Here is a 132736-nt window from a genome sequence, read left to right on the forward strand (position 1 = left end):
CGCGCTTGAGCTGGGCTGAGGATGTCCCCGGGAGGCCTGCCGAGCCGAGCACCTGTTTGCTGGCTGTTTCTGGATTTATAGCAAGTGGGGAATTTTTATTTATTTATTTATTTATTTGTTTGTTTGTTTATTTATTTTGTCATGGGGCTTGAATTCTGGGCCCAGGGAACTGTCCCTGGGTGCTTCAGCTCAAGACTAGCACTCTACCACTTGAGCCACAGCTCAAGTTTTCTGGTGGTTAATTGGAGATAAGAGTCTCATGGACTTCCCTGCCTGGGCTGGCTTTGAACCATGGTCCTCAGATCTTAGCCTCCTGAATAGCTAGGATTATAGGCATGAGATACCGGTGCCTGCCGGAATTATTATTATTTTTTTAAATTGGAATTTTTCTTCCAGGTGCCCTAGGGGAATTAGAGAAAGCCTCAAGAGCTGTGGGTGTAATTGCCACAGGCCCCTGCCTGGATAGGTTGACTAGAAGGGAGGATGTAGGGGACACAGTAAGGATCCTATTGTTTCTGTGCAACAGATTGTGCACAGAGCTGGGGTTTGTGGGACCAAATGCGAAGCAGGTCTTCTGTCTGCTCTCATGGCTGTCCCTCTTCCCTGTCCTGTCCATTCTTCGGCTGCTGTCCAGCTCTCAGGCCAGTGCTCTTCCCAGTGGTGTGGGAAGGTTGGAGAAAGGCCAGTCCCAAGGTTGAAGGGACAGCTTTGGGACTGACACAGGGCCCTGGCAGGGCAGCTCCCTCACATGGTGGCTTTTCTCCAAGTCCTTCAGGCCGCAGGGCAATAACCAGAGGCCAGCCAGGTAGAGGGTTATATCTGTGACACAATGACCAGATTCTAAGGATTGTGCAAGGAGGAGGCTTGAATTACACTCTACTCAACTCAGCTGCAGACACTGAGCCCAGAGCTGCTGCTCGGTATTTGCTGGGTGGGGGCTGGGAGGTGGATCCCAGAAAGACGTAAAGATGGCTGTTAGAGGCCAACCTGGTCAAAAGTTAGCAAAAACCTATCGAAAAAGCAAGCCAGGCTGGACACTGGTGCTTATGCCTATAACCCTAGCTACTCAGGGGGCTGAGATCTGAAGATCATAGTTTGGTTTGAAGCCAGCGGGGTCAGAAAAGACCTTCTAAGACTCTTATCTCCAATTAACCACTCAAAAACCAGAAGTGGAGCTGTGACTCAAGTGGTAGAGCACTAGCCTTGAGCACAAGGAAGCGCAGGGACAGCGCCCAGGCCCTGAGTTCAAGCCCCCCAATTACTCAGGAGGCAGAAGATGGGAGGATCAGTAGGAGGATGGTTTTCTGAGTCTGGCCTGTACAAATACACATATGAAAATCAACTAAAGTGAAAAAGACAAGGGGCCATGGCTCAGGTAGTAGATATTTGCTTAGCAAGTATGAGGCCCTAGTACTCTAGAACCTTGGCAGGAAGAGAAGATTGCAAGCCACAATGACTGTCTCTTAAGAGACTAGGAATCTTCGGTGAGTTCTGGGGAGTATTCACTAGAAAAAAGGACCCCCAAAGTGGAGTTCAAACACGGCTTCTTGTGCCCAGAGCCATCATCTTTGCCCCCTTTAAGGCTCATGAACACTACCACCTCCTCCAAGCCAGATTCTACTCTATACTACCCTGTCCACTCCATCTTAATGTCCCAAACTTTTTTTTTTTTGCCAGTCCTGGGGCTTGAACTCAGGGCCTGAGCACCGTCCCTGGCTTCTTTTTGCACAAGGCTAGCACTCTGCCACTTGAGCCACAGCGCCACTTCTGGCCATTTTCTATATATGTGGTGCTGAGGAATCAAACCCAGGGCTTCATGTATATGAGGCAGGCACTCTTGCCACTAGGCCATAGTCCCAAACTTTCTTTTTTTGTACTGGTCCTGGGGTTTGAATTCAGACCCTGGGTGCTGTCCCTGAGCTTTTTTAGCCTCATCCAATTAATCACCAAAATGTTGGAAGTGGTTGAGTCTCCCAGACTTTCCTGCCCAGGCTGGCTAGGAACCTCGATCTTCAAATCTCAGCCTCCTGAGTAACTAGGATGACAGGCATGTGCTACCAGCACCCTGTGGATAAGAGTCTCTTGGACTTTTGTCTCCTGGCTGGCTTCAAACCTTGATCCTCAGATCTTAGCCTCCTGACTACAAGGCATGAGCCACCAGTGTCCTGCCCAGGCTTATTCTTGTCTCCTCCCTCCTACCCGGTCTCCTTTGCAGGCCTCCTTGACACTGCCTTCCTGAACATCTCTCAGCACCTTCCTCTCAGGTTTTGTTTGTTTGTTTGATGCTAGTCCTGAGGCTTGAACTCAGGGCCTTGCACTCTTATTGAGATTTTTTTTTTTTGCTCAAGATTGGTACACTACCACTTCACTTCCAGCTTTTTAATAGTTCATAGTTCATTGGAGATGAGTCTCTGGGATTTATCTGCCTGGGCTGCCTTTGAACTAGGATGCTCAGATCTTAGCCTCTTGAGTAGCTAGGATGACAAGTGCCAGGCCTTGGAGCCTCTGTTCTGATGGCACTGAGGAGCTTGTTGAAGGATGCAGATGAGCTTTGTGTTCTGGCAGCAGTGTGGCAGATGGGCAGAGGAGAACGGCATACACCTTAGGATGGGGATCCCTCCACGTAAAGTCCTGGGAGGACCAGACATCACTGACTCCCACTTGTCATCCTAGCTACTCAAGAGGCTAAGATCTGAGCATCCTAGTTCAAAGGCAGCACAGGCAGATAAATCCCAGAGACTTCCTTCTCTCTTTCTGATATTCTGGTTCTAGGGCTTGAACTCAGGGTCTGGGCACTGTCTCCAAGCTTTTTGTTCAAGGCTAGTACTCTACCACTTGAATCACACCTCTTCTTCTGGCTTATTTTCTGGTTAATTGGAGATACAAGTCTCATAGACTTTCCTGCCAAGGCTGGCTTTGAACCGCCATCCTCAGATTAGCCCCCTGAGTAGCTAGGATTACAGGTGTGAGTCACCAGCGCCAGCTCTTTCTTCTCTTTTTTTTTTTTTTTGCCAAGCTGAGGTGGGAACCCTGTCTCCCACAAGGAACCCCACTGCTCTGCCACTGAGTTCCAGCCCCACAGTGCTGAGCTGTGTGAGTGGTGATGAATGCATTTGTCTGTGTAATCTCTACCACAGCACAGATTAGTTCCATCACCCCTAAAGGTTTCCTTGTTCCTCTCGGCAACCAGGCCCTACTTGGCTCTAACAACCCTTAATACACTTTCTGTCATTGTGGATTAGATTTGTAGATCTAAAATTTCAGATGAATGAAATGTACAGTATGTACTTTTTTTTTTCTTTTGGTTTTCCCCACGCTGGGGTTGGAACTCAGGTGCTAGGACTTGCTTAAATTTCTTGCTCACAATTGGTGTTCTGCTACTTGAACCACAACTCCTGCCTGGCTTTTTTTTTTTTAAACTGGTTATTTGGAGATAAAATCTTGTGGAATTGCTGACTGGGCTGGTCTCCAATTGCGATCCTCCAGGTCTCAGCCTCCTGAGTAGCTAGGATTCTAGGTGTGAGCCACTGGTGCCTGCATAATATATACATATTTTTTCTCTCTCTTGGGAACAGATTGCGGAGTTGGGTGGCAAGTGTATATGTATACTTACCCTCCAAAGAAGTTGCCCATCTCTGTTACAAAGGGAGTTCCACTTGCTTCCCATCTTGGCCAGCTCTTGATATCATCAATCTTTTAATTTTTTTTTTTTTTAGCACTTTTTGATTAAATGTCGCTATTTTTTTCCAAAAATACTATGATTTTAGTGCATCCCTCTCCCCATCCAAAAAGGTTCATGTGCTAAAAACTAGGTTCATAGTGTGCAGATATTGATCCTTTAAGGGGAAGGGCTTTAGTGGGAGGTAATTAGGTCATAGTACATTGCTTTCAGAAGGGATTGATGGGACACAGTTCCCTCTAGAGAAACCTTCCATAAAACAAGGTTAGGCCCCCACCTCACGCTCTTCTACATGTGGGCAGTGTCTTTCCTGTTTCTCTCCCGTGTTGTGATGTTGGGTCCTCACCAGGACACTGATGACATGTTCACATGTTCTTGCAACACCAGAACTCCAGAAACTTCTTTTCTTTTCTTTTTTTTTTTTTTTTTGGCCAGTCCTGGGCCTTGGACTCAGGGCCTGAGCACTGTCCCTGGCTTCTTCCCGCTCAAGGCTAGCACTCTGCCACTTGAGCCACAGTGCCGCTTCTGGCCGTTTTCTGTATATGTGGTGCTGGGGAATCGAACCTAGGGCCTCGTGTATCCGAGGCAGGCACTCTTGCCACTAGGCTATATCCCCAGCCCTTTCCTTTTCTTTTCTTTTTTGTATAAAGTACTAGCCTCAGGGATTTTGTAATACCAAGACCATACAAATACAGGTGTGTAGCAATCTGTCACAGGAATGGATGCCTGCCTCTCCAACTCTTCTGGAGCTACTCTCCCTGCCCCATGCTTCTCACAAGCCATTCTAACCATTCCTCTGCTTTCAGATTCATGCCTAGAATTTGGGGGTGTGTGTGGACACATGCATGCACATGCACATACACATTTTTGTTTTGTGAGACAGGTCTTATACTATACTTGGCTTATAACTTGTTACGTAGGCCCAAGTTGGCCTCAAACTTGAAGTCCTTCTGCCTTAGGTCTCCTGAGTGCTGGGATTACAGGTGTGTACTACCACACACACCTGACTATTTCTAGGAATTCACCTCATCAGCTTTCAGTATAACTGCCACCTCCTCAGAAGTCTTTCCTGATGTCCTCTAGAACCTTTTAATGCTGTCCTCAACACTTTTTGTTGTTGTTGTTGTTGCCAGTCCTGGGTCTTGAACTCAGGGCCTGAGCACTGTCCCTGACTTCTTTTTATGCTCAAGGCTAGCACTCTACCACTTGAGCCACAGTGCCACTTCCAGCTTTTTCTGTTTATGTGGTGCTGAGGAATTGAACCCAGGGTTTCATGAGTGCTAGGCAAGCACTCGATTCCTAAGCCTCATTCCCAGACCTCAATACTTTTTTAAAAATCACATTTCCCTGTCTGACCCATGAGGATGTGAGCTCCATAAACAAAGTCATCTTAAACCAGACACTGGTGACTCACACCTATAATCCTAATCAAGAAGCTGAGATCTGAGGATCATGATTTTTTTTTTTTTTTTTTTGCCAGTCCTGGGCCTTGGACTCAGGGCCTGAGCACTGTCCCTGGCTTCTTTTTGCTCAAGGCTAGCACTCTGCCACTTGAGCCACAGCGCCACTTCTGGCCATTTTTCCGTATATGTGGTGCTGGGGAATCGAACCCAGGGCCTCATGCATATGAGGCAGGCACTCTTGCCACTAGGCTATATCCCCAGCCCCTGAGGATCATGATTTTAAAAAAAATTTTTTTATTATCAAACTTATGTACAGAGAGGTTACAGTTTCATACGTTAGGCATTGGATACATTTCTTATACTGTTTGTTACCTCATCCCTCATTGCCCCCTCCCCCCAACGTTTTCTCGTTCTTGTTTTTTTGCCAGTCTTGGGGCTTGAACTCAGGGCCTGAGCACTGTCCCTGGCTTCTTTTTGCTCAAGGCTAGCGGCTCTACCACTTGAGCCACAGCGCCACTTCCGGCTTTTTCTGTGTATGTGGCACTGAGGAATTGAACCCGGGGTTTCATGCATGCAAGGCAAGCACTCTACCACTAGGCCACATTCCCAGCCCAGGATCATGATTTTTTAAAATTTTAATTTAATTTTTAAATTTTATTGACAAGGTGTTGTGCAAAGGGGGTACAGTTACATAATAAGGCAGTGAATACATTTCTTTTTTTTTTTTTTTTTGGCCAGTCCTGGGGCTTGGACTCAGGGACTGAGCACTGTCCCTGGCTTCTTTTTGCTCAAGGCTAGCACTCTACCACTTGAGCCACAGTGCCACTTCTGGCCATTTTCTGTATATGTGGTGCTGGGGAATTGAACCCAGGGCCTCATGTATACGAGGCAAGCACTCTTGCCACTAGGCCATATCCCCAGCCCCATCTTGTCTGTCTTGTTTACCTAGAATAGTGCCTGCTAGATAGTAAGAGCTCAACCTGTATCGAATGGATTTGCCAGGCCAAAGTATACATGTATGCATTTAATATACTGATCTTTGGGTTTCTGGAGTAGAAGGTTATATGTTAGCCAGGGGCCAGTGACTCATGCCTGTAATCCTAGCTACTCAAGAGATTGAGATCCGGGCTGGGGATATGGCGTAGTGGCAAGAGTGCTTGCCTCGTGTACATGAGGCCCTGGGTTCAATTCCCCAGCACCACATATACAGAAAATGTCCAGAAGTGGCGCTGTGGCTCAAGTGGCAGAGTGCTAGCCTTGAGCAAAAAGAAGCCAGGGACAGTGCTCAGGCCCTGAGTCCAAGCCCCAGGACTGGCCAAAGGAAAAAAAAAAGAGATTGAGATCTGAGGATGGAGGTTCAAAGCCGGCATAGGCAGGAAAACCTGCAAGATTAAAAAAAAAAAACAAAAAAACAACAACCAAAAAGCCAGAAGTGAAGCTGTGTCTTAAAACTAGAGTGCTAGGCTTAAGCAAAAAGCTCAGGGACAGTACCTAGGCCCTGAGTTCAAGCCTCAGAACTGACACTCAATAAATAAATAAAGGTTATATGTATCATCAAAAGAGAAAATTTGGCTGGGGATATGGCCTAGTGGCAAGAGTGCCTGCCTCATATACATGAGGCCCTGGGTTTGATTCCCCAGCACCACATATACAGAAAATGGCCAGAAGTGGCGCTGTGGCTCAAGTGGCAGAGTGCTAGCCTTGTGCAAAAAGAAGCCAGGGACAGTGCTCAGGCCCTGAGTCCAAGCCCCAGGACTGGCAAAAAAAAAAAAAAAAACCAGAAAAATTTAAAGCATAACTTAGTTTTTATTGTCTGGGCTTTTCTGTTTTGCATGTCAATATCTTAGAAACCTTAAAATACCAAGAAAAAGAAACAAAATCAACCATAGTATCATCACATATAATATTTGGTCCATTTTTAGTACTAGATGCTTATGCCAACTCAGTAGGTTGAGATTTGAGGATCATAGTTCAAAGTCAGCCTAGGCAGAAAAGTCCAAAAAACTTTTTCTTCAACTAACAGGCAAAATGACAGTGGAGGCATGGTTCAAGTGGTATGCCAATAGCCATGAGCAAGAAAGAGAGTGGGGGGCTGGGAATGTGGCTTAGCGGTAGAGTGCCTGCCTAGCATGCATGAAACCCTGGGTTCTATTCCTCAGCACCACATAAACGGGAAAAGTTGGAAATGGCACTGTGGCTCAAGTGGTAGAGTGCTGGCCTTGAGCAAAAAGAAGTCAGGGACAGTGCTCAGGCCCTGATTTCAAGCCCCAGGACTTGCCAAAAAAAAAAAAAAAAAAAAAAAAAGGAAGAAAAACAAAGATAGGTAGGTAGCTAGATATTGGGGCTAGAACTCAAGTCCTTTCTTCTCACTTGGCTTTTTAGCTATAGGTCGGTGCTCTTGCCACTGGAGCTACAGATCTACTTCTAGCTTTTTTTTTTTTCCTAGTTAGTTGGGGATAATAGTCTCATGGACTTGTCTGCCTGGGCTAGTTTTGAACTGTGATTCTCAGATATTCTATTGAGTAGCTAGGATTATAGGTTTGAGCTACCAGTGCCTAGCTAGTTTTGACTTTTTAAAATGATTAGTCCTTTGCAATTACACACTAATTTAAATTTCAGCTTGCCAATTCCTATAAAGGAGTAATCTGAACTTATAATGGGGTAGGATGGAATCTGAAGGTTAGAGAGCATGGCCATCTTAGCAATGTTAAGACAGTGGCTTATGTCTATAGTCTCAACTGCTCAGGAGATTGCAGATCAAGAGGATTGAAGTTCAAACTCTAGTATCTAAGTATTTGAGTTTTCAGACATGAGTTCAAACCCTAGTACCACACCTCCACAAACAAGTTACACCAAGGTATATACATAGATTATTTTTTCAATTATTAATTTTAATTTCTTTCAGTGTTTTGTAATTTCCAGAGGATTAGTTTTACATTTCTTTTGCAAATCACATTCCAGATTATATTATTCTTTTTTTAATGGTGTTACTAATATAATTGTTTTGCTTTCTTTTTTAATAATTGTTTTAGTAATTTCATTTTTGGGGATATTCATTGCAAGTGTACAGAAATACTATAACTTTTTGTTTCTGATCTTGTATTCTGCAGCCTTGCTGATTCTGTATATCAATTTTAGCAGTTGTTTTTGTTTTTTGGTATGGAAAGTCTATACTCCTTAGGCTTTCCATACAATTCTATAATTGTTCAAAACTAAGGAAAAACTATTCAGAAGGTGATAGCCATAAGATGATAGATACCCTCTGTGTGTGTGTGTGTGTGTGTGTGTGTGTGTACATGCATGCTAGTAGTGGAGCTTGAACTCAGGGCCTGAATGATTTTATTGTTCAGGGATAGAACTCTACCACTTGAACCATAGTCCACTTGTGGCTTTTTGGTAGCTAATTGGATAAATAAGAGTCTTTTGGACTTTCCTCTCCTGGTTGGCTTCAAACCACAATCCTAAGATCTCAGCCTCCTATGTAGCTAGAGTTATAAGCATGAGCCAATGGTGCCTGGCTTAGACATCCCTTTTAACATGCTAAGCGGCTTCTGACTGAAATCAAGGCACAGGTAGGTCTGTAGTAAGTGGAATGGAGACTGGGTGGTCAGCCCACTCAAGTTCAAGTACAAGCTCTGTCACTTGCTATCGTTGGACCACCTAGACAGGATTGCTGAACTCCAGCTTTCTCAGTTAATAGATGAGCATAAAAAGTAATTCAAGCCCATCCCATATTACCATGGTGAAAATCAAGTGACACAAGCATGTGAACAAACTCAGTGGATGCCAAATGCTTTAAAAATGATGTGGTTTGAGCCCTATCACAAGCACACACAGGGGACTAACAGAGTGGCTGCATCATTTGCAAGATCCTGTGCAAAGTGACAATGCAGGGTCCTTGTTGAAAAAGTGCTGAGAATGTCAAGATGGTAACAGCCAGGCACAGGGCCATACTAAGTTTGGGGCCCGATATGACTATAAAGGTCAAACACCTATGTAGCCAGCCTTGGTGACAGGCCCTGAAAAGAACAGTTCCGTGAATTGGGCAAGGTCCCCTTTCTAGGTGTTTGCAGCCATAGTCCATGTCATGTTTGAATTGAGAGGAGCAGCCATGTTTAGGGGAAATTCAAGCACACGTGTTTCTGAATGCAGAGAAGGGCAAGAGCAGCAGCCACAATGGACTTTAGTGGGGAGTGGGTAGGACTCACCAGACTGCCATTGGAACTGTGGAACTGACTGTTCCCCCACAGACTCTGGCCTGGTAGAGGGGGGTTGGGGGGGGGGAGAAAGCCTGCAGCTGTATCTACAGGGCCTGTTGTTTGCTGTGGTGTGTTACAACACAGCCTGGCAGCCTCTGGGGCTTTTCTGTCTTCCTCCTGGAAAAGCTTGGTCCCAGAGCATGTGACAAGTCCACACAGCCTGCAGATCTGTCTATACCGTGGCACACTGTTCCCTCAGTTACTAGGCCCCTGTGTGCTTTTTGCTCCTCCCTCTTCTGGGAGTCCTTGCCCTCCTTCCTTATCTACACCTATTCCATCTTCCAAGTGTGACCTCGTCCATGAAGCCTTCCCTTCCTCTCCCAGGGAGAGCGGATTCCTCCCCATGGAGCCCTCTGCAGTGCTCTCTGTGGATATCTGCCTTGGTCACATGAGCAGCCCTGAAATGTGATGTAGATGTCCCTGCTGCTTAGGCTTTAGTCCTTGATGGCTGGCATAGTGTCTTTTCACCTCGGTCTATGTGGCGCTGCACAGTACTTACAACTTGTTCTTTGTAAGCCTAAGTGGGTGCTTAATTAAATGGTATTGGTATAGTAGCTTTGATCAACATTATGAGGTTGTTTGTTTTGTTTTTGCTGGCATGGGGGCTTGAACTCAGGGCTTAGCTTTTCTTCTCAAGGCTGGTGCTTTACCAGATGAGCCAGAATACCACCTCTGGCTTTTTGATACTTAAGTGGATATAAGCGTCTCATAGATTTTCCTGCCTGTTCTGGTTTTGAACCATGATCCTCAGCTCTCAGCCTCATGAGTAGCTAGGATTAAAGGTGTGAGCCACCAGCACCCAACTAACACTGTGCTTTTGAGTCAATGCAAATCATTTGTTTCTGTGACTCCCTGGCAGCTGTTAAGGAGGAAACTTCCAAGTGGCTGAGACAGAACCCTTGCACCCCAGGAAATTTCAGTGCCTTTTCTTGAAGGTACATGGTGACTTGTTGAAGCTCTTCATAAATACCTGAATGTGACAGAGAGCAAAAAGAGAAGATTTGAAGCCAGGAGACATGGCTTCTAACTCCACCATGAAACATTAAGTTTTCATAGCTAACTATTATGTCCTATAAGTACCTAGTTTTGGGCTTTTAGGTATGTTTCCTTAAAAACTGAAGAAGTTAGTAAATTGAAACCCCTTTGTACATTACTTAAGCAAAACATACGTTAAAAAATTGAAGGATTGGGGGCTGGGGATATAGCCTAGTGGCAAGAGTGCCTGCCTCGGATACACGAGGCCCTCGGTTCGATTCCCCAGCACCACATATACAGAAAACGGCCAGAAGCGGCGCTGTGGCTCAAGTGGCAGAGTGCTAGCCTTGAGCAAAAAGAAGCCAGGGACAGTGCTCAGGCCCTGAGTCCAAGGCCCAGGACTGGCCAAAAAAAAAAAATTTTTTTTTGAAGGATTGGGGCTGGGAATATGGCCTAGTGGAAAGAGTGCTTGCTTTGTATACATGAAGTCCTAGATTGGATTCCTCAGCACCACATATATAGAAGAGGCCAGAAGTGGCGCCGTGGCTCAGGTTGTCAGAGTTCCCAGTCTTGAGCAAAAAGAAGCCAGGGACAGTGCTCAGTCAGGCTCTGAGTTCAAGCCCCAGGACTGGCAAAAAAAAAAAAAAAAAAAAAAGGCAAAACAAAATTGAAGGAGTTGATTAGAGTCCCCAAGGCCCAGGTGCAGCTCTGGAGTATCTATGGGAGTGACTCAGAGGTTGCTCATCTTTTTTCTTTGGGGGGGGGGGGGTGTTGTCTTGATACTGGGTTTGATCAGCGGCCTACTCAGGAGTTGGGCTGGGGTGGAGAGAACCATTTTTAAAACTCCTTCTGTCTTAATCACGTGGCAAACCATGTTTGAATGATAGAGAGCCATGGGAAAGCATAGTTTTCACCATCACTGAGGGTCCAGAGGGAGGTGCTGTGTGGTCAGTTGGTTGTAGAGGCGAGATCTCTGGTCCTGTTTGAGCAGTTTTGATTTCTTAGAGTTGTTTCCAGGGGTCAGCCTAGCCTGCTAGCCCACTGACCATTTGTCCAGACTTCAGAGAGCCGGGAACGACTTAAAGCCAACGAGCTTGTTTAAGCATTAGTTTGTCTAGAGGTAAGAAATGATCTGAGGGGTGTCAGTCAGCTTCCTCTATCCCTTCTCTCTGGCCCCCACAAAGGACCAGGGCCAGACACATGGGCTAGTGTGGAGAAGCGGGATGCAAATAAATAGGGCGTGGTCTCATTTGCATGAGCGGCGCGCGGCCCACCAATCCGGCCCGGCTGAGAGGCAGCCCGCGCGCCTTTTGGGGGCGGATTGACAGCCCCAGGGCCCTATCGAAGGCGGGTCCTGCGGCCGGCGGGGGCGGGACCGCGCCGGGCGCTGCCCCGGGGACTCGGGCCGGTTCGGGGACGCTGCCAGTCTTGGGCGGCGGTGTCCGGCGCGCGGGCAGCCTGCTGGGCGGGCTGCTGGGTGAACGGCGTGCGGGCCAGCCGGAGAGACGGAGCTGGTGAGCTATCCCAGCGACAGGTACCGGTGCCATGGCCACGGGGACCAGAGCGGGCGGGCGCGGCGCCCCGGGAGTCCAATTCCCTCTTTCCCGGTCCCGCGGCCGCCGGCCGCCTCCCCGCCCCCTCACGCGCCGGTGCGAACGGGGCCCGGGAAGCCTCGAGGTGAGGCGCGGGGGGCCCAGTCCATGCGATGCGGCCGCGGGTCGGTGCTCTCCCTCCCGGGAGGCGCGGAGCGGGCAGCCGCCGGAGCCGCTCCCGCCCCCGCCGCGCTCCCCCGAGGCCAGGCGGTCGCGCCCGGCCGTCCCCGCTCGGCTTTTGTTTCCCGCCCGGGTGACAGGTCCCGCCGCGGCTCCGGTGGCCGGCGGACACCCCCCCCCCCATCCCGACTCCCGGTACCGCCTGAGGCCCAGCGGCGCTGCCCGCGGCCGCCCGCGGGACCCTCGAGAGAGAGAGAACCGGGCGGCGCCCGAGCAGCCACGCCGCGGGCGGGAGCGAAACTTCGCCTTCCGGACCCGGGCGGCCGGAGCCCACGGAGCCGGGGAGCCGCGGGAAATCGGGGTGGGGGGCTTGCCCCGGCGCCCCCTAATCACCACGGACGATGCAGCCCGCTCACCTAGTTAGTGGCCGCGGAGGAGGGGAGGGCGAGGATAACGGAGCGACCCGCCGCCGCCGCCGGCCTCCTCCGCGTGGCCGCCGCTGGGTGTGGATGGGCGGTCACCGCCCTCACCTGCCGCCCCGCGGACCGGACGCCGGGAACCGCCGGGCGGCGCTCGGACCCCGGCCGCGGGGGGGTGTGGGGGGGTCGGTGCGACGCCGGGCCAGCAGGTGACCCGTGTGGAGTCTGGGGGCCGTGGAGAAACCCGTCCGAAGTCGCTCGAGGGGTCCTTTTGTTCTGGGACCTCAGCACTCGACTTCCGCCCTGCCGAGGGGTCTGGAAAGGTGACCCCGGCCGGAGCGCGGGGGGCGCGGGGCCCGGTGTGAGGGGGTGGGGGGTGGGGAGAGGGAGGCTTGGGGTGGAAATGGATTTATTCCTCCACACCCCCCACCCCCACTCCCCCAGTCGTGAGGAGTCCCGGGGAGCCTTTCGAGGGCCGGCTCCGAGCGGTTTCGCGTCGGGGCGGCGGGAAGGTACAAGTTGTAAGCGGAGAGTGCAGAACTCGAGCTATCCTGGAGGGTGGCTCGGGACAGCGCGTCCGGCGCTTGGCCGCCATTCAGCCCCTGCTGCGGGGAGCCGGCTCGGGGTTACTTTTCAGGAGTTCGCTCTGCTTTCCAGGGCTGCCAGGCTGAGCGCCCGAGGGGCACGCTCGCCGCCTCGCCCCGGGCGGCTGCTGAGTTGGGAAGGGGGACCCGGGGGAAAGGGAAGGCATTTGTGAGTTAGGATTTTTTTTTTCTCCACCCCTCTTTTTAAATAGTCTGTCGACTTTGCATCAGGAGAATCGGAGTGGTTGCCTCGATGGGTGTCTGAATCAAAATTCAAGGGTGGACTTGGGGAGGATTTTTTTTTTTTAAATTCTGGTGGGAAACCCCTTTCCCTATCATAACTTCACGTATCGTTTTCTGTTTGTCCGTCTCTCAACCGACCACTGCCTCACAAGCTAAGAGTTATGGGCCTGATCGATTTGAAGATTCCACAGAAACAGTATATATTTGTTACAAATATTTTAAGATGGAGTTAGTTACTAATAACACTCATCTGTGAGAAACGCTGAATTTAGTTTTCTCCATTTTTCTCTACTAACGTGTCTTAGGTACTAAATGTGGGGTAAGTTTATACTTCAGAGATGTTTGACGCTTTCATTTAAAATTGATTTTTGTTATTTTCCAATAGTCGTACAAGGAAGTTTCAATTTAACACGTCCATTTATGTGTACAATGTGTACAAAATGTGTACATCTTGATTAGTGTCACTCGGCCCTAGTTTAACTTAAGATGAGTTACTAATTTTGATTTAATTGTGCTAATTTATTAATATTTAGTTATATAGTCATTTTTATCTAGCTTTTAGTTGTGACTAATTGAGATTAAAAAGCAGTCTAAGATAGTTTTTAAATTGTTTTTATATCTCTAAAATGACAAGGTTAAATATTGTCATTCCCACAAAACAAGTCATCGTTACCGAAATAAGTGCGTTTTTTGAATCTTTTTTTAAAGTTCTGATGGGAAATTTGAGTAAATTTCTTAAAAATTTTTAGAAATCTATTTAAATCAGTTTAAGATGAAAAGCAGAAAAATCTTCAGTTTTAAAAAAATCTTTTCAGTTTTTAGATTGGAAAAGAGCACATTTTTTGGACTGTTTAGTTTCCTAAATGTTTCTGATCTTAGAATGAATTAGTCCTGAGAGAGAATGGCCTTTTAGGTGTATCTGCTTGCAAAAGAGGTTCTTTCCAAAGCAAAGTTGACATTTTAATGGTTAGAAGATTAGTTGATTGAACAATGACTCTTATCATGTAGAGTGGGTTTATCCTACAGAAATAATTGTAGGGGATTTTGTAACACTAGGGCTTTCATTGTTTTAGATGATTTAAGTACTCTCTAGAGCACAAAGCTTAAATACTACAGGGAATTAGAGGGCTTATTATTATTGATCTTATGGTATTGCTAAGTACAGCAAATATCAATGGAATATTTTATAGATGTATTTACACACAAAGCATATTTTCAGCACTTTAATTGGAAAAGTACCCTTTAATTAGAAGTCTACTTCAAAATTCATGTTTTAGGTATTTTAATTACTGGTTTATGTCCACTTTAACATCTAGTAGACCTTATAAGATTACCAACCACATTTCACTTTTAAAATTAAGCATGTTGATTTTCATGACTACATAACAAAAATTGGGACCATTTTTCAGGCCTTAACCTTCAAGTATGGCATCTCCAGCATGATGGTGTTGGTAAATGTTCTCTCTTCCCTCCCTCCCTCCCATCCTTTCTTCTACCTTTCCTTCCTTTTTGCCAGTCAGGATTAAACCCAGGGTCTCACTTTATCATTGAGCTACATCTCCAGGCATTAGTAAATATTTTTAAATGAATAGAGCTACAAAACCCAGCTAGACTGAAGAGCAGATCTAATGACATTGTTACAGATGTCAATACTGCTCTATGTAATAGTAATACACATGTTGTACCTGACATTAAGAATATCCTCCTTGGGCTGGGATGTAGCTCAGTGGCAAAGCGCTTGCCTAGCAAGTGCAACATACTGGGTTTGATCCCCAGTACCAAAAAAGAAAAGACTAAAAAAAAAAAGACTATGCTCACTAGGTGCTGGTGGCTTAAGCTGAGGATTGTGGTCCAAAGGCAGCTCAGGCAGGAAAGTCCTTGAGATTCTTATTTTCAATTAACCACCAAAAAACCCTAAGTGGCACTGTGGCTCAAAGTGGTAGAGTGCTAGCCTTGAGCCAAAAGAGCTCAAGAACAGTGCCCAAACTTGGAGTTCAAGCCCTGCAACTGACAGAAAAAGAGAATATCCTCCATAGGAGTTTAATATGCTTTTTTCACAATTTCTGAAGAAACAGATACTGTCTATATTTTGGCCCACTAACTGGTAATTAATACATGCTAAACAATTAAATATTCCATTTTACAATTTGAAATGTTTTGGGCTTTATAATTTTGTTGATCAATAATAAAATTGTGTTTTCTTTAATAGTTTTATGTTTCCTCAGTACATTTTAGTATGTATGTGTTTTGTTTAGCTTTTTGTGTGTGTCTCAGTCCTAGGGTGTTGTCCCTGAGCTTTTGCATTCAAGGCTAGTGCTTTACCACTTGAGGCACATCTTCACGTCTAGCTTTTTAGGGATTAATTGAGTCGAGTCTCATGGAGGATAGCTATGCTCAGATCTCAGCCTCTTGAGTAGCTAGAATTACAGGTATGAACCACTTCCAGGTTTTTTGTTATTGTTTTGTGTGGATTGAACCCAGGGCCTTATACAAGCCTGTGTAAGTGCCCCGCCACATAGTGCACTTTAACACTCTGACATTGTGTCTCTCCCCAAATGTAAAAGTTACACCTATTTAAAACGATAACCATGTGTGATTTAGCTAATAGATTAGTAAAGGTATAACAATATTTATAACAGTAAAATTACAGTACTCGAAATTTGTATCTCATTCTAAGAGAACTGACTTTTGTCAGCTTATGCTTAATTTAATATTTGCTACTAATCTTCTGTAAACATTTGATTAATGAGACCAAAGGACCACCAGAGGGAGTTTGGGGTCTACACATTGGGTATACTTGTTTTTTTTTATATTTGACCTGGAAGCAAAATATTTTGAAGATAAGAACAAAATTTTATTTTAGTGCTCTAAAACAGTCAGGCACAAACGATATTGAAAGGGGAGATTGTCACAAAGCTAGGTTGGAGCCGGGAGCCAGGGGCTCATGCCTATAATCCTAGCTACTCAGGAGATTGAGACCTGAGGATTGTGGTTCAAAGTTAGCCCTGGAGGAAAGTACATGGGACTCTTCTTCAATTAACCAGCAGAAAACCCATGGCTCAAAGTGGTAGAGCCACTAGCCTTGAGTGAAAAGCTCAGGGACAGCACCCAGACCCAAAGATGAAGCCCCATGACTGACCGCCCCCTCCCCCCCCCCAAAAAAAAGCCAGGTTGGAAATTTCAGATTGATTTCTTCAAAAATTACATTTGTGTTGCTGGGTGTCAGTAGCTCATGCCTGTAATCCCAACTACTTAGGAGGCTGAGATTTACAGATGACAGTTTGAAGCCAGCCCAAGTAGGAAAGCCAATGGGACTCTTACCTCCACCAAAAAAAAGCCAGAAAAGGATTAGTTGCTCAAGTGTTAGAGCACCAGTCTTGAGCACAAAAGCTCAGGAACAGCAGACACACACACACACACACACACACACACACACAGAGATTTATTTTGCTAATGTTCCTATGTCTGAAAAATTAAAGAACCTCTCCTGTTGTAACCTGAAAATTACACAGTGGAATTCCAAGTCAAAATATCTTTTTATCACAAACTTAATGTTGCAGCAAGTTCCTTTTTGGAATGGAGAAAACATCCTAGAGATTGAATCTTTGTCAGCGTTATATTCTGAATAAGCATGGAATGTTATTTATCCATGTTATATATTAACCAGTGAAATTATTTCCATGTTTAAGTTTTTGGAAAATGCAAGACAGTAAAAGCTTTCTAAGCTTAACACACATTTTAGGTTTTGTCTCAGCAGCTCCAGCAGCTTCAAACCTTGATCCTCAGATGTTAGCCTCATGAGTGGTTAGGTGTGAGCCGAGCTCTGAGATTTGCGGATCACAGTTTGAAGCCAGCCCAAGCAGGAAAGTCCATGGGATTCTTACCTACAGTTAACCACCACAAAAAAAAAAAGCCAGAATTGGAGCTGTGGCTCAAGTGCTAGCATGCTAGCCTTGAACAAAAAAGTTCAGGGCACTTAGCCCTGAGTTCAAGTCACAGGGCTGGAGCACCAACAACAAGAAAATGGTTGTGTGGATGATCCAGTGTTTTGAAATTCTAGTTTGGAAGGAGATATGTGTTATGTAAGAAGGAAATGTTTCATTGAAGCATAACAGAGTAATTTACATGGGAAAAATTTCTTTCTTCTTTTTTTTTTTTTTTTTTTGTTGGTCATGGAGCTTGAACTTGGCCTGGGCATTGTTCCTGAGCTCTTTTCCTTATGGCTAGTGTGCTATCACTTTAGGCCCTAGCTCCACTTCTTGTTTTCTGGTGGTTTATTGGAGATTAGAGTTTCATGGATTTTCCTGCCTGGACTGGCTTTGAACCACAGTCCTCAGATCTCAAGTTCCTTAGTAGCTAGGATTATAGGTGGTGAGCCACCAGCACTCGGCTTAAATTATTATTATTAAATATTTTAATTGTTATTATAAAGGTGATGTACAGAGAGCCAGCTTAAATTAGTTTTAAAACATAAAGAATAATTGAGGGGGGCTGGGAATGTGGTCTAGTAATAGAGTGCTTGCCTAGCATGCATGAAGCCCTGAGTCTGATTCCTCAGCACCACATAAGCAGAAAAAGCTGAAAGTGGCGCTGTGGCTCAAGTGGTAAAGTGCTAGCCTTGAGCAAAAAGAAGCCTGGGACAGTGCTCAGGCCCTGAGTCCCAAGCCCCAGGACTGGCAAAAAAAAAAAAAAAAAAAAAAAAGGAATAATTGAGAAACTGAGACAGTCATATTTCTAATCTTAAATTTACTTTCACTATGAATTTAATACTTTAAAAATATTTGTTTACACATGTAATAAATTTGTATACATAAATATCAAGTATCAATTTTTTGCTTTATACACATACACAAGTTGCTGTATTTGTGAGTATTGCTATTTATCCATTCTGCCTTGTATATGAAACCCCCTCTTTTTCTTGTCAATGAAATCTTGCTTCACCAAGAGGAGCAAAGTACACGTCCACAAAAAGACTGGTACAGAATGTTCGTAGCTACTTTTTCACAATAGAAAGGAACTACTGATTCACACACAAAATAGAGAAATCTCAGAATTGTTCAGAACAAGAGTATGTACTACATGATGTCATTTATTAAAAACAAGAACAGGCAAAGCAAAAGGTATGATGATAGAAATAAGATAGTGGTTGCCTCTGAGTAAAGGCTGCATGCGCTTCAGTGAAAAGGGGTACCAGGGAGCTTTCTGAGGTGATGGGAATATTCTATAACTCAACTTGGATGATGAAAATTTAAGTGTACATTCCTTTGGATAGTGTCAATTTCCTGTCATTTTTTTTTTTTTGTCTTTTCTTTTTTGGTACTGGGGATCGAACTCATGACGTTGCACTTGCTAGGCAAGCGCTTTGCCACTGAGCTACATCCCGGCTCTCCTGCCATTTTTAACTTGAAGAAAAATGCAAGATAAGGAACTTTCCATATATTTTTCTACACATTCACCAATTAAAAAAGCTAACAAAATGTTTTGAAAGTAAAAATGATCTTACCTGAAAGTGATAATACTTCAATCACTTAATGATGAAGAAAAAAAAAGTGTTTTTTGTCTGTGCAAATAAGTACTTAGGCTTCTTTTTGGTGAAGTTTCATGACATGTTTTTGTTGGAAGAAACAGGATCTAGAACATGATTTGAGGCAGGACTTGCTAACAAGAAAACCTTGCTTTATCTTGATAATCCTATTCACATCACTCAGGGAAGGAGATTGATACCTAGTGATAACTTTCTGGGAATTGAAGATGGTGATTATTCCTGTTAGAGCTACACACCTACAGTGTGCTAGGTTTTGCACAAACATACCATCTTTATTGTCCTGGAACTTACTAGACAAGCAGAGGAGGCCAAAAGTCTGATTGTCACTTTGGGGCAGTGCTGTTTATCATGGGGAGGCAAGTTTGCTGCTTGCAAACCACATAAACTATTCATGGTCCTTGACAAGTGGTGAATCTCCTGCTTGCTGCTAGTTCTAATGTTCTCATAGCCTCAGTATATGTTTTGATTAAAGTAAATCTATTCAATCATGGTGTAAACAATAATTGTTTGAAATTATTTTGTGTGATTTCTTTTTTCTTTTTCCCCTGGCCATGGGCTTGAATTCAGGGCCTAGACTCTGTCCTTAAGCTTTATCTACGCAAGGCTAGCACTGTATCTCTTTGAGCCACAGCTCCACTTCCAGTTTTTAAGTGGTTAGAGGTAAGAGTCTCATGGACTTTTCCTGCGCAGGCTGGCTTTAAACTGAGAGTCTCAGATCTCAACCTCTTGAGTAGCTAGGATTATAGGCCAAAGCACCAGTGCCTGGTGATTTTGTATGCTTTTTTAAAATAGGCTCATTACAACTTCAGACTAGGTATCTCATATCTCATGGATATTGGTTTATTTAAAAAGTCTCTTTTGCAAGCCTAGAACACAGAAAACAAAGGGGCATGATCTCCCTGATATATGACTGTTAACAAAGGGAGACGGAGAGACAGTAGAGATCAAGTCTGTGAACACTGTATATGTGCTCGATACATTGTATATTGCATATGTCTCTACCTGACCTAGACAAGGGATGGAAAAACAGGTTGTAAGATATCACAAGAAATGTACACACTGCCCTACTATGTAACTGCACCCTCTTTGCACAAAACCTTGTAAAAAAATTTATGTTCAATTAATAAAAATAAATAAATAAATAAAAGTCTTTTGCATTTTCATCAGTAAGTTTATTTGGTTATTTACAAGTTAGAAGTAACTGGAGGACTAAACAGATGCTTCAACAAATCATTGATATTGTAGACAAACATTTATTTTGCCTTTGCTAATTAAAACCATGCATTTATTTGTAGCCTATGTATTTTCCAACAAAAGCTGAGTTTATCAAAAACAAAAATGACAGTTGTCTTAAGGTCAGTGTGGATAGACAGACTCACTTTTTCCACTTATTGAACATGTTTGTGTTCCTCTGAAATGACAGGCGAGGCCTTTCCTGCCTTTTATACATACACTTAAGTTCTACTTGTTTGTTGAATGAAGGAAACATTTTTTTAATTTTTAAAAAATTAAATTATGTACAGAGGGATTACAGGTGATGTACAGTGATTACAATAACATGAATCAGGTGATGATTGCATCTCCTTTCATAGTATGTCTTCTGTTCCCTCACTCTCTCCCAGTCGCTCCCTCCCATGTTCACCCAGAGAATGAAGGAGACATTTGAAACGTATTTGCTATTAGTCCCTCCCCACCTCCCCAAGCCTGGTCCAGGGCTTCTTGAATGCCAAACAAGTGCTTTAACTCTGATCTAAACCCTAACCCTCTCTGCTAGAATTTTGTGCTTTAACTTAGACTTTATTTTTTCCTATATCTGATTTTTATTGTTCTGAAATTTACAAGAATTATCCTTAAATTAAATACTTGTATAAAAGAGATTAAATTTAACCTGTCAGTTTGTGAATACAAAGTCAAGACAGAATTTAGAAAATAGAAATATATGTAGCCTTCCTTCACCACCCTTTTATTTTACTATGACTGTTTTCCAAGTGTACATACACATGGAAGAGAATATAGGGAACGTCCCATGTTCTCACTCTCCAGATTCATTAATAGACCTCCATGTACCCATTCTGCAGATTCACCAACTACTGTTTTTTTGGTTAATAAGCTTTTATAACTTGGTAAATTCTCACAAGTACTGTAGAGGTAGTATTGGTGTACTATGTTTTTGTCTTGACTTATTTCCTCTTGATTGTTTTTCTTTTGCTATAAATAAACTTAAAAATCAGTGTGTTTAAGTTCAAATATTTGACAAATGTTATCACACTACTACTTTTCCCTTTAGCTTCTTTCTGTTAATTCATATCCTGGGAAGGAAAGAAAAATTAATTTTAAATTTCTTATTAGAATAAATCAGCCTAAACACTATGTGTAGACTAGGGTAGTATTCATCTGACAAGTTAGATTATCTGAAAGAATGCAGTTATCTGTGTGTTCTGCTACTTTCTCACCAACACCCCAGTCATTGCATTGCTCTGTCACTCCTGAGGCCCTAGATTTATATGGTGGTCTATACTTGAGGTCCGAATTTTCACCTGTATCTTTTTTTTTGCCAGTCCTGGGCTTGGATTCAGGGCCTGAGCACTGTCCCTGGCTTCTTTTTGCTCAAGGCTAGCACTCTGCCACTTGAGCCACAGCGCCACTTCTGGCCATTTTCTGTATATGTGGTGCTGGGGAATTGAACCCAGGGCCTCACGTATACGAGGCAAGCACTCTTGCCACTAGGCCATATCCCCAGCCCCTTTCACCTGTATCTTGAAACAAAATCTATTTCTATACCATATCTGTAGTAGCTATGCATAGCATCCTTATTCTTTCCCCTTATCTAGCTGAAACACTACAGCTGTTGATCAGTGTTTTTGACTCTTCTTAGGGTCAGTGAGTCACTAAATCCCTTTTTTTTTTTAACTTCATACTGTCTTAAAAAATTTTTTTTTGTCCGTTGCGGGGCTTGAACTCAAGACCTGGGCACTATCCCTGAGCTTTTTCATTCAAGGCTCACGCTCTGCCACTTTGAGCCACAGAGCTACTTCCAGTTTTTTGCTGGTTAATTGAAGATAATAGTCACAGACTCTCCTGGCTGGCTTCCAACCATATTCCTCAGATCTCAGCCCCCCCCCCCCCTTTTTTTTTGCCAGTCCCGGGGCTTAGACTCAGGGCCTGAGCTCTGTCCTTGGCTTCTTCTTGCTCAAGGCTAGCACTGTACCTCTTGAGCCATAGCAACACTTCTGGCTTTTTCTGTTTATATGGCTGAGGAATCTAACCCAGGGCTTTGTGCATGCTAGGCAAGCACTGTACCACTAAGCCACATTCCCAGCCCCTCCATGAGACTTTTTTTTTTCTTTTGCCAGTTCTGGGCCTTGGACTCAGGGCCTGAGCACTGTCCCTGGCTTCTTTTTGTTCAAGGCTAGCATTCTACCACTTGAGCCACAGAGCCACTTCTGGCCATTTTCTATATATGTGGTGCTGGGGAATCAAACCCGGGCTTCATGTATACGAGGCAAGTGCTCTTGCCATTAGGCCATATTCCCAGCCCCTCCATGAGACGTTTATCTCTAACAAACTACTCAAAAAAGCCAGAAGTGACACTGTGGCTCCAGTGATAGAGCACTTGCCTTAAGCAAAAGAGGGAACAGCGCCCAGGCCCAGAGTTCAAGTCCCAGGACTGGCAAGGAAAAACAATTATTTTTCCATTTCATTTCTACTATATTTGATTAACAAGTTAATGCAGGAAATTATCTGTAATTTCTAGTTAAATTTCATGCATATCAAAATTAAAATGGGTTTGTAAATAGGTCATTTTCTTCCCTTCCAGAGATGGCTTCAAACCATGATCCTCAGATCTTCAGCCTTCTGATTAGCTACAGGCATAACCACAGACACTGGACCTGATGGGAAGATGTAAAATTGAAAGGAGGAAATAACTGATGCTGTTGTATTTCCCACAAGGAGCTGTCCCTCCTGGGATCTTTTCCATCTGGATTGCAGTTCACTAACCTGGCTTGGTTGTAGTCAGCTTATGGTGATATTTCTGCTCTTCTGGGAAAATGTCTGAAATTTCCTCCTGGAAGGAACCCGATCCAATTTAGGATTATTGACTTTGGGGACAAGAGAATGAAATATGTGTATTGTGTTAGGTGACTCAGAATACTTGATTGTTTTCTTCTAAGGGATCTACAAATCATGAGGTTTCTGAAATGCTTACGAAGAAATTAAATGGATGGTTATTAAGGGTGAAAAAAGGAAAAACAAAACATAGCATGTTTAGGAAGAGGGATGTGGTGAGAATAAACATTGGGTTGAAATTCCAACGACCTTTCTAAGTAGCTATATGACCCTGGGCAAGGTAATTGGTTATTCTTCTCAAGCTTTACTTTAATCACAAATGAATAGATTGGATTAAATAGCATTTAAGGGTTCTTTTCAGTATTGATATTTTAAGATGAGTAGTTTATGAGAAAACTACCTAATTTATATATTGTTCCTAGTTAATGGCTTTTCAGTGGCTGAAAAATAATTTTGTTTTCTTTAGAGGTTAGGAAAAGAAATAAAGGAGTCAGCACGATGAGATTTTAGTGTTTCCATTGCTTTTTGTCTCTGCATTGGATTTATTCTGGACCCCTACTTGAGTTGTCATCTGTTTGCATTTATTTCCCAATTTTTTCTTGCTTTTTGTTTTCTGCTTTACAGTACGTGTCTTCCAAAATCTCTCTCTTTCTCTGCTTCTTTTTGGGCTTCTTTTTTCACAGTGTTCTTCATATTTTGTTACGGAGTCTAAGCTATCACTATTTTTTTTTTTTTTGAGATAGGGTCTTATTATATAATCCTGGCTAGCCTTGAACTCACCATCCTCTTGCCTTAGCGTACTGCATGGTGGCATTACAAGCATGTGTCATAAGTTAGGCTAATCACTAATTTAAGTTCACATGTTCTAATAGTTGTTAGGATTAATGGAACCCTTTTCTAAATAAAATACATTGAGTGCAAGCGTAAAAAGTGTAGGCAAGCCTAAAGGAATGGTGTGGAAGAGAATATTCAAGGATTAATTTGATTTTGCCCCTAAATGTGTTTTTACCTCCCAAATATTGAGATTATAGACTTGTGTCCAGTAGGTCCTAAGATCTTCATAGTTTGTTAGTTTCTTTCTTTTTTTTTTGGCCAGTCCTGGGGCTAGGACTCAGGGCCTGAGCACTGTCCCTGAGCTTCTGTTTGCTCAAGGCTAGCACTCTGCCACTTGAGCCACAGCACCACTTCTGGCCATTTTCTGTATATGTGGTGCTGGGGAATTGAACCCAGGGCCTCATGTATACGAGGCAAGCACTCTTGCCACTAGACCATATCCCCAGCCCTTGTTAGTTTCTTAAGGGGGCAAAAGCTGTGTTTTCTACCCCCACTGGGGATTGAAGACCCAGTGGGATTGAAGACCTCGTACTTGCTAGGCAGGTGCTCTACTACCTGAGTTGTGCCTCCAACCCTTTTTATGTTGATTGTTTTTGTTCTAGAGTCTCCCATTATGTCCAGACTGGTCTAGGCTGTAATCCTTTGGTTTGTGCTTCCCTTTGTCACTGGGGGTAACAGGCACATGCCAGCATGCTCAGCCATGGAGTGAGAATGGAGTCTTCACAATCGTTTATGCCTATGCTAGCCTAAACCACAATTCTCCCACCTCTGCCTGCCAAATAGGATTATAGACTTGAGTCAGTGTGTCTGGCTAGTGGCATCTTTTTTTTTTTTTTTTTTTTGCCAGTCCTGGGGCTTGAACTCAGGGCCTGGGCACTGTTCCTGACCTTCTTGTACTTGAGGCTAGCACTTTACCACTTGAGCCACAGTGGCACTTCCAGCTTTTTCTGTTTATGTGGTATTGAGGAATCAAACCCAGGGCTTCATGCATGCTAGGCAAGCACTCTGCTGCTAAGTCACATTCCCAGTACCTAGTTTTCCTAAAAGAGCCTAAGAGGCTGAAATAACTGCTGAGCAGATGTAAAATTAAAGAAGGTGACACAATTTAGCCTGAGCATTGAAGGACTAGTTGTCAAGTTGGTAGGTTTGTAGGAGCCAGACTGTGTTGAATCCTAGCTCTTTTTAACTATGTAACTTTTGTTTGTTTGTTTAATTTTTTTTTTGTGCTGGTACTGAGATTGAACACAGGGCCTTGTGCTCCCACTTGATCTGCTTGCTCACAGCTGGCGCTCTACCACTTGAACTATGCTTCTAGTCTAGCTTTTTGCTGGTTATTTGGAGATAGAATGTTGTCTGCCCAAGCTGACTTTGAACCAACATCCTCCAGGTCTCAGTCTCTTCAGTAGCTAGGATTATAAATGCAATCAACCTACACTGAATTCGACTGTATAATTTAATCAGGTTTCTTATCCTCCTTCCTTGGATTACTGAGAGAATTAGGTGAGTTAGTACACATAAAATATTTAGAACAGTGCCGCAATCATTGCTAGAGCTTGATACATTATTAAGTTGAGGGAGAATGTGTCAGATGGAACCTTGAGCACTAAGGTAGTGGTGATACCTTAGGTTCATTTCAAACGATGAAGCCAAGTGGGCCAAAGTGATAACTTACTGGAAAGTAGTGGGTGATTATGTTGGGGGAGAATGATGAATGAGTAAACTAGGCAATATGACATCTCTTCCATATGTGCTTAGGGAACCTGGAAGATCCTTGGGGTGTTTGGCAAGGGCTCTTGTGTATTACCCATCACACTTCTAAGTCTGTGTCTAGCATTTCTCACTGTCTTTCTTGACTTAAAAATAACTGAAACTTCTGTGAAGCTCATGATCATCTGTCCTGAGCTATTATGGTGTTTAATTAATTTGTCCATTTGTTTTTGTAAACTTTGTTTTTCTTTATATTCTAGGTGGTTATGACATCCTATTCCTTTCTCCAAATTTTAGTGGGCTTTTATGTAAAATATTGTTTTCCTTTCTGTCCTCCTAGAAACAGTGTAGATTCTAAAGAATTAGTTCAGCCATGTTGTTTTACAGCTAACTCCAGGGCAGCTTGTACCTTGAAAGGCTAAACTTTTTTTTTTTAACATGAGACTGAACTGTTTTTGTTTTTGTTTTTGTTTTGTTTTTGGCCAGTCCTGGGGCTTGGACTCAGGGGCTGAGCACTGTCCCTGGCTTCTCTTTGCTCAAGGCTAGCACTCTGCCACTTGAGTCACAGCGCCACTTCTGGCCGTTTTCTATATATGTGGTGCTGGGGAATCGAACCCAGGGCTTCATGTATACAAAGCAAGCACTCTTGCCACTAGGCCATATTCCCAGCCCCTGAACTGTTTTTTAAAAATTGTTATTATACAATTATTTTTTCCAGTCCTAGGGCTTTGCATTGTCCCTGGCTTCTTTTTGCTCAAGGCTAGCACTCTACCACTTGATCCACAGCACCACTCCTGGCTTTTTCTGTTTATGTGGTGCTAAGGAATTGAACACAGGGCTTCTTGCATGCAAGGCAAGCACTCTACCACTAAGCCACATCCCCAGCCCCCTATACTAATTTTTTAATACTTTTTTTCCGGGCTGGGGATATGGCCTAGTGGCAAGAGTGCTTGCCTCGTATACATGAGGCCCCAGGTTCAATTGCCCAGCACCACATATACAGAAAATGGCCAGAAGTGGTGCTGTGGCTCAAGTGGCAGAGTGCTAGTAGCCTTGAGCAAAAAGAAGCCAGGGACAGTGCTCAGACCCTGAGTCCAAGCCCCAGGACTGGCCAAAAAATAAAATAAAATAATAAAAAACATTAATACTTTTTTTCCCCCAGTCTTGGGGCTTGAACTCAGGGCCTGGGCACTGTCCCTGCGCTTTTGCTCAAGGCTAGCAATCTACCCACTTCTGGCCTTTTCTGTTTATATGGTACTGAGGAATTGAACCCAGGGCTTCATGCATGCTAAGAAAGCAGTGTACCACAGAGCCACATTCTCAGCCCTTAAATGATTATCTTTATAACATTAAGAAAATTATGCTTTAAAAGAGAAGAAAAATACTCCTAAATTTAAATTGGGTTTTTGAGGAGTGTGTGTGTGTGTGTGTGTGTGTGTGTGTATACATGTGTACTTGTGCACACAGGTTTTGCTTAGTCTCTGTAATATAGAAGAACTTCTGTTTCTGTGCTTAAAGTGTTCTCTTATGCTGAACGATTTCACTGTTTGAGAAAAATCTGTTAAATTATAGATAGCTGGTTGCTAGCCTTTCCTAATAAATTTATATAGGAACAAATTTTGTTAATTTCATTCTTAGAATTTTTTTTTATCAGTTAGCTTCTTTAGATATTAACTTAGAAATTTTCATAACTTGAGAAAGTAAGGATTTTTGTCCGTTTTTTTTTTTTTTTGGCCAGTCCTGGGCCTTGGACTCAGGGCCTGAGCACTGTCCCTGGCTTCTTTTTGCTCAAGGCTAGCACTCTGCCACTTGAGCCACAGCGCCACTTCTGGCCATTTTCTGTATATGTGGTGCTGGGGAATCGAACCCAGGGCCTCATGTATATGAGGCAGGCACTCTTGCCACTAGGCGAGATCCCCAGCCCCTTTTGTCAGTTTCAATTTATGTTTATTGTTTGGCTACATTGTTTCTTCTGTTTATTTTCATTTTCTAATGTGTATTTGTGTTTTCTAAAAGTAGAGAGCTTTAATATTATATTATGCTTTTTTGTTTTGGAGTTGAGGATCAAATCCATGTCCTTGCTCATGTTAGGTAAGCACTCTACTGTTGAACTATATCTCTAGCCTCTTAGGCATTCTTATAGACCATTCTGTTATAAAAACATTTCTCTTGTCTAATATGACTACATTTTAGATTTTTGTTTAATTCATGGTGCATTTTTCTTCAATTTTTGAGTAGTTAGGTTTCTTTTGCCTTAGTATTTTTTGTTCATTTAGTTACTAACTTGTGTTGCGTGCTTGTGGCTCATGCTTGTACTCAGGAGGCTGACATCTGAGGATCATGGCTCGAAGGTAACACATGCAGTAAAGTCCCACTGAGACTTTTATCTCCAGTTGACCAATAGAAAACTAGAAGTAACTCTGTGGCTCAAAGTGGTAGAGCACTAGCATTGAGCCAAAACCTGAGAGACAGTGGCCAGGCACTGAGTTCAAGCCCCATGACTGAAAAAGTAAAACAAAACAACCCCCCTTCTAAACTCATTTTAATTGCATTTAACAATTGTTTTGGTATTACTATATGCTAAACATTTCCATGTATATGTTTGCTTAGAATTGCTAAGCAAGTGTGATAGACATCCCTTTTTTGAGCTAGTAGACTATTTTAAATGTTTGTGTATATATATGTATATTGCCTACTTTGCATTTATTAATACTGATAGCATGTGAGAATTTAATACACATTTGTGAGTATATTTTTTTCAAGTTGTCTAGCATTGCCAGGCCAATTAAAAAAAATTTTTTTTTTTGCCAGTCCTGGGGCTTGGACTCAGGGTTTGAGCACTGGCCCTGAGCTTCTTTTTGCTTAAGGCTAGCACTGTACCACTTAAAAGCCACAGCATCACCTCCAGCCTTTTCTGTTTATGTGGTGCTGAGGAATGGAACCCAGGGCTTCATGTATGCCAGGCAGGCACTCTACCAGCAAGCCACGTTTCCAGCCCCAGCTAGACCAATTTTGTTAGTAAATTAATGGCATTTCAAGTTTTCTGTTCTTCCTAATTCAGGGTCTCCATTCAGTAATTTAAGCTTCAATCCATTTTCTCATTCTTTTACTTAAAAAAAAATATTGTTGGCTCTTATAAAAATGAGTCATAATTATGTGAAATAATTTACTTTAAAAGAGGAAAGCAAAGATGCAGCTTTTTATTTAAATTTTTATTTTAGATAAAATAAGTTATACCATGATGTTAAAATATGAACTTTTAAGCCATTAATTTTCTCTTACAGTATAATTTATGTAAGTCTAGTCATGGAAGAATTTATATAGCTTGTAATTCAAATTTTAAAAGTAAAGGATCATAAAGGATCATTAAAAACAGTCAGAAAAGAATCATAAATCACTTGAGGAATAATGAACAGGATGAGGGAGTGTGAAGAAAACTTTACACCAATAATCTAAAGCAACATAGTTCCTATATTTGAACATTAAATTTAGCTCCAAGCTTCCTGGCAAGCAGGAGAAAAAGGAAACAGGATGGGTTTCATAGTTATTGTCTGATAAAGAATGCTTATCAGTTTTTCAGAGGGGAGAAACCTTTTCTGAGTTGAATGGCAAAAGAAGTTTATGTGAGTGCTTATAAGAGAAATGTAATTTATATTTTCTATTTTTATATTGTTAAATTTCTGCAGTTGCTTAGTTGGTAGGTACCCCATTTTCTGCATTGTAATTATGGTGGGTCATACAAACTCATGTCCACCGTTGTTAGAAATGGACCTGCTGAGCAGGGCTGTGTTTATGCATTGCCTCTGGAGTTATAGCCATTGACGAACAGGAAACTGAAAACTAAAAGTTCAGGAAATGTATTGTATTTAGACTATGTGGAAAAAAGATATATATATATATCATACTTAACTACTAAAATCCATGACCACTTCCAGATTTCAAGTTGTATGTATGTATTTGGAAGTGGATATTAAGGACTATTCTGACAATGTGATCAGATGCTTCAATGTGATAATAGATACAGTATGTGCATTGTAGGCAAGAGGCATTGTGCAATCCTGGAAAAAACACTCACCAGGTTATTGTTTGCTGGGTTGTACTCTTTCAAGAAATAACAGCTGGCTCATTGCTGAATTGTTCAGTGATGTTTTATCTTTAGAGAATTAGAGAATTTTAGTTTAGTTCCAAGGAAGAGGAGCTGTTTTACAAGCCATCCCAGTTCATTCTTAAGAAGTTCCGATGGTTAAGTCTTGCTTTCTTATGCTGAATTAAACTTTGTTTTCTGTTTTTCTGTAATTTATTAATATGCTCTTAAAGTTTTCTTCATGTTGAAAAAATTATTAATTGATCAAAATTATTTAAAAAGTAATTATATTTCAAAACTTGATTAGCTAGGGGCCTCAGAATAATAAAACCTATAGGAATTTATTTTTGAGGTTATAAAAGAATTTGTTAGAGGAGGTTGATTAATGTGTATTCTGGGTAGGCCTATACCTTCTTTCCAAACTTAGCTGTTTTGACAATAGATTCTTTATATGGATAAAACATTCTTTTTATTTGAGATGAACATAAAGTTTTTTTTGTTTTTTTTTTTCCCAGTTGTGGGGCTTGAATTCAGGGCCTTGGTGCTGTCCCTGAGCCTCTTTGTGCTCAAGGCTAGCTCTCTGCTACAGTGCCACTTTTTTTTTTAGTGGTTAATTGGAGATAAGAGTCTCATGGGGACTTTTCTGCCTGGGGTAGCTTTGAACTGCGATTCTCAGCCTCCTGAGTGGCTAAGATTACAGGCGTGAACCACTAGCGCCTGGCTGAGGCTAAGGTTTTAATAGCTTCTTTAGAATGGAATTTTAGTATTGAGGAAACAATAGTTAATATTTAAGAAATATATGGTTTTGTTGCTATTTATTGTATATGTAGTATCAGTAAATATTGTACACAGGAGGAAGTTTCATTTTTAAAATAATTTTTGAGACAGGGATTCACTGTGTATCCCAGAATAGGCTTCTGGCTTTTTCTGATATGCAGAGGTGCTGAGGAATCGAACCCAGGGCTTCATGCATGCTAGGTAAGCACTCTGTCACCAGGCCACATTCCCAGCCCTTAGATTTGTTATATTAGGGTCATGTGTTCACTCTTGTAGTGACCAAGGGAATAGAAGGTGCTGACTGCGTGCAGCTGAGGGAGGGGGTGAGAAGCAGGAGCTTCCTAGAGAAAAGTTCTTTCTGTGAGACTGCTTCCATCACGTTAGGGGGATGGCCCACAAAGGCAAGGTGCATCCACCAGTCCAGAACCGAAGGAGCCTGGTCTAACAGGAAAGGAATTGGCTGTATGCAACAGCTGGTCTGTCTTAGCAGTGGAGGGCTTTCTTCCAGAATAATTCGCTCTTCCTTCCATCTCCCCTTCCCTTCAATTTCCTCTTCCCCTTCCCCTTCCCTTTCCCTTTTCCTTTTTTGGTCTGAGGCCCATTTTATCTCATTAGCAGGTGTTCTACCAACTGAGCCATGCCTCCAACCTCCCCCCCATTTTCTTACATCATGCTTTCATTCTAGAAACATTTTAGGAAACAGTAAATTGGTGAGGAAAATAATCCCCGCCCCCTTTTTTTTGCCAGTCCTGGGGCTGGGACTCAGGGTCTGAGCACTGTCCCTGGCTTCTTTTTGCTCAAGGCTAGCACTCTACCACTTGAGCCACAGCGCCACTTCTGGCCGTTTTCTGTATATGTGGTGCTGGGGAATTGAACCTGGGGCCTCATGTATACGAAGCAAGCACTCTTGCCACTAGGCCATATCCCCAGCCTGAAAATAATTTCTTATAGCTTTTTTTTTCTTTTTTCTTTTGGTCAGTTGTGGGGCTTGAACTCAGGGTTTCTTCTCAAGGCTAGCATTCTACCACTTGAGCCACAGCTCCACTTCTGATTTTTTTCTTTTCTTTTTTTGGTACTGGGAATTTAACCCAGGATGTTGCACTTGCTAAGCAAGCAAGCACTTTGCCACTGAGCTACATCCCAGCTCCCCTTCTCATTTTTTGAGTGGTTGGAGATATAAGACTCACCAGGACTTCTCTGCCTTGAGTGGCATCAAACTGTGAACTACAGGTTTCAGCCTCCTGAGTAGCTAGGATTACAGGCGTGAGCTACTAATGAGTCACTGGTGCCCGTTTAGCTTTTGTTTTGATGGTGCTGGGGTTTGAACTCAGGGCCTCATGCCTGTTATGTATCAACTATTTCTTGCCACTTGAAGACCTCTAAGACTATTTTACTTTTATTATTTTTCATATAGGGTCTCATGTTTTTGCCTGAGAATGGGCTCATACTTCAATCCTCTTATATACACCTCCCAAGTAGCTGGTATGACAGGTATCATGATCAGCTTGTTTATTGTTTTATTGTTTATTGCCTCGCTGCCTTCAAAATAGAAACCTCCTGATCTCTGCTTCCTAGCTAGCAAGGATTACAGGAGTGCACCACTGTACCCAGACTTGTTTCTTTTTTGAAAAAAAAACTTGGTGGGTTGGGGGGGTTAGTTGTGGGGCTTGAACTCAGGGTCTAGGTACTATCCCTGAGTTCTTTTGCTCAAGGCTACCACTTTGAACCACAGCTTCACTTCTGTTTTCTGGTGATTAATCCTAGTTAAGAGTCTCATGGGGACTTTCCTGTCTGGGCTGGCTTTGAACTGCAATTCTCAGATCTCAGCCTCCTAAATAGCTTAGGAATATAGGCGTGAGTCACCAGCACCAGGCTTGAATGTTTTTATCTAATTTCTCTTATACTTTATTTAACATTTGGGCTTTTTTTTTCTTTTTGTCTCCAATGGTCCTGGGGCTTGAACTCAGGACCTGGACACTGTCCCTGAGCTTTTTATTTTTTTCCTGAAGTCTAGTGTTCTACCACTTGAATCAGCTCCACTTCCTACTTTATAGTAGTTAACTGGAGATAAATAGGAGTCTCATGGACTTTCCTGCTTGGGCTGGCTTTAAACTGTGATCCTCAGATCTCAAGCTCTTGGATCCTAGGCTTTTTTTTTTTTTTGGCCAGTCCTGGAACTTGAGCTCTGGGCCTGGACACTGTTCCTGGGCTCCTTTTGGTCAAGTCTAGCACTCTACCACTTGAGTCACAGTGCCACTTTAAGCCTTTTCTATGATTCCTGCCTGGGCTGGCTTTGAACCATGATCCTCAGATCTCAGCCTCCTAAGTAGCTAGGATTACAGGTGTGAGCCACTGGTGCCTGGCTCAGGCCATTTTAAAATTTACTTGAAAGGGTGTTTTTTACATTGTTCTTTCTAGAAATTGTGCTTTAAGAATTAAATTATGAAAGCCAGACATGACATACACCTATAATCACAATACTCAAGGGGCTGATGTAAGAGAAACATGAATTTGAGACCAGTCTAGACTACAGAGATCCTTGTCTCAAAACACACAATGAAAAAAACAGACAAAATATTAATTGTGAAAGAAGTAGGGTTAAACAAATTAAGCAGCTTTCTTTTTGTTTGGAGTAATGATCCTGTTAGTGAGAGGCACAATAGGCATAATGAAAAAACAGACCTGTATGTTTAAGTGCTTCTTACAGTGGAAACAGGAAAAGCAGAGACCAGAAGGTCTTTTTCCTGTTCACTATTATGTCGGGATCATCAGACACAATGCTTGGCACATAGCATTCCATAAATAGTTGTTGAATGAACAGATAAGTTTCTCATTAAGCACTTTGAGTAGCTCAGATAACCTGCACTGTGGACAGTTGAGATCAATTATGTTCATCTAAAGTTAGCTGTCTTAACTTTACTTGTCTGTCTTTCTTTTCCTTCCCTTTCTTTGCTTTTTTTTTAAATTTTATTATCTTTAAGTAGTTGTATGAAGAGGTTCAGCTCATCATATCAATTTGTAAATAAAATGCATCTTAATCCTTTTCTTTTTATGAAAGTTAAAGTTAATAAACTATTTTAAAGGTATGCATATATACACAAAACAAAAATCTCATTTGTTCCTGCTAAACTCTGTTCTTCAGAATTATTTTTAAAATTTCTTTATTTTTAGATATTTTCTCTGCATTTACAAGTAAATCTGCATTTATTTAGTGCCTGTACTGGGGCTTGATCTCAGAGCCTCTTGCTCTTGGTTGACCTTTTGTTCCTAGTTTGTACTGTACCACTTGAGCTGTGCCTCTGATTACAGCTTTTTTGCTGATTATTGGAGATAATACAGGTGTGGAGGATTTGTGTGCCTGGGCTAGCTGTGAACCTGGATCCTCACATCTCAGCCTCCTGAGTAGCTAGGATTATAGGCGTGAACCTCTGGCACCCTGCTGAATATGCATTCTTTATACAAATAGAGCATCTATTTAATCTACTCGTTTATGCATCTGTCCATTAGTCTGTTCATCTAGATAGGCTGACCATGCACCCTTCTTACACAAGGACCCTACCACTGAATATAGCCCCTGGAACAGTTTACATTCTGTTCTATAAATTGATTTTTTCATGCTTTTTTTTTTTTCCTTTTTGGTGGGGTCAGGCCTCATTAGTCAGGTGGCCTATCATTTGAACCACTCCATAAGCCCCTCTTTCATTCCATTCTTAAATATCTCTCCATATTGATTCATTGATTCATATGTGGCTGATTCTTTATTTTTCCCATGTAATGTTCAATAGCAGAAATGATCCTTGAAGTTCTATTGTAACAATGTGGTGTTCAGCATCCTTCACCATATATTTGTGCTTGCTTCAGTGAGACTATCTACAAATATCTGGAAGTGGTATTCCTGGGCTTTGAAGGATGTTTAAACTTTTGATGGGTGCTGACACATTTGCCCTTAAAGCTGTTATACCAGTGTTTGCAGTGTCACTAAGGATACAAGTGCTACTTTCTGATAATCAGGGACCTGTGATAGTGCTGGATGGTCTGTATGTAGTATGGTTAGAGTGCAGAGTTGGGGGTTTTACTGCCTAGTACCACTGTTCACTAGCAATGTACTACTAGTCACTAAACGATTTAATTTCTCTGTTTCTTAGTTTCACTGATGGGCAGTTATTGAGAGAATGTATTGTAGGTCCTACATTCTAGCGGAGAGAGACAGGCAATCTGTGTAGTGCCAGGTGATGTCACCCTTTCCCTACCACGATCATTGTCTCTCTTTTTTTTTTTTTTTTTTTGCCAGTGCTGGGGCTTGAACTCAGGGCCTGGGCACTGTCCCTGAGCCTCTTTGTGCTCAAGGCTAGCACTTGAGCCACGGTGCCACTTCTGGCTTTTTCTGAGTAGTTTATTGGAGTTAAGAGTCTCATGGGGGCTGGGGATATAGCCTAGTGGCAAGAGTGCCTGCCTCGGATACACGAGGCCCTAGGTTCGATTCCCCAGCACCACATATACAGAAAATGGCCAGAAGTGGCGCTGTGGCTCAAGTGGCAGAGTGCTAGCCTTGAGCGGGAAGAAGCCAGGGACAGTGCTCAGGCCCTGAGTTCAAGGCCCAGGACTGGCCAAAAAAAAAAAGTCTCATGGACTTTGCTGCCCTGGATGGCTTGGAACTGAGATCCTCAGATCTCAGCCTTCTGAGTAGCTAGGATTACAGGCATGAGCCACCAGCATCTGGTTGGAACATTATAATTTTTTTTTTTTTGGGCCAGTCGTGGGGCTTGGACTCAGGGCCTGAGCACTGTCCCTGGCTTCTTTTTGCTCAAAGCTAGCACTCTGCCACTTAAGCCACAGCGCCACTTCTGGCCATTTTTCTGTATATGTGGTGCTGGGGAATCGAACCCAGGGCCTCATGTATATGAGGCAGGCACTCTTGCCACTAGGCCATATCCCCAGCCCCAACATTATAATTCTTAATCATAGTTATCTTGAATTAAAATGCTTCTTTGCCTCACAAAAAGTCCTTAGCATGGCTTATTTCAGCTTCCATCATAGCTTTTTGTATAGCATCATACTGAGTAGGTATTCATGTTGTATAGCGTCGAAAGAATTATTAGATAGCTGTTGGCTTTCAAGCTCCCAAGGGCCCAAGGCAGCAGAATTGAGTAAACAGTTAAAAAAGAACAAAACCCATACTAAAATGTGTTAGTGGACCCATTTTGGGATGTAGTTTGATGAAATGTATCAGTGCATCAATGTTCACAGCTTTGACCCAATACCACTGCTCTGGAGAAAGGTCTTCTTAAGAAAGTAAACTAGAACAACCACTCCAATGGCTATGACTGTCACTAATTTGTGACATGTACCTTATTAAGTTCTTGGAATCTCAAGAAGTGTTAGTAAGCCTCATCATTTGGAAGGGAAACTGAGGCACAAAGCAGTCAAGGCTAGTTGTACTCTACCATTTAACCCACAGCTCCTTTCTGGCTTTTTAGTTAATTGGAGATGAGAGTCTCACAGACTTTTCCTGCCCAGGCCAGCTTTGAACCACAATTCTCAGATCCTAGCTTCCTGAGTAAGCTAGGATTATAAGTATGCTAGCCACTAATACCTGGCCCAAAGCCAACTTTTATAGCATTATGATTTGAAGTATTATGATTTCCTCTATATTTTTCAGTTGAATTAATCAAAAAAAATGAGAAAAATAGCTAGTTGTGATAGCACACGTTTGTAATCCTAACACTTGGGAGGCTAAGGCAAGATAGTGAGTTCATCTAACCTGCATAACAAGATCTTTTCTCAGGAAATGGGGGTGGGGGGCGGAGAGAAAAGAAAAAGGAGAAAAATAGTTCTTAAATTAAGTTGTCTTGTTAATGACATTTTGGAATATAAAGTTATATAATTTTTCATTCTGTGTAAATATTAAACATGACCATTTATATAGGTTAAAGAAACAAGATGGGGCTGGGAATATGGCCTAGTGGTAAAAGTGCTTGCCTTGTATACATGAAGCCCTGGGTTCCATTCCCCAGCACCACATATATAGAAAAGGCCAGAAGTGGCGCTGTGGCTCAAGTGGCAGAGTGCTAGCCTTGAGGAAAAAAGAAGCCAGGGACAGTGCTCAGGCCCTGAGTCCAAGGCCTGGCAAAAAAAAAAAAAAGATGTGCAATTATCTGAATTTCTGGAAATATGCACAAAACCCCATAGTTTTAACTGATGTTTTAGAATAAAGCACTTGCCATTTTAGGAGAAATATTTATTTTTATTTTTTGTGTCCTGGCCCTGGGGCTTGAATTCAGGACCTTTGAGCGTTTTTCCTTAAGGCTAGGACACTACCACTTGAGCCAAAGCTTCACTTCTGGCTTTGTTTTAGAAGTTAATTGGAGATGACTGTCTCTCGGACTACCTGGGCTGGCTTCAGACTGATCCTCAGATCTCAGCCTCCGGAGGAGTTAGGATTATAGGCTTAAGCCACCACAGCACGTGACTGGAAATTTTTTTTTTTCTGTTACCTGCTTTGATTTTTATAGTGTCATGGGAAAGGTACACCCTTCAGATTTCACACTGTCAAAATTTTTTTTATCAGTGTTTATTTTCTAGGACACTTTTTCTATTTTGAAGCTCCATTCTTGGTATCTGTGTCTTTTCCTAGCTTAAGCGTAGAACTGGGGGGCTTGTACTTCTGGACAACACAAAGTTAATGGAGCTCAGATTACCTTCCTGGCTGCAGTCATAAAACAAACAAACAAAAGCCCCAGACAAAACATCTTCAAGCACCAAACAACCGCAGCAAGGATGTCCACTCAGGAGGCAGAGACAAACAGGTGAAGCCTGCAATTACACTTGCTCACTGCCTGGAGAGAGTTCCAGTGTGCAGGGCAGAGCCAGCCTTCTCTGACTTGAGGAGGTGGAGCTGGAGCCTGGGAGGACAAGGCAGCCAGAATTTGAGGCGAAGAGGGCTGCATCAGGGGAGAGCTCTGGAAGTCTGTAGATGAGTATTGGTCACTGTTGGTGAATGTCTTATATAGTAACTACCCAGTCAGAGAAAGAACCACACAACAGCATTAGCCACAACAATGTTTCTCAGGGTCAAGAATAGTTTTAGAGGATGAATTCCCAGCACTGAGGAGACAGACATTTACATTTTTTCCCAGGTCAGTTCTTTGGATGTTTTTAGTGCTTACTTTGCTAAACGATCCTTTACTGAATAGATTTATTTATTTTACAGATGGCATAATTTTATGTATTTATTTACTTATTTTTGTACTGGTGCTAGGGCTTAAACTCACACTCATGTTTGGCTTTTTTGCTCAAGGCTTGTTCTACACCTTGAGCTTAAGTTCCACTTACTGCTTTTTTTCTAGTTAATTAGAGATAAGAGTTTCTTAGATTTGTCTGACTAAGCTAACTTTGAACCAGGATCCTCAGATCTGTTTCCTGAGTAGCTAAGATTATTGTCATGAGCCACTGGCATCGGGCACAAATAAAGTATTTTATAGCATGAATTTGCCTCTGTGTGTGTGTGTGTGTGTGTGTGTGTGTGTGTGTTGGTACGGCTCTTGTATTTGTCTGCTCAGGCTGTTTTTGAACAGAGATCCTCAGAGTTCTGCCTTCTTAGTAGCTAGAATTACAGGAGTGAACCACTGGCTTCCAGCTGTACTTGCCAAATTTTATTTAAACATTTCCATGACCATCCTCTTGAGGGAAAACTTTTGAAATAGTTTTATTTAGCCACACAATTAATTTAGCTGCAGCTTAAGCAATCTGGAATATTTATTTGATGAGCAAATCTGTTCCTTGCTCTTTTCTAGTCATTACTTTTTCATTTCCCTCTACTCTGCCCTCTGCATTTATGCATGGCTGGCTCTTTCCTCTGCAACCTGCTCTCTCCATCCCCTCTTTCACCTAGAGCCTCTTGTTTTCCCTGCCATAGCCCTACAGCGAACAGCAGACTTCACCTTTCACTTTTGCATCTTTCTTAGCTTCAATTCTCAGTGTGTACTGCCTTCTTATTTCCAGTTCTGACTTTCTCAGGCATTGCCATGCCTAGTGGCCTTGGGAGACACTAGAGAATACACAAACCAGCACTCTTTTCCCTTTTTTCTTTTTCTATTGTTATCATAAAGGTGCAGTATGGAGGGGTTACAGTTACATGTCAGGTGAAGAGTACATTTTTGGACAATATCATCTTTTGTTGTTGTTGCAGGATTGGGACTCAACTCTGTACCTGATGCTTTGTTCATTGGCTAGTCCTTTACCAAAGGAGCCATGCCCTTTTCTTTTTGTCAGTTGTAGGGCTTGAACTCAGGGCCTGGACACTGTCCCTGAGCTCTCACTCAAAGATAGCTAGGTTGAGCCACCACTCCACTTCTGGTTTTTGATTGGTTAATTGGAGTTAGGAATCCCATGGGGATTTTTCTACCTGGGCTGGCTTTGAACTGAGATCTTCAGATCTCAGACTCCTTAGTAGCTAGGATTAAAGGTGTGAGCCACCAGTGCCCAACCCTTTTTCTTTTTAAAATAACTCTTAGCCAAATACTTATTCATAATAAATGTCCTATGTTAGTCTAAATAGTTATCTCAGGAAGATTTCAGGGAAAATTGCATCTGCAAAACAAAGACAAAATGCTAAGAAAAATGAGTCAAATTGTTTAAAATTCCTGGAATAGACTAAACAAAATATTAAACATAACTGATGACCAAATGATGACCTAAAAAATTCCACCAAAGAAAATCTCTTAGAATCTAGAGGAAAAAGACAAAGATGAAAAGTGAGAGAGGAAAAAAGGCAAGCATATCTGGCTGATGATCAGACTCATCTAGTGAGCTCCTTGACATATTGCGTCCCTGGCCCCGTCTTAGACCAGGTAAATCCAGGCACTCTGGGAATGGAGTCCAGGCATCAGTGGCTCTTTTTTAAGTTCCCTAAACTCTCTTGTTAGTAGCATGATCTGATGGTCGATATCCATAGTCTCACAAGGAAAGAAAACCACAGTAATATGACTGGGGGATTATTTAAAAGAACTTCTCATTTGGGAAATGTAATAATTTGGTTGTATTAGTGGAAGGTTTAAGTCCCCTGATGATGAAAAATACCAAGCATCTTCTCGGTTTCCTGTAGTGTGTCAGGTGTTTGCTGACAAGCACTTTGGAGAGTGCATGCTTATCTGGCATGTCTGTGACAGAAGGAACTGTGTGTTCCCTTTCTGATGTTCTGGGGACCAACTTCCCCCCTTTGCATAGTGTAGTGCAGTAAGCTTTATCGTAGATTAATAGCCATAGCTACATAGTCATTTTAAACCCAAAATAAACGGACGATTGGAGGAAGAAGAAAGATCTTGCAGAAACAGCAGAACTTTCTCACTTTTTCGTAAGGGATTTTTTGAATTGTCTGCCCTTACTTTCTTCCGAAAGTATAAAACACAATAAAGCAAGAAGGTTGTTTATATATTAGTTTTGAACCTAAAACCCTATATTCCTAATGTCCTAATGGGAACTAAGTGAATATACTTAGAAAATTCAGGGGTTTTGGTATTTTTTTTCAGTTTTTTTGAAAATTATGAAAAGTTTGTTTTCTTATTTTTTGATGTTTATTTTAACTATTTGTGGTGCTCCTTTTCCTATGTACTCAGTAAGAGTGGCCTTCGAAGGTTACTAAGCATACTTGTCACCCTCAAAGTATTGGAATCGAAAATGAAGAGCATATTTCTTTACCGAATTCCACTTACAAAGCTAGCAAACTAACTGATACAAATTGCCTATCTATTTGAATTTCAGCAAGCCATTTTTTCCAAATCACCAAAATTAAAACCAAACAAATGTTTCTTGATTGACAGTACTTTCATTCAAAACTTTGGCTGAACTTCAAATGATGAGCATTCAAAAGAAAGCTTTGCCATTAGTGTCTATGCCTGGGTCTTGTTTGCTCAGTGCTGTGCTTTAGTTCATTACAGCATTTGCACATTCTGTCTTCTTAGTCTCTGCCTGTCTGTCTGTCTGTCTGTCTCAGTCTGTCTCTGTTTCTCTCTCTCTCTCTGACACACACACACACACACACACACGACAGTAAATGGCACAGCATGTTTTCTGCGTCTTAAATATCAGTTAAAAAAGTAAACTGGGCACCGATGGCTCACAGCTGTTATCCTAGTTCTCAGGAGGCTGAGATTTGAGGATCCCAGTTCAAAGCCAGCTGGGGCTGAAAAATCTCCATGAACCTCTTATCTCCAACTAACCACCAAAAAAACCTGGGAGTGGTGCTGTGGCTCAAAGTGGTAGAGCACTAGCCTTGAGCCAAAAGGGCTCAGAAATAGCGCCCAGTCCTTGAGTTCAAGCTCATCACTGACCGCCACCCCCCCCTCAAAAAAAAGTAGTATGAGCCAGATACTGGTGGCTCACGCCTGTAATCCTAGCTACTCAGGAGGCTGAGGTCTGAGGATCACGATTCCAAACCAGCCCAGGCAGGAAAGTCTGTGAGACCTATCTCGAGTTAACTACCAGAAAACTGGAAGTGGCACTCTGGCTCAAAGTGGTAGAGCACTAGCCTTGAGCGTTAAAGTTCAGCAACAGTGCCCAGGCCCTAAGTTCAAGTCTTACAACTGACCCCCCTAAAAAAGAAGGTAATCTGTGGGGTGTTAAAAATAAATTTTCACCTGGTTTTAATTGTTCAGTGCTATAAATCTTAGGGACAATTGATGGATGTCAGTATCTATGAAGTCCCAGAATATGTTTTGTGCACGTGTATTTTCCTGGGAATATAATCCATGACCCCTAAAATATTTAAAATATCTTTCCTTCTGCTATTGAAATGCTTTCTAAAAGTTTCCTATATCAGAAAAATATTATAAGCAGTGGGTTTATAGAAGCTGAGAACCAACTCTGCTCATCTAATTTTCCTGATTATCTAGCCCAGCATTGTGTACAGCTAGGTACTTAATTTTTGTTTGTTTGAGAACGATTTGTTCTGGCCTTTTACTTACCCTGAGCCAAGCATTTGAATCTTTTATTTGGTATAAACTGTGCTAGAAAATAGAGCAAAGGGGCTTAGCCCCTGGATTTTGGTGTTTTGAAGGTTTTAGGGCACAGCAGTTTGATTATATCTTTGTTGACACTGAAGTAAACTTAGGCTGTTTGGAAATGAGCTAAAACAGCACAATATGTTTTAATTGTCTAATTGTTGGTGGTACCAGTAAGACATTTTTCACAAGTACACAAAAGCTCTTTTGGCTGTGTAAACAGAGGACCCAGGAGGTGAATTGAAGTTTGGGTATGGGCTGTTCTTAGCCTAATGTGGGTTAATTCTTAGCTGGGGAGGAGAGCATGCCTATAATCCTAGCACTCAGGAAGCTGAAGCAGGATTATGAGTTTGATGCCAACCTGTGTGTTATAGTGAAACTCCAGAAAACAAGAGGGGAGGATGTTATTCAATTGCTTGATTCCCCCCCCCCGCCCCCCCCCCCCAGCTTAACAAGGGAGCTGTGTGAAATTAACCCTGGCAGTGGCCAGGTATGTTTAGCCCATTGATTAGCTTGTTGGTAATATGGCTTTGCCTGACATGGAAGTGTCAGACAGTAACAATAAAAGCTAACAGTAACAATAAAAACTTACATTTCAATAATATACTTTGCTAGGGGGCAGTACATGGAATCAAATTCAGAGCCTTACTTTTCCTCAGCTGGCACTTTACCACTTTAAGTCATGCTTCCAGCCTAGCTTTTTGTTGGTTATTTTGGAGATGGAGTCTAGCAAATTTTTGTGCCTGAGCTGGCCTCATACTACAGTGCTCCACATCTCAGCTTCCTGAAAAGCTAGGATTACAGACATGAGCCATCAGTATCAAGTTGAATAGTGAATGTATATTTTTGTGTAGTGATCCTGGGGCTTAGACCCAGGGCCAGGCACTGACTCTCAGATTTTTTGCACAAGACTAGCACTCAACCACTTGAGCCACAGCTTCACTTCTGACTTTTTTGGTGGTTAATTGAAGATAAGAGTCTGACCTGAGTTGGCTTTGAACTGTGATCCTTAGATCTCAGCCTCTGGAGTATCTAGGATTATAGGTGTGAGCCACACCAGTGCCTGGCTTGAATAGTGTGTGTGTGTGTGTGGTTTGTTTGTTTGCCAGTCTTAGGGTTTGAACTCTAGGCCTAGACATTGTCCCTAAGCTTCTTTTGCTCAAGACTAGCACTCTGCCACTGAGCCACAGCACCACTTCTGGCTTTTTCTGAGTAGTTTATTGGAAATAAGAGTCTCACAGATTTTCCTGCTTGGGCTGGCTTTGAACTGTAGTTCTCAGATCTCACCCCTGAATTGCTAGTACTAAAGTCGTGAGTCACTGGTGTCCTGCTTGAATAGTATATATATATATATATATATATATTTTTTTTTTTTTTTTTGGCCAGTCCTGGGCCTTGAACTCAGGGCCTGAGCACTGTCCCTGGCTTCTTCCCGCTCAAGGCTAGCACTCTGCCACTTGAGCCACAGCGCCGCTTCTGGCTGTTTTCTGTATATGTGGTGCTGGGGAATCGAACCTAGGGCCTCGTGTATCCGAGGCAGGCACTCTTGCCACTAGGCTATATCCCCAGCCCTTGAATAGTATATTTTTAAAATATACTATATACTGCTTAATACAGATCACAGTGTGAAAGTAAATATGTTGATGCTAATTACACTGTGGGAAAAGATTTAGAAATAACAAATAAATTCCCCCTGTATAACTAATGTAAGCTTGAAAAAAGGAAACGGTTTAGAGAAGCTCAAGTAACTAACCTTAGGTAGTTTGTTAGGAGCAGAGGAATAACCTTAAGTTCTGTTCTAAATTCTTGCTCTTTCTATTTTATCATTCTCAAAGCTAGAGGCATTCTAGGGGATCTGTTAATACGGAATGGGCCTTGCTCTCAAAGACTTTTAAAATTTACTGGAATGTCTTATAGTCACCAAATTGAAGAGAGATTTAAGGAAGTATAGCAAAGGGGCAAAATGACTCTCACATATAGGGTCAAGGGTGTTAAGATGGAAGTAGCATTTGAAGAAGAAAGAATTTGAAGAAGAATCAGAATAACTAAAGCATGGTTATGAGAATGTACAGCTTGCTGCCTGTCTAGTTTGGCCAAGATAAGTGCTATAAGTAGGAAAGTAGTGGAAACTAGACATAATAGCCAGGTTAGTATCAGATCCTGAAATACACCCAGTACCAGAGAGTAAACCCCCATTCTGTGAATATTCTGAGCAGGAGATGAAAACGTGTCCTGCACAAGATCCAATTATGGTAGTCCTTATTATTTAAGGCTTGGAATTATGCTAATCAATCTCAGTCTCTTTCTTTCTCTCATGTGGGGCTTGAACTCAGGGCCTGGGTGCTGTCCCTGAGCTTTTGTGCTCAAGGCCAGCACTCTACCACTTTGAGTCACAATGCCGCTTTCAGTTTTCTGGTGGTTAATTGGAGATAAGTCTCATGGACTTTCTTGCCCAAAGCTGCTACCAGATCTCCCTCAGCCTCCTGAGTAGCTAGAATTACAGGCATGAGCCACCAGCATCCAGCTGCTAATCTCTTAAGTGTGCTATTTATTAGTGCCTCACAGCAACACCATGAGCAATTGACAGTGTCCATTTTACAGACATGCAACTAAAACTAGATATTAAGTAAATTGCAAATCGGGAATGGTGGTTCAGGCCCATAATCCCAGTGCTCAGGAGGCTGAAGCAGTCTAGGTAACATTATGTAGTGAGACCTAAAACAAAGCAAAATTTGCAGATGCCAGTAGCTGGAGAATAGGACTCAGGCTCAGTCAAATCTAGAGCCTGCCCCCTACGCCATCCCCCAGTCCTGGGCTTGAATTCAGGGCTTGGGAACTGCCTTGAGCTTATTTTGCTCAAGGCTAGTGCTCTACCATTTGAGCCACAATGCCACTTCTGGCTTTTTCTGTTTATGTGGTGCTGAGGAATCAAACCCCGGACTTCACACATGCTAGGCAAGCAGTCTATCACTAAGCCACATTCCCAGCCCTAGAGCCTGTTCTTTTTTTTTTTTTTTTGGCCAGTCCTGGGCCTTGGACTCAGGGCCTGAGCACTGTCCCTGGCTTCTTCCCGCTCAAGGCTAGCACTCTGCCACTTGAGCCACAGCGCCGCTTCTGGCCATTTTCTGTATATGTGGTGCTGGGGAATCGAACCTAGGGCCTCGTGTATCCGAGGCAGGCACTCTTGCCACTAAGCTATATCCCCAGCCCCTAGAGCCTGTTCTTAACACTGGTATACTGTCACTTTTTTTTTTTAAAGACAGATCACCTGATAATATCTTGATTTTCTATTCAGAATATAGTTATAGAAAGTGTTTTTTTTAAATAGAATTTTACTGTTGTTATTAAGGTGTTTACAGAGGGGTTATTATTTCCATAAGTCAGGTAATGAGTGCATTTCTTCTTTTAGACAATGTTACCCTTTCCCCAATTTCCCCCTCCCATCCTAGCCTACACATTACTTAGTTCACTTCCCACTAGTGTATACCAAATAGTGTGATTGCATTTGTTCACCCTTCCTCCCTTTTTGTACCACCCCCCACGAAGAAAAGAAAAACAAGATGGAAAAGTGAACACTACTACCACCAAAAAAACTTTCTTGGGCTGGGAATGTAGCTTAGTGATAGAGTGCTTGCCTAGCATGCATGAAGCCCTGGGTTCAATTCCTCAGCATCACATATACAGAAAAAGCTGGAAGTGGTGCTGTAGCTCAAATGGCTAGAGAGCTAGCCTTGAGCAAAAGGTAGCCAAGGACAGTGCTCAGGCCTTGAGTTTAAGCCCCAGGACTGGCAAAAACAAAACAAAATACCAAAAACAACAAACAACAACAACCAAACCAAACAACTCTATGCCTCTGTTTCCTGAAATTTGTTTTAATATAGTATTTTAAATGTTTAGAGGAGTTACACTTTGAGTTCCTCACCTAAGTCTATCCTCCTTTAGTCTGACTGTGCATGAATGCCTAGAGTCCTATATAGGTTATCATGTCCAGTTACATTTTAGATATAGTTTCCATATGTGAGAGCAAACATGGGACATTTGTCTCTCTGAGCTTGGCTTACCTCACTTAGGATGGTTTGTTCTAGGTCTACCCATTTCCCTGAAAATGACACAATCCCATTCTTTATAATGGATGAGTAAAATTTCATTGTGTATATACCACATTTTATCGATTCACTCATCTGTTGTAGGGCTGCTTCCATAACTTGGCTATTGTGAACAGTGCAGCAATGAACACGGATATGCAAGTGTCTTTACCATATCCTGACTGGTGATGTTCTGTGTAGATGCCCTAGAGTGGTATGGCTGGGTCATAGGGAAGTTCTATGTTTAATTTTTTTGAGGAACCTCCAAATGACCTTCCAGAATGGTTGTATAATTTGCATTTCCACCATCAGTGCAATAGGGCTCCTGAAAGAAGAATGTTTTTAAGATGACTGCTTCCCACTGTGTAGTCGTGTTCAGGAAAATAATTAATAACAAACCTGACTTGTATTGCTTTCTAGTTTGGGACTAGAGCCAGATGGGAAATAGAATTGGATGGTGTTTTATTTATATGTCTGATACATCAATACCTGGTTATAGCCAAAGCTTATGTGTCTTGCTAGGGTTTGAACCTAAGGCAAGATAATAAGTATTCTACCACTGAGCTACATCCATAATCCAATCTTTGTTTTCCGTTTCTGTTGTCTATTTATATTGGTCTCAAAAGATGCTGAAAGAAGTATTATTTTCCACAGATAAAGTATGTTTCTTTTTTTCTTTTTGCCAGTCCTGGGGCTTGAACTCAGGCCCTGGATTCTGTCCCTAAGCCTCTCTGTGCTCAAGGCTAGCACTCTACCACTTGAGCCACAACACCACTTCTGGCTTTTTCTGAGTAGTTTGTTGGAGTTTTACAGAATTTCCTGCCCCAGCTGGCTGTGAACCGTGGTCCTCAGATCTCAGCCTCCTGAGTAGCTAGGATTACAGACATGAGCCACCAACACCTGGGTTAAAAGTGTGTTTCTTTTTGGCAGGTTTCCTACTTAGAAAAGACAATGACTACTGATGAAGGTGCCAAGAACAATGGAGAAAACCCAGCAGCCACTGTTGCTGAACAGGGAGAGGATATTACTTCCAAAAAAGACAGAGGAGTGTTAAAGGTAAGGCCACAGGGGAATGACACACAGGCAAATATACTATCTGGAAAGACTGGTCATAGACTTTTTTTTTGTGGGGGTGGGTGGTAATGTTATTGAGGCTTACCAAGTGCCAGTCATTATAGCTAGATTTGTGTTTCACCTTGGTAGCCTTGAGGTTTTCATTTTGATCCTGCTTGATAGATGGTGAAATAGAAGCTGTGCTAGGTAAATTAGCTTGCCCCAATCTTACAAACCTTTTTTTTTTTTTTTTTTTTTGCCAATCCTGGGGCTTAAACTCAGGGCCTGAGCACTGTCCCTGGCTTTTTTTTGCTCAAGGTTAGCATTCTACCAGTTGAGCCACAGCACCACTTCCAGCCTTTTCCATTTATGTGGTGTGGAGGAATGGAACCTAGGGCTCCATGCATGCTAGGCAGGCACTCTACTGCTAAGCCACATTGCCAGCCCTCTTACAAAACTTAGTAAATGCAGATCCTGGAGTTCAAGTCCAAGTTATTTATGCCTGACTGCAAAAAGCTGAGTCCCTCATTTTTCAGTATGCAAGTGAGTTTTTATTTTATTATATCTTTCTGAGACAGGATGTTGCAATGGTAGTGTAAGTTGGCTTCAAAATAATAATCTTTCTGGCTGGGAATATAGCCTAGTGGTAGAGTGCTTGCCTCATATACATGAAGCCCTGGGTTCGATTCCTCAGCACCACATATGTAGAAAAGGCCAGAAGTGGTACTGTGCTCAAATGGCAGGGTGCTAGCCTTGAGCAGAAAGAAGCCAGGGACAGTGCTCAGGCCCTGAGTTCAAGCCCCAGGACTGGCAACAAAAACAAAACCGAACAAAATTATAATCTTTCTGACTCAGCCTCCTGAGATGAAAGGCATATACCACCATTCTTGTCATTTAATGTATTTCAGTATTTTAAAGCTAGCTATAGTGACAGTATTAAAGACTTTGTAGAGGAAAACAAAGCTAGTTTGGAAGCCTCCAAAGGATTTTTCACATACAAGTAGGGTCCCTATATGCCATGAAGACTTTTGGGGAGTGGAAGAAAAGGTTTTTTATCAGAAAATGTACCCTATTTATTGAAGCACTATATATAGTTTTACTTTTTCACAGTTTTAAATTTGTTTCTTAAACACTGCTGACTGTGAGATAAAGCACATTTGAGTCTTCAGTTTCCTAAGTAACTGAACCTGAGAGGTTAATTAGCTTTCATACATTAAGTAGTTGTTTCTCCTACATCTATGGGACACAGATGCTCTCTCACTTGGCTTATTCTGCTTCTGGCTGGCATTCTGCTACTTGAGCCATGTCTCTTATTCCAGCTTTTACCTGGTAATTAGAGATAAGAAAAAGTCCCTCAGATTTGTCTGCCTGGCTGGCTTTAAACCACTACCCTCAGATCTCAGTCTCCAGAGTAGCTAGTATTACAGGCATGAGCCTCTGGCCCCTGTACCTAATTGCTTCTTGAAAGTCCTCACCTTAGGAGGGAAAATCTGGGAGAGAACAAGGGAAGGGGAAGGGTGACATTGTCTAAAAAGGAATGTACTCTTTACTGACTTATGTAACTGTAACCCCTCTGTACATCACCTTTATAGTAACAATTAAAAAAAAAAAAGACCTCAGCACTGGGGCGCCAATGGCTCATGCCTGTCATCCTAGCTACTCAGGAGGTTGAGATCACAATTTGAAGGCAGCTTGGGCAGGAAAGTCCGTGAGACTTGTGTCTCCAACTAAGCACCCCAAAAAAGCCAGAAATGGAGCTCTGTGGTTCATGTGGTAGAGCATTACCCTTGAGCAAAAAAAGCTCAGAGACAGCACCCAAGCCCCGAGTTCAAATCTCAGGAGACACACATGCTTGCACACTCCCACGTCCTGGTCCCTGTCCCCTCCTAATCTTAAGTTTCAGTAGAGAGGACAAACAGTATTAAAACCACAGCATCCAAGGACTAAAAGTCTACAGCATTTGCCTTGCATGTTTAAGACCTTGCATTTTATCCTCAACACAGCAAAATAAAGAAGTAAATCGACAAGCAATAGATGATAGCATCACTGCCTTTTGCAGGTGGCCCCTGGCTTCAAGTGGCCATTCATCCATGTGTGCAGTTGTTTGTGTACAATCCTTGCAGTGCAAATTCCTACTGCTGGCTGAGTCTAGACATACAGATATCACACGCACTTTTAGATTAGTTTTGTGGGTTTTTAAAAATTTATTTAATTTTTTGCATTGTCCTTGGCCTCTTTTGCTCAAGGCTAGCACTCTACCACTTGAGCCACAGTGCCACTTCTGGCTATTTTTGTTTAAGTGGTACTGGGGAATCGAACCCAGGGCTTCATGTATGCTAGGCAAGCACTCTACCACTAAGCCATATTCCCAGCTCCTTGGTGGGTTTTTTGAAATCTTTTTCTTCTGCAGACCCATGAGAGTAACAATGCTTCTTTTAGTTCAAAGAATTTTTGGGCTTTTGAGCTAAGAAAGTTGTGGAATTTAAGTTCACAATGTTTATGTGGTATTTATATAGGGTGGAGTTGCGGGACACATCTACAAGAATTTAAAAGCAAATTATTGTATTCTTCAAATAAAAGTGCAAACCCTTTTCCAAGAAAGATATTCATTGAATGTTAGCTACTCTCTTCTGCTATCTACTAGAAATGATTAATTTGGCATAGATGATTGACAGAATAAATTATACCACCACATGCCTGGATTGAATTTTCTTTTCCAAGAAATGACCAACTGCATTAGCAGCTTGGTCTGCCAAGAACAAAATAAATATACTGGATTTTACGATAGCTAAATATTTTTCAGCTTGGAACTTTTCTCTGGCATTTCCTTTACTAGAAAACAAGTTTTTCAGAATCCTCAAACTGCCCAGTGATACTAATGGTTTTTGCAGATTGAATATTTTTTCAAATAATAGTAAGTATAAACTGTTATACCAGGATATTGGGTTTTCTGAAACCAAACCAAACTGATAGAATATCGATAGAAGTTAGTGTTTTTAACAAAGGAGGGAAGTAAGTAAATTCATACATTTGTAACGTCACTTGAGCTCTCTCATTGACTGTTTTAAAAGTCTTATAGTCTTCCTACTCTAGTTTGTATGCAGCCTAGCTCACAAGTTTGTGTTTTGTGAGATCTTTGTATTGGTGTAGAACTTTACACCAGTGCAGGGAGATTTATTGGCTAATTATTATTATTTTTTTGTAATTTATTTATTAATTAAACAAAAATTTTTTGACAAGGTGTTGTGCAAAAAGGTACAGTTACATAGTAGGGCAGTGTGTACATTTCTTGTGATATCTTACACCCTGTTTTTCTTTCCCTTCCCTAGGTCAGGTAGACATATATACAATACACAATGTACCAAGAACATATACAGTAGCCACGTGGCCTACGCCAAAGAAAATTCGCCTAGGGCTTTAAATGTAATGTTGACATTAGACAATATGTCAACAATAGTCTTATATGAATGCACATACATAGCTTTTGAGCTATTGTATTCCACTGAGAGGTCAATTTTTGACCTTTATATGTTGAGTAGTTGTTTGGTTTTAGTTACACAACGTTGGGTCGCTGACCCAATCCTATAGGAAATACCATTTGAAAAGCAGTTCTTGGTTTCACAGACCTGGTCTCTACTGTCTCTCCGTCACCTCATCTTAACAGTCATCTATCAGGGAGATCATGCCCCTTTGTTTTCTGTGTTCTAGGCTTGTCTCGCTCAACATTATTTGTTCAAGTTCTGACCATTTCCCTGCGAATAACAATATTTCACCATTCCTAATCGCTATGTAGTATTCCATTGTGTATAGGTACCATTTTTTGGATCCATTCATCTGTGGAGGGGTATCTGGGTTGATTCCATATTTTGGCTATTGTGAATTGTGCAGCGATAAACATGGAAGTGCAAATGTCTTTTTGATATCTTGGGACCTGCTGTTCAGGGTAGATGCCTAGGAGTGGTATGGCTGGGTCATAGGGTAGGTCTATATTGAGCTTTTTGAGAAACCGCCATACTGTTCTCCAAAGTGGTTGTACTAATTTGCACTCCCACCAACAATGGAGAAGGGTTCCTCTTTCCCCGCACCTCCTCCAGCATTTGTTGTTGCCTGAGTTCAGAGTATAGGTATTGGCTAATTTTTTTTGAGGGAATAGTGCAATAAGCAATGAAATTAACTGTAGCCTTTTAGCAAAGACAGGTTTCTAACTGGAAGAGATATTGAGAGAACCCTGAAGGAAGCTTTTAGGAAGGACACTGCGAATCTGCCTGAGTGATGTGGAATGGACTGTGTTGCCTTTTTATTCTGTGAATATAAGTCAGAAGTTCCACCACCTGTTTCTTGATATTTATCTTTTCTAGATTGTCAAAAGAGTGGGGAATAGTGAAGAGAAGCCAATGATTGGTGACAAAGTTTACGTCCATTATAAAGGAAAACTGTCCAATGGAAAGAAGTTTGATTCCAGTCATGATAGAAATGAACCATTTGTTTTTAGTCTTGGCAAAGGTAAGAGGATATGGTGGAGAAGTATTTTGCTTAGATTTATTGCTATCTGTATTTTATAGGAACAGTAGAACCTAAACCTGTCCTTGCCTGAAAGCGATATTTTCGGAGTAGCATGGGAGTCTCTGAGATTTTTTTCAGGGATCCATAATGTGTCTGTTCTTTTCATAACAATACTAACCTATTACTTGCCTCTTTTAGAGGGGGCAGTGGTATTGGGGTTTGTACTCAGGGCCTTGCCCTCGTTAGATAGGTGTTCTACTACTTGAGCTACACTTAGCTCTTTCTGCTTTAGTTTTCAAATGGAGTCTTGTGTGTTTGTGCCCTGGCCAACCTGGATTATAATTCAGTCTTGAGTTTCCTATGGGTTTGAGACTCTGTGCCAGCCAGGGAGACATACCAGGAGCAGCTCTGTGCGTGTGGCTCACGTCCGCCAAGAAGAGCGTTGGGGTACTTGTTTTAGCTGAGAGCCAAACGAGCTGACTTTTTCTGTGAAACACTATTTTTACTTGAAGGGGCAAACTATGATTCTTCAAACTTGATTATTAAGAATTTGGCAGGTATTTTCTGGAAAATGAATAAAGTCGGCCTGTCTCTTCTAAGAAAACAACTTACATTTTTGCTATTGAGTTTTTAAATAAAAATTACAGTTTTGAAAATTTGGTGTCTGTCACAATGAGCTTTGACAGCTTCCTGAAACTTGAGACATTTCTGATGAAATCAGTAGGTATTAATGAATGTGACTTTTTAGTATTATACAATGAAATGTGTCACAGTTTGGAAAGTCTGAATTACTCAGTGAGCTAGTATTTTCTCAGTGAACATTACAAGATGTCCATGGTTATATGTGGATAAATAGTCCATTTTAAGTCCAACTTCTGGTGGATTTTAATGTAACATAATACAAAAAGTTTACTAATACAGTTTTAGACTCCTTATTGTAACTAACTGTAATGAACATTGTGATTATACTAACAGTTAATTGGAAAGTCTATTAAAACTATTCTTTAAACCTTTTTCAACTCTCTTTCCCTTGTATTTCACCTAAAGTTGTAAAAGATGAATGTAGAGTAGGTACGAGAATCTAGCCTGGCATTGTGGTTCATGACTAATCCAATGTCCCAGCACAAGGGATGGGGGGGGGGGCGGGGGAGTACAGGGAGACAGCTTCCATTTGTCTTATATTAAGTCAGACATTTGTAAAATTAGAAAATGAAAGCCATTGGAGGTGAGGCTCGTGGATTTGAACTTGACTTCATGCTTGCTATACAGGCATCTACCTACCACTTGAGCCACTCATAGTTATTAGAAAAGGATGCCTTTCTTCTGATTTTTGTTTTAGAAACAAATACTCCTTTTACAAAATTAAGTGATATATGTTAACATGAGGTTATTTTAAATAAATTATTAAATAACTTTAATGTTTAATACAGTAAATATTAATAGATACTTCGTAAACAAAGTTTTTTCTTTTCTTTCTTTTTCAGTTATTGGACTTGAACTCACACTCTCCCTGAGCACCTTTGCTCAAGGCAGTGCTCTACCACTTTGAGCCACAAAGCCACTAACAAAGTCTTTTTTTATACAGCCTTCAGTTGAGAGGGAATGAAATACGAGGTCTTTGCATACTTAAACATGTGTTGTACCACTGAGCTACACTCCTGCCACAGGAATGGTCATTAGTTTTCAAGATGTCAAGGAGTTTGGAAGAGAACAATTTTTTTTAAAGAATGAATTGTGATTTAGGTAGAGTGGCAAACACCTGTAATCCCAACTACTGGAGAGAAAGAGGCAGGAAGATTGAGAGTTTGAGGCTAGCCTGGGCGAAAGTAGGGAGGAGACCCTGTCTCAAAAACAAAGTAAAGCCAGGAGCCTGTGTCTCAACACCTGTAATCCTACCTACTCAGGAGACTGATATCTGAAGATAACGGTTTGAAGCCAGCATGGGCAGAAGAGTCCCTGTGAGACTTTATCTCCAATTAACCACTCAAAAACCAGAATTGGCACTGTGGTTCAAATGGTAGAGTGCTAGCCTTGAACACAAAGAGGCTTCAAGCCCCACAACTGACCAAAACAAAACAAAAAAAGTAAAACTAAAAGAAAGCCTAGGGACATGTACCACCACATTTTTAAAAATATGATTTTTTACTAATATCCCTTCAAATGTTTTTAAATGTCTTCAATTAATTTAGTATTCTTGCTTTCTTTAATCTTGTAAGAATATTAGTCAGAGGGCTGGGGATATGGCCTAGTGACAAGAGTGCTTGCCTCGTATACATGGAGCCCTGGGTTTGATTCCCCAGCACCACCTATACAGAAAATGGCCAGAAGTGGTGCTGTGGCTCAAGTGGCAGAGTGCTAGCCTTGAGCAAAAAGAAGCCTGGGACAGTGCTCAGGCCCTGAGTCCAAGCCCAGGATTGGCAAAAAAAAAATATTATTCGTCAGACCAAGTTGAATTTTGTGGGTCATGTGACTTGTTAGAAGCTAGTGGCAGAATTCTATCTTTCTATTCTTATCTGCTACAGGCAGATAGAACTAAGTTTGGAGAGTGAAAAATGGTTATCCCATCTGCCCTGTCCCCTGACAGGGAAGACTGTAATTCCTTTCTGTCTGACTCTACAGCTAGTCAAACCACTAACTAAGCTTGGACCTAGGAAAGAAAACAGCAAGTGATGAGCTTTCTGCCTTTCCTGGTGCCCTTTCCTGGTGTCATTTGTGTGTCGTAGTGACATCTGCTTTCTGTCCATACTTCAGTGCTGGCTCTGTTCACTGCCCCCATCTCTTTTGGGTCTTTAATGAATTTAATGGGTCATATCACGTTAATGTATTTTTGAATAAGATACCAGTCAAAATTGAACATTGGGCTGGGAATGTAGCTTAGTGGTAGAGTGCTTGCCTAGCATGTATGAAGCCCTGGGTTCAATCCCTCAGTACCACATACACAGAAAAAGCCAGAAGTGACACTGTGGTTCAAGTGGTAGAGTGCTAGTCTTTAGCAAAAAGAAGCTCAGGGACAGTGCCCAGGCCCTGAGTTCAAGCCCCAATACTATCTCAAAAAACAAATAAATAAAATAAGATATCAGGCCTTCTTTCACCTATAATCCTATAATCCCAGCACCACAACGGATGGAAGCAGGAGGATCCTGAGTTCATTAGGAAGCCAGGGTAATTATCTTTACTGTTCCCTGTAGGACGTAAACCATTTCTGCTCCTGTACCAAAAAAAAAAAGAAAAAGTTGTAGAGAGTTTTAAGGTTAGTGCAGAGTCTCTGATTCTGTTCTGTACCTTCTGTAATCTATACACATGCAAAACCAAGGAAGATTAACACCAACATAATACCAGAGGCCTTTAAAGGTCTTATGGTAGCTCATCTATCTTTTTTGGAAATAGTAGGAAAAATCAATATCTTTCTAGTATTTTTTTTATTATAATGCATTCATTGCCTATAAAGTAAGAAATAAGACAGTCCTACCGCCGCACACCTATAATCTCAGCATTTGGGAGGCAGTGTCAGGAGGCCAACCTGGGCCATGTAGTATAACTCTTTCAAAAAACATAGACTAAGCAATTTAGAGCTTTATATTTTATAGAAGTTGCAAAAAAAAAACCCAGAACTCTTGAACTCTTTTCATCCTTGCGTTGTGTGTATGAAGAGATGAAGGTATAGTGGTGAGACCAGGCTCAAACACAAGAAGTTGCATCAGAACTTAAGGTTTAAAATGTAACCCAAACTACTCTCAGCTACAAAAGTTGGTCTTGGTCAGCAGTATGTGCTGAGAACTGGTTCTCTACCAGACAGTTTTTATCATCACGGTTGACAGGGCAAAATTAGTATTCTTGTATGCTTGCATTATTGGAGTCTAATTCCCATTTAAAGTTTTTCTTTATTTTTATTAACTTATTTATTGGCAGTACTGACTGGTTTAAATTTAAACTCAGGGCCTAGCACTGGCCAGTCTGATGTTTGTTATTGTTGTTATTTCCAGTCCTGGAGCTTGAACCCAGAGCCCAAAGAACTGAAGGCAGGACCTAAAAGAAATATTTATACATACTTATTCAAAGCAACATTATCCATAATAACAAAAATGTGGAAGGAACCCAATAGGTAAATGGATAAATACAATGTGACATACCAGTTTGATAAAATATTATTTTGTCCTAATGCAGGAAATTTTAGCACATTCTACAAGGACAAACCTTGAGGATGTTATACTAAATGAAAATGACCCAGTCATAAGAAGAGATTTTTTTTTTAATTTTTGCTCTTTATTTATTTATTTTTGCCAGTCCTGGGCCTTAGACTCAGGGCCTGGGCACTTTCTCTGTCTTCTTTTTGCTCAAGGCTAGCACTTTGTCACTTTAGCCACAGCACCACTTCTGGCTGTTTTCTATATATGTGGTGCTGGGGAATCGAACCCAGGGCTTCATGTATAAGAAGCAAGCACTCTTGCCACTAGGCCATATTCCCAACCCCAAGAGATTCTTTTTATGGCCAAATTTACATTAGGTATCTAGTGGTCTCAGTCCTAAAAACAGGAAGAATGGTGGCTGCCAGGGCAGAGGAGAAGAGGAAAAAGGGAAGATTTTTAATGGAGATAAAGTTTCAGATTTGCATAATGACCACGTTGTGAAGATTGAGTACATACAGTGTGGAAATACTTGACCATACTGAGCTATACACTGAAAAGTGACAAACAGGATAAATTCGATGTGTTTTACCACAGTTAAACATTTATTTTACATCAAAGAAAAAAAATTATATCATCAATCTTCTACGGTACTTATAATCTTTATTCTAAACAAAAAATTTAGATGACTAAATTTGACTGTTTCCCCTTATTACTCCTGTTAAGTTTTAAAATGTATTATGTAGTTTTTAAATAAAAAATATACAACACTACAGAAAGGAGAAAAAGCATAGTGCATTGATTTTATATTGGGCTTTGTATAGTTTTAAACTTCAAAAAAAATCATAGAGTTGTTTCATTTAACCTCTTTGTACAAGCATATTTGAAACCCAGAGCAGCAGACACATAAACTGCTATGAGCACAGGAATATTAACAATGCTTGACACATAATAGACAAAGTTTTGTTTTCTGATTTTCTAGACATGCATGGGTTTCAGAGTCATTCTGAAGGCTGAGCAATGTGACATCTTCATTTTCTGGGATGGCTTAAAAGTTTTAAACTTATTTATTTATTAAATTTTGTTGACAGGGTGTTGTGCAAAAGGGGTACAGTTACATAATAGGGCAGTGAGTACATTTCTTGTGATATCTTACACCCTTGTTTTTCTTTCCCTTCCCTAGATCAGGTAGGCATATATACAATACCCAATGTACCAAAAACATATACAGTAGCCACGTGGCATATGCCAAAGGAAATTCACCTTGAACTTTAAATATAACGTCAACAATAGAGTTTGTTTATCCTTGTCTTATATGATCATACATACATAGCTTTTGAGCTATTGTGATCCACTGAGAGGTCTATTTTAGACCTTTTTATGTTTAGTAGTTGTTTGGTTTTAGATACATAATGTAAGGTCGCTGACCCAAACCTATGGAAATACCGTTTGACAAGAAGTCTTTTGTTTCGCAGACCTGGTCTCTACTATCCTCCCCCCCCCCACACACACACCTTAACAGTCATATATCAAGGAGATCATGCCCCTTTGTTTTCTGTGTTCTAGGCTTGTCTCGCTCAACATTATTTGTTCAAGTTCTGACCATTTCCCTGCGAATACCAATATTTTATCATTTCTAATCTCATTTTTTTTGATCCATTCATCTGTAGAGGGGCATCTGGGTTGATTCCATATTTTGGCTATTGTGAATTGTGCAGCGATAAACATGGATGTGCAGATGTCTTTTTGATATCCTGAGACGTGTTGGTCAGGATAGATGCCTAGGAGTGGTATGGCTGGAACATAGGGTAGGTCTATTATGAGCTTTTTGAGAAACCTCCATACTGTTGTCCAAAGTGGTTGTACTAATTTGCACTCCCACCAAGAGTGGAGAAGGGTTCCTCTTTCCCCGCACCCCCTCCAGCATTTGTTGTTGCCTGAGTTCAGAGTATAGGCCATTCTAACTGGAGTGAGGTGGTATCTCAGGGTTGTTTTTATTTGCATTTCCTTTACTGCCAGGAATGTTGAACATTTCCTCATATGTTTCTTTGCCATTTTTTTTTTTTTTTTGGCCAGTCCTGGGCCTTGGACTCAGGGCCTGAGCACTGTCCCTGGCTTCTTCCCGCTCAAGGCTAGCACTCTGCCACTTGAGCCACAGCGCTGCTTCTGGCCGTTTTCTGTATATGTGGTGCTGGGGAATCGAACCTAGGGCCTCGTGTATCCGAGGCAGGCACTCTTGCCACTAGGCTATATCCCCAGCCGTTTCTTTGCCATTTTTATCTCTTCTCCTGTGAAGTCTCTCTTTAGCGCCTTTGCCCATTTAATAATTGGTTTACTCAGCTTGGGGGGTGTTAGTTTTTTGAGTTCTCTGTAAATGATGGATATTAGGCCTTTGTCTGTTGCTGTGCTGGTAAAGATCCGTTCCTATATGGTTGGCTGTCTTTCTATTTTGGTGGCTATGTACTTTAGCTGTGCAAAACCTTTTTATTTTGTAGTAGTCCCATTTGTCGAGACTCTCCTCTATCTGTTGTACCCCTGGGACTATATTCAGGAAGTTCCTTCCTGTGCATAAAAGTTTTAAACTTTTTAAATTGCTCATATATGTATTTGAAACTCAGAGCATCTTATTTGTTTTTTTTCTTTTTTAATTATCCTAAGTAGTTGTACAAAAGGGGTTTCAACATCCTGCCAGTTTATGGGTACAGTGCATCATCGTTAATGCCACCCTTTTCATAATTCTCCCTCCAAATTGCCTATAATTAAGTATAGTTATAAATTTGCTTATCTCAAGGATAGACGCATTTTACATTTGTACGTGTGTGTGTGTTTGTGTACACGTGTACGTATGTACCAGTCCTGGGGCTTGAACTCAGGGTGTGGGCTCTGTCCCTGAGCATTTTTACTCAAGGCTCGCACTCTACCACTTGAGCCACAACACCACTTCTGGCTTTTTCTGAGTAGTTTATTGGGAGATAATAGTCTGACAGACTTTCCTGCCTGGGCTGGCTTTGAACTGTGATCTTCAGATCTGTAAGATTATAGGCATGAGCCACCACTAATGCTTGCACATGTTCTTATTTGATATTTTGGAATTGATAAAGTACATTGTGTTTGAGCTAGGAAAATTCAAGTCAGATCAAGTTGTCTTGATATATTTTTGGTCTATTTTTATCTACTAGGTAAACTAGGATCTTAAGATCAAGAATCTGTAAAAATGTTCATTTTTCTGGTCCAGTAATTCTCCCTCTAGGGATTTAGCCTAAGGAAATGTGGTAGAAACTGTTACCTAAGTCTAGACTAATCTTTGCTTCATTCTGTTTGGAAATATCCTGAGTGGTCCTGTGTGCTCCCACACTCTGGCCCCACCTGTTGGGCAGCCTTGTCCTCAATCTCCAGTCAGAGCCAGTAGAAGCACAGTTGTAGTTAAACACGCTCTAGTCATTACTTGTGAGGGAAGAGTCATGCTGAAGGACACTACAGAGTATCTAAGGAAGCGTGTTAGAAAGGACCATTGATAGGATTTGGGTTGAGGTGGGTGTCTTGGGAGTTTTATGGGAATGGGCTTTGCCTGGGTTGGGTGCTGTTGGGATGGGAGTGACTCTGTGTTTGGGTATTAGAAGGGATCTGATGGTGTGGAGTGAGACTAGAATTTCAGCCCACAGAGAAGCAGCACTCACTCCGATTAGCCAGAAGAGGGGGGTGTTTTGTAGGGCTCACAATGATGTTATTTATTTTGTCCAGGCATGGAAAGCAGTTTTAAGTTTTTTATTTGTCTCAATTTATCATAGTCGTACAATGGCCTTGACTAGTGTTGGTGTTTTGTGAGATTGTTGATATCTAGCAGGACAATGAGGGCCTTGCCTTGAGCCCTAGGCCAGCCGCAAGCATACTGAGGCCTACTTGCATGCAGCTGAGCACTTTCCAGGAGTCAGGGGCTCTGTTTTCTTTCTCATAGTCTTACTCAGTACCATTGAAAACTTAATTATTCACATCATGCTGTTTGTAGTTATGTAATTTTGTAAGATATTATATAGAAGCCTAAAATGAATGTAAAAAGAAAGGAATTATGAGAGAGTTGATGAGAAGGGTGACACTGATCAACTCATAACCTGACTTACAGAATTGAAACTCTTTGTACAGCTACTTAATAATAGTAAAAAGAAAGAAATTTTCTGGGCACCAGTGGCTCACATTTACAATACTAGCTACTGAGGAGACTGAGATCTGAGAATCACTGTTCAAAGACAGCCCAGGTAGAAAAGTCCCAATGAGACTCATATCTCCAATTAACCACTCAAAAACCGGAAGTGGAGCTGTGGCTCAGTGGTAGAGAGCTAGCCTTGAGCAAAACAGCTCAGGGATAGTGCCCCAGCCCTGAGTTCAAGCCCCAAAAGAAAAAGGGGGGGGGAAAGGAAAGAAAGAAATTATGTATGTTTGATGTTAGGAATATTTAAGATGAAATGCACTTTTATTTTGTTTTGTTTTTTGCCAGTCCTGGGCCTTGGACTCAGGGCCTGAGCGCTGTCCCTGGCTTCTTTTTGCTCAAGGCTAGCACTCTGCCACCTGAGCCACAGCGCCACTTCTGGCTGTTTTCTGTATACGTGGTGCTGGGGAATCGAACCCAGGGCTTCTTGTATACAAGGCAAGCACTCTTGCCACTAGGCCATATCCCTAGCCCCCAAATGCACTTTTAAATGAATATTGAATTAGGGGTAAGTAGAACAGGCAAAATATAAGTGACCAATCAGAACATTCTTACCAGAATGATTCTGCCTGCTGCTTAGTTTACAAGGATCTTCTGGATCTTACTCCACACTGTAAATTGCAAATCATTTATTATGAGTGTGATTCTTAGAGTAAATGTGATGTGGAATACTAATCATTGAACTGCACTCAGAGACAAAGCCTCGGTGTCTACCACCTGTGAATTAATATGATTTTTTGTTCTTTGTTTTGTTTTTGTTGCCTGGGGCGTGGACTCAAGGCCTGAGCACTGTCCCTGGTTTCTTTTTTTGCCCTGGCCAGCACTCTACCACTTGAGCCACAGCTCCACTTCTGGCTTTTTTTCTATATATGTGGTGCTGAGGAATAGAACCCAGGGCTTCATGTATACAAGGCGAGCACTTTACCACTAGGCCATATTCCCAGCCCCTAATTTTTTGTTCTTTTAGTAGTAATAGCATTTGAACACAGAACCTTGTGCTTGCCCCAGCACTTTTGTATGTGTTTGTGTGCTGGTCCTGGGCTTCAGCTTGGGGCCTGGGTACTATCTCTAAGCTTCTTTGGCTCTAGGTTGGCACTTTACCACTTGAGCCACAGCACCACTTCAGGCTTTTTCTGAGTAGTTTATTGGAGATAAGAGTCCCATGGACTTTTCTGCCCTGGCTCACTTCAAAGTGGGATCCTCAGGTCTCAGCCTCCTAAGTAGTTAGGATTATAGACATGAGCCACCAGCACCCACCTTTTTTCTTTTCTTTAAAAACTTTTTTCCCCCAGTACTGCAGTTAGGACTCGGGGCCTTGCACTTGCTAGGCTGGTGCCACTTGGTCCATGCCTCCAGGCATGCTTTTTGCTGCTTGTTATTTTTTTTCTTTCTTAGTTTGTCAGTACCTACTTGGGCTTGAACTTAGGGGCTCACTGTCAGCTTTCTTGCTTACAGCTAGTGCTCTACACTGAGGTATACCCCTAGCCCAGCTTTTTGCTAGCTAATTAGAGATGGCTTTGAACTGTGATCTTCCACATTGCAGCTTCTTGTGTAGCTAGAATTAAATTGTAAAGTGAGGTGTGTATATGTTGTTTTGTATGATTCCACACATAAAGCACGATTTTAAATTTACCTTCCAACCAATCCTGATGGTATCAGGCTTTTACTGTACAAAAAAGTAGTAATAACACTGGTTGGGCCTGGTAGCCTATACCTATAATACCATCTGCTTAGAAGGTAGAGACAGGAAGGCTGCAGTTGAAGGGCTAGGCAAAAATTAGTGAGACCCTAACTTTAAGTTAAAAGCAAAAGGAGTGTGGGAGTATTCCATCTCTCCCTAGAAATCAGGCACTTATTATTATGGTTGAAATGATAAATTGAGCAACAATTGTAACACAGTGAGTGATATTTTGTGGGTTTTAACCTTGTGGTATTTGAGGAATTGGTACAACTTCATCCTCCTCAACAGGTTTTCTTTTCTGTCTTCCATAAGATTGTACTTAATTTTCTGTGTGTAGCTTTTATTGAGCTCTGCTGTATCATCACTCATAATTTGAGTATACAGTATCAAGGATTAGAAATTTGTCTGAACTTTTGTTTTATGAAAACTTTGTCAAACACTTAAAATCCAACCTATGCCTTTCCTTCCTGTTAGGTCAGGTTATCAAGGCCTGGGACATTGGGGTGGCTACCATGAAGAAAGGAGAGATCTGCCACTTGCTATGCAAACCGGAATACGCATATGGCTCTGCCGGCAGTCTACCTAAGATCCCCTCCAATGCCACTCTCTTTTTTGAGGCAAGTATTTGTGTGGAGTCAGTCGCCTTGTCAGCACCTGCTCTTTGCCACTAAAAGGAGTAGGGGAATAGAACAAGGATCTGAGCTTGCTGCTGAGAAGCAGATCCAACGTATTTACTTTGGAGCTTGGCTTCTTGAATTGTTTCCCGCAGACCAAAGGGTGTGTGCCAGTGCTTTCTTAGAAACATGTCTTTGGCACAAAAAGGACCTATCCAAATAAACAAAGACACAGACTTAGAAATAAAGCCTTGGGTCAGTAGTATAAGACACTCAAGGGGCTGGGAATATGGCCTAGTGGCAAGAGTGCTTGCCTCATATACATGAAGCCCAGGGTTCGATTCCCCAGCACCACATATATAGAAAATGGCCAGAAGTGGTGCTGTGGCTCAAGTGGCAGAGTGCCATAGCCTTGAGCAAAAAGGAGCCAGGGACAGTGCTCACAGTGCTCAGGCCCTGAGTCCAAGGCCCAGGACTCGGGGGGGGGGGTGGGGGGGAAAGGCCCTCAAAATTGACAAGCTAGAAGAGGTGGTGATGAATGTTAAAGTATGCCTATACAAAGTAGCAAAGTGTTATCATGTTCTAAGGCTTATAAATGTCAAAGATATCATTCTTCATTTGGAGCAGTGGGTGGTGATGTTTGTTGTTCATCCCATCTTGAATGAAGTACACATATTTGATGAAACTTAATTTTAAGAACTGTCGCTCAGCAAAGCAGTACATTTTAAGATAGGAACATCAAGAATGTGAAGGTGAAAAAGTGGTGGCCTCAGACTCAGACAAAGTAATTCTGGGCCAACTTTTTGTAATGCCGTCTTTTTACCTACAAGGCAAAGTTCCTAGTATTTCCTGTCCATCTTTGCACTGCAGCCCCACGGGATGTAGCCTAGATGTTATCATTATGCTAACTTCTTTCCAAGTATTGAAAAGTGCAATGTTTTTTTATCTACATTTCCAGTAATGAAGATGGACAGATAGATGTATTTTAAAACAGAATGCTATTTCATAAAATAAGCAAAGAATCAATTGTCTTGCCTTCGCATGTGTTAAATTGGGCTTTGATCTTCTCTCAGTTAAGTCTCTTTCCTTTCTAGATTGAGCTTCTAGATTTCAAAGGAGAGGATTTATTTGAAGATGCAGGCATTATCCGTAGAATCAAGCGAAAAGGCGAGGGATACTCCAACCCAAACGAAGGAGCAACAGTAGAAAGTAAGTATAACTGCAGAGGGAACTGGTCCTTAGAAGTTGAGTTCTTTTATGTAAATGATATGGAAATTGTTTTTAAAATCTATGCATAAAAATAAAATACATTGAAAACAAGTGCCAGTGGTTCAATAATTCCTATGACTTCCATAAACATTTAAATCCTATCAAGGATTTCTAGGGTCAACAAAACCTTAGAAACTGCGAAGTCCAACTCTGCCTTCCTGTCTAGGAAGGAGGCTAAAGCATGGCCTGACACACTATTTCCTGCTTCCAGACTGGGGCTATTACATATTTCAGCTCTTCTTCATGTATGAATGACCCTTTGAAAATAAGAAACTCAAAAATGCTATTTAACTGTTTAAAATGAGCTCTTCCTATTATTATTATTATTATTTTTTTTTTTTGTCCAGTCCTGGGCCTTGGACTCAGGGCCTGAGCACTGTCCCTGGCTTCTTCCCGCTCAAGGCTAGCACTCTGCCACTTGAGCCACAGCGCTGCTTCTGGCCGTTTTCTGTATATGTGGTGCTGGGGAATCGAACCTAGGGCCTCGTGTATCCGAGGCAGGCACTCTTGCCACTAGGCTATATCCCCAGCCCCTCTTCCTATTATTTTTAATCTTTTTGGAGGTACTGGGGTTTGAAACTGAGGACCTTGTGTTTGTTAGGCAGATGCTCTACCACTTTAGCCATGCCCTCAGCCATTTTTATTTTTCAGTTAAGGGTTTGAGCTCTTTGCCTGTAAGACAGTCTCAGACCACAGTCCTTCTATCTACACGTCTGTGTATCTGGGACTATAAATTTAAGCCTGGGTTGACCTCTATTTTAAACAGGCCTTTCTGGTTTTGAACTAAGGGCCTTTTGTTTCTTGTTTCTGCCACTTTCGTCACTTCCCCATTTTTGCTTTCTTTAAGCTATGCTCTAGATAGTCTCTTGGGTTTGCTTGGAGATGACCTTAGACCATGATCCTCCTATTTTTGCCTCTCATGTGCCTGGGAATACAGATGTGTCCCATATCCAGTTTGTTGAGATGAGGTTTCACTAGCATGGCAAGTGCCAGTAACTCATACCTATAACCCTAGCTACTGAGGAGTCCGTGATTGGGAAGATCATAGTTCAAAGCCAGCCCATCTCAATCAGTAGCTGGACATGGTGACAGACATCTGTCATCCTAGCTGTGTAGGAAGTGTAAATGCCAGGTCATGGTCTAGGCCAGTCTGGGCATACATGTGAGACCTTATTCAAAAAAAGATCTGGGAACATGGCTCAAAAGATAGAGGAAACATAAGCCCTTGAGTTCAATCTTCAGTACCATCTAGGAAACAAAATAAACATACTGGATATATCTCAAAATAGTTTCAGATTCAATATTCATCTCATAACAGCTTCATTTAGTAAATAACATTTTAATACATGTGTGCCAAATACTTGGTAGCCTGTATAAAATTTAAAAAAGAATGAAAAATAGTCCCATTTACTAAGAAGTTCTTTTTTTTTTTTTTTTTTTTTTTTTTTTTTTGCCAGTCCTGGAGCTTGAATAGAGGGCCTGAGCACTGTCCCTGGCTTCTTTTTGCTCAAGGCTAGCACTCTACCACTTGAGCCACAGTGCCACTTCTGGCTTTTTTTATATATGTGGTGCTGAGGAATTGAACCCAGGGCAAGCATTCTACCACTAGGCCATATTCCCGGCCCAAGAAGTTCTTTTACTATGGGGTTCCAACAACTATATTACTAGCATTATGTATTCATTTATTTCCCACATTAACCTTCCAAGGTAAGATAATCCCCAAATGAGGACACTTCAGAGATATTATATTAACTGCCTAAGGTCTCAGAGTAACTAAATGGACTTCTGAGTTGCTAAGGTTCTGTTGCCCTAGAAATCTTTGGTAGAATTTGTTTATGTAAATTACTGAAAATTGTCTTAACTAACAGGCACTTAAAAGTATATGTTGCTTGTATATATAATGTATTTTAATATTGATTATGAAAGTTTTCAAACCTGTATACCAGATTTTTTTTCATATGATCTGGGAACTCTCCTCAATTCAACAATTTATGATTTCAAACTGAAAGGTCTTATTAAATAACTAAGAGGAAAGCTTTTCCAAATTATACACAGTACCACAAAATTATCACTGTACAGATAGATGACTTTGTGGTAGACTAAATTAATTTTGGGAGTTTTTTTTGTTTGTTTTGGTCGGTCATGGGGCTTGAACTCTGGGCCTGGACGATGTCCCTGAGCGTTTCAGCTCTAGCACTCTACCACTTGAGCCACAGCGCCACTTTAATTTTGGTTTTGATAATAAGCTCACTATGAGTCATTTCCTAACTTGCTGTTTTGAAATAACTTTAGATTGGCAGAGTTGAAAAATTAATACAGAAATTTCTCATATATGTTTTACCCAGCTTACCCTAATGTTAAAGTTTGACCTAATAATAGGACATTTATCAGAATTAGGAAATAACATTCACACAAAACTACTAGCTGTTCTTCAGATCTTATTCAAAATTATGTCAGTTACTACACACATTGCCCTTTTCTGCCTCAGGATCAAATTCAGGATCCGGTATTATATTCAGTTGTTCAGTCTCTGTATTTCCTTCCAGCATGTATCAGGTCTTCAGTCTTTGTTGATTATGATCCTGGTGCTTTTGAAGACAGTCTGACACTTTTTAATACAACTGACCATTTGTAGAACCTCTAAGTTTTTCAGATGTCTTCAGTGATCAGATTGGGATTGTGCATTTTGGAAAATACAAGTGATGTTGTGATCAACTTGATGTTGATGTCTTACTACTGGTGGTATTAACTTCAGAGCATTTGATTAATGTGAAATTACTATATTTCTACTCTGTAATAAAAAAGTATCTCATTAAGAGAGAAATCAGAAATTTGATGCTGGAGACTCCTTCCTGTAATCTTAGCTACTCAGGAGGCTGAGATATGAGAATCAAGGTTTAAGACAAGCTGGGCAGAAAAGTCCATTAGACTCTTCTTACCATTTTACCAACAAAAAAGCTGGAAGTATAGGTGTGGCTTAATTGAAAGAGCACCAGCCTTGAGTGGAAAAAACCAAGTGAGAACATAAGACCCTGAGTACACCAAACAAAAACAAACAGAAAAAAGGCTGCAAATGTCTTGCTTTATGTCACACTTTCACAGGCTCATTCTAGCATACGTGAATGGTTTTCACCTATAGCAATTATTATTATAGTATGTGACTAATAGTAATCTGTGTCCATTGTTCCTCCCACATTTATTAAATAAAATTCTATTGTAAGGAAGAGCTGCCTCCTTTTCCCCATATATTGCTTATGTAGTTGTGTGTTTATATACATATAATTATTTTCTTCTGTAAGGTATTTTTTGTTGCTGTTCTTGGCTCAGATTGTTTCAGATTTGGCTATTGAAAACTTCTTGAACTTGGTTTTTGGTTCTTTCATTTCCCCACTGTTTTTTTAATTTTTCTTTTTTGATTTAGGAATGTTTTTTGTTTTTGCATTTCCTTAATTTCTGCCACCACAAGATGCTTTAGGCTCATCTTAAAGATTTCCGTGCCCCAGGTTTGGAATTAACCATTTCTCCAGAGAGCACTAATTCCTGTATTGGGAATCATATTTAGAAAACAAGGTCTGGATGCTAGATGTGCTTGTACAGTGGGATATCCTTGCTTCTAGAACAGCTTCACAGACAGAGCTAGGAAGCACACATCCCTCAATACACACATCTGTATGTATAATATTTGTGTCTGTCTGCAGATGCATTATAAGCCACAAGTACATACTCAGTCCTGATTCAGAACCACACAGCTCTTCTCATTTTGCTCATCTGAAATTTTTTTTTATCCATTATAGTCACAACATATTGTTCAGTTTGTGCAGTTCTAATATATAAATCAAGTACTTCCAGAACTGTAAACCCATGCCACTGAGTAAAATTAGTTTCTTTTTTTTGCCATCAATAAGAAATTTACTTATTTTTTTAAAAATCCAAATGCTGGCATTGTCCAGAAAAATTTAACAGGTTTATTTATAATTGTTATAAAGTTGAACTGCTGAAACTTGTTCACTGAAACATTTTGACTTGCACCTCCAGTGGCGGGGCGCACTCTTGCGAGCGGCTTTTGTCGCCAGTTGTTTCCTGGGTGCTTTACCACCGGTGGACTTGCAGTCTGCTTGGTACGAGCCATGGTATAGAGAAGCCTTTACTCACCCCCCTTCTCCTTCGGCTGGAGCTCGGCGAACGAGAGGCAGCGCTGGCGTTGGAGAGCGGCGATGGCGCCGCGGCGGCGGCTGCGAACACAATTCAAATTAGTTTCTTAAGTAGGAAAAGTTTGTGTATGATTCCTTTGGCCATTATTCAAAACACTGTTTTCCCACTTAGATAAATTTTTGTATAGTGCTCATTTTATTAGTTTTGTGTTTGTATTCCTTTTGCAGAAATGAGCAGATATATGCTTATTTGTGTCTTTTTTTTTTTTCTTTTTAATCCAGTCCTGGGGCTTGAACTCAGGGCCTAAGCACTATCCCTGGCTTCTTTTTGCTCAAGGCTAGCACTCTACCACTTGAGCCACAACGCCACTTCTGGCTTTTTCTGCTTATGTGGTGGCGAGGGATAATTGTGATTACCAGCACTCATTACCACAGATGTTAGAGATACAGAAGGGTTTTTATGTAGAGATGTCATGAGTTACTGAGTAGAAGGGACACACAGGCTTAGGAAATGATAGACTTGAGTTTTATATCTTGGTATTACTACCCATTTTGTTGTGCTGGGGATTGAACTCTGCGGATTGCTAGGCAAGCAAGCGCACTACCATTTGGACCTCACCTCTTCCCCTTTTTCTATTGGTTATTTTTGAGAATCTTGATTTATGTAATCTTACTGTGCTCCCCTGTGTGGCTGGGGGATGAAAGTATGATGTCACATCCAGCCATTGGTTGAGATGCAATCTCTTGGGCTACTTTTTTTGTCCAGGCTAACCTGGAACTTCAGTCCTTGGTCTCACCTTCCCAAACAGGAATATAGGGCCTACCCGTTATTTTGTCTGTAGACAGCATCAACTACCTTGAACACATCATTTTCTCAAATGTTAATAACAATCATTTCTGGGCTGGGAATGGAATATGGCCTAGTGGCAAGAGTGCTTGCCTCCCATACGAGAAGCCCTGGGTTCTATTCCCCAGCACCACATATACAGAAAATGGGCAGAAGTGGCGCTGTGGCTCAAGTGGCAGAGTGCTAGCCTTGAGCAAAAAGAAGCCAGGGACAGTGCTCAGGCCCTGAGCCCAAGCCCCAGACTGGTAAAATAAATAAATAACCATTTCTCATACAAGTTATGATCCATTATGAAGAAAGGTGCCTTATATAATGGGCATTTAATTTCTTTCTTTTTAGAATCCTCTAATATTGTCTTTATCGTCTTTATATACTTTGTTTTGCTTCCTTTAAGTGGATTTTTTTTTTTTGGTCCAGTACTAGGGCTTGAACTCAGGGCCTGAGCACTATCCCTGAGCTTCTTTTGCCCAAGGCTAGCACTCTACCACTTGAGCCACAGCTCCACTTCCGGCCTTTTCTGTTTATGTGGTACTGAGGAATCGAACCCAGGGCTTCATGCATGCTAGGCAAGGGCTGTACTGTTAAGCCGCATTCTCAGCCCCTGAATGGATTTTTTTTTAAGGAATTCTTAGCTGGGTTGAGTGGCTCATTCTTGTAATCCTAGCTACTCAAGAGTCTAATATCTGAAGATTTATTTTCGAAGTCAGATGAGGCAGACAAATCCAAGAGGCTGTTATCTCTAATTAGCCATCAAAAAGCTACAATTGGAAACCTGGCTAACATTGTAAAAATGAAAAAAGCCAACCAAGAACTTGAGACCTTGAGTTCAAGCCCCACTACCAACAACAAAAAAACAACAAAAAGAGAATCCTTGATTGTTCTTTCCTACATCTAATCCATGATTAATTTGTCTGTAGTGACAGTCTTCACTTTAATTTCATATTTTCTTACAACAGCCTGATTTAAATGATATTTCTCCAGGGTTTTGTCTTTTGAAGAGTACTATGTACTGAATTTAAAAGCTTTTACCAAGTTGTAATCATTTGCTTTCTTTTCATAATTTCTCTCTTATGTAGAAGACATAAATTAGCTTGACAAGCTTTATTCTTTGTCAGACATTTTGATTTTTTCTCTATGTATCAGAAATCTCATGTTTGCAGTGAGTTTTAGATTTCATTTCACTGTGCTTTTTTGTGTCAGTAAGATGATTATCTTGTAATTTTTATTCAGTGTTGTTCTTTTCCCATGGTAAAAGGTGTTCAGTCATGGTGTTCTGAGGTGCTGTAATTGTAATGATTAGGATGACTGATACTTTGTACTTTTATGCAATTGCCAGTCCTGGCTACATGGCCACCTTAAACTTCATTGTCTTAGGAAATCCAGTGGGTCTGACATGAGATTCTGAATCTATATTTAGTCAGGTTGTTGCTGTCAATGGTCACACGCTGGCTGTACAGGATGGTCTCCATCAGAGTTTGAAGCTGCATTGGAATGCAGAGGGTGCAGTCGTAGCTGTAGTTTCAGAGAACATCACAGGTTCATATTGTGGGAGAATCCTCTTCCCCTTTGAAGCCTATTGAAATAATAGAATGGTAGAATTAGGGGGAGGTTTTCAAAAAGAGGAAAATGGGACCAAAATTGTAAAGGATTTCTGTAATATGTAAAGTAGATGCAGCTGGCCTGCTGGAAACTAATTTCAGCAAACCCAACCCAAAACAGGTGTAGAGAAGACCTCTGCAGAGGTACATAGTGTTCTTCTCAACAAGCTTGGGCAGAACTCCAAGCTCACAATTAGCTGGTGCAAGGCAGCCAAAGCAGGCTATGGGGCAATCATCAAGATTGTTCTAGAACAATATGGGACAGCTGGGACAGTTAATATCCACTTCAGTAGTTCCCAGCTTTGGCTGAATTGGAATTACATTGGGAGCTTTTAAAAATACTGATGCCCAGGCCTCAAACCTGTTAAACAAAAACTTCAAAGGATAGAATTGTAGACAAATATTTTTTAAAATTCCCTAAGTTACTCTAGTTTTCAGCCAAGGACTGAAAACTACTACCCTAGGGTCTGTCTGGCTCCAGAGCTAAAACCAGTAAGGCCAGGCTCCAAAATATGAAAGGGATCAACTTCAGAAGACTCCAAACTTTAGAACTTTTGGACTAGAGAATGAGAACATAAAGTATCATTGAATCATTCCCTCCCTCCGTTAGTTAGTCTATCTCTCTTCTCATTACTGGGGTTCAAACTCAAAGACCTTGCACTTGGAAGAACAGGCCCTCTACCACTTGAGGTATACGACCAACCCTTTTTGCTACAGCTGCTTTAGAGAAAGGATCTTGTTTTTTTGTTCCAATCTAATTTGACCTTGATCCTAGTTGAGCTTCTTTCCACATGGCTTAGGTGACAGGCACACAACACCACACCAAGCTTTTTATTGATTGGGATGATGGTCTCATGACTTTTTCCCTGAGTTGGCCTTAAGCTATTGTCCTCCTCATTTTCACTTCTCAAGTTACTAAGATTGTAGGTGTCAGCCATTACACTTGACTATCTGTGTGTGTGTATGCGCCGCGCGCTGATACTTGGGCTTGAACTTAGCCTCTTGATCTCACTTAACAGCTTTTTTTTTTTTTTTTTTTTTTTTTTGTTCAAAGCTGGTGTTCCTTGTTGAATGGCAACTCCTTTGTACAGTTACTTGAAGATAATAAAAAACAGGGCTGGGAATATGGCCTAGTGGCAAAGTGCTTGCCTCGTATACATGAAGCCCTGGGTTCAATTCCTCAGCAGCACATATATGTATAGAAAAAGCCAGAAGTAGCACTGTGGCTCAAGTGGTAGAGTGCTAGCCTTGAGCAAAAAGAAGCCAGCAACAGTACTCAGGCCCTGAGTTCAGGCCCCAGAACTAGCAAAAAAACAACAAGAAGCAAACCTGATGTTCTACTGCTTGAGCCACACTTCCACTTCTGGCTTTTGCTGGTTAATTAGAGATAAAAGTCTCACAGACTTTTCTTCCTGGGCTGGTTTTGAACCCCGATCCTCAGATCTTAGCCTTTTGAATAGTTAGAATTACAGGTGTGAGTCACTAAAACAAGTATACACTGATTTACTCTTAACATTGATTTTAGTACATTTACATCGTTTCTTAAAAATTTAAGTGCTGGTAAAGATAGGACATAGAACTTTCATACCACCCAATGTAGAGTGGGGAAATAAAGGGATAAGGAAAACTTCATCAATTCAGCAAAAAAGAATTGGGAAATAACATGAAAACACTGCATAGGAAACCTGAAACATAAATAAAACCAATTATATCCTCAAAATACAGATGAAAGTCTCCTACTAATGGCATAAGATCTCATACAATGAAAATTTTGACAACAAAAACTTAGCTATATACTCTTTATAAATGAAACAGTAAAAACATACCAAAAATTGGAAGTAAAGCAAGAAAACACCATATATGCTCATATTGAGATCTTCTAGAATGAATTTTTTGTTTTTTATTGTTCTTGTCATGGTTTGCTGGGGGGATGCGGGGGCAGGGTAGTGGGCCTTGAACTCAGGGCCTGGGTTCTGTCCCTGAGTGCTTTTGCTCAAGGCTAGCACCTTTGAGCTAAAGCTCCAAAATAACTCAAGGAAGAAAGTAAATTATTGATACTAATGAGTTATATTTTTGTGAAATAGTGCAGCATATCATATACTTAGTCTAAAACAGGCTAGGTGTTTATTCGCTCAAATGTTTTAAATTTATGTAAATCCTTCTAAAGCGTTATTTGCAAAGGAGAGTACAGTCTTGGTAGAAAATAGTGGGTGTTTTTATTTTTTGTGCCAGTCCAGGGGCTTGAACTCAGAGCTTGGGCACTGTAGCCGAGCATTTTTGGTCAAGTCTAGTGCTCTACCACTTGAACCACAGTTCCACTGCTGGCTTTTTTGTTTTTTTTGGTGGTTAATTGGAAATAAGAGTCCCACAGACCCAGGTTGACTTCCAACTGCCATCTTCAGATCTTAACCTCTTGGCTAGGCTTACAGGCGTGAGCCACAGTGTGCCTAGTTGAAAATAATGTTTCTTTGTTCCAAAAGAAAAAAACAGCCAATGGATCATTTATTTCAGGATAGTATTATAAAACAAAAGCTCCTTATCAGTAATGTATTTCAGTAGCCTCTTGGGATTTATTAAAATAGAAATGCTGACTAATAGAGTCAATAAAAGAGGAAAATTCCTGTAAATTATCACCCTTAATGCTCTGTTTTCATATTAGTCATTAAATAAGTATCTATTTTCTCGTCTTGAAATGTGTGGTGGACATTGTGTAATGTACAAAGACATTGCCTTATTAGCAGTTATACTCATGCTTTGAAATTAAATGGTTTCTTATACAGACTTCTAAAACATGCTTAATCTGGTATAACTTAATACTAATAACAGGACAGTACTCATAACTAACATTGAGTACCTCTCAGTAGCCATACTTAACAGTGTGGGTAGACTCCCATACAGATGAATAAATGGACAAATGAATTAATTAATGGTGTATTCAGTGCTAAAACTTTAATTTAGCTCAGGCTTTATTAATTTAGCACAGATTAAATCTTGTTTGTGTGTTTACTTATTGTGGTGCTGCAGATTGATCTCGTGCTGGGTAGTTGATCACATTACCACTAAGCTATGTTCCCAAACCTCTGAGTTTTTTACTTAATCCTCTCAGTAATTATGAGTTAGCTAGTGTTATTATTCCTGTTCTACAGATGAAGAAACTGAGAGTCAGATCATTTACCTTCCAAAGTCATATCAATTAAGTGGCCGAATGCATCAGTTCAGTATATAATACAGGTCTGGTTTGAGCCAGACTGCTGGGAAGGCAAGAACGTTAAGTTTGTGTTGGTGGAGAATTTATGTGCTGATTGTACGCTTCCTGTTTAGATCACGGAATAGAAATCACTTGCTAAGTGTTCTCCTATCTCGGTAGCCAAGTTCCATGCCTGCTCTCTGTTAGCGTGTTTCCTTCAGTTCCATAAGGCTCATTAGCTTTCCAGGGGTTTTTAAGATCCTGCTTTTGGAAGTGGAGCTATTGCTTAAGTGGTAGAACACTACCCTCTAGCAAAAAAGCTAAGGGTCAGTGCCCAGGCTCTGAGTTAAAGCTCCAGCGCCAGCACAAAAACTATGAAGAAGAAAATCTCCTACTGTCTCAGAAGCTGTGCTCCATTCGGCAGGAGACACCCAGAGAAAGACAGTGGCAGGAATTAGGCAGCAGAGGAAACGCTTGATGAGTGGGAGTAACCTGTTGCAACCTGGTTTTCTGCGGCCAAATAACCAGTCTTGTCTAGTAGTAATGCCTGTTACAGCATTCCCATCCAGATCCCTATGACCCAGTAATTGTTTTGGGAATGAGTGCAAAGCTATCAGACACCAACTGCTATAATTAGAAAAGGGAAAAACACTTACCAGAGCTAACGTCTTTAGGCTGGAGCATTTACAGCACTTTGTTTTTTAAGTTATGCAGCCTCTTTCTCAGTTTTGCTTCCTAAAATACAAATTGTGCAGTTTTGGGGTTCTTGCATTCCAGTCTTTGTTGCTGCTGTGCTCTCTTTCCTTTTCTCCCCCTATTTTAATCGGAGTACAAATTGCTGTCAGCACATCGAGTTCATGTGCCAGCCACATTCAGAACAGGGTGTTCTGTGCTCTTCAAAACAAAATTGCTCTAGGGCAGTGAGAGAACAATAAGTCAGAGGCTCCGGTTTAAATGATGTTTTGCAGCGGACCAGGCTCACTTGATGTGGTTACACTCAGATTGCGCAGCTAAGCTTGGGTAATTTGGTTTGGTTTGACTCTGTGGGGTTGTGGGGTTTGCTGGAACTCCCCCCCTCCCCCTCAAGTTACATAGACTTTAAGTCAAGACAAAATGTTGTTTCTTTTTAACTTGTTTATTTCTTTCTTGACCAAAAAAGCTCTAAGTAGAAGCATCCTGTATGTACTTTTATTCACTTTGGCCACGTCATAGATCATTTACTTCCCATCAATCATGCTGGTTGAGATTAGCAACAGACCTCCTGAGCCCTTGAGGCTGAGCTCTCAAGTGAGTCATGATTGTTATTATTAAATATTTATTATGTGAGTATTTGCACCAAGAGGTACAAGGTCAAAAGCAACCACAGGTCTTCCCCAACCAAAGCTGCCACGATTTTCTTTGATAGCAATTGTTAAGACGATTTAAAGGAATATAAGTGGGTCTTCAGGAGCTGGGCCACCTCTATGTGTGGCACCAGAGGAGAGCCACTATCGTGGCCGTGGGCAGGCTCCTTAGTGCTGGAAGTACTTGTCAGCAGCCTCGTAGAACTTGTCACGCCAGTGTTCCAAGTTTAGAAACCAGTTAGCTGGGTGATAGCCTTTGCTGCTTGTAGATATAAAGAATCAATGGACTGTATATATGCGTGTACCCTGAGGCTATGATACCTCCACTGCTCCGACATTCCAGATACCATCAGTGTTACAAAGTAGAAGCTTGTATGTACAATAAGTATGTCTGCATATCACTTTAAGATTTTATGGTACTGCAGCTAGTGGCTCGCTCAGGTCTAATTTAAAAGAATTGAATATGCCATGGGGGGAAATAGTATATACATAGGTAGTATTTATAAGAGCTGTCACAGATTTTTTTCTTTACCTTTCTATTAGATGGCTACAAACAATGGATCCATCATTTATTGTCTCAGAGACCAGCTGTAATTAATATTTTACTTTCTTAATTATGACTTTGTTACAGCTTTCTCTTTTCTTCTTTCTTGCTTCATTTTTCTCAACATGTTTATTAGTAAGCAGTCTTTCTTATCCCCCCCTAGTGCTGGGTAAGGAAATCTAAAAGGAAAATTTCAAATTATTTATATCATTTCATGTTAGCTGAAAACCCATCTAGGAAACTGACACACACTCAGGAATCCTTTGCAGAGTGTTTGGATTTCCTGTTTTGAAAACACATTCAAACTTGATCAACCCAAAGCCACAACAAATGTACTGATAATTTCCTCTCCTTTAGGGAGGAAGATACTTCTAACAATAAACCTCAGACCAAAAAAAAAAAAAAAGTCTTGTTTAACTAAGTTGTGAGCTACTGGAATAATAAATCTCAATACTGGGGACATTGTACAATAGGAGTTGAAATCCACTTTGCTCAGCAAATCTTTTCCATGAAAAATGTGGCCATTAATCTAAATTAAATTTCTTGAGCATATTTAGGTGCACAAACTTATAGAAACTTTCAACCCCTTTACAAATATCAGCTTTTTATTTCAGAAAAGTATCTTAAGCCTTAGACTCTCCCTAAAACCTCTGGTATGCATGTATTTGAAAGTAATCACCAGACGCTGGTGGCTCACACCTGTAATCCTACCTACTCAGGAGACAGAACTCTGAAGATCACAGTTCAAAGCCAGCCTAGTCAAGAAAATCGGTGAGACTCTTATTTCCAATAAACTACCAAAAGGCTAGAAGTAGAGGTATGTTTCAAGTAGTAGAGGACTATCCTTGAAGAAAAGAAGAAAGTCAAGTTGTGGGTTTGTTGTTGTTGTTGTTGTTGTTTTGTTTTCCTCTTTTTGCAGTGATGGGGTGGAACCTAGGGCCTTGCACATACCAGGCAAGGGCTCTACCACTGAACCTACTCCATTCCCAGCCAAAGTCAAATTTGCTTTTTCAATGTTCAGAAGAACTTTGAATTTAATGCCAGTTGATTATTTTATCTAGAGAGAACCAATAGGTGAGTAAAATATAGAGGGGATACCTGCATTTCTGAATATGGAATATAAATGCTGCTTCTATAGTGACAGTCTGGCATTAGTCATTGTTTAGAGGAGCAAACTCAAGATCTGGACCCTTTCTAGATTGGCCCAAATTTCCAAAACTAGCCTGAGTCTGTGACAAGAGCAAATCGGAAAGGTATTGGTCCTAGTGAGTTAGGAAATGGCTGAGAGCTCTAAAACATAAATATCCCCAGTGATATTTGGGCCCAGGGTTGTTTTCTCTTCAAAGTTTATCTCATTTCTCAAATCTGGGCACAAGGTCATATGATCAAAGGATTAATCACAAGAATTAGCTTGAAGGTAGTTTCTAGACTTTATTGAGACATTACTGGGCTATAGAATCAGGATTTTAGAGCCTTCAAGGGACCATTGAGATCACATAGTTCAAAAGTAGAGTTAAATTACACTGGTATGACTGTAATCCCAGCTGTTAGGTGGGTAAGGCAGAAGGATCTGAGTTCTAGGCCACTCCAGACTACATAGTGAGACTTTGTCTCCCCTGACCCCCCCAAAATGATTTAGTTTGTATTTGGGGAGTAATAGTTGGCTTTTAGATATGTAATGGATAATAAAGAATTTTCTTATGAGAGAGAAATTATATTGCTTGGTGCCTGTTGCACTATCACAGAGGCCAGCCATTTTTCTTACTAAATCAAAGACCTTCCTAAATGAAAAAGCATAAACACCAAAGGTAGTTGGAGGTTTCAGAGAATTGTTTTTCCTAGAAAAATGATTCTTAACTGATGAAGAAAATGTGAGCGTGTGTTTCCTATTTTGACTTGAAATAAGATCTGACGTGAAGTAACCCTGGGAATGGCCTGAGTGAATTTGGACAGTGTGGTAACTTCGGCCCCAAGAAATTGACCTTTACTCTTAGCATGTTACCGAGGTTATTAAGTAATTTGTGAAGCTGCAGTACACTATTGATTCCTCCAGGCTTTGCATTTATTGTTCCCACTAAGGGACCCAGCTGAGTTAGTAGCTGATGTGATTGCCTTTAGATTTTCTACTTTCAATCAGGTATTTGTGAATACAGTTAGGACTCTCAAAAAGCAAAGGGTTGCAATTAACTTGTGTGTCTTCTTGGGGAAATAACCACTCATTTGGTTTTCTTGCCCAATTATCTGAAGTGAAGATGCTGTTACAGATTTGAGGCCATTATATATTCAAACTTAAGTTTGTGGCATTTTTACAATTATGTGTTTAAATAATCCAACACACAGTGACCTTGTTTTGCAGGTAAGGAATCCATTACCAAGTAGGCTTAAATCATACTGTTTGTTTTCTTATCTATAAGCTGTCTTATTGATGTGACCATCAGTACTTATACATTTAATCTAAATCAGTGAGAAATACAGTTGTTCTTAACAGTCAAATTGGGTGGCTAAGCTTCAACAAGACATACTGCAAGTGTCTCTTGATGAAATGGTGCATGTTGCCTTTGTGGCCACCACTTACTACGTCACTGAATCAGCCAGTCCTAGGAGCAGCTTTGTGACTGTCCTGTCTCCCCACCCCCAGTCCACCTGGAAGGCTGCTGTGGTGGAAGGATGTTTGATTGCAGAGATGTGGTGTTCACTGTTGGTGAAGGCGAAGACCATGACATTCCCATTGGAATTGACAAGGCCCTGGAGAAAATGCAGAGGGAAGAACAGTGTATTTTGTATCTTGGACCACGGTAAGCAGCACACCAGTTTAGCACACAGTGAAGTTACCTGAAGAACAAGGATATACTTCTTTTTTTCACTCAGCATTTGGGTGTGTTCTAGGAATTTAGTACAGCAGTGCAGACATTTCATTGAGTCAAGTACAGTTCACCAAGAATTCCTGGGCGTTTGTGATGATGTTTACTTGGTAGTTGTGTGTTAGGGATAGGATTGACAAGCAAGCTTTGCTTTCTGACGTGTTCATCTGCCACATGGCTAACTCAGGCAGTTGTTTGCCCTTCTCACACGTGCCAGGTTCTCTTGCCTTTTTTCTAAATTCAGCAGGAAGCAGTAAACACACATGTTTGTATTGGGGGCTAACGGAGCATTTGGATGATGTACTTATTAGAATTTGTGCCACATGTTCTTACATAGAGTCCTTGATTTTTGAGGGGTAGGGTGTTTAGTTTTGTTTGCGGGGTGGGGGGGGTGTGATAGGGAGGGAAGCATGTTCTTCCTGAATGGAATGGCAGCAGAGATGACTCATTTTCCCTAAATTTTTCCCATCATAAGGATATCCATTAGCACTTCCAAGCTTAGAATTATCAGACATTGACTGTCTTGTGAAAACATTCGGTAATATTTTTAGAGCTAAAATTTTACCATAAATCCAGCCCTTCTCTTGAGAAATGGACCCCTGAGAGGAAGAGGGGTGTTTTGATTCTGTTTGCATGGACATGCGTCTGCTTAATCTAGTGTGTCCTCCCTCGAGCCCATGGCTTTTCCAGTGGTAGGACTTGAGACTCTAGGTGACCTGCCCTTGCCAATAGGTACTGCTGTGTCTTTTTACCCTCTTTTGCCTTTGTGTTACCTCTGACCCCAAGCCACTCACCTATGTTCTTTGTCCTAATGCATGGTCTATAATCACATTTCTCAAGTGGTGGTTTAATCACTACCTACCCTCTTGAAGCTCCCTCCAAAATGCTTCTACCCTGAGTTATAAAGTCATTTCTGAAGCACCTTTTATGTAATCTCTTTTTCTCTACCCTTATTTCCTTATTTCACTGCTGTATGCTCACTTCAGTGTATTTTATTAACGCCTACTCTATCCTGTAGAAGCTGTTTGTATCTAGAGAGAACTTTCTGTTACTCAGCAAGAGCATGGCGAAGGCTTTCTTCTCCATATTCAGATAATCTCTCATTACTTTTAAGCTAACATTCCAATATTGTCATAGTTCTGACCTCACAGAGAAAAGGGTGTGTTTACAAACTTAAGCTCCTGAAGAGAATAAAGTTCTTATATGGGCTCTGAGAAGATAATGCTGTATGAATCAGGTTATTACATTTTAACCTAGCTGGCAAGCAGTTATTGGGGGCAGATGTCACAAATGTAGTAGCACAAAGGAATAGAAATTACATTTATCACTCCTAGTAGTTTCTTGCAGGTTTGAACGGTTATGTCAGCTGTGTACAATTGGGAAAATCACTAAACTCGCCAAAGCCTTCCTTAACTCCCCCTCTTTAAATGGGAAAACCAGTGTCTACCTCATTGGCCAGTCATGCAGGTCACTTAGCAAACTGACCAACAGTAGAAGGCCTCGGGAAATGAGCCAGTATTGTTTTTGCAGTGGATAACCATCTTTCTCTTCCATTTTCCTCTTCTCTTCCTTAAGCCACCAGAGATAACAAATGACTTTTAATACGTGATAGATTTTTTCAGATCATTTCTAGCATGAAAGTAGTCAACAAATCTTCATAAATTCTTCGGTCTATAAGCCTTGTCCTATGGGTATAAGTTAACATATGGGCAAGGAACCATTACTTTCTCTTCAGATTGTTGGGTATGTTGAAAACTTGTGCAAAGCCCATTCTCTGTGACCTGACACTTCACATGCGTGTGCAATTCTACATACCTTCCGCACTGAGCCTGTTCTGTGTGCATGTGGCAAGTTTCCTGATCTTCTCCACAACCCTCCTTCCCATTCAGTATTGCATCTTAATGGTGCTGTAACCTGGCTGTTGTAAATTTGTGCCCTTAATGTCATCTGCATTTTATTCTCCATAAAACTTCTGAGGCATGATGGAGTCTAATTATTGAGGCAGTGCAAGTTGAAAGACTAAACTATCTTACCAGGACACACGGTCTGAGTTTAAATCCTGACTCTGCTGCAGCTTCGGGGGTGACTTCTCAAAAAGTAAGAAGCGCTTCTCTCTGAGCCACCATTTCTTTGTCTGTAAAAAGGAAATGGTTGTTACAAGAACTTGACGTGCAACTGTTTCTTGATACACGTGAAGGCCTAATGGCCTTGATAGTCATTTTTTTATGTCTTTACTCTCAGGAGACAACTATTAATGCAAGGACATTAATACCAGATTCCTTCTGTTACAGTTTTTAAGTCCTGGCATATCTATCATTTGTGGTGATGTTTTTTAGTCAGTTCAATTGTTTAGCCCAGGTCTTTTTGTCCAGACTGAACTCGCATAATTCAAACAACTTCCTATGCCCCAAGAAAGTCAGGATGGCTGTTCTCAGATTGTTGTCAATTTCTGCCTCCCCAGGATGATGAGCCGCCTAAATCTGGAAAGGATGACTTCCCCACTGACAGTAGCCAGATGCTCTGGTGCTCCCCTTCCCCAGTCTCACACTCCCACTCAGTTACGGCCCCTCTCTGTGGGCTTCCCTCTCCCCTTCTGCACCACTGGCATAATTATTGGGTGCAGGGACTGCCCTGTGCAATGTAGGACATCCAACAGTTTCTGGCTCTGCCTACCAGAATCACCTGGATGACATGCCAACCCAAAATGTCTCTGGGCATTGCCAAATGTCACCTGGGCAAGGAAGGGTTAAAAATGCCCTGATTAAGAACCACCGATCTAAGGCAAATGACAGGTCATCAGTTGCATTTGTCCTGCTTAGCACAGGACTCAAAATCATCACATGCTCTGAGCAAGCAGATGCTCAGCACATGCCCTTCCTACCTCATTCCAGCGGGTTGGGAGGGCATGGTCTTTACTTAGTAGATGGCAGAAACAAAACAGGATATAGGTAGATCGAAGACCTCCAAGTAGAAATCTAGGCACCATTGCCTAAAATTTCACACTGGTAATTGCATTTTTTTTTATTTCTTTGCTAAAGATATTACCTTTGCCCTGCTGTTAAATTACCACACCCTGTTCCTGCCAGGTCTCTCTGTGCCTCGCTCTGCTTCAGCTTCCATTTTCTTGAGTAACTGTGGAGGTCAGTGAGTAAGCATTTATTCTGGGAACATTGAGGCAAGAGTTAAAGAAAGTAGAACAAGCAACAGAATGTGTGTATTCCCACTCTTGTCCCTTTGCCCCACTGGGTGTGTCAGCATCATCCCAGTTTTGACATCTTTCAACACATACCCTGAAATTTTGGGTTTGTCTTCTGTAATACCATTTCATACACTCAAGATTAGTTTGGGACTGGAGGCATGGCTTAGCCATTAGGATGGCTGCCTAGCAAATGTGAGGACTAGAATTCAAATCACGCTACTCAAGTTTTAAAAAAGTAGTTTAGCCTAGCAGACAGAATGTACTTCATTGAATATTTGACTAATATGCTGGACATATTAGGGAGCTCCAGGAACCAGACAAATAGAACTCCTCCAATAAAGAGCCATTCATTCTAGCAAGTGTATGCTTCTTGTATAGTTTAAATTTGTTTGAAGCTGGGCGCTGGTGACACACCTGTAACCCTAGCTACTCAGGAGGCTGAGATCTGAGGTTTGCAGTGTGGAGCCAACCTGTGCAGGAAAGCCCTTGAGACTTTTTTTTTTGGCCAGCCCTGGGCCTTGGACTCAGGGCCTGAGCACTATCCCTGGCTTCCTTTTTTGCTCAAGGCTAGCACTCTGCCACTCGAGCCACAGCGCCCCTTCTGTCCGTTTTCTATATATGTGGTGCTGGGGAATTGAACCCAGGGCTTCATGTATACAAGGCAAGCACTCTTGCCACTAGGCCATATCCCCAGCCGCCCTTGAGACTCTTATCTCCAGTTAACCACCAGAAAACTGGAAGTGGCACTGTGGCTCAAAGTGGTAGAGCACTAGCCTTGAGTGAAAAAGCTCAGGGACAGTGGTCAGGCCCTGAGTTCAAGCCCCACAACCAACAAAAATAAAGTTTGCCTATCCCCAGTTTTTTTATCCAGTTTTAGCTAAAAAACAGTTGCATTTTCCAACAGGATAGCTACAGTATAGGAGTATGTCTCTAGATGAGGATCTAGGGCAGCTATTTTATACTGTTTGTGTTATTTATGTTTCCTAGTATGCTTTTTGCCTTTCTAATGTGTATTTCCTCATGTTTATTTGATTGGAAGTGGCATTGTTAGTGACAGCACTTGAAGTTAAAAGTGTAAAAAAGGAAAGCTGGGTGCCAGTGGCTTGTGTCTGTAATCTAGCTACTTTGGAGGCTGCGACACAGCTCAAAGCTAGCTCAGGTATAATACTCTTACCTCTAGTTAATCCCAAAAAAGCTGGAAGTGGGGGTATGGCTAAAGTTACTAGCCTTGAGCCAAAAAGCTTAAGGACAGCATCCCATCCCTGAGTTCAATCCCCAGTATTGGGGCACCAAAAAAAAAAAGGTTAGAGCAAGTATAATGATACACACTTTTATATAACCACTGTTACTCAGAGGGTGGAGATGGGAAGATAACAATTCAAAGCTAATTGGAGCAAAAGTTAGACAGACTCTGTCTCAAAGAAACCAGATAGTCATGCCTGTAATCCCAGGTACTTGGGAAGCAAAAATAGGGGAATTGTCATTCAAGACCAGCCCAGGCAAAGGTAGCAAGACTGCGGCGGGGGGACAGATGACTAAGAACTAAAAGCAAAAGGATTTGAGGATGTGACTAAAGTGATAGAGCCCTGAACTAGGAAATGTGAAGCCCTAAGTTCAACCCCCAGTACCACCAAAAAAAGTTAAAACCTTATTGAACAGCAAGCACACTTTTAACAAGCATCACTGTAACAATTATAGTGGCCAAATTTCTCCTGCCCTTCCAGCTGAGAAAGCTTAGGGGCAGGGCCCTATCAACGGAAAAAGAATAAAGTATGAAATCCAGCGGAGGAAAAGGCAATGCCATTTAAGCAAGTTGTGTTAAGCAGTACAGGTGTCATGTTACAGGCAGATGTAAAGGAGAAAAGAAGGCCTAGTGTTCCCTGGCTTCTGAGAAACCTCCGCGCGCGCACTTGGCATGGTGTCCTTTGGCCAACGCTGGCTTCGTCTTCGGGGGGCTCGCGGGCAGAGCTCTCCACCAGCACAGTGTTTCAGAATACCGAAGGGAGTGCCCAGAAGTGATACACCAATTCTTTTAAAGTTTTATTTCTTACTCTCCGTTTCAGATATGGTTTTGGAGAGGCAGGGAAGCCTAAATTTGGCATTGAACCTAATGCTGAGCTTATATATGAAGTTACACTTAAGAGCTTCGAAAAGGTGAGAAAATCCCAACTTCTCTCGATCGTAGTGCTCTCTCCCCTCCCACTTCTGTAACTGCCCTGCCAGGTGGTGCGGGCTGGTGGGGTGGATTTCCCAGTTGTGCTTTGTCTCCGGTCTCCACACTGCTACTAGAGAAGGGACAACTGACCGGCCCAGGAGCTCCATGTGCTTATTTTGTTCTTATGTGTCAGCTTTTTTTTTTTTTTAACTTTTCTTGGGTAAAATCCAAGACTTGTTCCCTTATTTGTTCCTAGACTTGTTCTTTTTGTACTTTTTTTTCCTGGGTTGAGGACAAAAAAAGGTTTATGTACTGCCAAGCTGCTCCTTGGGGGCGTGGAGCTCGGCTTTTCAGTGCTGAACGGGTTGTACCCTTCACGGAGTCACGAAGTCACGAAGGGGGCCTGTGCTGTGGCTGCAAGCGGTAACCCCGAAGGCCAGGCCTGGGGCCACCCTCAGTGTGACCGGGATACGAGAAGAATGTAACCGTCAAGTACAGAAGAGGAAATTTGTCACTTGCCTTGGGTTGAAGAAATGATGACTCCTTGGAGATCTCTGCAGCCCAGGGTCGCTTCTGGAGGCTGCCAGCTTGGTTTAACCACAAACACACAGCATCTGCCTGGCCTAGGTATGCTGTCAACTGCAGCCACCTGCTCGTGGGACCTGTTCCACACCCTTCCTAGGGCCCCTCAGCAACTGACTTGTGTACTGCTTTTTTATTCCTGCATAGTATGCCCTCTCCACATTCTGTATCTTACTCTGAAAGGAAACCGTTGCCCTGTATTTTGATCTAAGAAATGAAGAAAGGGTGGGTCATTGGTGGTACACACATACAATCCTAGCTATTCAGGATACTGAGATCTAAGGATCAAGATTCAAAGCCAGCCTGGGCAAGATAGTCCCTGAGACTCTTATCTCTAATTATCTGTAACCACTAAAAAGCCAGAAGTGGAACTATGGATCAAGCTGTGTCCCTTGAGCAAAAAAGCTAAGGAACAGTGCCCAGGCCCAGAGTTCAAGCCTCTCATTTCTGGCATTTAGAGAAAAAAAAAAAAAAAGGCTGAAGCCAAAAGCCAGGCTTGCCTATGATGCCAACACAAAACTGAGGCAGGCGGGTCACAGGCCCATAATGCAGTTCTATCTCAAAAAAAAGAAGAATAAAAAAGACTGAAGCCTACATGAAAAATTCAAAGGTTCCTTGTTAACTAGGCCTTTAAATAATTGAGCTGAATCATAAGGAGGCCACATGGTTGCCAGAGAAACTATTATCGTGCTCACTCACTTAAAACCGAGGCAGAGAGCTGGGAATGTGTTTTCTAGAGTGCTTGCCTAGCATACATGAAGCCCTGGGTTTGATTCCTCAGCACCACAAAAACAAAAGGCTGGAAGTGGCGCTGTGACTCAAGTGGTAGAGTGCTAGCCTTGAGCAAAAGTACCTTAGGGACAATGCCCAGGCACTGAGTTCAAGCCCCAGGATTAGCTAAAAAAAAAAAAAAAAAAAAAAAAAAAAAAAAAAAAAGGACTGGGAATATGGCCTAGTGGCAAGAGCTCTTGCCTCCTACACATGAAGCTCTCGGTTCGATTCCCCAGCACCACATATATGGAAAACGGCCAGAAGGGGCGCTGTGGCTCAGGTGGCAGAGTGCTAGCCTTGAGCAGGAAGAAGCCAGGGACAGTGCTCAGGCCCTGAGTCCAGGGCCCAGGACTGGCGAAAGGAAGGAAGGAAGGAAGGAAGGAAGGAAGGAAGGGAGGAAGGGAGGAAGGGAAAAGAAAAGAAAGCAGGCAGAGCAGCTGCAGAGCTGGGAGCACAGCCTAATTGTTTTTAGATAGAGTTTTACAGTTGACACCTAAGCTTCTTATTAACTCCTGTGCTCTGTAGCACAGTGACCATCCATGCCTTTTACTAGCTTCCCTGTAAGACCCCAGTTGGTCATTTTCTGTTTGTACAGAAAGTGCAGTTGTCTCTGGGTTTTATCCGTTACAGAGGAGAAAGAATACAGATAGTATAGACTAGCAGTTGATGATGGAGTCACTTATTTATGGCTCTGAAGTGACATCTTCACATGAGCCTACTCTCCAACTGTGTTTTTTACTTCCAACTCCCAAGTACACAGATGCAGGTTGTTACTGTTTAGCGTTTGAGTGTATCTGGCTGCTACAAAGACAACTGTCTGACCTGAAAACTCTGTCCAGATAGACAGCTATGATTTGACTACAAGGAGTGGTCTCATTTTAGGGTTGAAAAACAGCTTAGAGAAAGTTTGCTAAAACTGTGATTGCTGCTTGCCTGTGGGGAATGAGGGAGCCTTGCGTTCCTTGGGTGGCCTCACCACACCATCTAAAGGTGCGCTCTTTCACAGTGCTCCACGTGGGTCACCTCAGGAAGCAAGTTCTTAAAGCTGTATCAAGAGCACTAGCCAACCTGTAACCGGCAGTGACCAGGGGTTTAGCAGCCAGCCAGCGTGCCTAGAGTTGGGGGTATCCTGTAGAAGTAGTTGGCGTCAGCTGACACTTTTCCTACTGTGCTCATCTAACCATTGCCACAAATTTACACACAGGCCAAAGAATCCTGGGAGATGGACACCAAAGAAAAACTGGAACAGGCTGCCATTGTCAAAGAGAAGGGAACTGTATACTTCAAGGTCTGTGAGTCCCTGTCCAACCCTTTCCATGTCAAAGAATTCACACAAGTGTCCATGGGTTGTGCTGAGATTCCCTACTCTGAATTCTGTCAACACCTTCTTGGTAAGAATAAGCCTCAGTTTTTATAGGTCTGCTGTTTTCTGTGTAAGGAATGGTGAGAAAAGAATGAATTAATGTGAAAAAGAAAAAAAGAACCCAAATCTCTCTCCCTCTTTCCTACACATGGTTGTCTAGATTATAAACTGTACATATAAGCAGACCAGGTCTGGCTTGCCCATCCATTGCTCTATGGCTCAAGACCTAAAGCATCTTGCTGAGTGTATGGCTGGCAGGCAGAAACGATTGTAGAATGTAAGTGGAATGAGCAGACTAATGGTTAGCAAGTTACAGAATAAGTTCCCATCCTTTTCCTTTCCACTCTCCTGGTATAGCCACTGTTCACATGACACAAGAGAAGAGAATGTGCACAGGTCTCTTGTTTTCAAAACATTTTTTAAAAGTCATTGAATGTGCTGGGTGCTGATGGGCTCATGCTTGTAATCCTAGCTACTCGGGAAGCTGAGATCTGAGGATCACAGTTGAAAGTTATCCCCGCCCCTGAGACTCTTACCTCTAATTAATCACCAGAAAACGGGAAGTGGTACTGTGGCTCTAAGTGCTAGAGCCCTAGCCTTGAATGGCAAAAGCTCAGGGACAGTACCCAGACCCTAAGTTCAAGTAGCCAATCCAAAAAAGAAAAACAAAAAGTTAAATGAAAAGGTAATATGACATTTGTTTGTATGTAGATAAAACCAAGAGACTAGTTTCCTTAAGACTTTTTAATAATACTTTAAATTGAAAAAGTAAATTCTCTGTACCTATTAAATGGTAACAAATTTACACAATAAGTATCCCCAATTTTGCTTAAGTCTTAGCAAGGATTTATTTTAGTATAATAGGGTTAAAGTAGGGAGGAAGAAAAAAAAGAGAAACATTTCCTACATGGAAAATAGGAAATGGGAGTTAAAAGACAAAATGGTGGTACTTTTCGGTAGCTTTGGTATTTTCTTTTGTTTATTTGTTTTGTTTTTGTTGCCAGTACTGGGGTGTGGACTCGGGGCCTAAGCACTGTCCCTGGCTTCTTTTTGCTCAGGGCTAGCACTCTGCCTCTTGAGCCACAGAGCCGCTTCTGGCTTTTTTCTATATATGTGGTGCTGGGGAATAGAACCCAGGGCTTCATGTATACGAGGCAAGCACTTTACCACTAGGCCATATTCCCAGCCCCAGCTTTTGTATTTTCTGAGCTGGGCAAATACAGCAGTCTAGCAACTGCTAATCCTTAGACAGTGGTTTTAGAGAGTAAGATAGGTAAGGCTCATCTAGAGCCAGACTGTCTTTTGGACTTTCTTACCTTTACCTGTTTATAAATTTAGCTAGCCCATCCTGAGTCTCCTGATCTTGTAACTTAACTTTTAAAAGGAGGTCTGTTGTGATAGAGGAGCTTACCTGCATTTTCAGTTGACTTTCTGATTTTAACTCAGAGTCTTTCCCTTTTAATACTTGTTAAAAATAAGATCATTTCCCTGTCTCCTTAGCTCTCTATCCTGTCTTCCTCCCTCCCATAAATGATTTTGGTCCCTTTTCATTTGAAAAGGCATACCAAAGGGCAGCAGTCCTATAGCCATTTCCTGCTGACAGTCAACTATGAACCTACCTGGAAAAGGGGAACCAAAAAGTCCTTTCTCCAACTAACTTAAGAGGCGAGGTGAGAAACTGAGTTGGCAGGAGATTTGGTTGACAGCCTATCCTATTCAGGACCAACAGATGATCAGGCTCAGAAGACATCGGGTTACTCTTTTCACAGTCTGCTGAAAAGAATTTCATCTCTGTGGACCCTGGTGGGTAACTGGCTGTCTTGAGAGACTATTCCTGCCTCAGGCTCACCAGTTTCTGTTGCCAAAGATGGGTGAGGGGTTCCCTCAGCTTCCCAGTTTCCGTGCAAAGTCACAGGGCCTTGAAATCCACTCCTGAAAGGCAGTGTGGGGCATCTCACAGAAAGGGAGAGTTTCAAAACGTGAAAGTGTTAGCAACAATTTATCTTAGTATAACATAGTTAAAGGAGGAAGAAATAGAAAAGGAGAAACATTTCCTATTCCCCACGAGGGAAAATAATGACTCCTAGTAAATGTTGAGTATCTATTTTGCCAAGAAATATGTCACTGCCTATCAGTATTGCCATACCTGAACAGTAAAATAAAGATACTCCAAGATTGGAGTGGAAGACACAGTGTCTGGGCACTAGTCATGGCTCTGAGAAAGTGATGGGGAGAATACCAATGGCTTCTAATGGCCTAGATGACCCCACACACCCGCTCAATAAGGAGGCTTTGGGAACCTGGGACAGTATAGACTGTTCTCAGAAACCTTTTTAGTAGCAACTAAGAATGTGAGACTTTCTCCCCACTTGGTTTAACTCTAATCAGAGCGCTTTTCAGTGTCGAGTGGAAAGCCTTTAGTGGGGAGAATTTCTTTCTCAAGCTTTCTTTCCTTTTGTTCTTGCCACAGCAAACCATGAGATTAGTGATGCTTTTTGAACAGTATGAAGCCGTGTGCATAAACATACTGGAACAAGTCTTCCTGAGTAGGTGCTGTAGCGCGTGCCGTTGCACTTACACCTTGTCCTGCGAGAGCGGAGTCGGGGTTAACCCATTCTTGTAAATGTATAATCAAAACAAAAGCAAGTAATCATCAGTGCAGGCAGAAGGGAAAGTGGGGATTGTTTTTCAAACTTCCAGCTGAAACCCTCCATTGAGTCCAGAAATCTGTTCGGTAAAAGTATAAGTTTAATTGCACAAAAGTTTTGTGGATATTGGTGTAATTGAAAACATGTTGCAAGTTTATTACTTTTTTTGTAGTACTTGTAGTACTGAATTTGAACTTGGGGCCTCACACTTGCTAGAAAAACTTTATTACTTGAGCCATGCCTGTCAGTGCTGCTTTTTGTTTTTTGGGTTTTTTTTTTTTAAGAGGGTGTTGTGTTTTTTTCTCAAGATCGTCCACATCTCAGTCCCCCTATGTCCACCTTCCATGTAGCTGAGATCACAGTTTTCCTCAAGCGTTATTGGTTTGGATAGAGTTTCACTAACTTTAGGTCTAGACTCATCTCAGATCCATAATCCTCCTGGTCTCTGTCTCCTCGCTTGCTGTAGTTATAGGCATGAGTCACTATGCCCAGCCCACAAGTTTATTTTCAGCTCTAAATTTTTGTGGATTTTTTTTAAGGTTGATAATACTGAGGTTTGAAGTCAAGGTTTCACACATGCTAGACATGTGCTCCACTGCTTGAGTCACACTAACACCTCTTTTTGTTCTGGTTGTTTTTGAGATAGAATCTCACTTTTAGCTTAGAACCACATTCCTCCTATTTATATTTCCCGCTATACCTAGGATAACAAACACATGCCACCATACCTAACATTTCGTATTGGGATATGGGTCTTGTAACTTTTTTTTCTGGCTGGCCTAGCACTATAGTCATTTTAGTCTCAGATTCTCACGTAGATGGGTACACAACACTGTGCCTGGGTTGGTCTTGAACCTGAATCCTCCTGATGTCCTAAGTAGCTAGGATTATAGGCATTATAGGTATAGTGCCTGGCTAAGAACTTCTAAACTCATGAGAACAAGGTTTATCTTTTAAAGAAAATCCTGGGCCGTGAATGTGGCTTAGTGGTTAGAGCGCTTGCCTAGCATGCATGAAGCCTTGGGTTGATTCCTCAGTACCACATACACAGAAAAAGCTGGAAGTGGTGCTGTGGCTCAAGAGTACAGCTCTAGCCTTGAACACAGAGAGGCTCAGGGACAGAGTTCAAGACCCAGGACTGCCCCCCCCCCCCCAAAAAAAAAAAAGTTGAGCTTATAAAGCAAAAAGGCCCCAGCAAACTAAGGCTAATTTGTGATTGAAAAAAAAACGCTATTTTTATAAATTTAGTGTAGCCTAAGCATCCCAGGTGGCAACTACTCCCCAGGCATTCCCACATCCTCAGATTCACTTCCAGGCCCTATTAAGCCCCTATTAAATAGATCAAGGTAGTGCCATATACTGCTGTACCTTCTTTTTTACCTTGACTGTAGTATTTTTCCTGTACCTTTGTTTCTGTGCATGTTTAGAAGCCTAAGTACTTACTAGTGTTACAGTTCCCCACAGCATCCAATCAGTAACTGCAGCTCTGCAGCCGAGGAGCAGTGGGCGACAGGCAGGGCCAGCGCGGTTCCTGCGCGTACTCTGGTGGCACATTTCTCACAGCGTTCCATTGTTGAGTGATGGGTGCCTGTTTCCCCAGATTTCTAAATAGATTATTAACGATATTTTAGGGAGGTGAGGCTTTTAGCATTTGACTAGAATCATATTGTTATAATAGAAAAGCTCAGCTAATCAGAAGCTCTAAAAGCATTGGAGAGAATGCTTTTAGAAATGAAATAATGTCATGAAGCTATCTCTCATATAGCCTTGCCCCCTGAATATAAACAGAGACATGTCAGAATGAGTAGCAGAAATTAGTATGTACGTGTCTGAATGGTATTTAACTGTGTTCTTAGCATCCCAGCCACAACCAGGATTTGGATAGATCATACTATGGTGAACCTTCTTTAAATTACCAATCTTTGGATAAAATCTGGGTCAGCACTCACACATATGGAACATATTATTTTTAACATGCAATTTGATAGACAAGATCTTTCAAAACATTAGTCCATTGAGGAAAAAAATTAATGAAAGGTTCAAAACCACTGACCTAAGGCTTTTCTCCCAGAATATCTGTGAACATTTTGTACCAGTGAAAACTTCCCCGGAGGCACCTTCATAATTATAGGTAAAAGATCCCATCAGTGATCCTAGCTTTAGCCGTAAGGCCTCAGAAATGGCTGGTAGTTTCCTGTGCACAGATCCATCCCTTTCCAACTTTCAGGGCAGGTTTCAATCTGCCACCCTGCTCTCCTGGGCCTCATCTTCCCAGGGTATTTGACTCAGCACGTTGTGCACATGTGCAGAGTCCAGATGTGTAGGTGAGAACAAATGTGTGGGTGAGATCAGAAATGAGCTGATGATAAGTTTGACATCATTACTCTCTAAAGGATGACCCGAACAATTACAGGTGTGTAGTACACACGTTCTATGGAATAATTTTCCTTCTCCTGACCCCTCACACTTGCTCTGCCAGTGTGCTCACAAGCTAGCTTCATAAAGCTGAAGTTGAGGAGTGGTTGCACGCAGAAGAACAGCTCAAAGTCTCCCTAGACTCTTGAAATCATCTGTCTCTGTGTCTAGAACATGCCTGTTGCTGAATTTAATTCTATTTCTTAGGGAAGGGGAAACGATGATGATTTGGGGCAAGAGGCAAGATCAAGACTCTCTTCACTTATCAAGGACACTTCATTGTTCCTCTAGCTTCCTATTATCTGGGCATCATCAACATAGAAATGATCTGTGTGGGTTTTATATTGTTGTGTATTTACCACATGAATAGACTCTTCAATATGCATCATATAACAGATTCTCACAAGATACTTTCATTTAAGAGAAGGATATGATCGTGCCATATTTGTTGTAATCACTCATTAAAGTGGAACATTTGAATATTTAAGATGTGTTCACTGTGAGGAGAAAAAGGAGATGACAGCCAGTTCTGTTCTACTGTTTCAGGAAGGGACTACTACTCTGTGAGAGCAAAACCAGAAGCATTATCTTCCACCATTACTGAACTGTTTAGACATAACTTATCTTCAGGCAATGATAAGACCAGGAGGAAGTTAATGACTGAAGAAGAAATCTGAAATTTGTTTGTAATACACAGTCAATTTCTCTGCACAGGTATATATTGAAGGACAATAAATCATTTGGCTTTATCAAAAAAAGAAAGAAAGAAAGAAAGAAAGAAAGAAAGAAAGAAAGAAAGAAAGAAAGAAATGAATAAATAAATAAATAAATGAGCTGAAATAGCCAGGCACCAGTGGCTGACACCTGTAATCCCAGCTACTTAGGAGGCTTGAGATCTGAGTATAGAGGTTCAAAGTCAGCCTGGGCAGATAAGTCTATGAGACTCTTATCTCCAGTGAACTACCAAAAAAGCCGGAAGTGAAGGTATGCTCAAGTGCTAGATTGCTAGCCCTAGCTAACGAAGCTCAGGGTCAGCACCCAGACCCTAAGTTCAAGCCCCAAGACTGGCATAAAAAGGAAAAGAAATGAGCCAAACACAGAGCCCCGTTCCATACCATTTGCCTGCTAGGGCTCTGTTCCCATTGGCTCAGCAATCTGGTGTATAGCTAAGAGGGATAAGTCTCTCCCTTGACTAAGGCTTCATTATATACAGCTTTAAATGAGACCAATTTAGGTTGTAAAACTCCTTTCAGCCTCTGAATACTAATGAAAAAAATAGTGGGAGTTGTTGTCTTCATTTAGCTCTGAAAATAATTATTAAGCATGGGTAACAATATGGTATTATGCCAGGTGTTGTGCAAACCACGCAGTATCTGCCGGACAAGAAAGGGCATTACTATCCTACCTAGCTCCTATTTTTCCCCCACTTTGGTGGTGCAGTTTGAATTCTGAGGGTGCTGTGGCTTTGCGGGGTTCCTGCGCCCTCTTGTGGTCCTTAGGAAGAAAGCATGTCTACCTCGGCTCGCTAGTTAAGGATAACTCTTCAGCCACTGAGCCCTTTTCAGACAAACCTAGGTTTGCTAGGTTTTGACCACCATTACTGAACTGTTTAGACTCAAATCTAGGATAAAGGAGAAAGAGAGAGAAAGAAGCTAAATGATGGGAAAATGACAAGCCTCACCTAACAGAGATGACATGACCCTTCTCCTCCCTACTCACACTTCCATTTTGGCGCCGTGATGTATTTTGATTCCATAGTTGGAATTCTTGACCTTAATATTCACTCAACAAACCTCTGCTAAGGGCTTTGTGCTAGACCTGTATGAATGAATAAAGGGTAAACTGCACTACCTGTCTTCAAAGAGCCCACAACCCAGCAAAGGTGAAAGCAGTGACAGGAAGAAAATGCCAGCCCCTGAAACTGGTGACCATTTCCTTTTCTTTTCCTCCTCTTTTTTTCTTGTTTTGTTTCTTTTTCTGTTTTTGTGTTGTTTTTAGCACTAAAAATAATAGTTGGCCTAAGGCTATTTAGCTTTATTACCATAACCAAATGCCCTAGGCCCTAGGCCGGATGGCTTAAAAGACTCTCCCATCCTGAGGGCCACCTCTCTCCCTAAGACACCAGCCATCTTCTAAAGGCAGCCTGCTGGCTGTGAGGGCTGCAGCTTGTCAATTAGGATAAGGGACACAATTTAGTCAATATTAAGTATAATTTCCATAAGATCTTCACTGTCATTAAAGGCCCTGGTTTCCCTTTATAAACAGCCTGTGTGAACTTTCTGATGAAGAAAAGTCTTAACAGGCTTTGATTTCAGTGGCCTTCCCCTGCAAAACACTTCAGCAGGCCCTTGCATTGCTCTCCTGCAGCGAAACCGGTGCGCTCTGTGAGTCTTCCCTCTTCTAGGCAAGTGGTGGCCTAGGCCCTCTGGGAACCAGCTCCCCTGCCGTCTTCACCAGAGGAGCCGCAGCAGGGCCTTCTTCCTACAGGCAGGGCTCGCCTCTCATGCCATCTCCCAGAGGTCCGTGTACCAGGACATCCTCCTAAACCCGCCCTGTCAGCTCTTTCTTCTTGGTTGAATGAGAAGTTGGGGTGTTGTGGGGGAAGACATTGTGCCATGATAGATGCTTGCTGCTTTGACCATGGCACATCTTACTAATTGTATAATACTTCATTGGTTACACATTGGATTTATGTCTTAATGAATTTGGCTACTCTTCTTCTGTCTGCTGAAATGTGTCTTCAGGGGGGCTGGGAATATGGCCTAGTGATAAAGTGCTTGCCTCATATACATGAAGCCCTGGGTTCGATTCCTCAGCACCACATATATAGAAAACAGCCGGAAGTGGCACTGTGGCTCAAGAGTTAGAGTACTAGCCTTGAGCAAAAACAAGCCAGGGACAGTGCTCAGGCCCTGAGTCCATGCCCCAGGACTGGCAACAAAAACAAAACAAATAAATGTGTCTTCAGTGTTTTAAGCTATTAATCACCTCCTGCAAAGGAGAGTCTTCATTTACATTCTTTCTTTGGTTTCCCAGCTGTTCAATTTTTTTCATTCACCTGCAGTAACAATACGCATATTGTTTCAGCCCCAGTTTCTTAGAGTGTATATGTGTGCGTTTCATGTGGTTGTTTACCGTTGGAATTATCATTAGATGAGAGAGCAGGAGGATGGCATGATGGCACATGCCAGCTCCTCTGGAAGCTGGGAGTTGGGTCACAAGTTTGAGTCAAGACTTGATAACTTAGCAAGACCTTGTAAAAATGAAACAAAAGGTTTAAGGGTGTAGCTTGCCTTTCCTTAGGACTTACCGACAGTGCTGGAGGCCCAGAGTTTGATTTCCTGAACAGTGGGGGAGAAGAGGAGGGAGGAAGGGAAGAGAAAGAGCAAAAGTAGATTTTTCTCACATAACTGACTGATGTGTATGTGGCTTATATGTTTTACAGTTGATTATAGTGGCTCCTGCTAGTCAGCTGGCATGTTCCCATTGCCTTCAAATCCCACTGTGGGCTCCAGCTACCTGCCAGTTTTATAAGTAAGATTTTACTGGAATAGCCACTCCCATTTTCTTTGTATGCTGGCGAGTGCTGCTTTTGCACTACAGATGGTAGAATTCATTCGTTGCGGGAGCATCTGATTATATCTCTTTCTTTTTTTGATGCTGGACCTGAGGCATGAGCTCAGTCTCTGAGCTTCTTTTGCTCAAGGCTAGTGCTGTACCACTTGAGCCACAACTCTACTTCCAGCTTTTTGGTAGCTTCATTTGGTAGCGTCTTATGAACTTTCTGCCCAGGCTGGCTTCACACTACAATCCTTATATCTCAGCCTCCTGAGTAACTAGGATTACAGGCTTGAGCCACTGGCACCCAGCAAGCATCTGGTTTATATAGCTCAGGCGGCCTGTGTGAGGGGCTGGCACTTGTCAGACTGTAGTATGGCTGAACATCAGGAAAAAAGAGAAAGTAACTTTCCCTCCAGTCAGCTAAACTGCTTGCCATCCTTTTGAAAGGCTGGTGAGGATTGGCACCAAAGAACATAGCCCCAAAGCTTGGGTGCCACCTGCTGCCAGGAGGCAGGAATGCCGAAGGCAGAATTGTACTGTGTTGCACTGGAGTGCCTTTGGAGTTGCGGCCTGAGAACACAGTTCTCTTGCGTTGTGACCCACTGAGGCAAGACTGTGCTCCCCTTCTTTGGAATCCCGTAACTCCCAGCTGTTTCTTCTCCTAGGGAGGCAAGTACCTGCAGGCGGTGATTCAGTATGGGAAGATCGTGTCCTGGCTGGAGATGGAGTACGGCTTATCCGAGAAGGAATCGAAAGCCTCCGAATCCTTCCTGCTCGCCGCCTTCCTGAACCTGGCCATGTGCTACCTGAAGCTCAGAGAGTACACCAAGGCTGTGGAGTGCTGTGACAAGGTGGGGGGACACACGGCGCACGGGCGCTCTTGCCCCTCCCACAGGGAGAGCCGCTGCCTTGCAGCCAGTGGCCTGCTTTGCTGGGTTCTGCCTCTTCATATGGGTGGGGTTATGCGTTTCCCAAGCTCGATTGGGAAGTGGAGAACAATTTTTTTTACAGCCAGATTTATTCTGATGCCTGAATTATTTATGTAAAACGTTATGAATACAGGTTTGGGTAGAATTTAACAGTTTTTCTCCATGACCTACCTTATGAGTTTGGTATCAGAGTGGACAAAATTCCTCAGGTTTACTTCTAAAAGAGCACATTTAACTTAAGCTTTGTTTGGTTTTGTCCTGGTCCTGGGGCTTGAACTTGAGACCAGGGCAATGTCCCTGAGCTCTTTTTGATCAAAATTACCTCTGTGAGCCACGGCTATAATTCCAGCTTTTTGTGAGTAGTTTATTGAAGATAATTATCTCATGGGACTTTTCTGCCCAGGCCGGCTTTGAATGTGATCCTCAGATCTCAGCATCCTGAGTAGCTAGGATTGTAGGTGTGAACCATTGACGCCCAGTTTTGTATAAAGATCATATACAGAGACTTTTCATTATAGCCATACTGAATACACATGGATAATTTAGGCCCCGAGAACATTAGCAGCCCTCTCCATTTTCATATTGCTGTTACTGTTTCCAGGCTTTGAGTAGTTACCTGAGGTGTGCTCCATGTTAATGAGGAGGAGGAAAGGTGTTCTTTGCTCACAGTGCCAAAGGTTTTAGTTTGGTCAGCTGGCTCTATTGCCATGGGCTTTCATAGGAGGGCACAGCAGAGGAAAGCTGCTCACCTTATCGCGGCTAGGGAGCAGGGGTGGAAAGGGAGGACCCAGGGACAAGCTAATCCCTTCAAAGGCACATCTCCAGTCACCTGCCTCCTCCAGCCTTCCAAAGAGATGAGCTCATGAGTGAGTGGACCCTTTGAAGTTGGTGCCCTCTACTCTGTTGCATACTGTCCACTGGGACCAGGCCTTCACTCAGTGTAAGAGACTGTAGGGTGACACTTCATATCTCTATCATAAAAGACCTTTGTAGAAAGCTTCCTGGATACAGGAAATGCCCCACCCCCTTTCGGTACTAGGGTATGAACTCAGCAGGCCTTCTACCTCAGAACTGTCTCTGGCCTTTTATCATACTGCTTTTTTTTTTTTTCTGGCAGTCCTGGGTCTTGAACTCAGGGCCTGGGCACTGTCCCTGAGCTGCTTTTGCTTAAGACTAGCACTCTACCATTTGAGCCACAGTGCTACTTCCAGCTTTTTCTGTGTATGTGGTACTGAGGAATCGAACCCAGGGCTTCAAGCATGCAAGGCAAGCACTCTACCACAAAGCCACTTTCCCAGCCCCCTAGATAGTGTCTCACTTCCTGCTGAGTGCATGCTTGGACCTTGATCCTCCTATTTTATAGCATTTTCCACCATATCTGAGATGACAGGAGTTTGCCACCATGTACAGCTTCTTCTGCTGAGTGTTTTCTGCTAGGCTTGCCTGGATCCAGGATCCTTCCATTCTCAGCCTTCTGTGTAGCTAGTTCCTTGAGAAGGAAGTCTCCAATCTACATCCACTCTGTCCTCAAAGTGAAATCCTGATCTCAGCCACTCAGGTCACTGGGAATACAGATGTGAGCCACCATACCCAGCTCAGAAGCTAATCTGAGTATGATATCTTGATCAGTAGTGTATGATTATCTTGAACCTCATTTCAATGCACTTTGGAAAGTTACTTACTGAGTTTCTTAAAGTGCTAAGAAGTTCCATTCATCCTTCCTAAAGATAAATCCTCTGTCTCCAGGCCCTTGGACTAGACAGTTCCAATGAGAAAGGCTTGTATAGAAGGGGTGAAGCCCAGCTGCTCATGAATGAGTTTGAATCAGCCAAGGGTGACTTTGAGAAAGTGCTGGAAGTAAATCCTCAGAATAAGGCCGCGAGACTGCAGATCTCCATGTGTCAGAAAAAGGCGAAGGAGCACAACGAGCGGGACCGCAGGATATACGCCAACATGTTTAAGAAGTTTGCGGAGCAGGATGCGAAGGTGTGTGTAGACCTCGGGCATCGTGTCATGCAGGGGGTGGCTAAGCTGGCCCCTGTGGCTTTGGTTCTGAGCAGATTGAGTGGAGTCAACGGGTTCAGGTGGCCAGCCTGGGAGACACAAAAATAGGAAGATGATTTCCATTCTGATCTTGGGCTGGCTTGGATCCAAGCTTCAAACAGGACCTGGAAGGTCCATTAGGAGCCAGCCTGGCCTCCCATGCGTCCTCCACTCACCCCCATGGACACGTGAACTTGCCTCATCATTTAACCTAAGAAAAGGAAGGTTCCCATTCTAACTGCCCTGACCTGCCCAATGCAGCCCGCATAAAGTCACCGCAACCCACCCGCCTTGCTTCGGCCCCGTAACACTGTCCAGAGAAGCTAGGAGTTGGTGTTCGTCATTTCCCCTGACCCTCTTGATTTCTTTCTTTCTCAGGAAGAGGCCAGTAAAGCCGTGAACAAGACTTTGGCTAGGGTTCCCAATGAGAAAGGAACAGAAAGCCAAGCGATGGACGAAGAGAAAGGCGAAGGCCATGTATGACGCCACGGCCCGGAGGGAGGAGAGTCTCGATGAACTCGCCCTCCTCGCTGGGCTGCCACCCCTCAGGACTAAACAGTCTTAGTGTAACGTTTGTTATAGTCTATGTGATTCTGGAAGCAAATGGCAAAACCAGTAGCTTCCCCCAAACCACCACCCTGCTGCTGCCCGGTGGGTTCAGGGAGAGGGTGGCATGGGACCACTTCGCGTGGAACAGAACAGAAAGGGCTGCTGGTGCCAAGAGCGGGAGCCAGCAGCTTTCATCCAGCTCCTTGCAGTGTGTGGCAACTCGCGGCATCAGTGCTGCGTCCTCTGGGATAATTCTAGCAATTTGGGGCTGTTAGATTTTACATTCAAACTTTAATAGCACTGCAGAATCCTACAAATAATAATAAATGAAAACCCTTCATGCATCTCTCCTTTCCTACAAGGGGATGGGGGGTGTCGGGAGTGCCTGAGCCACACCCTGGTGGATGGAGGTGTGGGTGCCCTGGGAAGCTGGAAGCTTCTGGAACCTCCCAGGCCTCCCATCTGCCAGCCAGCCAGCTTGGGAGGATGACTTTCTGTCACACAGCTGATCCCTGGGGCCGTCACGCTGGCCTTCCTAAAACACCCATCAGCAGTGTGAAGGGTTGGCTTTCCTGTAGGTGAAGTTTTGAGGTGCTGAAACATGGAGAGAGCAACGAGAACTGTGCTTTTCCCCCGCTGTTGCTTGTAGGAAATGATGTAGGCGGCGCTAGGCTGGCAGTGCCGCGCTTGGCCTTCTTTCCATTCTGAGCCTGCGGCTAGGAGTTCAGAGCGTGGCGTTTGGGGCCTGGAGCGTATTTACTTACATATCCATGGAGGGCGAGTGCAGCTTTTTTTTTTTTTTTTTTTTGTCTGACTTGTTTTGTCTTCTCAATTACTGGCTTATTTATGTACACTAGCTTACGAAACTTTACAGTCCATTATGCCTTTTTTTTTCCTTTTTCACTTTTTACTGTTTAGTAACTTTTAAAAACCAAAGTCTGTGGTGTTGAGATGTAAGTATTCGCCTGTGCATCGCCGGCTTCGCCCGCAGGCTTGGTGGTCGATGCTTCCTCCTCCAGCACTGGCGGCCCCTTGGTGCAGGTGAGCTGGAGGAGGGGGGGGCAGCCCCCCTCAGCTCCTCCCGCCCAACCCGGGCGAGCCCCGAGTGTGGGCGTGGGCGTGGAGTTCACTTCACTCCTTAGGGGCAGTGAACTCCAGCGTGGCGTTTGCTCCCCACAGCCGAAGCCTGGAGCTGGCTCGCTCTCCAGTCCTGAGGAACACGGGCAGTCCCCGTTCACATGAACTCCTGGCTGTGTGGTGATTTGAACCAAACACCCTCATGGTTAGGTGAGGCCCTTGAGCCTTAAAGGCGTTTCCCTTCATGTCACTTTGCTTCTCTGTGGAGCAAATGTGAAGTTTTTCTTTTAACTACAGCCCCACTCCTTACTTTGTTCTCATCCCGAACCTCAGTGTCACCTAAGAAATAAGATCAGGAGCTGGTTTTGTTTTTTGGCTCAGCTGTCCATTGCCGGCAGCTCTCGTGGCTGGCGTGTGATTCTCGTGAGGCTGCAGGTGAAAGCTGAGCCTGGGGAGACCAGGACGAGAACCACTCCACGACTCCAGTGACCCCAGCTGTCTCCGTGCGTCCCGCGGGAGGCGTGGCAGCAAGGTGTCTGACCAGTCGTCACGTATTCTTGTCTGGGAGGTGGTGCTCAGTGCTTACCGAAGCCAGAACACGTCTTCGAGTGAGCTCGCAGACCGCACGACGGAGAGGCGGCAGATGCTGCATTTTAAAGGGGGGTTTTGAAAAATCAGATGCTTTTTTTTTTGTGTGTTCCTGAAATAAATTTTTTTAAAAAGTGATTTCTCACAGTTCATTTCTTCTGCTCAACTAGTCTTCAGGGAAAGCTGTTTGGGTTGGAAAACTACAATAAAGGCCAACTTGGACAGTGGCCTGAACATGATAAACTGTGATTCCCATCATCCCCACCGAGGGAGCCAGGACCTTGTTCAGTGCCTCATCCCTGTATGCTACATAGTAGGTGCTGAATAAATGCTTCCTCTTTCCAGGGTAGCCGCATTGTGCAGTGCCCCTGTTCCTGTCACTGTCTGACATGGGGCAGAACCACAGTTTTCCAGATGTCCTTGCAGCCTGACTTGGTTTCTCCATTTGCTTTCCAAGTGAGCCACCAGCAACTTGGCTGGGGAAATCCAACTGCAAGTCTAGTGGAGCTGAGAACGTGGCTTAGTGGTGGAGTGCTCCCCTAGCATGCATGAAGCCCTGGGTTCGATTCCACAGCACCACATACACAGAAAAAGCCGGAAGTGGGTGCTGTGGCTCAAGAGGTAGAGTGGTAGCCTTGAGAGGGAAAAAAAGTGTCAGGTACATTGTACGTGGCTCACGCCTGTAATCCCAGCTACTCAAGAGGCTGAGATCTGAGGAATACTGTTTTGAGTCCTCCTGGGCAGGAAAGTCTAAGACTCACCTCCAATTAACTACCAGCAAGCCAGAAGTGGAGCTGTGGCTCAAGTGAGTAAGAGGCCCTGAGTTCAAGCCCTAGTACTGGCACACAAAAAAAGGACAAACCTTTTTCCCCCCTTGGGACTTGAACTCTGGGCCTGGGTCCTGTCTCTGAGCCTATTTGTGCTCAGTGCTGGTGCTTTACCACTTGACCCACAGCACTGCTTCCAGCTTTTTCTGAGTAGTTTATTGGAGATGAAAGTCTCAAAGACTTTTCCCCGGGGCTGGCTTCAAATCACAATTCTCAGAGCTCAGCCTCCGGAGCAGCTAGGATTATAGGCATGAGCCACCAGCACCCGACAGGAAAAGCTTTTTTTTTTTCTTTTTGCCAGTCCCAGGGCTTGAACTCAGGACCTGAGCACTGTCCCTGAGCTGCTTTTGTTCAAGGCTAGCACTCTACCACTTGAGCCACAGCGCCACTCCCAGCTTTTTCTGTGTATGTGGCACTAAGGAATTGAACCCAGGGCTTCACGCGTGCTAGGCAAGCGCTCTACCGCTAAGCCACATTCCTAACCCCAGGAAAAGCTTTTTGACAAAACCTTGCCCACTTTTCTGAACGTCTTGCCCTCCTTGGTTTTTGCCTCGTTTTTGCAACCAGACCCCCTCTTGGGAGGCATATCGAGGCCCTTGGACCTTCCGTGGTACAGTGACTCATCCCTTGCGGGAGACTGCACCAAGCCAGCGATTACTCCGTGTCTCTGTCTGCCTGCCAGCTTCCAGCTGAGGCAGAGACTGCACACAGTTGTTGAGAAACATGAAGAAGGAAGCTGGGCGCTAGCTAGCAATGCTTGCAATTCTTTTTCTATTCCTGAGGTTTGAACTCAGGGCCTGGGTACTGCCCATTAAGTCTAGCACTCTACCACTTTTTTTTTTTTTTTTTTGGCCAGTCCTGGGCCTTGGACTCAGGGCCTGAGCACTGTCCCTGGCTTCTTCCCGCTAGCACTCTGCCACTTGAGCCACAGCGCCGCTTCTGGCCGTTTTCTGTATATGTGGTGCTGGGGAATCGAACCTAGGGCCTCGTGTATCCGAGGCAGGCACTCTTGCCACTAGGCTATATCCCCAGCCCCCACTCTACCACTTTTAGCCACAGTGCTATGTCCAGCCTTTTCTGACTAATTGGAGATAAGAATCTCGGACTTTCCTGCCCAGCCTGGCTTCTAACCCTGATCCTCAGATCCTAGTGTGATCCTAGCGTGAGCCACCAGCGCCTGGCTTGTAGTCATACTTTCTTAAAAATGGGAACCTCTAGCTTAGTGCCAGTGTCTCACACCTGTAATACGTGTGACTCAGGAGGCTGAGATCTGAGGCTTGTGGATAAGTTTGAAACTTATCTCCAAGAAATCACTCAAAAAAGCCAGGAGTGGTGCTGTGGCTCAAGTGGTAGAGCATTAGCCTCAAGCACAGTGGTTCAGGGACAGTGCTCAGACTCCAAGTTAGCCCCACAGCTGACAAAGTCATTCCAGGTCCATCCTCCCTCAGAGGTTCCTGCGCTTCCAGACTTGGAACTTTCCATGCCCAGGAATGATGTGTGTGTATCTACAACCATTTCATTTGTTGCTTTGGTACTTTTTTTTACAGATCTAATTGCTGTGTTGACACAGCTATCAGATAGGATGTGTGTGCTAGAACAGCCTTTGGCCACTCAGTATCTGGGTCCCCTTTGCCACAAGCTGTCCATCTGCGCTTGCCCCAAGGCGAGCCTGGGACCCAGCCTCTCCAGCCAGACCACTTGGCCACCATCACCAGCGTAGGAGTTTTCACAGTGAGAGAGACAGTGACTGTGAATTCATGTCTTCCCAGTTACTCCTTTTTCTTCATAAGCCAGAAACATTTCCTGTTGCTTATAGTTGACATTAATTGACTTTTTCTTTTCTTTTGCCACTCCTAGGACTTGAACTTAGGGCCTGGGCTTTGTCCCTGAGCCTTTCTACCATTTGAGCCACAGGAGTGCCACTTTGGGCTTTTTCTGAGTAATTTATTGGAGATAGGAGTCTCACAGACATTCCTGCCCAGACTGGCTTTGAACTGTGTTCCTCCGATCTCAGCCTCCTGAGTAGCTAGGATAATAGGTGTGAGCCATCGGTGCCCAGCTTGGACCTTTTTCTGGTTTCTCAAGATTATGTGTTGAAATCCTAACCTGAGCTTTCATTAAGCTTTCTTGGTCATGACTGGCACTCTACTACTTAAGTCATGCCTCCAGTCTGGCATTGTGCTGGTTAGTTGAAGATGGAGTCTCACAGACTGACTTGGTCTTTAATCCTCCAGGTCACAGCTTTCTGAGTAGCTAGGATTACAGGCAGGACCCACCAGTGCCCAGCTAAGATCTTGTTTAATATAAGCATTCTCAGATCTAAATTCCCTCTCATTATTGTCATGCCCCATACACTGTATGTTGGGATTTTGCTTTCATTCTTCTCAAAATATTTTTTCAATTTCCTCTGTGATTTCTTCTTTGGGCCATAAGAAGTGATTTAGGAGTATGTTTCATTTCTACATATTTATGTTTTTCCAAATTTCCTTCAGTTACAGATTTCTGATTTCATTCCATTGTGGTTGGAAAACATACTTTGTGATTTAAATCCTTTTAAATTTATTGAGACTTTTATAACCTGACATATGTTCTGCCTTGGCAAATCATCTCATGAGAAGATGCATATACACTGTTGTTGGGTGGAGTGGTTGACAAACTTCTATGTGGTTTAATAGATTCATAGTGCTGCTCAACTCTTGTATTTCTTTGCCAATCTTCCAATCTCTGTGTGTGTGTGTGTGTGTGTGTGTGTGTGTGTGTGTGTGTGTGTGTATCATGGGGCTTGAACTCAGTGGCTGGGCACTGTCCCTGAGCTTTTCTGCCTAAGGCCAGTGTTCTACCACTTTGAGCCACAGCACCACTTCTGGTTTTCTGGTGGTTAATTGGAGGTAAGAGTCTCAGTTTCCTGCCTGGGCAGGCTTAGAACTGGGATCCTCAGATCTCAGCCTCCTGACTAGCTAGTATTACAGGTGTGAACCACCAGTGCCTGGCTCTTTGTCATTCTTTTTTTTTTTGTTCCCTGACCAGGAAACGAATCTTTGTCATTCTTTTAACTAATTGCTCTACTCATTAATGAAAATGTGATATTTGAAGTCTGCAGCTATTATTGTTGGATAGTTATTTCTCCCCCCCGCCAAGTGTCAGCAAAGATTTTAGTATAACAACCAAAGTAAAAAGAAATGGGAAAAAGAAACATTTCTGCTCCCCCCAAAAGAAATCAGAACTAAAGACTCTAAGCTGTCTATTTCAACATTCAGTTCTGCCACTTTTGCTTTTGCTTTATGTATGTTGGAACTCTGTGCGTACATGTTTATAATTGTCCTGGAACTTGAACTCAGGGCCTGACCACCTTCCCTTAGCTTTTTTTTTTTTTTTGCCCAAGGCTAGTGCTTTATTGCTTAAACCACAGTTCTTCTGGCTTTTTGCTGGTTATCTGGAGATAACAGTGGAATTTTCCTGCCCTAGCTGGCTTCAAACTGCAGCCCTCGGATCTTAATAATCTCTTTTTTTTTTTTTTTTTTTTTTTTTTTTTTTGGCAGTCCTGGGCCTTGGACTCAGGGCCTGAGCACTGTCCCTGACTTCTTTTTGCTCAAGGCTAGCACTCTACCACTTGAGCCACAGCACCACTTCTGGCTGTTTTCTGTATATGTGGTGCTGGGGAATTGAACCCAGGGCCTCATGTATAGGAGGCAAGCATTCTTGCCACTAGGCCACTAGCCCTGGATCTTAATCTCTTGAGTAGCTGGAATTACAAGTATGAGCCACCAGTACTGATACTATGACTGGCCATACAATCTAATTGGGCAGACAGTCACTATCTTTCTCTGAGTACCCCCAGGGGACTCATGAAGGGACTTCTTTAGGAAGGATGGGAGGGAGGGAGGGAGGGAGGAAAGGCAGGCAGGCAAAACTCAGCATCTGTCAGTAGGAAAGTGGATTATCACCTACTCAGTACAGCTGTACAAGGGAGAAATCTGACAGCAGCAAGGATATATCACAGACAGCACTGTGCTGGTGGAAGGAGCAGACCCCAAAGTGCATTCCCTAGGATCCAGCGAGGTAGGAAGTAGTGAGGACAGAGCCCAGAGGAGGTGAGCAAGGGAAGCAGGGACAGGAAGTGGCTGCAAAGAGCCTGTTTTGGAGGCGTGCTGACACAGGTGTAGACCACAGTCGAGTCATCAGATGGAACTGCTGTGTGAGTTTCCTCCTGAGGATTAGAGGTTCGGGTGTGTCACCCCAAGCCTGAGAAGCCACCAGCCGCACCCACCAACTCCCCTTTCATGTGGCACGCTTGTCTTCCGCAGCCACCTGGCCTAGAGCGCCACCTAGAGTCAGGTAAAAGCACAGATTCAAACCCAAGGCCGACCCTGGCAGAACCATCCGTTCATACAGTCTTGAATTACGCAAGAAACCTTTCCACGAACAGGGGAGGCCAAATGAAGGGACAGGAAGAGGAAGAGCTACTTTCCACTGTATTGGTTTTACCTTTGAAAATTTTACTAGGTGTCACCGGGCACTGGCGGCTCTTGCCTGTCATCCTAGCTACTCAGGAGGCTGAGATCTGAGGATTGCAGTTCAAAGCCAGCCCAGGCAGGAAAGTCTGTGAGACTACTACCTCCAGTTAGCCACAAGGAAACCAGAAGTGGTGCTGTGGCTCAAAGTGGTAGTGCACTAGGAAAAGCTCAGGGATAGTGCCCAAGCCCCACCACTGACCAAATGTTTTGTACTGTGTGCATACGATACAAGAAACAATGATTCAATAAGTAGGAATTCAATTCAATAAATTATTAAATTTGAATACAATTTAAATGTAAAGGAGAAAAATAGCTAGAGATGTGGCTTTCTGATAGAGCACTTTGCCTAGAATATGCAAGACCCTAGGTTCTACTGTCAACATGACAACAAACACAAGCAGAGGGACTGGGAATATGGCTTAGTGGTAGAGTGCTTGCCTAGCATACATGAAGGCCTGGGTTCAATTCAATTCCTCAGCACCACATACACAGAAAAAGCCAGTAGTGGTGCTGTGGCTTCAGAGGCAGAGTGCTAGCCTTGAACAAAAGCAGCTCAGAGACAGTGTCCAAGCCCTGAGTTCAAGTCCCAGGACTGACCGAAAAAAACAAAAACAACAGCAGAAACAGGCCTGCTCGAAGCCCAAACTGTTCCTGTAGCCCAGCTTTAACCAGCAGAGCGTAGCACCCCCAATAACATCGACTGCCTTGCCCTGCAATGGTGCGTTTGCTAGGACGGACCAGAAACTCCAGCTTCCACCTTTCCTGGGTCTTTCTAATGGAGTGAAAGTCCTCGTGTTATCATCTAACCATCTCCAAAGATCTGAGAGCATGTCTTACCCCAGGAGACAGCCTAGGAATGGCTGTAGGGGGCTTTGAGGAGAGCTTGCCAGAGGAGTTCGAGAGGAGAGGATGTGCTTATGAAATTTTACAAGATCTTATCTCAAAGGGACCCTGGCCACAATTCAGTTTAAAAACAACCACCACCCTCTGGACCTGTGAACTGCCTTAGGTCCAAAAACTGGCCAGAGGAAGGACTGCTTGGGTGAGAAGGAATCAGAGGTGTGGCTAGTAGGTCTGGAGTTTTACTGGTCTGCCAGTCAGGTTCTATTTTAGCAGACAGCGCATCTGTTTTATTCCCAGGCCATCCTGGTCACGTGGTGTCCCTCAACCACGCAGGCCTGTTGTCACCGTCAATGCCTGTTAGGTCTCTGGTGACTGCACGTGGACCCTTGACTGCAGAAGGGAGTTGTGAGGGCATTCTGAGCCCACGCCTCCGATTCTAGAAGCTTTCACGTGACTCTCGATGCCCCCCCAGACCACGCGCAAAGAGGTCGGGGCTGAGCTCCCCCGGGGGAGAGTTCACATCCACCCTGCACCCAGCCCCGGGGCCACCGGACAACTCCACCTCCTGAGTGCCAGCAGGCAGGCAGGGCCTGACTGACCCCCACGCCACAGAGCATCGATGCACCTGCCGCTCCGGAGCCCTGAGGAGCCGACCTCAGCATCAGCCCAGTGCCTCAAGAGAAAAGCCATCTTTGATGGGGGGGGGGGGAAAAAATGTCTTCAGGCCCAAACCACGGAGCGGTTTGCCAAGAACCCATGGGGCCCAGGCGCTGGTGCTCACGCCTGTTATCTTAACTTCTCAACTGGCTGAGACCTGAGGATCGAGGTTCAAAGCCAGCCCAGACAGGGAGGTCTATGAGACTCTTAGCTCAACCACCAAAAAGCCAGAACTGGAAAGTGGGGCTCCTGTGGTAGGGCGCTAGCCTTGAGCAAAAGAGCCGGGGGATAAAGCCCAAGCATGAGTTCAAGCCCCACAACCAGCACCACAAAAGGAGAACCAACAACGTGGAGGATGTACTAGGAAAGGATGCGGCAACTGGGGTCTCAAGGGGAGCCCACCGGGCCATCAAGGGTGAGGTGCCTGCCCTTGGGCGGAGTTCAAGGGCAGAAGCCACAGAGAGGAAGCAGCAGTCAGCGAGGGGCAGGACAGGCCGGGCAGCCATGAGCGGGCACCGCCACTCAGACTTGGGAGCTAGGCCCTGTGGGGAAGAAGGCGGATCCTGCTCTGGAAGCAGAGCCAGGAGGGTGGGGTCCCCCACTCCTGGCCCAGGGGCTCATCTGACCACTCGGGAGAGCTGGAAGGTGAAGGCGTGCTGGGGTCCAGCCTGGGCCTGCGCTCAGGGGCTCAGAGGAGGGCTGGCTTGGTGGGGGGAGGGGAGGCAAGATGAGAGGAGGGAAGTGGGCCAGTGAGGATTAGAAAGATGGGGGGAGGGGGGTGCCACACTAAGAGGACTTAGCGGTAATGAGATTAGCCTGGAGGGCAGCAGGCAGGGCCTGGCGGAGGGCTGGAGGGAGGAGGGCACCCCTGGCCTCCACACCCCTCAGACACAGGAAGCCTGCCTGCTTCTAGAAGGGGTCTTTCCAGCAGCCTGTAGCCATCTGTGCTGCCTGTTGCAATCAGTGAGGCGGTATAGACTTTTCTGGAACTTGGACTCCTCCCAACATTTTTCCAAGAATGCTCTAGAAGATGATGAAGTCAATGGACTAGAAAACCAACTTTACAGCCCAGCCACCCCCCCCCCACCCCCAAAAAGAACTCTTAGGGACAGCACCCAGGCCCTGAGTTCAAGCCCCAGGATCCGCACCAAAAAAAAGTAGCTTCATTATAGATCTGCCGTATGAACGTCAGAGCTGCAGACGGGCGAGAGGGGGTTTCCTTTGGTTAAGTTCTTCTGACCCAGCCGTCTCCCCCACCCTCTCTCTTTACAGATGTAAATAATATTCAGAAAATATATTATTTTTATTCTTTTCCTCTGGAAGATCTTTCAAACCGAGACCAGGAAACCAGAAAGTAAAGAGAAAAGGTAGACGTATTTAGTTGCATAAGCATTCTATGTCATAGGTGGCAAAAATAGACTTTAATAAAGGTGAGCTGAGTGTGGTGTGCATGTAATCTCAACACTGAGGAAGTAGGAGGATCCTGAGTTCAAGGCCAGCTGGGTGCTGGAGGCTCACGCTTATAATCCTAGTTACTCAGCAAGCTGAGATCTGAGGATCCCGGTTCAAAGCCAACCCAAGCAGGGAAGTCACTGAGACTATTATCTCCAGTAAACTACTCAGAAAAGGTTGGAAGTGGGCTGGGAATGCGGCCTAGTGGTAGAGTGCTTGCCTAGCACGCATGAAGCCCTAGGTTTGATTCCTCAGTACCACATATATAGAAAAAGCCAGAAGCAGCATTGTGGCTCAAGTGGTAAAGCACTAGCCTTAAGCACAAAGAGACTTAGGGACAGTGCCCAGGCCCTGAGTTCAAGCCCCAGAATGGAGGGGAAAAAAGAGATTAGGAAGATACTAAGTTAAATAAGCAAAAAGAATGTACAAATAATATACCACACTTTATGAAAAAGCAGTGATTAAAAACTAATTCCACACGTGGGATTTTTATTTATTTATTTATTTATTATTTTGCTGGTCCTGGGCCTTGAACTCAGGGCCTGAGCACTGTCCCTGGCTTCTTTTTGCTCAAGGCTAGCACTCTACCATTTGAGCCACAGCACCCCTTCTAGCTTTTTCTGTATATGTGGTGCTGAGGAATCAAACCCAGGGCTTCATGTATAGGAAGCAAGCACTCTACTACTAGGCCATATTCCCAGCCCTACTTCCAGTTTTTTTGTGGTTAACTAGAGTTAAGAGTCTCATGTACTTTTCCTCCTGGGCTGGCTTTGAACCATGATCCTTAGATCTCAGCCTCCTGAGATGCTAGGATTACAGGTGTGAGCCACCCACTGGTACCCAGCTTCACATAAAAGTTTTAAGGGAAAAGAAAACAACCACTTCCATCAGGCTTCTGAGGTGTAGCACGCTTAGGGGAGGGGCACCATAATACTCAGATCTGTTTCAACTGATTGAAAGCAACTCTGACTCATGCATTGCAATTATCCATTTATGGCTGGCTTGCCGGTGGCTCACGCCTGCAATCCTAGCTACTCAGGAGGCTGAGATCCAAGGATCAAAGTTCAAAGCCAGCCTAGGCAGGAAAAGTCCATGAGACCCTTATCTCTAATAAACCACCAAAAGGCTGGAAGCGGAGCTGTGGCTCAAGTGGTGGAGCGCTAGCCTTGAGCAAAAAAGCTCAGAGATAGCACACTGTTTCCAGGTCACCTCAGCCCACCGCATAGAAAATGAGGTCCCCAAGAACGGGGTCCCCAGTAAACCAGCCCTGGACCACAGCGGGCTCCCGACACTCCAACACCATTGGTGCCCATCTCCTCCCTCCATTTCTTTACTCCATCCCTGGAGTCTAGCAGTGGGGTTCGGGGTGCTGCTCTCTGGGCTGACAGGGCCCCCGGCCCCACCCCTCAACTGTCCCAGACAACAACTTGCTGTAGCCAGAGACTTAAAACTCGGTGACTGAGCAGAGGACGGCAGGGGGGAGGGAGGAGGTAGAGGCAGCGTGGGGAGAAATGAATTTTCCCACAGGAGAAGGAGGGGCCTTTATTAAGGGGCTGGAACAGGTGGGATGGACGGCAGGAAGTCCCAACCAGGTCATGGGGGGGTGTGGTTGGGGACGGTGGGAGGGGGCGCGGTCGCCGTGTGGGTGGAGCAGTTTCAGGTGATGGGGGAGGGCGTGGCCGTGGCCCGGCAGTGCGGGAGCCAAAACACCCAGGTGCTCAAGTCTTCACCACTAGGGGTGGAGCCCAGTGCCACGTGATCCAGAAATACCACTCAGTACCCTGAAGGGATTCTTTTAATCAGTTCAAGATGAGTGCCTTTGGCTCACACCTGTCATTCTCGCTACTCTGGAAGCTGAGATCTGAGGATGGTGGTAGTTCAAAGTCAGCCTGAGGATCTGAGCTCAAGCCCTAGTCCTGGTACACACACAACACACAAAGTACCTGGAACTTATGCTACATCAGGGGAAACCGAAGCAGAGCCATTTTCTCTTTCAATAGCAAACCTAGCCGTTGCTTTACTGGATTCAAGTCACCAGATCTGGCTGAGGAAAGAAGCCAGGCTGGACAGAGACCAGCGGAGCAGGCTTGTGGAGGGAGGCAAAGCAGAGAGAAAACAAAGTGCACCTTGCAAATAAGGAGGGTGGGCAGGAGCTGCTGTCGTCCTCAGACCTCGAGGTCGGGCTGGGGTCTGTGGACGTGGAGCTGGCCAGTCGTGAATGACTGAGTTACGTTCATTCATGTCCAGAGGCTGAGCTGTGTGTCACCAAAACTTCCTGTGATCTGGGCGGGGTTCAGTGGGTCAGACCGGGGCTGTCGTCCTCCAAGGGCTGCGGAGACCGCCCGCTGCACCGCACACGTCCTTCTGCTGACGGCCGCAGGGCACAGTGCGACGCCTTTACACCCCAGCCTTTGCCCTCCGCCGATGCGTTCCTAATCCGGCCTCTGTCCTCCAGCAGCTGATTATCGAAAGCAGATTCCTGCGTGTGCCTGTGCTGGGGCCCGAACTCAGGGGCCTGTGCGCTGTCCTCTAGCTTTTTCACTCAAGGCTGCCGTCTGCCCTCTACCACTGGAGCCACAACAGCTCTACTTCCAGCTTTTGGATGATTCAGAGATGATCTCACAGTCTTTCCTACCTGGGTTGGCTCCGAACTGCAGTCCTCAGATCTCAGCCTCCTGAATGGCTAGGATGACAGGCGTTGAACTACTGGCACCTCACAATAACATATATTCTGTCTTATGTTTTTCCTCTTTGCTGGCACCAGAGTTTACACTCAGTACTTCTCACTCCCTTTCTTGCTTGTGCGACCCATGCTCTACTACTGGAGCCATGCCTCTAGCCCTTGCTTTTTGCTGATTGTTTTGCAGATGAAATCTCATGGACTTTTCTGCCTCGGCTGGCTCTCAGCTTCCTGGGGAGCTGGGGTTACACGCATGAGCCACAGGCCCCTAGCACCCTCCTACTGTACACAGTGCTCCATTGTATGCCGTTTGCCACCATCCCGGCTGCGGCCGGGTCCAGTGGGCTGTGCACCCTCCCACTGGGGTTGTGGGGTGGAGGCAGGGAGTGGCCTGGCTCTGGACAGAGTGGATGGGGAGCTGTGTGGCCTTGGGCAGGTCACTGTTCCTCTCTGGAAACAAAAGGCGGGATGAGGGCCCTCAAGTACATCCACCCCCAGACCCGCTTCCTGGGAAGTTTGAATCCAGAGCCTGGTCCTCAGGAACGTTGACTTTGAGATCCCCTGATGACACAGAAGGGGAGGTTCAGGGATGGTGAACCCTTGCCCCCCTCTGCCACCCCAGGGGACCCACAGGCTCCTTTCCTAGGTGCTCTCTTCCCCCCCTCCCAGAGAGAGGGAGGGGAGGGGGAAGGAAGGGAGGGGAGGGCGGAGCCTCAGGCCAGTAGACTCGTGCTGCCATCTGGTGGTGACTCAGTATCACAACCCCTCCCGAAGGCACAGCCATGAGGCAGGTAGAGGAGACACTGAGGCTCGGCGACTGGCACCACGTCACACGGCCAAGGCGGATCTGAACCCCCAGCTGCCTCCACGGGGCATCTGGTCCCCCCGCCCTGGCTGGACGCTGCTTTCACTGTGGGCGCCGGGAGGCTCCGGAGGGGGAGGGAGGGTGTGGGACCCCGCTGGGCGGTACTGCAGACTGGCCAGTCCTGTTCCCTGCCGTCCCTGGTGTCCCCTTCCTGCCAGAGCTGAACCCCAGGGGCCCCACTGACGTCCTGTGCTGGCTGGCTGGGATTTGTCAAGGGGGGTGGGGGGCTCGGCTGGGGCTTGGACTCAGGGCCTGAGCGCTGCCCCTGAGCTTTTATTGCTCAAGGCTGGCACTGTACCACTTGAGGCACAGCTTCATTCTTGGCTTTTTGCTGGGTTAAAGGCTTGTGCTGCAAGGCCAGCCTGGCTTGACCAGGGCAGCCCCCCCCCCGCCCCCCGCCCCATGAGTGGCGGCCGCTCGGGTGTGGCTGAGGCCAGCGTCTCCGCGGGGCGCCCTGATGAACCCCGTCCCACGCCTCTCTGGATAAACTGAGGCTGCGACTGTCCTCGGTGGAGAGCAGCCTTGTGGCAGGGGGAGGGAGAGCACTCCTGGGCAGGAAAGCGCCCCTCCCCAGAGTGGGGTCCTGTGGGGAGGCCCCACCCTTCAGAGGCCAGTTCCGATTCCCCCCAAAATTCTGTGAGGAGCCACTGGGTCCCTAGCACTCAACACCCAGCACCCAGCACAACTGGCCGCCTTTGTCACTCCCACATCCTAGCACAGCCGGAGTCCCCTGCCATCCTTGGCCTCCCAGACTCCCCTCTGCGGGGGGGGGGGGGGGGGGCGGGGCCCAGCGATGGAAAGGCCCCTGGGCTGGGGACACAGGGATGAAGGAGGAAGCGGGTCTTGAACTCGGGGCCTGGTTGCTGTCCTGAGCGTTTTGAATCGTGTGCTCAAGGTTGGCGCTCCTGTGATGAGCTGAGCACCTGAAGCACTTTCCTCCCCAGGGCTGCATTCGAACTGCGGTCCACACATCTCAGCCTCCTGCACAACCAGCTGGTGAGAGCCACCGACGCCTGGATGGGTTTGGGGGTTTTCTGTTTGTGCTGGTCTGGGGACTTGAACTCGGGGCCCGGGAGCTGTGTTTGAGTCTTACTTGCTCCCGGCTGGCACTCTACCGTGTGAGCCTCGTGGGGGGCAGTTGAGGGGCCGCGGCCTGTCCTGCCCGGCTGGCTTTGGAGCCCTCGGGGTTCAGCCTCCTGAGCCGCTCGCTAGGGTGGGGTGACCGGTGATCCTCGGGCCCCTGCTTCCCCAGGGCCGGGATTACAGGCGTGGGACGCCCCACCCGGTCTTCTGGTAGGAGAGATGGGGGATTACACAGGATCAGCCCAGGGCTCCCCTCCTGCCCCCCACCCGGTGTCCTGTGCCCCAGGAAGGGAGGAGGGGTCCCGGGGGAGCCCGCCCCTGGCGCCCGGCCGCCCCCCTCCACGGAGCAGGTGGAAGGGGGTGGGGAGAGCTGAGCCGAGATTAGCGGGGTGAGGAGGGAGGGGGCGGCCGGCTGGAGAAGGGGTGCGGAGAGGAGGGAGAGCAGCGCCATGCCGCTGAAGGACGAGACCCTGCGGGAGGTGTGGGCCTCGGACAGGTGGGAGCCCCCGCCCCGAGACCCCCGCCCCCGAGCCTTCCCCACCCTGCCCCAGCCCCCACCCCAGAGCCTCCCCCACCCGCGAGCTTCCCCCACCCCGCCCCGGAGCCCCCATCCCCGAGCCTCCCCCACCTCGCCCTGGAGCCCCCATCCCCAAGTCTCCCACACCGCCCCGGAGCCCCGAACCCCCGAAGCCCCCATCCCCGAGACCCCCACCCCAGAGCCTCCCCCACCCCGCCCCGGAGCCCCCACCCCCGAGCCCCCCACCCCCGAGCCCCCCACCCCGCCCCGGAGCCCCCACCCCGAGCCCCCCACCCCCGAGCCTCCCCCACCCCGCCCCGGAGCCCCCACCCCCGAGCCCCCCACCCCGCCCCGGAGCCCCCACCCCGAGCCCCCCACCCCCGAGCCTCCCCCACCCCGCCCCGGAGCCCCCACCCCCGAGCCCCCCACCCCGCCGCGGAGCCCCCACCCCGAGCCCCCCACCCCCGAGCCTCCCCCACCCCGCCCCGGAGCCCCCACCCCCGAGCCCCCCACCCCCGAGCCCCCCACCCCGCCCCGGAGCCCCCATCTGCCCGGCCCGGTGGGGAGGCCCGAGGGAGACCGCCGCTTCCTCCCTCCGCAGCGGCCCGGAAGACGGAGGCCTGAGCCCCGAGGCCCCGCGACGCCCCGCGCCCACGGCGAGTCCCCACCCCGCGCAGGTAACCCCACCCCGCGGCCCGCCGGACCCCACGCGTGCCCGGGGCCCCACGCGGGCCGGGGGGACAGGCGGGAACCCACGCAAGCCCGGGACCCCGTGCGTGCCTGGGGACCCACGCGTGACCGCGACCTCACGTGTGCCGGGACCCCACGCGGGCCCGGGGGACAGGCGGGACCCCACGCGTGCCCGGGCGGGACGGGCGCAGCGGGAGCTCGGGCACGGCGCCCCCACCGGTCGGGTCCGCCCATCCTCCCCGCCGCCCGCCCCGCCGGCAGCTCCCGCCTCTAATCCGCGGTTATTCCCGGAGGCTCCGGGCTCAGGGGCCCCCACCCCGCTGTCCCCCCAGAGGCCCGGACCCCGGAAGAAGAGGACCGAGACCCCCGCGTCCCCCGGATCCGCGGGACCCAAGCCCCGCAGGCCTGCAGGTGGGTTGGGTGGGGCGGGCGCGGGAGCCCCGAGGGGAGGGCAGGGGAGGGGGGCCGCTGAGCCCCGAGGGGACGGGAGAGGAGGGGATGCGCCGGCCCCGAACCCCTTGTCCGGGCCCCGCAGGGCCGAGGCGGAGGCCGCGCGAGGAGCCCCCCGGCGAGCCCCCCGGCGAGCGCGCACAGACCGTGTACAGCAGGTTCCTCCGGGACCCCGGGGCCAAGAAGCGCGACCCCCGCGACACCTTCCTGGTAGCCCGGGCCCCCGACGCCCTCGAAGGTGAGGGAGGACGGGAGGAGGGAAGCTGGGGCGGGCACCAGGCCATCCTGAAGAGGTCATATCTCCGTCGCTTCCCATTTTCCCTCGGGAGAAACTGAGGCACAGAGCCGTTGAGGGTTTGGACTCAAGGTACAGCTAGGAGCCCCAACGGATCCCAGAAGGGTCTGAGGCAAACAGCAAGACAAGGATGGGGAAGGGGGGGGCAAGAAAGAGGGGACTGGAAGCCTTAGGGAGAGGTAGGGGGAGGCCCCCCCAAACCCCAGCTCACTGCATGCCCTGTGTCAGAAGGCTGCTCCCTAACCTGGGCGCAGGTGGCTCGAGCCCCTAATCCTAGCTGCTCAGGAGGAGGCGGAGATCTGAGGATGGGGTTCAGAGCCAACCCAGGCAGGAAAGCCCCAGAGCCTCTGACCTCCATTAACTACTCAGAAAAAGCCCGAAGTGGCGCTGTGGCTCAAGTGGCAGAGTGCTAGCCTTGAGCATAAAGAAGCCAGGGACAGTGCTCAGGCCCTGGGTTCAAGCCCCAGCACTGGTGTGTGTGTGTGTGTGTGTGTGCATGCAAACACGCACGCACACACACACACACACACACAGAATTGCCAGCAACCTGCGGGATGGGGTCCCACGATGATGAATTTGTATCCACAGATGAGGAGGAAGAGGATGACGACCAGGATGAGGAGGAAGAGGAAGAGGAGGAAAAGAAAGAGAAAAGCCCTGTGGCCCCCAAAAAGCCCCCCAAGGAGAAGGAGAGGAGGGCCAAGGCCCCAGGCTTGAAAGGTGGGATGGGGGGGGCACTGGAGAGCCCAGGCCACCTTAAACCACCACCCCCCCACATGCAGGGCCTGAGGCTCAGCTCACCAGCAGCTTTCCAGAAGCTTCTTTTCAGTGGTGTTCTTTGACAGCCTGGTGTTCCTCTCCCCTACCCCTGCTCAGGGAGTTTAGCAAAGGTCCCAGGACCCCCATTGAGCCTCTCACTTGCAGGGGACCCCGGAAGCCCAGACCCCCCAAGGAAAGCACTGCGCACCAAGAAGGAGGCAGGGCAGGGGGCCAAGAAAAAGGTGAAGAAGAAAGGTGAGCTGGGGGAGGGGTCGGGGGGGGGACCCCGGGAGGGGGCAGGTCATGACTTTTCATACCCACCCGGCAGGGTCTGAAGAGACTGGCCAGGACCAGGGGAGCCCCAGCGGGGTGAGGAAGAAGAGCCCGGCTGCCATGTTTCTGGTTGGGGAAGGCAGCCCAGCTGAGGCTGCCCGCTTCCCCAAGAAGAAGAAAGGTGGGTGTTCCGTGGCTTTGGGGGGGGGGTCTGCGGGGGGGGGAGAGTGTGGGTTTGGGAGTCAGCAAATGTGGGGGGGGGACAGCGAGGGGAGGGGGCCACCGGCATCTGGGCTTGGTGAGGTCTTCCCAGCCCCCCCCATGCCCAGCCCCGCCCAAAGGCTCAGAAGAAGACAAGAAGGAGGAGGAGGAGGAGGAGGACGAGGACGAGGAGGGGGCGGCTATGGTGACCAAGAACAGCAACCAGAAGGGCAAAGCAAAAGGAAAAGGCAAAAAGGTTAGGGGTGCGGGGGGGGGGGGCGGAGCCGGTGGGATTCTGGGCCCCCTCTGTGATGGGGAGACAGCAGGCCCCAGGTTCAGGAGGGCGGGAGGATGGGGGCAGCAGGCTCGGGCTGGCCACTCAAGGGCCCCCGACGGCCACGGCCCCGCGGGGAGGCGCAGCCCACGGACAGCGGCTGGCCACACACCGGGGGCGCAGCGTGGCCAGGAGCTGTGCTGGTTGTGCAAACCGTTCCCAGCAGCCGGGCACCGGTGGCTCGCTCACACCCGTCATCGCAGCTACTCACCAGGCTGAGAGCTGAGCGTGACGGTTCAAAGCCAGCCCGGGCAAGAAAGTCCGTCAGACTCTGCATCTCCAGTGACCCATCAGAAAAGCCGGAGTGGCGCTGTGGCTCCAAGTGGCAACACGATAGCTTTGTGCTGAAAAAGCTCAGGGACAGCGCTGGGGCCCTGAGTTCAAATGCCACCACCAGGGGAAAAGAAAAGTTCCCCCCCAGAGGCTGGGAGAAGCCGGTCAGGGACGCGCCGTCCAGGGGAGGAGAGTGAAGGTTCTAGCGCAGCACCGAGGGAGCCGCGGGGCGCTCTGTGGTGTGTGGGCTCCAGGGGCTGATTCACGGGGCCAGATCACCAGGTGCCGAGGCCTGGCCCTCGAGGCCAGCGCGTTCTCTGCGGGGACACGGCACGATTGCAGAACAGACCTCCGCAGGGGAGGCCCTTGAAGTTCCCAGCCGGGGGAGTGTTTGAGCATGGCTCTGGCTTTTTCCACATGGCATTCCGAACATAGTCTCTTGTTTCCCAACTTTCCTCTGAAGCCGGGACGGGAGGAGGCTGCGTCGTTACTTGCCCCGGGCTAAGGGCCGATGGCTGTCTGTCCCCTTCCACACAGCGGAAACCTGCCAGCGGCAAGAGCGCTGGCCACCGTGCACCCACCAGGGCTCCCCGGGGCTCCAGGCAGCCTTGCGGTTGTTCTCAGGTGCAGCACGCACCGGCTGCCGGTCCTGCACCTCCCCCTGGTGGGAGCCGGGGCTTTGAGTCATGGCTCCCTCCTGCAAGGGAGGGACACAAGGACAAAGGACAGAAGGGCCACTGTGGCGTCCCCAGACCATCTAGGGGCTTCTGCAACCAGAACATGGGGAGTTTCTCAAAGAACAAAGCGCGCCTCCTCGGGCTCCTGGGGTTCGCCCTGTCACGCCCCTTCCCCACACAGCAGCCCTTCAGCAAGTGTGCATTTCCCCCACTCGGCTTCTGATCCAGAAACCAAGGAGGGGGCAGCCTGGCCAGCATGGACAGTCCTTGTCTAAGATGGCTCACTGTGGTCTGGCGGCCCATCCCTTTCTTCGTGACCCCTCCGTAGGGTATTTGCAAGACCTGGGCACCCCAACTTTCCCCAGAGCCCAAGAGAGAGCCAACCTAGAGTCCTTACTGACCCAGCTTTGGAAATGAGCCCCCATTGCTTCTGTTGGTCACAGAGACCAACGCAAAGATCCTTTGTGACAGGAGGTTTCACATGCTTGAAGCCAGAGTTGGGGTAACTAGGGTAGATTGGGTGGCTCTAGAGGTAGACTGCTAACCTTGAGGGGGGAGGTCAGGGACAGTGCCTATGTCCTGAATTCCTGGCCCCAGGACACCCCCCCCCCCACACACACACAAAGAAAAGGCTGGGTGTGGTAGTACACACCTGTAATCCCAGCACTAGGGGGGCTGAAGCAGGAGGATTACCAAATTCAAGGCCAGCCTGGTCTATGGAGCGAGACTTGTTTCAAGGGTGGAATAGCAAATTAACAAAAGATCCCGTCGAGGTTCATAAGCCCACACTCTCGTACCTTGCTTATCTGACATGAAAGAAGACGGAAGGGCTGGGAACGTGGCCTAGTGGTAGAGTGCCTGCCTCGTATACATGAAGCCCTGGGTTCGATTCCTCAGCACCACATATATAGAAAAAGCCAGAAGGGGCGCTGTGGCTCAAGTGGCAGAGTGCTAGCCTTGAGCAAAAAGAAGCCAGGGACAGTGCTCAGGCCCTGAGTCCAAGCCCCAGGCCAAAAAAAAAAAAAAAAGGAAAACTCCACCATGAAAGATATTCGTAGTAGAAGCGGGATTTGAACTCCCACAGTCTGTCTCCAGAACCCCAGGCAGGCTGGGCCCCTCCTGAGCCCCCATGCTGGGCTGAGCTGGGAGCAGAGGTCACCCGACCTCTAGGGCAGTGGGTGGTCTGGCCTGCCCCGCCTGGGCCCTGCTGAAGGGTCCCCTGTCCACCAGAAGGCGGAGAGGGCCGCGTCCCCGCCGCTGGAAGTGGACGACCCCCGGGAGTTCGTGCTGCGGCCCGCGCCCCAGGGCCGCGCCGTGCGCTGCCGCCTCACCCGAGACAAGAAGGGCATGGACCGGGGCATGTACCCCTCCTACTTCCTGCACCTGGACGCCCAGAAGAAGGTGGGGGTGCTGGGAGGGTTGCATCGCGGGGGGAGGGGTCCCCACAGGGTGCCCACCTCCTTGTCCCCTCCCAACTGTCCGTGTCCCTCCCCCAGGTGTTCCTGCTGGCGGGCAGGAAGCGGAAGCGGAGCAAGACGGCCAATTACCTCATCTCCAGCGACCCCACCAACCTGTCCCGAGGAGGGGAGAATTTCGTGGGGAAGTTGAGGTGGGCGTCCCCGGGCAGGGCCTGGATCCCGGGCCTGGGGTCAGGGTGGCGGGGCCCGTGCTCCCAGCCCGGGGCATGGGTGACTTGGGGTTCTTGTTCAAATGGTCAGCAGGCCCAGATGGGCTGCGGGTGGGGGTTTCCATGAAGGCCTGGACCCGCCAGGAACAGGGCTCAGCTCCACCGGGCGTGGCTGTGAGCATCCCCAGCCCCTGGGGCACAGCAGCTGCCTGACATTTCCTGAGGGACTCTGAGCCACCGTGGGCTGAGTCAGTGAGGTCTCCCCAATGTCCCAGCCCGTGCTCCCTGAGAGGAGGTGGGGGCACCAGGCCTTTTTCTTTTGGTGCTGGTACTAGGGCTTGAACTCAGGGCCTGGGCATTGTCAACTCAGCTTTTTTTCACTCAAGGCTAGCGCTCTACCTCTTGAGCCACAGCGCCACTTCTGGCTTTTTTCTGTTTATGTGGTGCTGAGGAATCGAACCCAGGGCTTCCTGCATGCTAGGCAAGCACTCTACCGCTGAGCCAAGTTATAGAGGATCTGTCTATGCGTTAAGCCTAGTTCTCTAGCTAAACATAGTTGTTGTTTTTAAATTTTTATTACTATAAAGGTGATACACAGTTACATAAGTCAGACAGAGTACATTTCTTCTTGGAAACTACCACCCCTTCTGCCATTAAACATAGTTGTGTGTGTGTGTGTGTGTGTGTGTGTGTGTGTGCGCGTGCCAGTGCTGGGGCTTGAACTCTGGGCCTGGGTGCTGTCCCTGAGCTTCATTTTGCTCAGGACTTGAGCCACAGCTCCACCTCTGACGTTTTCTATGATTAATTGGAGATAAGGGTCTCACAGACTTTCCTGCCGGGGCTGGCTTTGAACCACAATCGTCAGGTCTCAGCCTAGGATGACAGGCACGAGCCACCTGCGCCTGGCTAAACGTAGTTTTAAACTAATATGAACCCTTTAAACCCTTTTCTTATCCAAATGCGGGGAAGACTTACGTCCATTTTATAGATGGGAACGTGGTGAGTTCAAGATTGAGTCTAAGAGGGAGCCAGGACGGGAATGTTTTACCAGATGTGGCCTCTTGATGAGCCCTGCTGGCCAAGTGGGGTGGCGCATCCCCGTAATCCCGGCCTAGGCTACATAGTGGGCTCCGTCTGGAGGTGAGGGGGTCAGCGCTGAGGCCCCCCTCCCCTTCCTGGGGTGGCCGACGGGGAAGGGGGGGTCAGGGGCAGGCCTGGGCGTCCCCTCAGCCCCGGCCCCACCCCGCCTGCAGGTCCAACCTTCTGGGGAACCGCTTCACGGTCTATGACAGCGGACAGAACCCGCAGCGGGGCGCGGGCGGCGCGGACGCGGACAGCCTGCGGCAGGAGCTGGCAGCTGTGATCTACGTGAGCCCCGCCGCGTGTCCCCCTCCCTCTCCCTCCCCGCGTCCCCCCCCCCCAGCCTCGCGGGGCGGAGGGGCACCCTGACCCGCAGCTCTCCCCCAGGAAACCAACGTGCTGGGCTTCCGCGGTCCCCGGCGCATGACGGTCATCATCCCGGGCATGAACTCCGACAACGAGAGGGTCCCCATCCGACCCCGAAACGTGAGCTCTGTACCCCCCCACCCCGCCCCCTGGCCCCTTAAGAGGGGCTGGAGATGCCGCTTCCCCAAAGCCCAGTACTCGTCCACTCGGGCAGCTTGTAGAATGAAGTCCAGTCTGTCAGGGAATGCAGCTTTCCAGAGCGAATCCTACATTCGGGGCCTCGCAGCCAAGGGACGAGGGGGAGCCAGTGCAAAGGCCCTGTGGCCAAGGGCACCTGGTGCTTTGCGGCTCAGCAAGGTGGCCGTCAGCTGGAGGACGTGAGGTCAGGGGGAGGAGGATGGACAGATAGGGCCTGTGGAACTGGTTTTTGCTCTGAGAGCCGCGGGAAGGGTTCTGAGCTGGAGCCATCTGACATCTTTTTAAAGCAAAGGTTGGGGGGAGGGCAGGGCGCTGTGGTGGAGGTGCCGGGCTTTGCTCTTTAGCACCGCAGGCCTGGGAGCCCAGGACTTCACACGGATGAGGTGCTCACGGGACACTGATGTCACTCCGCTCTCTGACGATGGAACGTTAACACCCTTGCAGCTGCTCACCGGCCTCCCCTGCCTGAAGGCTGTGCCACTCACTGTCAGAGGCCAGGCTGAGCCGGGGGCACGGTTATGGGGAACCGTGTGTGTGTGCTGGGGCTTGAACTCGGGGCCTGGGAGCTGTCCCTGGCCTTCCGTGCTCAAGGCTAGCCCTCTACCACCTGAGCCACAGCGCCCCTTCAGTGTTCGTTGCTGGTTAATTGGAGATGAGAGTCTCGCAGGCGTTGCTGACAGGGTTGGCTGTGAGCACCATCTCAGATCTCAGCCCCCTGAGGAGCTAAGATTACAGGCGTGAGCCACCTGCGCCCAGCCCTCCGGCCTTGCTTTTTGCTGATTAGTTTGGAGCTAGAGTCTAGAAGACTTGGATGCCCTGGCTGGCCTCCCACTGTAGTTCCCCCCCCCCCCCGCCCCTGCCAATCGCAACCTTTTGAGTAGTTAGGATTACGGGCATGAGCCACAACACCCAACTCTGCGGTCACTAATTAAACACACACTGTGCCAGGCCCCTGAGACCCAAACGCCACACAGCGAGTTCCTAAAATACTCCGGTGAGTGCTGAGCCCATGGCAGGAACTGCTCGGAATAACACTCCATGTGCTATGAGTTTACCCAGTCCTCACCCGCCCCCCCCCCCATTGTGTGGGACACCAGGCCCGGAGATGAGACAGCCATACGGCTCCTGCCAACCCTGTATCTAATCCCATCACTGTAAGGGCAGGCGGGGAGCAAGGCATCATGGGAGCCGAGCCACTGAGATCAGCAAGGCTCCTTGAAGGAGGTGATCTCTAAGCCAGGAACGTGAGCAGGTGACTGGAAGCGGGGCAGCATACCAGCACCATCTTATAGTTACGGCCCCTTTCTCCCACAAACGACGCCACTCTCTTTGGCCTCCTGTCCATCTTCTTGGCTAGTCACAGGTCCTGGACACCCAGTGGGGTCTCAGGTGCGCCTTTCTGTTTTCCAGCTCTCCATTCTGGAACTCCTCCCCGCAGACAAGCCCCGTCCTCACAGATGTGCAGCCAGCGCCTAGCACCCTCGGGTGCCAGGATGCTGACGCCCCGGGTGGAGTGCACACTTAGGTTCTGCACGGATGTTCTGGTCCAGCTAGCTCGACCACCTCTAACTGTCCTCCCCTGGCCCCCTCCCCTGTCCTGCCCTCCCAGGCCAGTGATGGGCTGCTGGTTCGATGGCAGAACAAGACTCTGGAGAGCCTCATCGAGCTGCACAACAAGCCACCAGTCTGGAATGAGGACAGCGGCTCCTACACCCTTAACTTCCAGGGCCGGGTCACCCAGGCCTCTGTGAAGAACTTCCAGATAGTCCATGCTGACGACCGTGAGTGTCAGGGCCCGGGTCAAGCTGCTCCCTGCTTCCGCCTGACCCCTGCCCTCACTCAGGCGTGGCCCAGGCCCGCATCCCGGGACATCTGCAAGGTTCCTGTGCTCTAAGGGCCTTGACTCTGCTTCTGGAAGCACATTCTGCATTCCCAGACATTCCCAGTCCAGCCTTGACCCCCCTGGGGTAGATCTGGGACATCGCAAGTGAGATTGTATCAGAAGGAGGGATGAGCTGCTGGGGTCCAGCAGCCACCAAGAGCCCAACGTGATGGGGTCAAAGGTGCTGAGGCTCAGAGGCCAGCCCCTGCCCCCCAAAGTCTCTGTTTTGAGAAGCCGGGCTCTGATGGCTCAGGTCTGTAATCCTAGCTATCTTTAGGAGGCTGAGATCTGAGGACTGAAGTTCAAAACCAGCCCTGGCAAGAAAGTCTGTGACATTCTTATCTCTAACCACCAAAAAGCAGGAAGTGGAGCTTTGGTCAAGTTATACAGCACTAGCCGTAACCAAGACTTGCAGAGGAAAAACATGTTTTTTGCAAAACAGACACAGAGGCTGGGGGCATGGGTCAAGTGGTAGAGAGAGGTCCCGAGTTCAAACCTCACTACCCCAACAAGGACTCTGACAGTGTTTTCTATGAGGTAGGCACTGTACTAGGGACTAAATTGTCAAGCCCTTTCAACAACCCTAGGAGGAAGGTATCGTTAGCTTCTAGAGAGGCTCAGTAACCTGCCCAAGGTCACGCAGCTAGCAAGAGGTAGAGATAGGCCAGAACCTTACCCATCTTCAAAATGGTTGCCTTTTCAGAAGCAGGAAATATTAATCAAACATTTGAGTATCTTTTCTTAAACGAGGTCAAAGGAGGAGTTTGGGAAACAAGATATACCGGGAACAGAATTAGGTGAAACTGTCCCTGTTAGAAGCTAGGGTGAAAAAGTTTGGGGGGGGGGGGGAATGGTGGAAAAGACTCCAGGTTCACAGGGCTAGGACAACACTGAGCAAGCCTTCCTTCCCCAACCCCCACTGTGCCCTAGAGATGGGCCCCTTGTCACCTGTCCTCTGACTTTGGATTGCTCCCCAGATCACATTTCTGGCGGAGCTTGGTCTGCTGTCAGATCAGAGTTTGGGAGGTATATTTAGCAGTGTTCCCGCGGACTCTCCCGGTGCTAGGGGAGGTGTTGTGACTTGGGGCTGAACAATGGGATCAGAATGGATTACGCGAGGACGGGGCTGCGCAGGGCCCCTGCCTAGGGAAGGGGCCCAGGGGCCAGTCAAAGCATCGAACCTAGGGGTGTGTGGTGGGACTGGGGGCTGGAGTAGCATGAAGGAGAAGTTGAGAGGGGAAGGCTCCGGGGCGGGTTAGTTTGAGGAGTCCCGCAGGGCTAGATTAAGGGCCAGCTGAGGTATGGCCCGGGGCAGGGGCAGCCGCAGATAAGCCAGGGCCCCTGCCCCCAGGCTGCCAGTGACCCAGGACAGGTGGGGCAGGCTGGGTGGGACAGGAAGGGGGAGGTGGGCCTACGCCTGCTAGGGTTGGGGCTCTAATGCAAAGAAAAGAGACCCTCTCCTCTGTGGGCTGGGGGTGTCGTCTGCCAGGATGGGGTTCCAAGGTCTGGCCCCTGCCCACCGGCTTGTGTCCACAGCCGACTACATCGTGCTGCAGTTCGGCCGAGTGGCCGAGGACGCCTTCACCCTGGACTACCGGTACCCGCTGTGCGCGCTGCAGGCCTTCGCCATCGCCCTCTCCAGTTTCGATGGGAAGCTGGCCTGCGAGTGACCTGGGCGACCCTCGGCGCCCCCGGAGCCCCAGGAGGAGGAGGAGGAGGAGGAGGCAGGGCCCCGGCCCCCGCCCGCTGCCCTCACCCCACCGCGGGCTCCTTCCCGACCGGGGGCCTGACCCTTCGCGGCTCCCGCTGGGCCCTGCGCTCGGGGCCTGGCACCGGCCGGGGCGGGGATGGAGATGGGGAACATCTGGAGTCGCAGCCGCGCATCTGGCGGCGGAGCGGCCCCTCCCCCCACTTCCTGTCCGGGAGCCGTCGGTGGGGCTCTGACCCGGGACGCCGGGCCGGGCGGGCGCGGAGCGGGCCGGGCTCCCACATCCCCAATAAAGCCGCGTCCCAGGCCGAGCGCGGCGGTGGTTCTTGGCGAGGGGGCCGCGGCGGCGGGCGGGGTCCCGGGACGGGACGGGGAGCCTCCGCCCCGCTCCCGCCCAGGCCCGGGAGCGCTCCCGGCCCCACCTCGGGGGGGACGCGGGGTCGAGGCGCCCCGCGCGGGGACCCCAGCCGGGCCGAGGGGGAGGGCGTCCAGGAAGAGGGAGAAGGGGAGAAATCCGAGAAACAAGCCACTCGGGGAGAACCAGACAAACCGGGTCCGGGCCGGGCGGGCGCCGCCGCCAGGGCGGAGCCGGGTCTGGGGCCCGCGGAGTGGGGGGCGGGTTCTCGGGCGGGAGGGGGCGCTCCGCCTCGGAGGCCCGGGACCCGGGTGCAGGGGTGGGGAGCCCCGCGGGGCCCTGGCGACGCGGCACCCGGGACCCCCGACACCCGCCGACGGACGCTCGGCTCCCAGGCGGGAACTCCCCTTAGCTCCACCCCCCGCCCCCCGGGGCCGGAGCCCCAAATTCCAGCGGGGGGTTTTCGGGAGCGAGTGAGGCCCGGGGAACCGCACGGGAGGGGACGCCGGGGCTCGGGGACGGGGGGGGGGGGGCGGTGGGACGCGGGTCGCCCGGCCGCAGGGTGGGCAGCACCGGGGCCCGCCGGGAGGCCCCGCCCCCCGCCGCGGGCCCCGCCCCCCGCCGCGGGCCCCGCCCCCGGCCGGCCCCGCCCCTCGCAGCCCCCACCCCCCGCCGGCTCCTCAACACAAACTTTCCGTCCCGCTCGCTCCCTCCTCCGCGCCCGGCGCCTCCCGCTCCGGCCCGGCTCACGGCCCGCATTCCGGCCAGCCCCCTCCCCACGACCCCCCTTCCCGGCCCCCCTCGCGGCTCCCCCGGGCCGGCGCAGCGCCCCCCCGAGCCCGGACCAGGTAAGCCCGGCCGCCGCCGGGAGGAGGCCTCGCTAGGGAGTGGTGGCCGGGTGGCTGTGGACGGGGTGGTGCCGCCGCGACACTCGAGGGGCGCGGGGTCCCCCAGCCATTGTCCAGCCCGAGCGGTGGCCCCGGGTCGGGGTGCCGAGGAGTTTGGAGGGAAGCGGGGAGAAAGTCTCCCGGTAAGCCCCGCCCCCCGCTCCCCCCCCCCCCCGCCCCGCCGCGACCCGGACGGGCTGGTCCCGGAGGCCGGGAAGCGAGGGTCCCCGCGCCTTCGCCTCCGCCGGGGCCCCGCGCCTCGGCGGCGGCGGCGCTCGGGGGGGGGGGGGGCCGCGCGGGCCGAGGGCCGGCCACCCCGGCTCGCCTCCGGGGCGCCCCGTCCCGGGCCCCGCCGCCCTTTGGACTCCGCGCCTGTGCTCTCCGGAGCCCGCCGGGCCCCAGCTCCACGCAGGCCTCGGCCCGGCCTCCCGGCGGGGCGCGCGCGCGCGCGGAGCCCGAGGACCCCGGGGGTGTCACGGCGCCCCGGGGGTCCGCGCGTGTGTCCCGGCGTGTGCGTCCCCCGGGAGGCCGGGACGGCCCTCCGCCCCTGCCGTCTGCGGTGGGGTGGGGGCGCGGAGCTGCCAGCGCTGCGCCCCCGCTCGGGAAGCCCGGCTGGAGCTGGGGCCTGGGCGGCTCCGAGTCGGGTGCCTGGCTGAGGCACTTGAGGGTGGCCGGACCCCCCCCTTCCCACCCGGGTCCCCGCCATTGTCTGTCACGTCCTTTATTCCTGCCTGGGAAGGGAGGCCGCGCCGCGGGTCGGGAGCTGTTTTCCAGTCCAGCCAGGCCCTGGGGCAGTGTCAGGGAGACCTGCCGACACCTTTCCTAGATAGGGACCGAGATTTCAGGCTCAGATTCTTTCCGGGCCCCCTGGGGGAATGAGACATTGGGGAGGGCTTTTCAGAGGTGGCGTCCCGGGTCTACCTCTCTCGAGGTAGGAGCTGAGCCTTGTCAGGCCTGGACTTGTAGCGCAGCACAGGGGATGGGGGGGTGGCGCGGCCTGGACACCACTCGGAGGGGCGGCTGCCCATCGCGCCTCCTCTACCTAGGGCTCCCCACGCACCGTTCTGCTCCGGTGCTGAGAGCCAGGGTGCTGGGGACAGCTTGGGGCTGGGAGGGTGGTCCTGAAAGGTGGGCGAGTTAGAACCATGGTCCCTCTCTTCACTCCTGGTTCCCTTGGAAGAGCCCCTCCCCCGGCAGTACCCACGAGGGTGGGGATGGACACAAGCATTACCCCGGACAGGCTGGTGAGGGTGACTTGAGGGCTCATGAATTGTCCCCACAGCAAGGAGCGGCTGGGAGCCAGGAGGACTCCTTGGGCCTACCCTAGACCCTCGGGAGGGGGACCATAATGAATGCTAAGTAGCGCATTTGGGAATGGTGCAGCAGAGCGGTCGGTGGCTGGCAGGACAGATCTTTGAGCGCGCCTGTGTGTGCATACATGAGTATCTCTGAGTTCTGTGTTCACTCTCACTCGGAGGCATGCCCACCACAATGCACTGTGCTTGTTGGAAGAAATAAGACAAAAACCAGGAGACCTCTCAACAAAGGGGCTCAAGAAGCAAGGGCTGCTCCCAACTGAACCTTGTACCATCTATGTCCTTACCTTTGCTGGAGCCCCTCCCAGAGCCTCTGCCTCCCTGTGTCCTCCTCTGCCCCCTCTTCTTCCTCCCCTTCCTCTCATCATGGAGCCTGAACCTGTTGAGGCCCAGAGAGGTGGGCGGGTGGCCCCAAATGGTAGAAGGTGGTGGGAGAGGACAGTCCTAGGGGGCGAGGAGAGCTAAGGTTGGGGAATACAGCCAGGGAGGCTGGTGGAGGGGTACATGTCCTCTGAAGTGGTGGGCCTGTGGGGTGGTGGGAAGGAAGGTGTTCAGGGGCCACTGGCTAGCCTCCCTCTTCTGGGGGCTCTGTGTGGACATTACTGGGACAGGCTAGCAGCCCTGCCACCACCCCCTCAAGACGCAGCGTGAGGGGTGGGGGTGGAGAAGGGACCTTGGAGCCTTGAGGAGCCAAGGCTGATGCTCTTTAGGGACTGGCAGGTGCAGAAGGCCTAAGGGGTGGCCTTGAGGGTCCGGGGCCATATAGACCTCTGGGCAGCCCTAGGACCATGCCAGGAGCCTTAGTTAGAGTTGAGGGGGGAGGGCAGTCATCAGATCACCTCAGCCCTGTCCTCATGGCATTGACCTTGCCTTCCCTCCCTGTGTGCCCGACCCAAAGGGCTGCTACAGCAGAAGCTGCTGCCAGAGGGGTGCTGCCTGTCCCCAAACCCACTGGAGCCTGGGTCAGAGAATGCCCCTCCCCCCCTCCCCAAAGCCTCAGCCCCTGGCGTTTCCTAGAGTACTGATTGTTTCCTGGACTCTCTGCCAGGCTTGGAAGGACAGGAAGTTGTAGAGGGAAACGAGTACAGCTGTGTGTGACACTGGATGAGAGAGAGGCGGTGTGAGGGGACGTTGTGTGGGGTGACACTGTTTGGGGTAGATGTGTGGGAGAGGGTCGGGGTGCAGTCTGTGTGTGTGACCACGGTAAGGCTGGATGCACATGGAGAAAAGCTGTGTGAGACTTGGCGACAGATGTGTGTAAGAGCCACTGCGACCGGAAACAGAAATCCAGGAGGGGCCTGTGCGGACGTGTGTCTGTGCCACTGCATGTGGCTGTGAGGATTTTGAGGGGGGGGCATCTTGTGGGAAGGGGTGTCATGCTACACACATCTGTGGAGGACCCTGGGTGCCTGTGTGTGTGTGTGTGTGTGTGTGTGTGTGTGTGTGTGTGTAGCAGGATGAGTGACACTCAACATCACTGGGTGTCTGGTGTGTGTTGGGACAGAGTCAGCGACACAGCCTTGGCCTTGGGTTTGTGTGATGGCATTGAACACCAGGTGATGGTGACGTGTGAGGGCGCGGTGTGGGCTATGGTGTGAATACCTGTGTAGGTGAGCCGCCCGCCCTGTGTACAAAGCTGTCGGGTGTGACTGGGCTGGTCCTGTGGGTGGTCACTATCTGAGCATCTGTGGGTGACATCCTCAGAGTCTGTGGCAGACAGGGAGTGGGGACCTGTCACCCCAACATTTGTGGCACCGATGTGGAAAGCAGGAAAAAGATACTGAAAAATGGACAGGAGCAAAGTAAGTGACGCCACTCAGTTGTGCACAGAAAAATGGTTAGAATGAAGCTGGGCACTGGTGGCTCACGCCTGTCATCCTAGCTACTCAGAAGGCTGAGATCTGAGGATGATTTTTCAAGGCCAGCCTGGGGAGGAAAGTCCATTCGTTTTTTGTGTTTTTTTTTTTTGCTTTTGTCAGTTGTGGGGCTTGAACTCAGGGCCTGGGCGCTGTCCATGAGCCAGTTTGTGCTGAAGGCTAGCACTCTACCACTTGAGCCACAGTGCTACTTCTGGTTTTGAGTGATTAATTGGAGATAAGAGTCTTGTGGGGACTTCTCTTCCTGGGCCAGCTTCAAACTGTGACCTTCAGATCCATGAGACGCTTATGGACTCCAGTTAACTACCCCAAAAAAAGCCCAGAATAGAGCTGTAGCTCAAGTGGTAGAGTGCTAGCCTTGAGCTCAGTGCCCAGACCCTGAGTTCAAGCCCCAGGATCAGCACACACACACACACACACACACACACACACACACACACGCACGCACACACAGGTTAGAATAAGCTGGACATGGTGACATACCCCTGTGATCCCAGAACTGAGGCTGAGGCAGGAGGCCTTCCAGTTTATCATAATTAAATAATAATAATAAAGCCAGGCACCAGTGACTCACGCCTGTCATCCTAGCTACTCGGGAGGCTGAGATCTGAGGATCATGGTTCAAAGATCCCACAGGAAAGTTCATGAGACTCTTATCTCCAATGAACCACCAGAAAACCAGAAGTGGAGCTGTGGCTCAAAGTGGTAGAGAGTGGTAGTCTTGAGAGAAAAAGCTCAGGGACCCACGGATGACCAAGAATAAGTGAAATAATAATAATAATAATCAGGAAGGAGAATGGCGCAGGTGAGAGTGTACAGGACAGTGACTGGCATGGCGTCGGGGGAGGGCGCAGAGGAAGCGGTGGGTGGCCTGGGGTAGGAGGAGATGATCCACATGTGAATTGAGCACTGTGAAACCTAGCCCCCCAAGTTTCCCACCAGCCTGTCCCCTCACCGGGTCCCTGGGATTTGCTCCTTGGGAATAGGACCAGAGGAGGAGACCCGGGCCAGCCTGGAGAGGCTGAGGGGAGGTCTGGGGCCTGTGGGCCAAGGAGACTGTGGGCTTCTCCACCCCTGCTCCTGAAGAGGGAGAAAGGAGGGGCTGAGAGTCTGGATTCCCAAATTGGAAGCACATTAATGAGCGGGGGGGGGGGGGGGCAAGGGGAGGCCGTCCCACCTCCCAGTGGGCTCTGCAGATTGCTTCCGCCTGGGAGACTCCAACCCTCTCCAGGGCAGGGGGTGCTCCCTCCCCAGCTGTGCAGGGTGTGGCTTCTTGGCAAGTCCCTCTGGGGGTCCTAGGACGAGAGATGGGGGAGGCAGATATCACCCAGCCCCGCTTCCATGGCCCAGTCTGGTCCTAACCCGAGCGTGGCCACTTGTAGGGTGGGAGCCGCTGGCAGCTGGAGACCAGCTGGCCGTGGTGGGGGTGGGGTGGGAAGCAGAAAGGCAAGGGGGTGGGGAGCGGCTGGCACTTCCCAGCTGCCCACCCCAGCCTCTCCGCTGGGCAGCCCAGGGTCTAGGCATAGGGCAGGCCGGGGGAGGCTTGGAAGGCCAAGGTCCCTGGAAAGCCGAGGCCTGCTTGGCCCTGTGAGGCCTGGCTCAGCCTTGCACCCACCAGGCAGCAGCTCTGGAGGTAGACAAGCCCTGGCCGGGCAGGCCCGGCCTCCCCCTTCAAAGGAGCTCAGGGCGGGCCCGGGTGGTCTGGAGCGGCAGCCCCAACTCTGGCCTCCATCCCCAGAGCTGTCCAGCCAGTTCTTCCGGCAGGTCCGGCCCCAGGGTGGGGAGTGGGCAGCAAGGTGCCCCTTATCTCCCCCAGGGCTCCAAAGCCTGCTCACCCAGCCTCCTGGCCCCCACCCCTGCGCCAGCCCTTTGCGCCTTTTCACCTAGAGGGTGGGAGGCCGGTGAGGGAAGCCGATGGGGCCGGCCAGCAAGCCCACCTGCACAGCCACAGCCTGTGGGCAGGAGTAACAGGGCTCTGTGCGGGGGGGGGGGGTAATCCCAGCCCCATGGTCCCCCCGTCACGCCCTCCCCTCTGCCCTTGTACCTGTCCCCCGCTTTCCCACCCCTCCGACTGCCCCTCTGTCCGGCATCCGCCTTCACTGGCCTTTCCCCTCCTGTCCCCTCACCTCTCAGCTTTGCGTTTGTATCCATGTGGTTTGCTAGATTCCTCTCTTTTTCCTCCCCTCTGTCTGCCTGTCTGTCCAGCAGTCCCTGTGTCCTCTGGCTCTCCCTCCCAGATGCCCCCCCCCCCCAGGTTTCGTGTCTGACTCCTCCTGGATTGCTCTCCTCTCCCTGCTCCCTGGCACCCTCTGGCCGGTCAGGGTTTATCTCCATCTTCCTGCCCGCTTCCCTTCCTGTCTGCTCAGGCTGTGCTCCTGCCCCTCTCGGCAGTACAGCCCACTAGGCCAACGCCTGCCCTGGGGGGGCTGCCCCACCTCCCACCCTTCTGCCCTGTCCGCTCCTGTAGATCTCAGGAGCCCCAGGTCCCAAGGGGGGCTGCGATGGATGGATGGATGGATGGTGGGCAGTCAGCTCAGCGGTGGCGTCGGGCCTTCCCCTCCTCCGGGGTGCGTCTGATAGGCCCAGACTCCTGGCCTGCTGTGCTCTGGGAAGCAGCAGAGGGGCAGTTACAGGTGGGGCAGGCCCCCCGCATGCCTGCTGTTCTGGGCTGTACCTGGGGTGCTACCTGCCTGCCTGGTGTGGGCTTTCTTAGAGCTAGGTCAGCCCTGCGGGTGCCTACTGCCAGCGAAGGGATGGGGATCCCTCATTCTCTCCTTGACAAGGCTTCTGCCCCCCCCCTCCCTCCAGGGGGGCCCCTCCCCAGCTGCCAGACTCCCAGCCAGGGGCCGCCCCGCCCCCCAGTCTCCCAGCTCTGGGCTGCTCTGTTCGCCATATTTGGCCACATGCTCCCGCGGGGGGCGGGGCAGGGCTGACATCACCAGAAGGGGGGCATGGCCTGGATGAGGGGAGGCTGCCAGAGACTTGGGGGAGGCAAGCGAGTTGCTTCAGAAGTCTGGGGCTGCCAGGGCCCCCCATGGGCTAGGCTCCTGCTGCTCTGAGGGAGGCCTCCGCTGGGGAGAAGGCTGACACTCTGTTGGGAGGGGCCCCACCCACTCTGCTCCGCCCACAGCCCAGGGGGAGGCCAGCCCCCCAGCTCTTTCCATCTGTCAGTCACTGCAGGGTCTCCCCCCCTAGCTCCCTGGTATTTTCCTGAGGGGCTGGGCCTGCTTGTCCTGTTCGTGGGTCGGCAGGAGAACCTTAGCCCTGGCAGCCTCACAGGACGGTACAGCAGGGTGGGTACCTGTGAGCTGGGGAAGGGGGGTGCCCTGTGGCCTGGTTGAGAGCTAGGCCTGTCCTAGCCGTGGGGTTCCTCCGCTCTGGCCCCTCATCCTGGGTTCAGAACCCAGCTCCTGCACATCTGTGAAGTAGGATCATTAATACTGCCCCCCCCTTCATTCTCCCTACCCCCCCCCCCCCACCGCCCCGCTACAGGGTTATTGTAAGGATGGGTGAGCCAGTGTGTGTAAAATCCCAGAACCGAGCCTGGCACATGGCAGGGCTGTTAGTGGTAACACCGAGTCTAGGAGATAGGTGCTATGGCACACTGGGGAGACTGAGGCAGGAGGAGCCAAGTCCTAGGTAAGCCTGGGATACGCAGTGAGACCGCACCTCCAAATAAATAAGTCAGTGAACAAACGTCATGTCTACTCGGCGAGCCCACGCCTTCCCTGCTGCCCGGTCACTGTTGATCCCCACAGCCCTCCTCAGCAAACACACAACTCCACAAGAAGCCACTCCCCCCATCTGGGGGGACCCCGAGCTCCTGCTCCCCTGCCTGGGCTCCTCGTAGGTGCACAGGTCCCCTCCTCTCCAGCCTGGCCCTCCAGGGGGCCCCGGCCACGTGCGTGAGGGGCCGCGAGGTGGGGACCGACTGACTGGCCGAGTGTGGTCTGGATTAAGAACCTCAGCCGGGAGCTCCGGAGCCTGTCTGCAGAGGCCTGGCCCGGCCACCCTGTGGCCCCGCCAGGCCAGGGAGGCCTGTGGGTGGTTTATGGGCTGCTCTGGGGCCACCAAAGTGCGGGAACAGGAAGTGGCTGGGGGAGCAGTCGGGTTGGAGCAAAACCACCCTCTCAGCTGTTCTTTCACCAGCCAGTGTGGCCTCTTCTTGTTACTCCGGCCAGAAACGCGTGCCCCCACCCCTGATCTTGGGTTCCTCCGTGGCGTTCTCTTCCCTTGCCTTTGTGTTGTTGTGGAGTGCCAGGGATGAAGCCCAGGAGCTCCTGCTTGGGAGGCTGGTGCTCTGCCGCCTGAGCCACGCCTCCACAGTACAGCCCTTGGGTTGCTACGTAGCCCCGGCTGGCCTGCAACTGGCAGCTCTCCTCCCTCGGCCTCTCGGGCACAGGGGTGCACAGTCTCCCGTGATCTTTTCCGGGAAGGTGAAGCCAGCCCTTCCCGTGTCAGGAGCCCTCCTCATCCGCAAGTGCTGCTGGGTGACACGGAAGGACGTGAAGCTGGGTGCTGGTGGCTATGCCTGGAATCCCAGCTACTCTCGGCAGGCTGAGATCTGAGGATGGCCGTTCCAAGTCAGCCCAGGCTGAAAAGTCTGAGAGACTTACCCTCAATGAGTCAACGGGAGGCGCGACTCAAGTGGTAGAGCGCCGGCTTTGAACACAAAAAGTGTGAGGCTTTGAATTCAAGCCCTGTAATTGGCAGTCTTCAGTGCATGGAAAGCTAAGAGCACACAGGCCTCAAGTTCAAGCTCCAATACTGGCACAATTTTTAAAAAAGAAAGCCAGACGCCGGCCTGTGGCTCACCTCCA

General features: G+C 46.5%; 2 protein-coding genes across 6 annotated transcripts; both read left to right on the top strand.

Annotated features, from left to right (window-relative positions):
- The first annotated feature begins 11718 nt into the window (after window positions 1–11718).
- On the top strand, window positions 11719–97905 carry Fkbp5 (FKBP prolyl isomerase 5). Of its 4 annotated transcripts, none has more exons than XM_048347888.1 (11): window positions 11719–11850; window positions 46302–46427; window positions 50783–50927; window positions 61411–61553; window positions 62645–62759; window positions 77128–77284; window positions 82613–82703; window positions 85262–85345; window positions 94710–94895; window positions 96720–96959; window positions 97395–97905. In XM_048347888.1, exons 2-11 carry the CDS (start codon window positions 46323–46325, stop codon window positions 97497–97499), a joined length of 1371 nt encoding a protein of 456 aa, XP_048203845.1. In that variant the 5' UTR covers window positions 11719–11850; window positions 46302–46322; the 3' UTR covers window positions 97500–97905. The 4 variants fall into 4 exon arrangements, with proteins under 4 accessions (XP_048203845.1, XP_048203846.1, XP_048203848.1 ...); XM_048347889.1 differs by having other exon boundaries at window positions 11730–11830; XM_048347891.1 differs by lacking the exon at window positions 11719–11850 and adding an exon at window positions 12366–12389.
- A 14695-nt stretch (window positions 97906–112600) lies between these two features.
- On the top strand, window positions 112601–123449 carry Tulp1 (TUB like protein 1). Of its 2 annotated transcripts, XM_048347311.1 has the most exons (14): window positions 112601–112647; window positions 113270–113345; window positions 113691–113773; window positions 113901–114046; window positions 114692–114823; window positions 115028–115117; window positions 115191–115316; window positions 115465–115592; window positions 117851–118021; window positions 118117–118229; window positions 119501–119615; window positions 119715–119813; window positions 121501–121672; window positions 123310–123449. In XM_048347311.1, the coding sequence occupies exons 1-14, from the start codon at window positions 112601–112603 to the stop codon at window positions 123441–123443; spliced, it is 1632 nt and encodes a 543-aa protein (XP_048203268.1). In that variant the 3' UTR covers window positions 123444–123449. The 2 variants fall into 2 exon arrangements, with proteins under 2 accessions (XP_048203268.1, XP_048203269.1); XM_048347312.1 differs by lacking the exon at window positions 113901–114046 and having other exon boundaries at window positions 113691–113769.
- The last annotated feature ends 9287 nt before the right edge of the window (window positions 123450–132736 follow it).

Source organism: Perognathus longimembris, chromosome 6, assembly GCF_023159225.1.
Source record: "Perognathus longimembris pacificus isolate PPM17 chromosome 6, ASM2315922v1, whole genome shotgun sequence".
Taxonomy (NCBI): Eukaryota; Metazoa; Chordata; class Mammalia; order Rodentia; family Heteromyidae; genus Perognathus; species Perognathus longimembris.

What these genes read in the sequence shown, in the direction of transcription:
- Fkbp5 (XM_048347888.1), top strand. Translation starts at nt 46,323, where the DNA reads ATGACTACTGATGAAGGTGCCAAGAACAATGGAGAAAACCCAGCAGCC. An exon ending in TGTTTTTAGTCTTGGCAAAG is followed by an intron (nt 50,928 to 61,410) that starts GTAAGAGGATAT and finishes CCTTCCTGTTAG; the next exon opens with GTCAGGTTATCAAGGCCTGG. An exon ending in TTGCGGAGCAGGATGCGAAG is followed by an intron (nt 96,960 to 97,394) that starts GTGTGTGTAGAC and finishes TTTCTTTCTCAG; the next exon opens with GAAGAGGCCAGTAAAGCCGT.
- Tulp1 (XM_048347311.1), top strand. Translation starts at nt 112,601, where the DNA reads ATGCCGCTGAAGGACGAGACCCTGCGGGAGGTGTGGGCCTCGGACAG. An exon ending in CGAGTCCCCACCCCGCGCAG is followed by an intron (nt 113,346 to 113,690) that starts GTAACCCCACCC and finishes CTGTCCCCCCAG; the next exon opens with AGGCCCGGACCCCGGAAGAA. An exon ending in ACCTGGACGCCCAGAAGAAG is followed by an intron (nt 118,022 to 118,116) that starts GTGGGGGTGCTG and finishes TCCCTCCCCCAG; the next exon opens with GTGTTCCTGCTGGCGGGCAG.